General features: G+C 44.9%; 1 protein-coding gene across 4 annotated transcripts; it reads right to left on the bottom strand.

The window, feature by feature from the left end:
• Positions 1 to 24,127: 24,127 nt before the first annotated feature.
• MORC2 (MORC family CW-type zinc finger 2) lies at positions 24,128 to 143,961 on the bottom strand. 4 transcript variants are annotated; one of them, XM_040416716.1, is made up of 27 exons: positions 142,907 to 143,961; positions 142,218 to 142,484; positions 127,726 to 127,779; positions 127,591 to 127,625; positions 115,999 to 116,067; positions 109,446 to 109,536; positions 108,302 to 108,410; positions 94,873 to 95,032; positions 94,652 to 94,763; positions 89,225 to 89,350; positions 88,768 to 88,847; positions 85,325 to 85,407; positions 73,334 to 73,419; positions 64,532 to 64,672; positions 62,573 to 62,727; positions 62,160 to 62,288; positions 59,109 to 59,214; positions 58,359 to 58,491; positions 53,618 to 53,689; positions 53,184 to 53,546; positions 45,706 to 45,879; positions 43,388 to 43,499; positions 33,343 to 33,484; positions 32,164 to 32,337; positions 29,280 to 29,373; positions 26,771 to 26,959; positions 24,128 to 24,441 (listed from the first exon to the last, which is right to left on the bottom strand). In XM_040416716.1, the coding sequence occupies exons 2-27, from the start codon at positions 142,283 to 142,285 to the stop codon at positions 24,373 to 24,375; spliced, it is 3,126 nt and encodes a 1,041-aa protein (XP_040272650.1). In that variant the 5' UTR covers positions 142,286 to 142,484; positions 142,907 to 143,961; the 3' UTR covers positions 24,128 to 24,372. The 4 variants fall into 4 exon arrangements, with proteins under 4 accessions (XP_040272650.1, XP_040272651.1, XP_040272648.1 ...); XM_040416717.1 differs by lacking the exon at positions 142,907 to 143,961 and adding an exon at positions 142,751 to 142,816; XM_040416714.1 differs by lacking the exon at positions 142,907 to 143,961 and adding an exon at positions 142,667 to 142,784.
• Between the last annotated feature and the right edge of the window lie 218 nt (positions 143,962 to 144,179).

Genomic DNA, 144,179 nt, shown 5'->3' with positions numbered 1-144,179 from the left:
TCCAGAGATGCGGAACAGAAGCACGGAACACTACAGAAGCACTACGGAGTGCTTCTGTGGGGTTCCGTTCAGCAAAAAACTGGGCTTGTACTTACCGTAAAATCCTTTTCTCGTTGGATGCATTGGGGGACACAGCACCATGGGTATCTGCCCAGCTGCCACTAGGAGGCTGCCACTAGAAAGAAAAAGTGTTGGCTCCTCCCTAATGGGCTATACCCTCTGCTCAGACACTAAACTAACCAGTTGGTCCAAAAGCAGTAGGAGCATCAAAAAAAACTGACGAACCGTGAAGCCAACATGTCCTATACCAGAAAGAGGACCATTATCAAAGGGTCCCGGGAAATCTGGAAAACCTGAACGAAGAAAAAAAAACAGGGTGGGATCTGTGTCCCCTAATGCATCCAATGAGAAAAGGATTTTACGGTAAGTACAAAAATCCAGTTTTCTCGTGAATGGCATTGGTTGACATAGCACCATGGGACGTCCCAAAGCAGTCCCAGAGGGTGGGAAGAAACAACTATGTGAAGAACCTAGGGCACAGCCGCTTGCAGAACCTTGCGACCCAAACTGGCATCAGCAGAGGCCAAGGAATGAATATGGCAGAATCTGGAAAAGTTGTGAACTGAGGCCCAGGTGGCGGCCTTGCAGACCTGGGAAGCAGAGGCTAGATGCCAGACCGCCCATGATGCCCGACCGCCCTAGGGGAGTGAGCGGTCAACCGGAAGGGGTACTCACGACCCTTTACCACATAGGCTTCCTTGACAACTGACCTAATCCAGCGGGAGATAGTAGCTTTGGAGGCTTGTAAACCCTTACGTGAGCCCTCAGGGACGACAAAGAGAGTCAGATCGACGGAAGGACCCCGTTAACTAGAAATACAGCCAAGGCGCCCGAACCACATCCAGATGGTGGAGAGACCGCTCTCTGGGATGAGAGCGGTTGGGAACCTTGGAAAGAAAAGAGGGAACTGGGTGCAGGACAACCTTATCCTGGTAAAAAACCAAAAAGGGGGACCGACACGAGAGCGCCGCCAGCTCGGAGACTCTGCGAATGGAAGTAATTGCGACTAAAAATGCAACTTTAAAGGAGACATAAGAAAGGGAGACCTCCTTCAAGGGCTCGAAGGGAGAGGACTGAAGGGCATCTAGCACCAAATTAAAATCCCAGGGTTCCACCGGAGAACGGAAGGGAGGGACGCGATGAGCCACACCCTGAAGGAAAGTCTTAACCTGGGAACGAGAAGCCAAGGGCCTTTGGAAAAGGACAGACAAGGCCGAGACCTGACCTTTGAGGGAGGCCAGGCGGAGACCCTTCTCAAGGCCGTCCTGAAGAAAGGCAAGAATCCTAAGACTGCCCCCAACCTGCCATGCTGGCAGCTGTGGAGATCACCTGCCAACGGGGGGGAAGGAAGGATCTGAGGAAGGAGGGAGAAGTTTAGCGGGTTCAGCCACCAGCGCAAGTCCTGGCGGACCTGAGGGGACAGGGGGAATGGGTGATCGAGGCCTGACGGAGACTTGTTCCACCGGGCAAGGTTAGAGAGCTGAAGGGACTAGGGTGTTGAATTGGGCATAAGGAACTGCCTCGAAGACAGCAACCATCCAGCCCAGGATGCGCATGCACACCCTGATGGACAAAGGAGACACAACCTCCAGAACCCAGGCGGCGTCCATGCTTGCGCTCCATTACTCCTGAAGGGAGAGCAACTGACCCCCCACTCGAGGAGGAACTCGAGCGGGGGAAACCCATCATGCAGATAACTCCTTTGCAGACTGGGGTTTGGAAGGCTTAGGGAGGGCGTGCCAGGAGGGCTTGGCCTTGAAGGAAGGCCGAACAGTCTTTTTGTCCTGACGGGAAGAGTAATCCCGAATGGAGCGAAAGAGCTGAGATCACGATGCAGACATAGGACAGTGGCGGCGGGGGCGGTTCTGGGGCAGGAGAGAACTTTTCCCACCTGTAGCCTCAGAGATAAGCTCCTCCAAGTGTTGCCCGAAAAGCCTACCACCCAGGAAGGGGAGAGATATGAGCGCCTTTTTGGAGGCGGCATCCTCTGCCCAGGCATGAAGCCAAACAGTGCGGCGGATGGCCACAGAGTTGGCAGCCGCCCTGCTAGAGCGGCTTGCCGATTCCAGGGAAGCATCACAAAGGTACCGGGATTCCTGGAGAAGATGAGAAGCAAGGAGATGGAGCTCCCCCTGAGTAGAATCCGGGGGTAAGGACCGAACAAGATGTTTGACCCATACCACACAGGCCTTAGCCACCCATGACGCAGCAAAGGCGGGACGGATAGCGGAACCCGCTGCAACAAATGCAGACTTGGACAATGAGTATCTTCTTGTCCAACGGATCAGACAAGGCGGCCGCGTTGGCCAAAGGAAGGGTGGTAGCCTTAGCAAATCGGGCCACTTGCGAGTCTACCTGAGGAGGGACAGGCCACATAGTAATGGACCCCTCGGAAAAGGGAAAGAGGAAGAGGTGTCCTCCGAGGAGGAAGAAGGTGCGGCAGGGAAGGACTCCCAGACTTGTCCTGGGAGTGACCCGAGGTCATTTGCGGGACCTGACAACCCGAGGTCATTTGCGGGACCTGGTGTCTGAACGGGAGCGTGCCCCTTCCGCTGAGGAGTCCCTGGGAGGGACCGAGGCGGCTGATATTTGGGCAGGCAAGCAGTCCAGCGACTCAACCATGGATTGGGAGAGTCGGGCAAGGTTCTCTATGGCTTGGGACAGGGAGGCAGCCCATTCAGGTGGAACCGACCCAGAAGGGGCAGTCAGGACGTCCTGAGAGCGTCTGGGGGCAAGGCACTGCGCACAAACAGGCTCAGGTTGACCGCATGGCAATTTTTTATTACAACGGGCGCACATATAATACGTGGTGACCCCGAGGGGGGGCTGGGGATGGGAGTTTTCTCTGGAAGAGGACATGAGGACTTATTGGGAGCCTGAAAAAAGGAAAAGCAGCCAGCCAGAGGCTGTCCTACCAGACCCCAGATGCTGAGTCCCCGAAGAGGTGCTGCAGCAGTCGCAGGAGAGTGCCAGGAAGGCTGCAGGGAGATCTGGAGAGCGTCCCTCAGTAGTGCTGACAAGATAGAGGCCTAGAATAAAAAAATATTTAAAGGGAACCTGTCACCAGGATTTTGTGCATAGAGCTGGGGACATGGGTTTTGATCAATATGCAAATGACCTAATATGTGTCCTGTATCCGGAGATGAGTCAAGCGGAAAGGAGCCCAGCACCGCCCCGCGTCCTCCGAATCTCCTCCTTGCTGGCTGACGTCACAGAGCTGGAGCGCCGAAATCTCGCTAGCGCATGCGCAGTGTCGGCATCATGTTCATTCCCTGTACTGGCATCAGCACAGGGAACGAACTACGCATGCGCTAGCTTGCGCATCGCGAGATTTCCAGAACAAAAGAAACAGGTGAGGGGGGCTCCTGGGGAGAAGCGATGCTCAGGGAGGGAAGTTGCGGCCTAGTCCCCGGCAGAAGCCGGGGACTAAAGTAGAAGAGGGCACGGGAGAAGGAGCACCAGGGGCCCGAGAGGCAGGGGGTTGCCAAGGATGATGCTATTAAAGAGGGGGGGAACAAGGGCCCCCCAAATGTGGAGAGATTTCTCCCCCCAGGAGAGACAGAGGGGAAGGGGGACAGGGGAATCTGACAGGCCCCCCGAATAAGGACTCCCACCCCCAGACCGAAGGAGGGGAACTAACCTAAAACCCCATGGGACAGGGAAATGGGGGAAAGGGGAGATACTCACCGTCCAGCGTCTTCAGGCACCGCAGGGTCACCCCTTTGGCAAACTCGTCACAGATGTGGGATTGCTGGCATGCCACTGCGGATGCAGTAAAGGGTGACTGGGTGACCGGTGAGGTACTCAGAGTACGCGCCCGCAGGGGGTGCAACTAAAGTGGATACCCACGATGGAGCCTCATCCTGCAGCAGACCGAGACCTGCAGAAGAGAAGAAAAAAATAAAGTAAAAAAACTAAAAGCAGCAAGACCTGCAAAAAAACAGAGCAGGTCATGTATGCCTCCTACGGACACTAGACTAAAACTGGTTAGTTTAGTGTCTGAGCAGAGGGTACAGCTTTTTCTTTCTAGTGTTAGCCTCCCAGTGGCAGCTGTACATATACCCATGAGAATGCCATTCACGAGAAAGATAGAACTTGCTCTTTTTGCGGAACGGACGGATGCCGACCCATTCAAGTTGAATGGGTCTGCACCTGCCCCGGCGGCCGCACAGAGGTTGTCCGTGCTTTGGGGACCGCAAATTGCGGTCCCCAATGCACGGAACGAATACGTTCGTGTGCAGGAGGCCTAAGAATCGAGAAATTGATGGTGCAGCAGAAGGGTAAGTACTGCTGAAACTCTTTCATCCACAGCTTAGTTGAAAGAGAGAACCTTGGTAAAGCCCCAGGGTACCCCCTTAAGAGCAATTAAGCAATTAATCACAATACTACAGAATTGCAAAATCAAATTTACATGCATCCACACTTCGTGGTACACAGGCCTCAGCAGCTTCAATTCTGGGATTTACATATTGATGATCTATCCTCAGGATTAGTAATCAATATCTCATCAGTGGTGGTCCGACTCCCGGGAACCCCGCATCAGCTATATGTAGAGGCTGCGGCGCCCCGTGTGGCCATGTGAAGTCATGTTCATCGCGGTCAGATAGCCTAAGCACATCTCAGCTCCATTCAAATGAATCAGGTTGAGCTGCTACAGTGTACAGCGCTGTGCTTGGTAAGTTGCAAGGAGGCAATGGCACTCATGGAAGTAAACAGCTAATCAACAGAGGTGCTGGGAGTTGAACCCTGCCAATCTCATATTGATGACTATTCCAGAGAATAGATCATCAATATGTAAATCCCAAAGAACCCTTTTAAACCTGGCTGCATCTAACTCATGGTCAGGTTTTTGCATGGTTATGGAAACCAAAAACAGAAGTGGATAATAGAAGGGGACAAAATATTTAGGACAGATAAAACTTCTTTTTTAAATTCACGTCTGGTTTTAGCTTTCAAAAGTGCATGCAGAAACCTGACAGTGTGGCCGTATTCTAACAAGTTACTTTAACCATTTTATAGAGGATCTGTTTGTTTAAGGGCTCATGCACATGAATGTGCTGTGTGCCGCGATGCCGCCCGTGTGCCTTGGGTTTTCCATTATAGAAATGCCTATTCTTGTCCGTAAAATGGACAAGAATAGGACATGATCATTAATTTTTGAGGGGCAAAGAACTAGAGCAACGAATAGAGCAACGCATATTTTGCGGCCCCATTAAAGTGAATGGGTCCGCATCTCGGATGCAGAACCAAACCACATTCACGTGAATTTGCCCTAAAGGAAATGTGTCACCAAAAATTTTACCTACCAGTTTGTTTTTGTGTTTTCATTTTTCTTCCCTATCTTCCTTGTGCCATAACTTTTTTTTTTCCCGTTCACATGTCCATATGAGGGCTTATTTTTTACGGGACAAATTGTACAAATTGTGGGAAGCTGTAAAAAAATTCCAAATGGGGTGGAATTGGAAAAAAAACGCAATTCCTCCACCGTTTTACGGGTTTTGTTCCTACGGCTTTCCCTTTACGGCAAAACCGACCTGTGCTCTTCATTTTCTGGGACAGTAGGATTGCAATGATACCACATACAGTATGTATAGTTTTTTATGTCTAAATAGTGTAAAAAAAATATAAAACTTTGGCAATTTTTTTTTTTTTACATCACCATATTCTGACCCCCATAACTTTTTTTATAGTTATACCTATGGAGCTGTGTCAGGTCTCACTTTTTGCGGGACAATCTGTAGGTTTTATTGATACCAGTTTGGAGTGTGTGTGAGTTTTTGATCAAATTTTATTAGATTTTTTTGGTAAGAGGAGTGATGAAAAATTAGCAAAATGGCCATTTTTACCCTTTTTTCCGTTACGCCATTCGTTGTATTGGAAAAATATATTTTAATAGCATGGGTGTTTTCGGATATGGTAACGGCCATGATGTTTATATTTTTTGTTATTTATGTATTATTTTTTTTTATTCTTTTATTAAAGGGGGGTGATTTCAATTTTTATATATATATATATATATATATATATATATACATCAAAAATTATATTTATATATATTGTAGCTCATGTCTAAGGTTACAAAACTCATATTTTTTTATTCTGAACCATCATGATTCTTATATATCCATGATGAGAGAATTTCTAATTTGTTATGTTGGTCTGTCACCTGCTGGCCAAAATAAGAATTGCAGCTTCAATACCCTGGGTCTCTTAAAAATGACCCAGCGTATTGAAATCAATTTCCGGCATCCTCATTGGCCGCAAAGGATACCGGTAAGAAGCCCGTAAGTGCGAGCTTCTGGATTTTCACCCTTTAGATGCCGTGATCACACTTGATCAAAGCATCTAAAAGCGTTAATTATTGCTGATCATGGTCATTAGCTGCGGGTCTCTCCAGTTTGAAACAGCGGAGACCCGCCGGTCATGGGCGCCCGCTGCAAGTGCGAGCAGACGCCATGTTTGCCCACTGCTCCAGCGCCGTACATGTACGGCGCTGGTAGTGAAGGGGCTAAATATAGACATTGACATGGAAAATTTAAAATAACCACCAAAAATTCTGAAAAAAATTCAGAATTTTTTTTTTGCTAGCAATTCTTTTATGTAAAACAGTGATGCCCAACCTACGGCCCGTGGGCCACATTCGGCCCACAAAGCTGTGTCAGGCGGTCCATGCAGTTACCGAAGGCGGAGCTTGCGCAGAGTTGCACCGCCATTCCTAATTATACTGTGGGGCAGGCGACTGAAGACCCCATCTCCCCACACCCGCCCAAACAGAACCCCTCTGGACTCTCAGGGAAGCATCAGAGCACGTCAAAGGAGAAGGTGAGGACGAGTCAGATGGGAGCAGGAGGTCTATGGAGGATGTGACTGGCGAGGTGTGGTGGTGGAAGTGATTGGACCTGAGCCTATTCTGGTGTCCGTGTGGGCCACCTGGGTTGCGCTTCAGGATACACTTAGCAATATTAATGAGGGAGAGAGGACTCATAATATTGCACCACAAGGCATTTCTAGAGAGAGTTTCCTGCATTGCACTTAGTCTTGCTATGCCCAGAGATGTTTCACCTTCACAGTAGTAATGCCCAGAGATGTGCCCCCTTCACAGTGGTAGTGCCTAGATGTGCCCTCTTCACAGTAGTAATGCTTACATGCGCCCCCTTTACAGTAAAAATGCTCATATGTGCCCCTTCACAGAAAAAAATGCCCAGATATTTGCCCCTTCACAGAAAAAATGCCCAGATATTTGCCCCTTCACAGTAGTAATGCTCACACGTGCACCCTCACAGTGTTTGCATTTCTTTCTGGCAAAGCTACCTGGTTCTGGCCTGCAAAATTTATACCATGTCTAGTGCGGCCCTCAGACAAAAAATAGTTGGGCACCACTGATGTAAAGGAATGGGATTCAGTAAAACAATATACCGTACATCATTTACTTTATTGCACCCTAATTTTTTACATAATATAATTGCATGCACAGCATTTTTTTTTTATATATATACTGATGATCAGAAATTTGTGCTGTGAGATCACTTTCACTTAATTGAATTGTGTAATATCTTTTTAGTTTGTTCAGCAAAAAGAAACAAAAAATAAAAATAATTATATTTTATTTATAGGCCATATCAGCCAGCCATAAGTAGCATCTTAACAATAGACTACAAACAAGTCTCTTTCACACATCAATCAGAGATGTGTGCCGTCTGTGGTCTCCATGAACACCTTACGTTTCCATTGACTTTAATACATGTATTCACACATCAGTTGTTTTCCATGGACTGTGGGTCGATGGTGACACCACAGAAGAATGCACTATTTTAGTCCGTGATTACAGATCCCTCATGCACATTATACTCTATGGCTCCGTGAAAACCACTGACACAACATGGGTGCCATCCGTGTTTGGTCCATGGTTTTAATGGACCAGTAGTAGAATGGACACATGGACCAAACACTAATCCTTCCCAGACATCTTTATGGATGAACCACTGACTATCATGTCATCATGGACATGGACATGTGAAAGAGACCTGTTATCCTATACATTTTCAGTGTCAGTTTGAATGCTGGTGCTAAAAAGGATCGATTTCCCCCAAAATTGGTGGGGAAATGGTAGTGCATTTTATAAAGCGAATGGAAGCATTCATTAGTACAGTAGGACCAGGGAGCGGTTAGTGTAACTCTGCTAGTGCTAATATTACTCTTTGCTCCCTGGTCTTCTCCAGAAGCCGTGCTGTGTCCTGACAGCGTACAATGTCAGGACATAGTGTGCATACTACAGTGTATGACCTGACGCTGTGCTACGTCAGGTCACAATGCAGCAGAGCTGGAAGACAGCGCTAGATCTCCCAAGTGGCATTGCCATCCGAAGCAGGACAGGTAAGTTGTTTTATTTTTTTTGTCTGATCTGAGGTCAGATCTGAAGTCTGATGAAGATTGGAGGAGTGCTCTGAAGTCTGATAAAGACTGGGGTCAGATCTGAGGAAAAATATTTTTTTTCTTATTTTTTTCCCTCCTAAAACCTAGGTGCGTCTTATCGTCAAATGCATCTTATAGAGCGAATAATAGGAATTAGACTTACCGGTAATTCACTTTCCAGCGATTCCCTCATGACAGCACAACAGGAGGATGCTCCCCTTTGGCCTTCTTGGGACAGGAAACAGAGAAATTAAAAAGGTCCCTCCCACCTCCACTCACCAGTGTTTTCCCGGATTACTACACTAGGATGGATGCAACTGATTCATTAAAATCATCAGAAAATCTTATATGCAATATTTACATAGTAGTTAATAAGGGAGGGAATGTACGGGTGCTGTCATGAGAGAATCTCTGGAGAGCGAATTACCGGTAAGTCTAATTACTATTTTCCAGTTCAAACAGGAGACGTACCAAATTATAATTTAGGGGGGTACCAAGTCTAGAGGCAACATATCTCAGATATTTATCATTGGATAAAAATACAATTTTATAGAATCAGGAACAAACCTAAGACAAACTTTTTGATTCTGCCAGAAAACTAAATCTTGATGACAGAATTTGTGAACCCAGTCATATCTCTGAAATGTCTATCTGCATCCTTGATCAACAGACCTACCTCTGTTTATAGACTTAAATACTTAATTAGAGGAAGAATAAATTGTCTAATTAGATATAGGCCATAAAAAGGATGCCATTTACCTCTAAGCCTAGTCTATATGGTAAGTACCATTGCGTAAAAGCGACTTGCTCTAAAACCAGATAAAATATTATATCATACACTGCCTGTTCAAAAAAAAAATTTGCCACCTGGATTTAACTAAGCAAATAATTATGAGCCTCCTATTGGATAATTACTGCATGGGCGATTATCTTTCAGCTGGCAATGAGTTATTTAACCCCAACTGGTGCAATGAGTTGCTTCTCATTTCTTAAACAACCATGTCGAAAGACACATCTCGTGGTCGTGGAAAAGATGTTAGTCTGTTTGGGAAGGGTCAAATCATTGGCATGCATCAAGCAGAGAAAATATCTAAGGAGATTGCAGAAACTACTAAAATTGGGTTAAGAACTGTCCAACGCATTATTAAAAACTGTAAGGATAGTGGGGACCCATCGTATTCGAGGAAGAAATGTGGCGGAAAAAAAATCCTGAATGATCGTGATCGGCGAACGTTTGGTGAAATCAAATTGAAGAAAAACAAACAACAGTAGAATTCAGGGCTATGTTTAATAGTGAAAGTAAGAGCATTACCACACGCACAATGCGAAGGGAACTCAAGGGATTGGGACTGAACAGCTGTGTAGCCGTAAGACAACCACTAATCAGTGAGGCAAACCAGAAAAAACGGCTTAAATTTGCTAGGGAGCATAAAGATTGGACTCTGGAGCAATGGAAGGTCAAGTGGTCTGATGAGTCAAGATTTACCCTGTTCCAGAGTGATGGGTGCATCAGGGTAAGAAGAGAGGCAGATGAAGTGATGCACCCATGCCTAGTGCCTACTGTACAAGCCTGTGGGGGCAGTGCTATGATCTGGGGTTGCTGCAGTTGGTAAGGTCTAGGTTCAGCAACAGTATGTGCTCCAAGAATGAGGTCAGCTGAGTACCTGAACATACTGAATGACCAGGTTATTCCATCAAAGGATCTTTTCTTCCCTGATGGCACGGGCATATTCCAAGATGACAATGCCAGGATTCATCGGGCTCAAATTGTGAAAGAGTGGTTCAGGGAGCATGAGACATCATTTTCACACATGGATTGGCCACCACAGAGTCCAGACCTTAACCCCATTGAGAATGTTTGGGATGTGCTGGAGAAGGCTTTGCGCAGCAGTCAGACTCTACCATCATCAATGCAAGATCTTAGTGAAAAATTAATGCAACACTGGATGGAAATAAATGTTGTGACATTGCAGAAGCTTATCGAAACAATGCCACAGCGAATGCGCGCTGTAATCAAAGCTAAAGGCTTTTTTTTTGTGGCGACATTTTTTTTGGACAGGCAGCGTATGTAACCACTACACTAAGTAAAAATTCACTGGAGACCCCATTGCAGTTCATTCCCAAGAGCTTAACCCATTAAGGACCGGGCTCATTTTCACCTTCAGGACCAGGCCATTTTTTGCAAATCTGACCAGTGTCACTTTATGTGGTGATAACTTTAAAACGCTTTGACTTATCCAGGCCATTCTGAGATTGTTTTTTTGTCACATATTGTACTTTATGACACTGGTAAAATGGAGTTTAAAAAAATTCATTTTTATTTATAAAAAAATACCAAATTTGCCAAAAATTTTGAATAATTAGCAAATTTCCAAGTTTCAATTTCTCTACTTCTATAATACATATTAATACCTACAAAAATAGTTATTACTTTACATTTCCCATATGTCTACTTCATGTTAGGATCATTTTGGGAATGACATTTTATTTTTGGGGGACGTTACAAGGCTTAGAAGTTTAGAAGTAAATCTTGAAATTTCTCAGAAATTTTCAAAAAACAACTTTTTAAGGACCAGATCAGGTCTGAAGTCACTTTGTGAAACTTACATTCTAGAAACTACACCCCTCAAGGTATTCAAAACTGATTTTACAAACGTAGGTAACCCTTTAGGTGTTCCACAAGAATTGATGGAAAATAGAGATACAATTTCAGAATTTCACTTTTTTGGCAGATTTTCCATTTTAATATTTTTTTTCCAATTACAAAGCAAGGGTTAACCGCCAAACAAAGCTCAATATTTATGGCCCTGATTCTGTAGTTTACATAAACACCCCATATGTGGTCGTAAACTGCTGTACAGGCACACGGCAGGGCGCAGAAGGGAAGGAATGCCATACGGTTTTTTGAAGGCTGATTTTGTTGGACTGGTTTCTTTGACACCATGTCCCATTTGAAGCCCCCCTGATGCACCCTTAGAGTAGAAACTCCAAAAAAGTTAGGCCATTTTAGAAACTACAGGATAGGTTGGAAGTTTTGTTGGTACTAGTTTAGGGTACATATGATTTTTGGTTGCTCTATATTACACTTTTTGTGAGGCAAGGTAACAAGAAATAGCTGTTTTGGCACCGTATTTTTTTTGTTATTTACAACATTCATCTGACAGGTTAGATCATATGGTATTTTTATAGAGCAGGTTGTCACGGACGCGGTGATACCTAATATGTATACAATTTTTTTATTTATGTAAGTTTTACACAATGATTTCATTTTTGAAACAAAAAAAAATCATGTTTTAGTGTCTCCATAATCTGAGAGCCATAGTTTTTCAGTTTTTGGGCGATTATCTTAGGTAGGGTCTCATTTGTTGCGGGATAAGATGACGGTTTGATTGCCACTATTTTGGGGTGCATATGACTTTTTGATCGCTTGCTATTACACTTTTTGTGATGTAAGGTGACAAAAATTGTTTATTTAGCACAGTTTTAATTTTTTACGGTGTTCATTTGAGGGGTTAGGTCATGTGATATTTTTTATAGAGCTGGTCTATACGGACGCGGCGATACCTAATATGTATACATTTTTTTTTAATTTATGTAAGTTTTACACTAACAGCTTTTGTAAAACAAAAAAAATGATGTTTTAGTGTCTCCATATTCTGAGCCATAGTTTTTTTTATTTTTTGGGCGATTGTCTCAGGTAGGGGCTCATTTTTTGCGGGATGAGGTGACGGTTAGATTGGTACTATTTTAGTGGGCGTACGCCTTTTTGGTCGCTTGTTGTTGTACTTTTTGTGATGTACGGTGACAAAAATTGTTTATTTAGCACAGTTTTTATTTTTTACGGTGTTCATCTGAGGGGTTAGGTCATGTGATATGTTTATAGAGCTGGTCGATATGGACTCGACGATACCTAACATGTCTATATGTCTTTTCCCTATTTTTTACACTTTATTTTTGGAAAAGGACACTTTTTTTTTTTTTTTACTTGAAACTAAATTTTTTTTGTAAAACTTTAATTTTATTAACTTTTTTTTTCCACTTTATTATTTGTCCCACTCTGGGACTTCAACATTACAGGGTCTGATCCCTGTTTCAATGCAGCACGAAACATCTGTATTGTGCTGTATTGAACTGTTAGTGTCTTACACTGTAAGACGCTAACAGTTGCCTAGGAGACCCAGCCTGGGGGCTGGGCCTCTTAGGCCTCCGTACTTGGCAGGCCCCAAGCCTTGAAAAAATGGCTTGGGGCTGCCATGGCAACCATCGAGTCCCCACCAGAGCAGCGCGGGGACCGATGGATGAGGTGAGGGAGCGCAAACCTCCCATATGCCGCAGTCAGCGCTGACCGTGGCATATAAGGGGTTAATCCACCGACATCGGCATCATCACTGATGCTGGTGGATGCAGCAGGGATCCGGCTGTCAGTAACAGCCGGATCTCTGCCGCTGATCGCGGGGGGGGGGAAGAGACGGATCGCCGGACGAGAATGCTCGTCCTTTAGCGCTAAGTGCCGGCGATTTAGGACGAGCATTATCGTCCTAGGTCGTTAAGGGGTTAATTGTTATAATATGATAAACAAATAACTTTGGAATGTCTACAAGGTATATGTAAGAAACAGAACCAAGCTGAGAGCACTGGCACATGGCAGACATGGACATCAACGATGAGGTAACCAAACTGTACCATTAACTTCATACCAGTGCAGGACAAGCTTGGGATCCTGTACCAGGAGGTGTTGGTAGGAAGTCAAGGGAGAAGAAAGGAGAAAGAACCCTCCCGACGAAACCAGGCCAACCGAGAACCCACCTGCCCGCATAGCTTCAAGGTCAGAAGCAGTCTTAGGGTCCATTCACACGTCCGTGGTGTGTTGCAGATCCGCAACACACCCAGCCGGCACCCCCTATAGAAATGCCTATTCTTGTCCGCAGCTGCAGACAAGAATAGGACATGTTCTATCTTTTGCGGAGCTGCGGACCGGAAGTTCGGGGCCGCGCTCCGCAAATGAAGCGGAGAGCACATAGTGTGCTCTCTGCTTCACATCCGGGCCCATAAAGAATGAATGGGTGCACAACCGTTACGCAAAATTGTGGAACAGGTGCGGACCCTTTTGCAGATGTGTGAATGGGGCCTTAAGGGTTGCACAAGATCTTTACATGGCACTAGCCAGGAGACACGGACTGAGGAGTAGCAAAAGGTTACAGGACCTGTGCAGCGTACATAGCTGCAGCTATATGTGTGAGCACGGCTGAGTGAATGTGGACAAAGGAAAGTACAGTCTCTATTAACGTTTTGTAGTTCCCTGGGTTGGCTTGCAGTGAGGGGTGTCTCCTTCCCAGAGGCGACAGAGGTGCACTTGAGGTTATGTGTATTAGGTGCAATGATGGTGCTAATGTTCGTGACATCAGCACCCTTAGGTGCAAATAGATAGAATAACAGAGAAGAGCTTAGTTAGGCATAAGTTGACATTTACTGAAAATCATTTGTTTTGACGTAGATATACCAATTTATTGCCTTAGAAGGGATAACTATAGTCCAGTGATGGTGAACCTTTTAGAGACCAAGTGCCCAAAACTGCCACCAAATACCCACTTATTTATCGCAAAGTGCAGACACGGCAATTTAACCTAAATACCAATATAATATAGATAAATGATAAAGGACATGAAAGATATAATAGATTAATAGCCTACATTTAATGCACTGCCTGTGCTGTTTATAGTGTGTCCTGGGGATGATGAATGGCATGAAAAGTCTAAGCATTAGACTCTAAAGCATATTGCTATGCCATAGACTTTTTCCAGGGTGTGGGTGCCCACATAGAGGGCTCTGAGTGCCGCCTCTGGCACCCGTGCCACAGGTTCGCCATCACTGCTATAGTCCATACAAGACGAATTTCCAGCCAGGATGGTGCTGCCTCCCAGTATAACGGGTCAGGGTAGGATCTTTACTAAATTTCAGAGCTCTGGTCACACTAATGTTCCTTTAACTTCAGGCTGCCCCATACTATCTCCAGATGTAGAGTATACTATACTATACCCTATAAAATCACATGGACGGTACCCATATACAGTCTTGATCAAAAGGTTAAGACCACTTGAAAAATGGCAAAAAATTATATTTAGCATGGCTGGATCTTAACAAGGTTCCAAGTAGAGCTTCAACATGCAACAAGAAGAAATGGGAGTGAGACAAAACATGTTTTGAGCATTCAATTTAATGAAAACAACGAATAAACTGAAACAGGTTGTTTTTCAGCTGATCAAAAGTTTAGGACCACACCTCCAAAAAAAAACGAAACCCCCCTAAAACAGAAATCCAACTTCCAAACATGAACTCAGTAATGAGTAGCTCCGCCGTTATTGTTTATCACTTCCAAAATTCGTTTCGGCATGCTTGACGCACGCGTTTCCATGAGGTGAGTGGGAACATTTCTCCAAGTGGTGAAGACGGCCGCACGAAGGCCATCTACTGTCTGGAACTGTTGTCCATTTTTGTAAACTTCCCTTGCCATCCATCCCCAAAGGTTCTCAATTGGATTTAGATCAGGGGAACACGCAGGATGGGCCAAAAGAGTGATGTTATTCTCCTGGAAGAAGTCCCTTGTCCTGCGGGCATTGTGTACTGTAGCATTGTCCTGTTGAAAAGTCCCAGTCGTTACCACACAGACGAGGGCCCTCAGTCATGAGGAATGCTCTCTGCAACATCTGGACATAGCCAGCGGCCGTTTGACGCCCCTGCACTTCCTGAAGCTCCATTGTTCCACTGAAGGAAAAAGCACCCCAGACCATTATGGTGCCCCCTCCACTGTGGCGCGTAGAAAACATCTCAGGTGGGATTTGCTCGTCATGCCAGTAACGTTGGAAACCATCAGGACCATAAAAGGTAAAAAAAAATCTCAGAGAATAAAACGTTCTTCCACCTTTGAATGTCCCTTGTTTAGTGCTCTCTTGCAAAGTCCAAACGAGCAGTTCTGTGGCGTTCAAGGAGACAAGGTCTTTGAAGACGTTTTTTGTTTTTGAAGCCCTCTAGTCTCAGATGCCGTCTGATGGTTATGGGGCTGCAGTCAGCACCAGTAAGGGCCTTAATTTGGGTCGAGGATCGTCCAGTGTCTTGACGGAAAGCCAATTGGATCCTCCTTTCAGTGCTGATGAATTATTTTTTTTGGGTCTTCCACTTGACTTTTTTGTTCCACAACCCTCAGGATCATTTAAGAAATTCCAAATGACTATCTTACTGCGTCCCACCTCAGCAGCGATGGCACGCTGTGAGAGACCCTGCTTATGCAGTTCAACAACCCGACCATGTTCAAAAAGGGAGTTTTTTTTGCCTTTGCCATCACAACGTCTGACTACCTGACAGAAAATGACAATGAATCCACATCTTTGCACAGATTTGGCCTTTTAAAGGGCTTCTGTCACCCCACTAAACTCTTTTTTTTTTGTGTACTTATAATCCCTATCCTGCCATACATTATGTTATTAATAATTTTCGTTCAGTAGATTTAGCAAAAAACTTACTTTTATGATATGCTAATTACCTTTCTACCAGCAAGTAGGGCGTCTACTTGCTGGTAGCAGCCGCAGAAAACCGCCCCCTCCTTCTGTTGATTGACAGGGCCAGCCGCGATCTCCTCCTCCGGCCAGCCCTGTCAGCATTTCAAAAATCGCGCGCCTGTGTTGATTCGGCGCAGGCGCTCTGAGATAAGGAGGCTCGCCTCCTCAGCACTCCCTCAGTGCGCCTGCGCCGATGACGTCACCGAAAGAGAAGACATCATTGGCGCAGGCGCAGGCGCGCAATTTTTGAAATGCTGACAGGGCCGGTCGGAGGAGGAGATCGCGGCTGGCCCTGTCAATCAACAAGAGGGGGGCGGTTTTCTGCAGCTGCTACCAGCAAGTAGACGCCCTACTTGCTGGTAGAAAGGTAATTAGCATATCATAAAAGTAAGTTTTTTGCTAAATCTACTGAACGAAAATTATTAATAACATAATGTATGGCAATATGGCAGGATAGGGATTATAAGTACACAAAAAAAAAAAAATAGTTTAGTGGGGTGACAGAAGCCCTTTAAAGGCATGTGGTCCTAAAATTTGGATCAGCTGAAAAACAGCCTGTTTCAGTTTAATCGTTATTTTCAATGAATTGAATGCTCAAATTTTTTTTTGTCTCACTCTCATTTCTTCTTGTTGCATGTTGAAGCTCTACTTGGAACCTTGTTAAGATCCAACAATGTAAAATATGATTTTTTTGCCATTTTTCAAGTGGTCCTAAACTTTTGATCAGGACTGTATGTCTTGCACTCCTTGAATTACATACGATTTCTATTAATATTGTCCAAGGAGGAATGTGGCTCCAAATACAGCTTTGCGCTAAACTGTATATCATGAATAGGCACTGTAGGCTACTCCACTCACCTAATGATAGTAGAGTGCATAGATTGAACTACCACCCATCTCCACTAGGCTTTCCCTAATCTTTCTGTCACATTGGGTCCTTATCTGAGATCTTCACCTTAGGACCCTTTAACTTAACTTCCTGCCTCCTAGCCTGTTACTTTTATGTGTCAGGGCACCAGTAGGAGGCAAGTGTCAGCCAGCCACTGCAGGGAGCCAGCAAGTGTCAGCCAGCCACTGCCCGGAGGCAGCAAGTGTCAGCCAGCCACTGCCCGGAGGCAGCAAGTGTCAGCCAGCCACTGCCCGGAAGCAGCAAGTGTCAGCCAGCCACTGCCCGGAGGCAGCAAGTGTCAGCCAGCCACTGCCCGGAGGCAGCAAGTGTCAGCCAGCCACTGCCCGAAGGTGGCAAGTGTCAGCAGGCCATGCTCGGAGGCAGCAAGTGTTAGCAGGCCATGCGCGGAGGCGGCAAGTGTCAACAGGCCATGCGCAGAGGCAGCAAGTGTCAGCAGGCCATGCGCGTAGGCAGCAAGAGTCAACAGGCCATGCGCAGAGGCAGCAAGTGTCAACAGGCCACGCGCAGAGGCAGGTGGCAACAGGCCACACACAGAGGCAAGTGACAGCAGGCCAAGCACAGAGGCAAGTGGCAGCAGGCCATGCACAGAGGCAAGTGGCAGCCATGTACAGAAGCAGGTGGCAGCAGTCCCAGCACAGAGGCAGCAGGCCACAGACATGGAAGCAACAACATGGGCAAAGAAGCCGTGAGGCGGAACGCCGGGCACAGATGCCAAGAGGCGGCACGCCAGGCCCAGTATAATTTTTCCTAGATAAAGGAAACAAGTCAGACAAACAAAAGGCAGGTTGCTAGACATGAAAAGATTTAAGTCTGCAGGCTGAAAATTTTAACTCCACATTCAGTCCTCAAACAGGTGATGCTACTATCATTTAAGTTCCCATTTAGATCCACACACGGGTTCTTAATTAACCCCTTAAGGATCCTACCATTTTTCACCTTAAGGACTAGGCGATTATTAGAAAATCTGACATGTGTCACTTAATGTGTTAATAACTTTAAAACGCTTTTACTTATCCAGGCTATTCTGAGATTCTATTATCGTCATATTGTACTTCATTACAGTGGTAAAATTGAGTAAAAAAAATTCATTTTTATTTTACAAACTTTGTTAACCCTTCAGGTGTTCCACAAGGATTAATGGAAAATGGAGATGAAATTTCATAATTTCACATTTTTGGCAGATTTTCCATTTTAATAAATTTTTTCCCCGCTAACAAAGCAAGGGTTAACAGCCGAACAAAACTCAATATTTATTGCCCTGATTATGTAGTTTACAGAAACACCCCATATGTGATTGTAAACTGCTGTACAGGCAAACGGCAGGGCACAGAAGGAAAGGAACACCATATGGTTTTTGCAGGGCAGATTTCACTTGGATAATTTTAAGCTGCCATGTCAAATTTGAAGACCCCCTGATGCACCCCTAAAGTAGAAACTCCAAAAAAGTGACCCCATTTTGGAAACTATGGGATAAGGTGGCAGTTTTGTTTGTACTATTTTAGGGTACATATGATTTTTGGTTGCTCTAGATTACACTTTTTGTGAGGCAAGGTAACAAAAAATAGCTGTTTTGGCACTGTTTTTATTTTTTGCTACTTACAATGTTCATCTGACAGGTTAGATCATGTAGTAATGGATGCGACAATACCAAATATGAATACTTTTTTGGGTTGTTTGTTTCAGTTTTACATAATAAAGCATTTTTTTTAAAAATAATTTTTTAGTGTCTATATTCTGAAAGACAGTTTTTTTTTTTTTTTGGGTGACTATCTTATGTAGGGGCTCATTCTTTTCGGTATGAGATGATGGTCTGATTGGTACTATTTTAGGGTCCATATGACTTTTTGATCGCTTGGTATTATGCTTTTTGTGATGCAAGGTGACAAAAAATAGCTTTTTTGACACTTTTTTTTTACGGTGTTCATCTGTGGGTTAGAGCATGTGGAATTTTATAGAGCAGGTTGTTACGGACGCGGCAATACCTAATATAGAAACATAGAATGTGTCGGCAGATAAGAACCATTTGGCCCATCCAGTCTGCCCAATATACTAAATACTATGGATAGCCCCTGGCCCTATCTTATATGAAGGATGGCCTTATGCCTATCCCATGCATGCTTAAACTCCTCCACTGTATTTGCAGCTACCACTTCTGCAGGAAGGCTATTCCATGCATCCACTACTCTCTCAGTAAAGTAATACTTCCTGATATTACTTTTAAACCTTTGCCCCTCTAATTTAAAACTATGTCCTCTTGTAGCAGTTTTTCTTCTTTTAAATATTCTCTCCTCTTTTACCTTGTTGATTCCCTTTATGTATTTAAAAGTTTCTATCATATCCCCTCTGTCTCGTCTTTCTTCCAAGCTATACATGTTAAGGTCCTTTAATCTTTCCTGGTAAGTTTTATCCTGCAATCCATGTACCAGTTTAGTAGCTCTTCTCTGAACTCTCTCCAAAGTATCAATATCCTTCTGGAGATATAGTCTCCAGTACTGAGCACAATACTCCAAATGAGGTCTCACTAGTGCTCTGTAGAGCGGCATGAGCACCTCCCTCTTTCTACTGGTAATTCCTCTCCCTATACACCCAAGCATTCTGCTAGCATTTCCTGCTGCTCTATGACATTGTCTGCCTACCTTTAAGTCTTCTGAAATAATGACCCCTAAATCCCTTTCCTCAGATACTGAGGTTAGGACTGTATCACTGATTTTATATTCTGCTCTTGGGTTTTTACGTCCCAGGTGCATTATCTTGCACTTATCAACATTAAATTTTAGTTGCCATATTTTTGACCATTCCTCTAGTTTTCCTAAGTCCTTTTCCATTTGGTGTATCCCTCCAGGAACATCAACCCTGTTACAAATCTTTGTGTCATCAGCAAAAAGACACACCTTACCATCGAGGCCTTCTGCAATTTCGCTGATAAAGATATTAAACAATATGGGTCCCAGAACAGATCCCTGAGGTACCCCACTGGTAACAAGACCTTGGTCTGAATATACTCCATTGACTACAACCCTCTGTTGCCTGTCCCTCAGCCACTGCCTAATCCATTCAACAATATGGGAGTCCAAGCCCAAAGACTGCACTTTATTGATAAGCTTTCTATGTGGGACAGTATCAAAAGCCCTACTAAAGTCTAGATAAGCGATGTCTACTGCACCTCCTCCATCTATTATTTTAGTCACCCAATCGAAAAAATCAATAAGATTAGTTTGACATGATCTCCCTGAAGTAAACCCATGCTGTTTTTCATCCTTCAATCCATGGGATTTTAGATGTTCCACAATCCTCTCCTTAAGTATGGTTTCCATTAATTTCCCCAATATTGATGTCAGGCTTACTGGCCTATAGTTGCCCGATTCCTCCCTACTACCTTTCTTGTGAATGGGCACAACATTTGCTAATTTCCAATCTTCTGGGACGACTCCTGTTGCCAGCGATTGGTTAAATAAATCTGTTAATGGTTTTGCTAGTTCAACGCTGAGCTCTTTTAATAGCTTTGGGTGTATCCCATCAGGCCCCTGTGACTTATTTGTATTAATTTTAGACAGCTGACTTAGAACCTCTTCCTCTGTAAAGACACATGCATCAAAAGATTCATTAGTCTTCTTTCCTAACTGAGGTCCTTCTCCTTCATTTTCCTTTGTAAAAACTGAACAGAAATATTCATTGAGGCAGTCAGCTAGTTCTTTATCTTATTCTATATACCTTCCTTCTTTTGTTTTTAATTTGGTAATTCCTTGTTTTAGTTTCCTTTTTTCATTTATGTATCTGAAGAATGCCTTCTGGCCTTTTTCCCCTGACTGAGCTAATTTCTCTTCTGCCTGTGCTTTGGAAGCTCTTATAACTTGTTTGGCCTCTCTCTGCCTAATCTTATAAATTTGTCTGTCATCCTCGTTTTTTTTTTTTTTTATAATTCCTAAATGCTATCTTTTTGTTTTTAATGATTTTGGCCACTTCTGCTGAGTACCACAGTGGTCTCTTCCTTTTTTTGCTTTTACTGACAAGCCTAATTCAATTTTCTGTTGCCTTCAATAGTGCCACTTTTAAGTAGTCCCATTTCTCCTGGACTCCAATGAAACTGTTCCAGTCTGATAGGGACCTGTATGCCACTAATCTAATTTTAGAAAAGTCTGTTTTTTCTAAAATCTAAAACTTTTGTCTTTGTGTGGTGTGACTCAGTCACTGTACTTATAGTAAACCACACTGACTGGTGATCACTAGATCCCAAGCTTTCCCCTACAGTAATATCAGATACCAAATTCCCATTTGTGAATACTAAATCTAAAATGGCCTCCTTCCGGGTTGGCTCCTCCACTACTTGCTGTAGAGATAATCCCAGTAGGGAATTTAGAATATCTGTACTCCTGGCAGAACTAGCTATTTTGGTTTTCCAGTTTACATCTGGAAGATTGAAGTCTCCCATAATGATAACTTCCCCCTTCAATGTCATTTTAGCTATTTCCTCAACTAGTAGATCATCTAATTCTTTGACTTGGCTAGGTGGTCTATATATCACACCTACCCGAGTTAGCTTATGATTATCAAGCTGCACGGTAACCCAAACTGACTCTAAATTGTTCTCGCTAACTTGTATCAAATTAGATTTTGTTATCTTTCACATACAGGGCCACCCATCCCCCCTTCTTGCCTTCTCTGTCTTTCCTGTATAGAGAGAACCCTGGTATTGATATATCCCAGTCATTACTCCCCTTGAACCACGTCTCAGTAACAGCCACTACATCTATATTCTCAGATGCCATTATAGCCTCAAGTTCATTGATCTTATTCCCTAGACTGCGAGCATTTGTAGACAAGACTCTGAGCTTGTCATTTCTTAACCTTTGAGCTACTGGCCTCTTCTGGCATTGTTCCGGGGGGCAGTTGGACTGCTGGATTATCACTCTTTTGCCCCCCTTTCCTAGTTTAAATGCTTCTTAGCAAATACCTGGAACTGTTCACCGAGGACATTCGTTCCTTTGAGAAAAAGATGCAAACCATCTTTCTTGTACAGTTCTTTTCCATTCCAACAAGAGCTAACATGAGACACAAAGCCAAACCCTTGGTTCAGACACCATTCACCAAGCCATACATTGAATATATGTATACTTTTTTTATTTATTTAAGTTTTACACAATAACAGCATTTTTAAAACAAAAAAAGAAATCATGTTTAAGTGTCTCCATAGTCTGAGACATATTTTTTGGGCGATTGTCTTAGGTAGGGGCTAATTTTTTCTGGGATGAGGTGATGGTTAGATTGGTACTATTTTCGGGGGTATACTCCTTTTTGATCGCTTGGTGTTGCACTTTTAGTGATGTAAGGTGACAAAAAACTGATTTATTTAGCACAGTTTATAATTTTTATGACGATGTTCACCTGAGGGGTTAGGTCATGTGATATTTTTATAGAGCCGGTCGATACGGACGCGGTGATACTTAATATGTCTACTTTTCTCCCCCCCCCCTTTTTTTTACTTTATTTTGGGAAAAGGATGCTTTTATTTTACTTAAACTTAGAATTTTTGGGGGGAAAACAAAATTTTTTGTCCCACTCTGGGACTTCAACTTTTGGGGGTCTGATCCCCTTTACAATGCATTACAATACTTCTGTATTGTAATGCATTGGCTGTAAGTTTATTACAAGAGTGTAATACACTTACAGCCTTAATGCCTGTGTGATCCAGGGGGCTGGATCTCACAGGCTCTCCCGGAAGGCAGCTTCAATGCCTAAGGAAGGGATCAGGCTGCCTTCCCTGCCATCGGGTCCCCGTCACAGCAGCGCGGGGACCCGAAGGCCACCCCGCACATTTCTGAAGCCCGCACGTGCTGCGGTCAGCGTTTCACCGATGCCGGCACATACAGCAGGGGTCCGGCTATCCGTATCTGCCGGTGATCGGGCGGGCGCAGCTCCTGCACCCGCCTGATCACAATGACGTACATGTACTTCTCTGGTCCTTAAGTCATGTCGAGAGATTACGTACATGTAAGTCATTGGTCCTTAAGGGGTTAATGTAATTAGAACTGTTGAGGCAATCCAGCTGGTTAAACACGTCTGGTTTACTTACCTGACAAGTAGTTTGCCTGGTTTACTTACCAATCTTGGAGTATGTGGCGCCAAAGCAAGCACCAATATTGTCACGCAGCTTCTGCCAACACCTGCATACAGAGCGTTGGTAAGGAGAGGAGAAAAGACCCCATTCCAGCTGCTGACCTTTTCAGGCGCACTGAAGTGTGATCCTGCTGAACTTCACATGCACAGAGGCACGGTTAAGGAACAGCGGATCTAAGCTCCATAAACCCATTGCCTTCCATAGTGAGGTAACCACCAGCTACATTACCCACTTCATCAGGGTTAGGAGCAAGCCAGGGGACCTCCGCATAAGAGGTACCATTTATAGGGTAGGAAGGATATGGATGAACCCAACGATTGAACCCAGGCCATCAGAGAACCCACCTATAGGCTCGGACTCCACAGAGTCATGCAGCAAGCCATGCACCGCCAGGTGGGTTCCGGGCTGCTAAGGGACCTCTACCTCGAGAGGTTTTAGCAAGGCTATTCGAGACCTGGAAGGGGAGGCCCAACACAGTCATGCAGCAAGCCATGCACCGCCAGGTGGGTTCCGGGCTGCTAAGGGACCTCTACCTCGAGAGGTTTTAGCAAGGCTATTCAAGACCTGGAAGGTGAGGCCCAACACCCCCCGATCCTAGTGCCAGCCTTAGGCCCTAAAAGTTCTTGTAGAGTCTCTTCAACCCTAGAGCAGGGAACCTCTCTGCGTCCTTCCAGGAACAGGACAGGAAGAACACTGGTGAATGGAGGTGGGAGAGACCTTTTAAACCTCTCTGTTTCCTGTCCCAAGAAGGTCAAAGGGGAGCATCCTCCTGTTGTGCTGTCATGAGGGATGAACTGGAAAATACAGTTACTGTCACTCTACCTGCCTTTTTTGGTGTCTCACAACCTAGAAACGCTCTCCATTCTACAAACTGCAATATTAGGTCCCTTTCCCTCTCATGTAAGAGTAAATTACACAACGATGAAATACATAGCACACGGTGGTAATGTAAAACTTTACTCTGTCTCAGTTCAATCTAAACATTTTAGCGTTGAACTTTTTTTTTATAGAAGTTTGTAAATGTGTCAGATTATGTGCCAATTCATACTGTACATTATAAAAGAGACAAACGACAAGTCGGATGGACCTTTTTTAATAAATCACCCAGGCTCGGGTGTTTCGGTTTCCAATAAAAAATAAATATTTATAAACAAGGGTTCAAGAACTACAATTTTTAAAACTTTCAGAAAAGCACATGCCTGTTAAGTAAAAACGATGGAAACATTTTACAAGAAAACATTGACTTGAGACGTGTACTGGCTTCCCCCCTTGGTGAATCAACTTCTATCCCTCAGAAAATAGAGCAAGTTGTGTAGAATAATTCAGTCTCCTCTTGCAATAAGATCCTCAATATAAGCGTCCAACTCATCATCCGTATTTATATCAATATCCTAGAAAGAAATCAAAGACATTTGTAATGAGACAATTCATTTTCTACATTGCTCTCTGAAGCTGGAAAACCAAATGCTCTGTTTCTACGAGTTGGGACCGATCATAAACATATTCTAGCAACATCTATTTTCAACCCCAAGAGAGGAATCCTAGGGATATCCAATTATGATATACACAGGGATCATATTTGAGAGGATCCCCAGTGGGATATTTTGTGATCAAACTAAGTTGAAACTTAACCTTTATTTCCAAAAAATAAGAAAATAAATAAATGCCCCAAAATAACAACCAATATAGGGGAAGGGGGAGTTAAAACTATCAGCTGACTAAGGCTACTTTCACACTTGCGCTTTCCCTTTCCGCTATTGAGATCCGTCATAGGATCTCAATAGTGGGGGAAAACGCTTCTCCTTTGTCCCCATTTATTGTCAATGGGGACAAAACTGAAGTGAACAAAACGGAATGCACCAGGATGCATTCTGTTCCATTTGGTTGAGCCCCCATCATGCACAGAATAACGCTGCAAGTAGCGTTTTTCTGTCCGCGATGTGGTGTGGACCAAGACGGATACGTCATGACTCACAATGTCAGTCAATGGGGACAGATCAGTTTTCTCTGACACAAACAGTCTTGGCTAAAGATAATACAACCGGATCCATTCATAACGGATGCAGACGGTTGTTATTATCATGACGGATAGTTTTATGAGGCTGTTTAGAATACAAGCACAATCTGTCAATATTAGTCAGCTGATAGTTTTAATACCCCTTTCCCCTATATTGGTTGTTATTTTTGGGCATTTATTTTTTTTTAATTTTTTTTTTAATAAAGGTTAAGTTTTAACTTATATTTGAGAGAATCCCCAGTTGGATATTTTGTGATCAAATTGATCACTGTGTATATCAAATATATTCTAGGCGAGGGTTATTCTTTTCATATAACTTACATTGTGATCTTCCTGAATTTCATCTATGTATCTTAATTAAAATGGCTGCTTATAAATATTCATTAGGGTCCAGCCCTCTTAGAATACATAATTAAGCAGCTAGCTTCCTCTACATGCAGTTTGCCTTGTCATGTGGCCTCACGTACACACTGCTGCTACTTAAAAGGATTGTCCGGTGAGCTAAAAAGAAATAGAAATATTTGTATTGACATCAGTGAAGCAACTTACCCACACGACTGTCATTTCAGTTTCTCCCCCACAGCTTACCATTACCCGCAAGACGGAACATCTTTACCATGAATGCTAGATACATTGCATGCCAGTTTCATCAGGGCAGTCTCTAAGGACATATTTATAGTGGCACTGGTGATTATTGTACATGGGGAAAGGGGCTAATGCAGTCAGCAGACGTCTGACAATGCACTTCACCAGGTATGACTAAAGGACCTGTAAGCAGTTACGTGGTAGCAGGAGGTCACCCTGGCCTTCTTTGATCAGGAAGTGCTGGACAGTTCCTCGGCAATATTTAATTTTAAAAAAGTTACATAGTACAACACAGGAAATCTCCGTACACTGGATAGCGTAAAGTAAGAGCAGAGAACTCAGCAGAACTGAGCCCCATTGCACCAGGTCAGAAATGGAGAGGTGGTCACACGTGTGCAGTTCTTTCCATTCACTGCAATAGCTCTTGCGAAAATAGCTGAGCACTGTGACTCATAGCACTCAACTATTTTCTGAACTACTACTGAAGTCAATGGAGCGCTATGAAGTGACTATTATGTTCATAATATACGTACATTTTGTATCTGCCAATTGTATGGCAATGCTTTTGTTATTCCTGTACAACCCTGCTATTGTTTCAATGCAAACATGTTAAAAAAATAAAATTTCAAACATTTTTTGGTGGGTCATCTCTCCATTTATTAATAATTAAAAAAAATATGAGTGGCGAGATAACCCCATTAAAGTAGTTGTCCATAATTAACAATCCTTATTGTAAGCAAGGTCTACCCCGCCATAAGACAACTATAGGGAGAGAAACCCAACAATCCCTGAAATCTGGGGGAATGTGTCAGCAAATGTTTAATATCCCTGTAGTACCACTGCAGGAAAAATAAAGCATTATACAGCTCTCATCATAATCTGTCCATGTACAGGGCAGACATGCTGGGCCTTCCAGACTGAGGATCAGACTCTGATCAACTAGTAGATGAAGGTCCTAAATGAGAGAAACTCATCACTTGACCCAGAATTCCCTGAGTATCTGAATATGGCCTTTACCAACCAGAAAATCTCTTGATGCTAAAAGACAGTTTTTAAAGAAAATAAAGCTCTCAAAATCCACAAAAGAAAGCAATTCCTTACGAAACACCAGACCTCACCTCTTGAACTTTCTGTAACAGCGACACAATGTTGGTCCTTAATTTCTGCAGCTTTTCTTCAGCTTCTCTGCATTTCTTTTCTGCAGTGCGCTGCATCTCTTCACAGGTTTTCGCACGAAGGTCAGCACGGCTCTGGTATGAGTTGCACAAGTTCTGCAGACCCACTTCATACTGCTTAAAGTAATCTTTCTAAAGGGAAGAGTGGACAACCTAAGGAATCAGATACAGGATAGAAGCTGTCTGGTTCTTATGAATGCAGGATTGTTTTATCTTCCTGGTGAGGCCCTATTCACATGTAAGTGTTCAGCATCACTGATTTTTATCTAAAACCAGGAGCGGATCCTCTACCAAGATAAGGTATGGGTTCTGTGTGTTGGTCCTGCTCCTGGTATTGGCTCACAAATCACTGATGAAACACGGACGTGATTAAGTCCTAACCTTTAACATTCCTAATTAAAAATGTTCTGCTGCCTAAGAAATAAAACACATAAGAAAGAAAAGTCTCATATATGAAAACTAATGCAGAGAATGGTGGCAACAGCAACCAATCAGATCACTTCTTTAATATTCATGGTCTATATTAATAAAATTACTATATTTACTTCTACAATACACTTTCTACATCTGGGTAAAAGTAAAACAACAGCAATGTCACAGTATTTGAGGGATGGCACTGGTAAAGGCCCTTCCTGAGTTCTGCAAGGGGTTCCAGTCACTACTGATGGCAAAAATAAAGCAGGATGCAGAAATCCAAAAGTAAACAGTTAACAGGACCTGTTGATGACCAATTGGATCCATCATATATGAAAGATCAGTCACAACATCATGGCTTGTTATATCCACAAGCCTTTACACAAGTGTGAACATAGCCTGTACTGGTGTGGACAAAGGTTCAGATTAAAGTTTTTTTTTCAAGATTTTAATCCTCAGGATAGGTCATCAGTTTCTGAACGGTAGGGGTCCGACACCCAGGACCCATGCCCATCCTTGGTTTAAGTGTACCTGCACACAATGCGGATTATGTGGGTTTTTTCTGCATTGATTTTTGTGCAGAAAAAACACAGCATAATACAGTACCAGCAAAGTGAATGAGATCTGGCAAATCTCACGTACGCTTTTTTTTTTTTCTTCCGTGCGGAAATTCAGATTTTAGAAACCTCAGCATGTCAATTGCGATTCTGCACTTTCTGGTGGTTTTCCCCATAAACTTCAATGGGTTGTTTACATAAACAAAAAATCCGAATGATAATCCGCAACAAAAAACTGCAAAAAACTGCACAGAAAGACACACCAAAACCGTGATAAATAGTGCGGATCAGGAAGCCTACATAACATATATATTTTTTTTTATTTAGTAAAATTTTTGAAATATATTTTCGGCACATAATATGTCACCCAAGAATTTATAAAAGACAGCTGGGGGACATTTACAATTTTTTTTAAAATTTTGCACTTTTTCGATTATAACTGGGGCCTCAAAAGGAGCCAAAATTACAGGAGAAAACAGCCCCTTGTTGGAGCACTGTGTAGAGGCATAGCTGATCTGGGTCTGCTAAGAACCAGCACCTCTGTTTTGCCCAAAAACACCCAGTGACTGCGTGATTGCCGGGTCCAATAGAGGAAGTGGCACAGTTACTTCCAGTTTTCACTGCACAGCACTCATTGAGCACTCTGCACTAAGAGAGGGAGAAGGCAGACGTGGTAATAAACTACCTCCCCAGCTAGATTATGGGAGGTTTATTTCTGTGTCATACGTGTATGGCCCTTGATCACTACAGTTGAAAATACACTGTAAAGTATGTGGGCACCCTACAAATTAGGCTACCCCACAGTTAGACTGCCACTACTCCTTCATTGTTTTGATGCAGTTTTTGAAGCTAAAACTAGGGGCGGATTCAAAAAAGCAGAATCAATCCTATATACTTTCCCTTTACCCGATCAAAACCAGTACTGGCACCCTAAGACTGGGTTTACACGTTCAGGTTTTAGATGCAATTTTTGAAGCCATAAGTAGGAGTGGATAGGGAAAAAAAAAAGAACATTTCCTATATATGTTCTCTCTCGTTGTAATCCACAGCTGGGTTTGGCTTTCAAAGCAACATGTAAGTACCTGAACACTTAATCCCAGGCTCAGGCTGGGTTTACCTTTTACGGATTTTGTTGCAGTAAACATCCAGCAAAAATCTGCAGTGTAAAAAGCATGTAGAGTTTTACCACAATTGGTTGACATGGTTTTATGCATGCACCTTATCATAAATTAAGCACATTAAATGGCAGTGCGTGCGCCTTTTCTAGTCTCAGTCTACTGATTCCGGGGAAAAAAAAGTAGTAAATTTGCCAGGGCCAGAGTTCCGGCACAGCCCCCGCTCCACCCCATCTGGTGTACTTAGCATAAAAAAGTTTCAAGGAGACAGTTATAGGCAGTAAAAAGCCAAATATGTCCGACACTGTCCTATGTAAGTTAGAATGGATAAAAACTGTCTTGGGTGAATTTATTTTCATCACTTACCAGTGGGAAGGCTATAAGATCCTCAGCACTCATTGTACTCAGTTCACTCTTGGTTATAGGAAAATTGGGTGGTAAAAAATATCGTAAGCAGTTCCTGAAATAGAGAGAAATGACATTACATCACTGCATTTAGATGAATTCCTTCACACACCTCTTTTATAGATTTGATAAAAATCCTAGCGCTAAACACATTGGGGGAGATTTATCAAAACTGGTGCAAAGGAAAACTGGCTTAGTTCACTATAACAACCAAATTGATTCTTTCATTTTTCAAAGGAGATCTGACAAATGAAAGGATGAATCTGATTGGTTACTATCGGCAACTAAGGCTACTTTCACACCTGCGTTCGGTGCGGATCCGTCTTGTATCTGCACAGACGGATCCGCACCGATAATGCAAATGCTTGTATCCGTTCAGAACGGATCAGTTTGCATTATTCTTTAAAAAAAAAAGTCTAAGTCAAAACGGATCCGTCCTGACATACAGTACAGACCAAAAGTTTGGACACACCTTCTCATTCAAAGAGTTTTCTTTATTTTCATGACTATGAAGGCATCAAAACTATGAATTAACACATGTGGAATTATATACATAACAAACAAGTGTGAAACAACTGAAAATATGTCATATTCTAGGTTCTTCAAAGTAGCTTCAAGAGGTAGTCACCTGAAATGGTCTTCCAACAGTCTTGAAGGAGTTCCCAGAGATGCTTAGCACTTGTTGGCCCTTTTGCCTTCACTCTGCGGTCCAGCTCACCCCAAACCATCTCGATTGGGTTCAGGTCCGGTGACTGTGGAGGCCAGGTCATCTGGCGCAGCAACCCATCACTCTCCTTCATGGTCAAATAGCCCTTACTTTCAAAGTTTTCCCAATTTTTCGGCTGACTGACTGACCTTCATTTCTTAAAGTAATGATGGCCACTCGTTTTTCTTTACTTAGCTGCTTTTTTCTTGCCATAATACAAATTCTAAGTCTATTCAGTAGGACTCTCAGCTGTGTATCCACCTGACTTCTCCTCAATGCAACTGATGGTCCCAACCCCATTTATAAGGCAAGAAATCCCACTTATTAAACCTGACAGGGCACACCTGTGAAGTGAAAACCATTTCAGGGGACTACCTCTTGAAGCTCATCAAGAGAATGCCAAGAGTGTGCAAAGCAGTAATCAAAGCAAAAGGTGGCTACTTTGAAGAACCTAGAATATGACATATTTTCAGTTGTTTCACACTTGTTTGTTATGTATATAATTCCACATGTGTTCATTCATAGTTTTGATGCCTTCAGTGTGAATCTACAATTTTCATAGTCATTAAAATAAAGAAAACTCTTTGAATGAGAAGGTGTGTCCAAACTTTTGGTCTGTACTGTATATTGGAAGTCAATGGGGGACGGATCCGTTTTCAATTGCACCATATTGTGTCAGTGAAAACGGATCCGTCCCCATTGACTAAGGCTACTTTCACACTAGCGTTCGGGGCTCCGCTTGTGAGCTCCGTTTGAAGGGGCTCACAAGCGGCCCCGAACGCATCCGTACTGCCCTAATGCATTCTGAGTGGACGCGGATCCGCTCAGAATGCATCAGTCTGGCAGCGTTCAGCCTCCGCTCAGCAAGCGGACACCTGAACGCTGCTTGCAGCGTTCGGGTGTCCGCCTGGCCGTGCGGAGGCAAACGGATCCGCCCAGACTTACAATGTAAGTCAATGGGGACGGATCCCTTTGAATTTGACACTATATGGCTCAATTTTCAAACGGATCCGTCCCCCTTTGACTTTCAATGTAAAGTCTGGACGGATCCGTCTGAAGCTACTTTCACACTTAGAATTTTTTCTACAATATAATGCAGACGGATCCGTTCTGAACGGATCCCAAGTCTGCATTATATGAGCGGATCCGTCTGGGCAGCCGCTCTGAACGCTAGTGTGAAAGTAGCCTTAGGCTACTTTAACACTCGCGTTTTGTGTGGATCCGTCATGGACGAATCCGTTCACATAATACAACCGTCTGCATCTGTTCTGAATGGATCCGCTTGTATTATCTTTAACATAGCCAAGACGGATCAGTCTTGAACACCATTGACTTACATTGTGTGTCAGGACGGATCTGTTTGGCTCAGTTTCATCAGACGGACACCAAAATGCTGCAAGCAGCATTTTGGTGTCCGCCTCCAAAGCGGAATGGAGACTGAACTGATGCATTCTGAGCGGATCCTTTTCCATTCAGAATGCATTAGAATGCAAACTGATCCATTTTGGACCGCTTGTGAAAGCCCTGAACGGATCTCACAAACTGAAAGCCAAAACGCGAGTGTGAAAGTAGCCTTACATTGTAAGTCAGGACGGATCCGTTTGGCTCCGCATCGTCAGGCGGACACCAAAACTCTGCTGTCCGCCTCCAGAGCGGAATGGAGGCGCAACGGAGCCAAACTGATCCTTATCCATTCAGAGTGCATTGGGGCTCAACTGATCCGTTTTGGGCCGCTTGTGAGAGCCCTGAAACGGATCTCACAAGCAGACCCAGAAACGCCAGTGTGAAAGTAGCCTAAGCCAGTTTTCCTTTTCACTAGTTTTGATTTAAAATAAAATATCCCCAAGTAACTTTTTCTACTTACCTCCATTTCATCCCTTCATACAATTATGTGTCCTCCTAGCTCAGGACTATATGTCATATTCCATAACTCCTTGCCCTATTCTCTCCCAGTAACCCATGTGAATTACGGTCTGTGAGACTATACTGTGCAGTCACAGAGACAGGAAGTGACGCTATATGATAGACAATTGTCAATCATTTGGAGCAGCACACAGGACTGTTTCTGTTTAATTAACCCGAAATTAAGCTTTAAATTAACAATGCAAATTTTAAAATGCAAAAAGGCTGTCGGCTCACCGGAGGACTTGTGTAAGTTGTTCCACAGGAGCAAGGCAGGCGCTGGGCTCTGTTGTGTCAGGCTCTATTCGGGAGTTCTCAGAGGTAGAAGGCTCTGCCTGTTGTGTATCAGGCATCTGATGTTCTGGTGATGGTGGCCTCATGAGTCTCACATCATCACTGTCTTTCTCCACCCTGAAATCACACATTATTATGTCAAGTGTCTACCAGTGTACCATATACCTTCACCTTAAAGGGGTTTTCTGAGATTTTAATATTGATGACCTATCCTCAGGATAGGTCATCAATATCAGTTCTGAGAAGATCTGAAGAGAAGGCTGCCTTTTTTTTTTTTATTCAGATAATTTTTATTATTGCTTTTCAGTTTTTTAACATTATTATGTTATGCTTTAGACAATAAGTAGATTCATTGTAAGATACATACAGTAATTGTAGTATGGAACACATAGATACATAATCAAGTCATATATCCAATTATAGAATATTACAATATATAAGCACATAAACCGGTTAATAAAACCTCGCAACAGCAAGTAACTCCCCAGAGCAGGACAGAGTGATAATAATCCCAATAAGATTCCTCCTGTGAGAATTAGAGATGCGTACCATAAATAGCCCAAGGCCCTCCACTAACAATAGGATCTTATTTTTATCTCATCCCCCAGGGTTTCGGCACCACAAACCTCAATTGTAAACCATCACGCAGCACTGTTTCCCATTTGCGCATATAAACACAGTACATCCCAAGCAAGCATCCATACAGACTGTAAGCTGTACCATAACTCTATTTTGGTTGGTATGCTAATAATTTTGACATATACACCGCTCAAACAATATCCACAGTAACCTCCCCCCGCTCTTATTCCTAGCCCATACCTATCCGCCTCGATCATTACATTCACACGGAGCGCAATAATCCTCTTGTGAGCGCCAAGGCTGCCTTCTTTTTAACCAGCTGATCTAGAAGGGGTGCTGGGTGTCGGACCCCTGCCGATCTGATATTGATAACCTATCCTGAGGATAGGTCATCAATATTAAAATGTAAAATAATGTGTATGTAAAATAGATATATATCTTACTGCCTTTAAGTAACTGTGCATCAAAAGCACACATTGCTATGCTCAATCTTCTTAATACTTTAAAAGTCCATAAACTGAAAGTTTTTATAGGGTACAGTACCATCGATCACGTGGCGTTGTATCTGTTGGAACATAATCAAACTTCACTTTCCAGCGAACAGCATTTTTTCCAGCCTCTACAGTAGTGACACGTCCTGTGAACCACTCCTTGTTTACGCGCACTTCTACATGTAAGCCTTTATCTGCAGAAAAAAAAATAGGCTTATACATAAAGGGGTATCCCCGAAAAAGCAATGATCACCTCTCTAATGCCGAAACCCCTACAGATGACTAGAACAGGGGTCCTGTTCGCAAGGCATCTGAACGGAGTCGCGTCCCACCCATTCATGCACATGCTCCATTTAAAGTTTGTTGTGCCTTTTCATAAGTAAATGCATTGATATCCAATTATTCTAGTCAAGATGGATGTTCATTGCCTTTAAGAGCCATGCTCGACTATAGTTACAATTTTGTATGTCTTGAGTAGGCCGAAGTAAGGTCGCACAAAGATTTCTGCTTTTTAGTGTTATTCTTCTCATGAATGTACTGGTCTGAGAAGAGGCTTCCTTGTCTACTTATAAATTTATGATGGGAGATAAAGATAAGCTCTATGCAGCTGGTGATAATTACCTATACAATTAGGTATTTATTAATGAAGTAAAAATATAATATTCATGTATTTATTTAATGAGCCTTAGTCCTTAGCATAAAACAATCAGTAGGACACATATATATATTACTTTATATTTTATGGTTGTATGTTATGAAGACAAAATGCATCCAGTATATTATATATATTTCTCATTAGGAGAATATTCGTCTCTAAAAGAGTGTCTAAAGATGTGTGTTTTGTAACAATTAATCACATCTTTGGTATGACAGGAGGTACTGATATCTCTGTGAGAAAACAAGGCCATTCATATCATTATGGTCCATAAATCAACAATCTAAGAAACATTCAGAGAGACGCCTAGAGGTCTGTCTCTAATTGCTACAAGTGTCAGAATTAATCCCTATAGCTTTGAATTAAAGCTTCTAAGGTCAAATGTATAGAATACGTTTTATTCAGACTTACATAAGTTAACCCTTTATACTATGATGCTAATAGCTTACACAGCAGTGCCACCTAGGTATGAGTAGGTGACATTACAACAGTAGCAAAAGTGCATTCTGGATAAGGTTATGATGTCATATTTTTTATCAATAGTCACGCCCATCCGATAATGATTGGAAAGTTCCAAACTAGGAAGGTGTGTCTAACTGATAAGTTTGTGGTCATAAACCACACAAAGAGAAAAGGATTAGAGAAAAAAGGAAAGAGGGGGGACAAGTTGAGCTCTCTAGAGGGGTCTATCAAGATGAAAGCCATGGTGAAATGCGCTATGATGGACCACCCAGCTTTTCTAGGAGCAGAAGTGAGATTCCTACTAGGACTAGGTAAGAGACACAGAAAATTATATTTCATTTTATTAAGACTAATTTGATAGTGTGGGTGAAATTATACCATCTAGATTGGCGAATAAATAAATTAATTGATCATCTCCATATTGAGATGTAGTAGTCTTAGGATATTGTGAGGCTTCATTCTACCTGCAGAAGAATCAAGACTCATAATCTAGCAAATCATTAAATAATTGATTAGATATATATATATATATATATATATACAGTACAGACCAAAAGTTTGGACACACCTTCTCATTCAAAGAGTTTTCTTTATTTTCATGACTATAAAAATTGTAGATTCACACTGAAAGCATCAAAACTATGAATTAACACATGTGGAATTATATACATAACAAACAAGTGTGAAACAACTGAAAATATGTCATATTCTAGGTTCTTCAAAGTAGCCACCTTTTGCTTTGATTACTGCTTTGCACACTCTTGGCATTCTCTTGATGAGCTTCAAGAGGTAGTCCCCTAAAATGGTTTTCACTTCACAGGTGTGCCCTGTCAGGTTTAATAAGTGGGATTTCTTGCTTTATAAATGGGGTTGGGACCATCAGTTGCGTTGAGGAGAAGTCAGGTGGATACACAGCTGATAGTCCTACTGAATAGACTGTTAGAATTTGTATTATGGCAAGAAAAAAGCAGCTAAGTAAAGAAAAACGAGTGGCCATCATTACTTTAAGAAATGAAGGTCAGTCAGTCAGCCGAAAAATTGGGAAAACTTTGAAAGTAAGGGATATTTGACCATGAAGGAGAGTGATGGGGTGCTGCGCCAGATGACCTGGCCTCCACAGTCACCGGACCTCAACCCAATCGAGATGGTTTGGGGTGAGCTGGACCGCAGAGTGAAGGCAAAAGGGCCAACAAGTGCTAAGCATCTCTGGGAACTCCTTCAAGACTGTTGGAAGACCATTTCAGGGGACTACCTCTTGAAGCTCTTCAAGAGAATGCCAAGAGTGTGCAAAGCAGTAATCAAAGCAAAAGGTGGCTACTTTGTAGAACCTAGAATATGACATATTTTCAGTTGTTTCACACTTGTTTGTTATGTATATAATTCTACATGTGTTAATTCATAGTTTTGATGCCTTCATAGTAATGAAAATAAAGAAAACTCTTTGAATGAGGTGTGTCCAAACTTTTGGTCTGTACTGTATATATAGTCACAACAATAGACAATCACAGTCTGCTTAAACTAATAACACAAAGAATTAAATGTTACCATGTTTTTATTGAACACACCATGTAAACATTCACAGTGTAGGTGGAAAAAGTATGTGAACCCTTGGATTTAATAACTAGTTGAACCTCCTTTGGCAGCAATAACTTCAAACAAACGTTTCCTGTAGTTGCAGATCAGACGTGCACAACAGTCAGGAGTAATTCTTGACCATTCCTCTTTACACAACTGTTTCAGTTCAGCAATATTCTTGGGATGTCTGGTGTGAATCGCTTTCTTGAGGTCATGCCACAGCATCTCAATCGGGTTGAGGTCAGGACTCTGACTGGGCCACTCCAGAAGGCGTATTTTCTTCTGTTTAAGCCATTCTGTTGTTGATTTACTTCTATGCTTTGGGTCGTTGTCCTGTTGCAACACCCATCTTCTGTTGAGCTTCAGCTGGTGGACAGATGGCCTTAAGTTCTTCTGCAAAATGTCTTGATGAACTTGGGAATTCATTTTTCCTTCGATGATAGCAATCCATCCAGGCCCTGACGCAGCAAAGCAGCCCCAAACCATGATGCCCCCACCACCATACTTCACAGTTGGGATGAGGTTTTGATGTTGGTGTGCAGTGCCTCTTTTTCTCCACACATAGTGTTTTGTGTTTCTTCCAAACAACTCAACTTTGGTTTCATCTGTCCACATAATATTTTGCCAGTACTGCTGGAAGTCGATTCGCTCATCCCTAATTACAAACTTACAAGGATTACTCAGTGGTGTGGAAATCGTATCGCCCAACAACCAGGACATGCAGTTCCGAGCGCTGGGCAGGTAGTTTGTTCAGTAGCTTAGCCCTGCTGCAGGGCAAGTAGCAGGGCTCAGATGGCTTTGTTTACAGGAGCAGTGGACGCAGTGGATCGGTGACGAGCTGGGCGTGGAGAGGCGTTCCCATGGTGATGGGGACACTTTAAGTAAAAATATACCATCGGATTGGAGAAAACTCTGATCTGATAGTATGTTCCCATGGTGATGCACCTCTGACAGGGCGCTGCGATCCGCAGCCAGCACCTAAGGGGTTAATTGCACGGACAGCAGCTCCCTGTCAGAGGTCAGGTGCCGGGAATGTTTCTACAATGTTTGCATTGGTGGGCAGTGCGCCCTCCCCCCAGTATTGAAATCATTGGTGGGCAGTGCACCCTCCCCCCTCCATCATTGGTGGCAGCGGCAGTTCGAATCGGAGTCCCAGCAGTGTAATGCTGGGGCTCTGATCGGTTACCATGGCAGCCAGGACGCTACTGTCTGCCATGGTCAGTTACTCAGCAGCATTATACTTACATGGGAACGACTCTGTGTTAGAATATACCATCGGATCTGAGTTTTCACGATCGTGAACACTCAGATCTGAAAAAGCTAATAACGAGATTTTTGTATAACTTACCAGTAAAATCTCTTTCTCGCTCTTCCTTGGGGGACACAGGAGACCATGGCTATAGCTCAGCTCCCTAGGAGGCGTGACACTAAGTGAAAACTGTTAAGCCCTCCTCCAGCAGCTATACCCTCAGCCTGGAGAGAGAGACAGCCAGTTGCGTGTCCAAGTAGTGAGAAAAGGCAATGACCAACAATGTGGACCCAACCAGCCAACTACCCAACGGGGTAAACCAAGTCTGTAACCGTGTATTAAAAACAAATGAATGGGTGGGTGCTGTGTCCCCCAAGGAAGAGCGAGAAAGAGATTTTACTGGTAAGTTATACAAAAATCTTGTTTTCTCGCCCATTTTCCTTGGGGGACACAGGAGACCATGGGACGTCCGAGAGCAGTCCAAGAGGGGAGGGACCACAGCTCCAAGGCGAAGCACCCGTAGGTATCAAAGAACCACCGCCTGCAAAAAACAGGCGGCCCAAGGCAGCATCCGCCGATGCATGAGTATGCACCCTGTAGAACTTGGTAAAGGCATGCAAGAAAGACCAGTGGCCGCCGTGCACAAATGTTGGGCCGAAACCCGATGTCTCTGGCCCAAGAGACACCGACCGCTCTGGTGGAATGAGCGGCGACACCGAAAGACGGCACCTTGCCCCTGGTGCGGTAACCTCTGCAAAACCGACTTAGAGGCCAGCAACCCTATCCGTTACCACAAAAAGAGTCCGAGCGCCGAAAGGAGTCGGTGATCTCCAAGTAAATCTTCAAGACCCAAACAACGTCCAAGCAGCACAGTGTCCGTTCCCAGGGGTGGGAAGGGGAGGAGAGGACGATGGCCTCGTCAAGATGAAAGGCAGATACCACCGTCAGAAGGAAGGAAGGGGAGACCAGCCTTGTCGTGGGGAAAGACAGAAAGGCTCGGAACAAGGAAAAAAAGGCTGCTAATTCAGACACCCATCTGAGAGACATGATGGCCACAAGGAACAGGACCTACAGGACAGAGGCGTAGAGAGATCTTCTGTAATGGGAAGCTTGGAGCGCCGACAGCACAGTATTTAGTTCCCAGGGCGGTACCGGGGGACGGTACAGAGGAACCAATGAGCCACCCCATGGAGGGGCCAGGGAACGCCGGAGGAGGAAGGATAGCGCCGACACTTGACCCTTCAAGGAACAGAGTCCCAGTCCTAGGCCGGACTGGAGAAAGGACCGAACCGTGGGGAGAGAAAGGCGGAGTGGGGGAACGCCCAGCTTCCCACAGAACCGCAGGTAAGATTTCCAAAACCGATAATAGACCCTGGACAAAGCACGTGATCAGGCGCAGACCAGTAGCAAGGGCGGAAGAGTCCGGCAAAGCTGGTTCATCGGCCCAAGAGCAACTCCGTCCCGTAGCCACCTGGAGTGGGGGAGCAGAAGAGCGGACGGAAGGAACCGAAGGGGTCCGTCCAGTAGCCTACAGATGCCAGGACAAGTCAGGCTAAAGTCCATGTCGATGGTGCCACCGGAGGAAGGGGTTCTACCATTTCTTTGAGGAAGGTTTAAGGATAATAATTGACCGAAGAGTAGTCCTCAAGCAGGGACAACAGCAGGAAGGGATGAGGATGGCCTTGCTGTAGAATGCAATGCAGCTACCCCCAGTACAACAGGAAGATAGTAGTCACGGAACAAAAAACGGCAGGTAAGGCAGAGACAACTAACCTCGAGACGGATGAGGTATAATTGAGGGCAACATCACTACCTCAGACACGAGCGAACGGATTACCAGTAAGGGAGTGAGAGGCTACGGCCTACCAGTTAAGGGCCAATATGGCAAGGAATAGAAGGTAAGTGCCGGAAGCGCTACCGTTACCACTGTAGAGACCCAGATTCAAGCCTGGGGGGTCAACTTACCGAGAAGGTAAGTTTACAGCAGGACCTCTGCCTAGAAATGGAAAAACGCAATCTGTGAGGACAGAACGCGGTAGGTACGGTAAGTGGGCACATGGCCAGTACAGCTAGTGTGAACAAGGGAGACGGTTCGAGGTCACAACAGGAACTCCGGAACCATCCAAGACAACAACCATACTCTACCGAGGAGAGGGCTGTGAAGGAACAGCCTCTGAAGCCAAAATAGAGCAGACGAGAAGAAGCAGTCGAGGCAGACGCCGGCATAACCCCTCCAACCGAAAGGAGGAGTGGGTAACAGGGTAGTCAGAGTAGGACAGCTCAAAGGCATAACACCCGATACTCTGTGTGTCGCCCGGCTCACCGCCTCGCAGAAAGCGAACACCCTGAAGAACCCAGGGTGGAGGTCCCCCGGACCTGGCATAACCGAAGCACCTAAGAGAAGTTGGGTGACCCTCCAAAAGAGAGCGGCCCGAAACTGGCAGCAGAGCGGCACTAAAGTGCAGAGGGCGCCCATAGCAAGGACTCATACCACACCACATCCGAAGAGGAGGGAATGGTAGTAGGTGAGGGAACCGCAGTCCCGCCAGAGCTAACGTAGAATACGAAGGGCGCTGCAGACAGCCCTCTCGTCCATGAGACCGCTTGCGCAGGGAAGCAAAGCAGGAGGACAAAATGGGTACGCATCCAGGAGCCATGAACACTCCACAGGTAGAAGGGCCAACGAGCATGGTGGATACTGCCACAAGCGGAACCGCAAAATACTGTCCAAACCCAAGAATGAGCACATCGGTGCAGGCAGAGAGCAAGTAGACCACGTCCGGGACCAGGTGGAAGCAGAATGATCTCTTCGGAGAAGAGTGTAAGGTGTGCGGCTAGTATCGTATCCCAAGAGAAACACGTATGTCATGGGAGGAAGGGGGACATACGTACGGTCAGCTCCGTAAGCAGTAAGAATGCCAACCCACCTACGGGAGGAAAAGGCATATACGGCCCATACAATGCACAGAGAGCGCATGAATGTTCACCCACTGTAAATATTCACTCTGGGAAGGGGGGCCATCGACAGAGCTCCACAGTATCTACAGAAGGAGGGCCGCCTATGGAAAGGGGGGCATGCACCTGGCCAGCTCTACCGAGATCAGGCTGCAGCGTCCAGCGCAGCCAACAAGACTTCCATAGCGTACAACTTTGATACGAATTATTATTATTATTATTTTTTTTTAAATAACACAGCCTCTCTGAGAGGCAGGAAGGGGCCATCATGCAGGCCCATGAGGAAGGCCCGGATCTCAGAGGGCCTCCTCTATACGGGAGCTGGCCCATGGAGATGGCCGGTACCTAAGGGGTTAAACTGGGAGCGGCGCGAAGGCATCCGCATGTACATGCCAGCCGCGGGTGCCCACCCTGCGGGCCGGAAGAGTCAGGGGCCCCGGAGAAGAAGAGCCGGAATTGCGGCCTAGTAGGCCGCGAAGCCGGGGCCTAAATTTGTGGCGCCCGGCCGACCGGGAAGTACCGACAGTCGCCGGGGCCAGGATGGACCCGGAGCGGCGCGAAGGCGTCCGCATGTACATGCCGGCCGCGGGAACTCACCCCGCGGCCGGAAGAGTCAGGCGACCGGGAGCTCGTGAATCCCCAAGCAGGGGCGGGCAGTGGAGGGTGTGGGGCAGCTTGGCGCAGGACTCTCGGCCCTGCCGCAGGGAAAGGAGGCAGAGCGGCTATACCATGGCTGCCGCGGAGGAGCGGTGAGGTGACCGCCAATGTCCCAATGGAGGTAGAAGGCAGGAGGGAAGGAGGGGAAGGGGCTGGGAGCACGGATTGCAGCCCTTACGACACCCCAGGAGTCAGCCTGCCCGAGTAAGCCCCCTGTTATCAGCCATTTCAGGGGAGAGTACCGAGGCCAGGGCCAGGGATGATTGTAGGACAGGAGACACCCAGGAGCCAGCCTGCCCGAGTATGGGGGGTCAGTCACGCAGGAGACCGGGGTGGTGGTGGTGAAGGGGGGGACATAGGGCTGGAGAAGCCACTCTCTCACCATCAGCCGTCTTCACCCTCGGTCCGTTCCAGCGGGGTCGCCCCTTCAGCTACTGGCACCGTAGTGGCAGGACGCTGGAAGAGGGACTTGGCGTGCGGGCGACCCTTGCGCTGGCGGGATGCAGGGGAGCTAGACTGCCCTGGTCCACCTTGCCTTCTGTGGGGGCGGCAGCAGTGCTGGTGACCGGCACTGGCGCAGCTCAACCCCGGGAGAAACAGAGAGGTCTATTGCGTCTCTGTTGTCCCTGATGGTCTGGAAGAAAAATAAAAATTTAAACAAGGAGAAAACAGCCCTGCAGAGCAGGGAGTGTCTTGCCTCCTTGGACACTAAGCAAAAACTGTCTGTCTCTCTCTCCAGGCTGAGGGTATAGCTGCTGGAGGAGGGGCTCCTAGGGAGCTGAGCTATACCCATGGTCTCCTGTGTCCCCCGAGGAAAATGGGCGAGAAAGTATTATTAAAGTAAATAATAAAGTGAAGTTCGGGTCCTCATTGACTTTAATGGGGTCCGGGTTCGAGGTCAAGTTCAGGTCAAGTTCGGTCCCGAACCCGAACTTTGACCTGAAGTTCGTCCGAACCCGGCGAACTTCACCGGGTTCGCTCAACACTAGCGGTGACCGAGCAGTGGGCGTAGAGCAGTGACGCAGCCGCGGTGACAGAGCGTGGTGTAGTGACAGCGTGGGGAAGAAGAAATGACAGAGCTGGAGGGGTGGAGCAATGAAAGGTTCTTTCACGTCTCCGGCTCGGGGGGAGGAGCAGTGACAGAGCCGTTACAGAGCCAGGGGCATTGATACAACTCTCAACTCTGCCAGCATCCCTCAGAGGACCCCATTTCTGCAGGTGTTGTCAAACTGGGAAGGTGAGGGGGGTCCTTTCCATGCCACATCAGCAGCTAATTTGCCTAAACCACCTAGAGGTACGGGTAGTAATGTGCTAAGAGCAAGAGTGTGCACTAAACTAATTGCTTTGATCACATTAAGGCCTTGTTCACACCAGGCAGTGCGTTCTGGCCTGATTCTGTCCAGAATGCACTGCACCGCATTGCGGACGGCTAACTATATTGTGGGGCAGGAGGGGGCGTAGTGGTCTGTTGAAGTGATTGGCACCATAACCATGCCCAACAGCTGCAATGCAATCGGCTGCACAGGATCACAAGGCACATTATGCCTGCGGTCCAGTCCAAATAAAATGCTGCAAGCAGCATTTTGACCGGACCTCAGGCATAATTGTGCCTTGCGATCTCGTGCATCCGATCGCCTGCGGCTGTGGTGCCATTCACTTCAATGGATTGTCACGCCCCTTCCTGCCCCACAACATAGTGAGCCGGCCGCGATGTAGTGCATTCTGGACAGAATCATCTGGTGTGAACGAGGACTAAACTTAGTCATTTCACACCACAAAGACTGGAACGCAAGCCAGCCACCTCCCTGCATAAGGAAGCGTGGTGGTGCATTGAAATATGTTTTTTATTTAAAATTATTTTTTGTATCAGGACAAGTAGATTGTCACGAGGGACAAGTAGATCGAGCTCGCGCTTTAGTCCTTCTACAAGTATTTTCTTATTTTTATTTCCACACCACTGTTAATATATAGGTTCAGTCTGATCTTGAGTAGAACCTGTCACCACAAAATGCAGCGCAATTTGCAGGCAGCATGTGATAGCAAGGAGCTCAACAGATTGAGATAGTTATATGGGAATAGATTCAGCAGTTCAGTTGTACATGGGCACTGCCTAGTTAGTGACTATCCCTGTATACACACACAGGGAATGCTATCTGGGCTGTCATGAACTCAGAAAGAGCAGAGATTTAAATGTATGAATGATATGTTTTATTGAATCTTTTCCCATAAAACTATATTTTAGTATTTTCAGCTCCACCTGCTCTATAACATGTTGCCTGCAGAATGCACTGCATTTTGTGTTGACAGGTTCCTATAAGCAGGAATGTATTTTCTTCCTGCCATTTGGCCTTAGCCAAGAAGTTAATAAGTCTCCTGAAAGATCCACCAACACTTCATCACCAAGCTGCATATGCATGTTATTTCTAGGAAATTATAGTGGGATTTTACACCTAATTTTGCATTATTATTTTCTTCAATGATTCAGTACAGTTGTCAAAACAACTCCCTCCCCCCCCCCCATATATGTAAGGTCTTATTAGTTACCTTTCTGAGCTGCTTTACTGGATACAACATCATCCACCTCTGGGCTGTCCAACTGCAATGATTTCAATGACACATTTGAGTCACGGGGAGTGTCAGAGTGTGTGTGTAGATTCTGCTCCAAAAAATTCAAAAAAGGATATGCAGATCAGCATTTATAAATATTACACATCCTCCGTACTACCTGTATAGTGTATAGTTTCATTACAATGCAAATAACTGTGAAATGCTTTAAATCACAATTCAGCTTATTGGTTAATAGACAGTACATTTTGGATAGTAGCGTTATTTGGCAATTATTCATGTTTTTCAACACATCAGGACACCCCCTCTTCCCTCCATTCAGAGAAAACTGTTAGGGTTATATAATAAGGGACTTATAACTATTTTAGTCGAAAAATAGTTGCAAGTACCTTTTGTAACCGGCCACATGGCTGGTTTTACACAGTGTTCAGCAGTTGGGTGGGATGGGGGCCATACCGGCACTCTAGTCCCAGAAAACGTATGCCTGGAAACAGGTGTAAATGTCAGCAAATAGTTTCTTCGGCAGTCAAAAGGACTGCCACAGATGCACTTAATTTATGATGAGGATAAGGGCTATGCACAAGGCCGTATTTTCGTCGAGCATCAGATCCACGTTTTTAGCAGATTGGATGCAGACCCAAAAAATAGAACATATCCTGTTCTTGTCCATTTTGCGGACAAAGATAGGACATTTCTAAAGTAGTAAAAAAAATAATAAAATATATAGAGGCAGGCTCTTGGTGGGTATCAGTGTTTTGCAGCAAAAACAGTTGTGGTCCTATGCAGGAGCCCTAAATTAGACGATTCTTAGAGGCAGCGCAAGGGGAAAAATAAAAGTCATAAAAGCCATTAGAATTCCTTCACACAATTTTTTACCACTAAAAAGTACAATAAAAACTGACTGCAGTTTTTTAGGCCTATTGTACTGGTCCTTTATTTCTAAGCAAATGTACTATTTTTTTTTATAGACCTTTTTATCTATAGGGAAACAGATGGAAAAATAGCTGAAAAAAATGGCAGTACTTCAGCAAGCTACATAAAGAAAAGAAAAAAACACCAGACACAAAAAACGCTACCAAATTGAAAAAAATAAAATAAAAAATCAAGTATGTCTTGCATTTGATATTTCCCATATAGTATGTTCACACGGCGTACTTTTCTGCACAGAAAACCGCATGGCATCTGAGCTGAAACTGCCTCCAAAAGTATTCAATGGGAGTCCATGCCACCGTTCACATGTCCATTCTTGCCGCTTTTACCACAATGACACCACAGGAAACTGCAATTCAGTGGAGTTAAACCCGACAGCACAAAATGGCAGAAATTGCCATTAAAAACCTGTGTGTGAATCCACCCTACTGAGAGTAAATAGATTACCGCCAATTGCTGGCATGCACCTCTACTTGCAACTTAAAGGGGTTCTGCCCTTTGTTTAAACTGATGATCTATCCTCTGGATAGATCATCAGCATCTGATCGGCAGGGGTCCGACACCTGGGACCCCACCGATCAGCTGTTTGAGAAGGCAGCGGCGCTCCAGGATAGATCAGTTTCAACAAAGTGCAGAACCCCTTTAAGGCCTCTTTCAGACGAGTGTGTCCTGTGCGGAAATCACGCTCCCTGTGTGAGCGTTATTTCCTGTTATGGACACTGCTCGTTTCACGGGACCGCAGGCATTCTAAATGATTTATAATGCTGTGTGTCTCTGTATGACCTTACTTCATGAAAATCTATTCCATGTCTCTGAATGGGGTTCTTTCTGCAACATGTGCTAAAATTTCTGCAAACCCGAGTCAGATCAATAGGGCAGTTGCAGATATTTCTGCAGCCTTCGAACAATCTCCAATGGCGAAAACTGCTATATGCAACTGCGTAGTAGACAACCATTCATCAAAAGATGATTTTTGAAGAAGACATTGTTTTATAGGGATTCTCCAAGACTTTTATATGGATGTCAGTGACAAACGGTTGAGGAAACTCCATTCACAAGCATCTTAAAAAAAAATCTGATGTGGAATCTAGGAATGCTGCAGATCAAATCCAAAGCATGCCCAATAGGTTACGTATTCTGGTCATGATTTTGCAATAGGTGAAATCCACAACTAAATCTGCAGTGAACACATGTAAACTATAGTAAGGATTTCCAGGACAGTTCTGTAGCACATTTGATACCCAACACAAATTGCAAATGAATGAAAAAAATTACACTTTAGAAACTGCAGCAATATAAAGACTTTTATAAAAACCAATTCAGGTACCTGAGGAAAGATCAAGTAAAATAATAAGATGACCATTTACCTTTGCCTCTTCCTCTTCATTCAGATCTTTTTTCTCTCGTTTCACTAATACTATCTTTGATCGTTTAGCCTTTTCAGGTTTACGCGAAGAGACCAGTTCCTCCTCCTCCTCCTCTTCTTCCTCCTCATCATCAATTACTATCTGTTGTGAACTTCTTTTTCTCACACTGTTTACCTGAGTTTGGAATCAAACAAATAATAAGCAACAATATCTTTATGTAAAAAAGAATTTATGTTGTCTGTCTGTTCTTTATTCAAGACCAAAACAGCTGGTCCAATCTGTACCAAATTTGGCATATAGGTTAATCAGGTGCTTCCAAAGGTTTTAGACTGGGTTTCAGCTCTTTAGGACCTGCCGTTCTTGAGGTATTTAAAAAAATACGAAAGCAAATATGGCACAATCACATGACCCAATAAAAGTTTGCAGATTCTTTTATTCTTACCTTTACTACCATACAGTCACATGTCCCCTATTGGCCAATAGAACCTTGCAGGTCCTTCATTCTTAGCCTCACTGACATACACACAGTTTAACACCAGGATCCCATACCAATCCAGCCCTTTTTTCCAGTGTTCCGGGGCCACTGAGGATATCAGTATAAGGTCTTATTCATATGTCAGTGTTTGGTCAGAACAGGAGCAAATCTACCTTATCTCTGTGTAGGCTTCTTTTCTGATTTTAGCTCACAATCAATTTCACTCTTTCAATTTCACTCACGCTGTGGATGTCACTGGTAAGGGGACGCTGTAGATGTCACTCTTATGGGGGCACTGTGGATCTCACTCTTACGGGGGCACTGTGGATCTCACTCTTATGGGGGCACTGTGGATCTCACTCTTACGGGAGCACTGTGGATCTCACTCTTATGGGAGCACTGTGGATCTCACTCTTATGGGGGCACTGTGGATCTCACTCTTACGGGGGCACTGTGGATCTCACTCTTATGGGGGCACTGTGGATCTCACTCTTATGGGGGCACTGTGGATCTCACTCTTATGGGGGCACTGTGGATCTCACTCTTATGGGGGCACTGTGGATCTCACTCTTATGGGGGCACTGTGGATCTCACTCTTATGGGGGCACTGTGGATCTCACTCTTATGGGGGCACTGTGGATCTCACTCTTACGGGGGCACTGTGGATCTCACTCTTACGGGGGCACTGTGGATCTCACTCTTACGGGAGCACTGTGGATCTCACTCTTACGGGGGCACTGTGGATCTCACTCTTACGGGGGCACTGTGGATCTCACTCTTATGGGGGCACTGTGGATCTCACTCTTATGGGGGCACTGTGGATCTCACTCTTATGGGGGCACTGTGGATCTCACTCTTATGGGGGCACTGTGGATCTCACTCTTATGGGGGCACTGTGGATCTCACTCTTATGGGGGCACTGTGGATCTCACTCTTATGGGGGCACTGTGGATCTCACTCTTATGGGGGCACTGTGGTTCTCACTCTTATGGGGGCACTGTGGATCTCACTCTTACGGGGGCACTGTGGATCTCACTCTTATGGGGGCACTGTGGATCTCACTCTTATGGGGGCACTGTGGATCTCACTCTTACGGGGGCACTGTGGATCTCACTTTTATGGGGGCACTGTGGATCTCACTCTTATGGGGGCACTGTGGATCTCACTCTTATGGGGGCACTGTGGATCTCACTCTTACGGGGGCACTGTGGATCTCACTCTTACGGGGGCACTGTGGATCTCACTCTTATGGGGGCACTGTGGATCTCACTCTTATGGGGGCACTGTGGATCTCACTCTTATGGGGGCACTGTGGATCTCACTCTTACGGGAGCACTGTGGATCTCACTCTTATGGGAGCACTGTGGATCTCACTCTTATGGGGGCACTGTGGATCTCACTCTTATGGGGGCACTGTGGATCTCACTCTTATGGGGGCACTGTGGATCTCACTCTTACGGGAGCACTGTGGATCTCACTCTTATGGGAGCACTGTGGATCTCACTCTTATGGGGGCACTGTGGATCTCACTCTTATGGGGACGCTGTAGATGTCACACTGTTATGAGAACACTGTGGATGTCTTTTAACCACACAAACAAACAACAAATGAAATATCACTTTTATGAGCTCTGTGTATATCACTGTTATGGGGCACTGTGGATATCACTGTTATGGGGCACTGTGGATGTCACTGTTATAGAGGCTCTGTGTATATCACTGTTATGGGGCACTGTGTATGTCACTGTTATGGGGCACTGTGGATGTCACTGTTATGAGGGCACAGTGAATATCACCGTTATAGGGGCACTGTGGATGTCACTGTTATGGGGCACTGTGTATGTCACTGTTATGGGGCACTGTGGATGTCACTGTTATGAGGGCACAGTGAATATCACCGTTATAGGGGCTCTGTGTATATCACTGTTATGGGGCACTGTGGATGTCACTGTTATGGGGCACTGTGGATGTCACTGTTATGGGGCACTGTGTATATCACTGTTATGGGGCACTGTGGATGTCACTGTTATGGGGCACTGTGTATATCACTGTTATGGGGCACTGTGGATGTCACTGTTATGGGGCACTGTGTATATCACTGTTATGGGGCACTGTGGATGTCACTGTTATGAGGGCACAGTGAATATCACCGTTATAGGGGCAATGTGGATGTCACTGTTATGGGGCACTGTGTATATCACTGTTATGGGGCACTGTGGATGTCACTGTTATGGGGCACTGTGTATATCACTGTTATGGGGCACTGTGGATGTCACTGTTATGGGGCACTGTGGATGTCACTGTTATGAGGGCACTGTGGATGTCACTGTTATGGGGCACTGTGGATGTCACTGTTATGAGGGCACAGTGAATATCACCGTTATAGGGGCACTGTGGATGTCACTGTTATGGGGCACTGTGTATATCACTGTTATGGGGCACTGTGTATGTCACTGTTATGGGGCACTGTGTATATCACCGTTATGGGGCACTGTGGATGTCACTGTTATGAGGGCACAGTGAATATCACCGTTATAGGGGCTCTGTGTATATCACTGTTATGGGGCACTGTGGATGTCACTGTTATGGGGCACTGTGGATGTCACTGTTATGGGGCACTATGGATGTCACTGTTATGGGGCACTGTGTATATCACTGTTATGGGGCACTGTGGATGTCACTGTTATGGGGCACTGTGTATATCACTGTTATGGGGCACTGTGGATGTCACTGTTATGAGGGTACAGTGAATATCACCGTTATAGGGGCTCTGTGTATATCACTGTTATGGGGCACTGTGGATGTCACTGTTATGGGGCACTGTGTATATCACTGTTATGGGGCACTGTGGATGTCACTGTTATGGGGCACTGTGTATATCACTGTTATGGGGCACTGTGGATGTCACTGTTATGAGGGCACAGTGAATATCACCGTTATGGGGCACTGTGGATGTCACTGTTATGGGGCACTGTGTATATTACTGTTATGGGGCACTGTGGATGTCACTGTTATAGGGGCTCTGTGTATATCACTGTTATGGGGCACTGTGGATGTCACTGTTATGGGGCACTATGGATGTCACTGTTATGGGGCACAGTGAATATCACCGTTATAGGGGCACTGTGGATGTCACTCTTATGGGGACGCTGTAGATGTCACACTGTTATGAGAACACTGTGGATGTCTTTTAACCACACAAACAAACAACAAATGAAATATCACTTTTATGAGCTCTGTGTATATCACTGTTATGGGGCACTGTGGATATCACTGTTATGGGGCACTGTGGATGTCACTGTTATAGAGGCTCTGTGTATATCACTGTTATGGGGCACTGTGTATGTCACTGTTATGGGGCACTGTGGATGTCACTGTTATGAGGGCACAGTGAATATCACCGTTATAGGGGCACTGTGGATGTCACTGTTATGGGGCACTGTGTATGTCACTGTTATGGGGCACTGTGGATGTCACTGTTATGAGGGCACAGTGAATATCACCGTTATAGGGGCTCTGTGTATATCACTGTTATGGGGCACTGTGGATGTCACTGTTATGGGGCACTGTGTATATCACTGTTATGGGGCACTGTGGATGTCACTGTTATGGGGCACTGTGTATATCACTGTTATGGGGCACTGTGGATGTCACTGTTATGGGGCACTGTGTATATCACTGTTATGGGGCACTGTGGATGTCACTGTTATGAGGGCACAGTGAATATCACCGTTATAGGGGCAATGTGGATGTCACTGTTATGGGGCACTGTGTATATCACTGTTATGGGGCACTGTGGATGTCACTGTTATGGGGCACTGTGTATATCACTGTTATGGGGCACTGTGGATGTCACTGTTATGGGGCACTGTGGATGTCACTGTTATGAGGGCACTGTGGATGTCACTGTTATGGGGCACTGTGGATGTCACTGTTATGAGGGCACAGTGAATATCACCGTTATAGGGGCACTGTGGATGTCACTGTTATGGGGCACTGTGTATATCACTGTTATGGGGCACTGTGTATGTCACTGTTATGGGGCACTGTGTATATCACCGTTATGGGGCACTGTGGATGTCACTGTTATGAGGGCACAGTGAATATCACCGTTATAGGGGCTCTGTGTATATCACTGTTATGGGGCACTGTGGATGTCACTGTTATGGGGCACTGTGTATATCACTGTTATGGGGCACTATGGATGTCACTGTTATGGGGCACTGTGTATATCACTGTTATGGGGCACTGTGGATGTCACTGTTATGGGGCACTGTGTATATCACTGTTATGGGGCACTGTGGATGTCACTGTTATGAGGGTACAGTGAATATCACCGTTATAGGGGCTCTGTGTATATCACTGTTATGGGGCACTGTGGATGTCACTGTTATGGGGCACTGTGTATATCACTGTTATGGGGCACTGTGTATATCACTGTTATGGGGCACTGTGGATGTCACTGTTATGAGGGCACAGTGAATATCACCGTTATGGGGCACTGTGGATGTCACTGTTATGGGGCACTGTGTATATTACTGTTATGGGGCACTGTGGATGTCACTGTTATAGGGGCTCTGTGTATATCACTGTTATGGGGCACTGTGGATGTCACTGTTATGGGGCACTATGGATGTCACTGTTATGGGGCACTATGGATGTCACTGTTATAGGGGCTCTGTGTATATCACTGTTATGAGGGCACTGTAGAAGTCACTCCTATGGAGGGCACTGTACAAGTCACTGTTATGGGAGCACAGTTAAGCAAATTTCTTTATGTTACCACTAGCAGATTTACTCGGCTTCACATGGGTGTATTTCATTAGTTGTTTTTGTGTGTGTAGTTAACCCCCTGTCTACCACTAAACTACTTTATATGTCGTGGCAGTAAGCTCTTAACTGTAACCCGTGGCGCTGCAGATCATTGTGACCGTGCTGTCATTAGACAGCTGTGGTCACAGTAAGTGGTGCCGAGACCTGAAGAAGCTCTCTCTCTGCGTGGCATCATTGTAGTACACTGCTACAATGATCCATCACAGTGTAAAATGTAGAAGAAGGCAGGGGAGTGCTCTTCTTGATGCGAGGACGCCCCCTGCTGGAGGTAAAATGAAATGTGAACCTACAGGCTTTGAAGAAATCCCTTGCTGCCGTAACTGTGGCAGTAAGGGGTTAATCTACTCTTTTCATATTTTTTTTTTAGAGAAAATTAAATAAAAAGTGAAATCAAAAATTTTTAAGTTATAACTGTAGTTATTAGTTTTAGCAATAGTATTGCAAACTACGCACACACACATCCCCCCCCTTTTTTTTTCTTTCATATAAAATTAAAATAAAATATATATATTTATTAGTTTCAGCAATGGTATAGCTGACTTTGTGTGTGCAAAATATACAAATGTACACACTTTACTTTTCTGCTTTCTTAAAAACTCATGCACAACTTTGGTCTCCGCTTCAAAAATCTTCCTCTGAGCAGAAACCTAACGGATCCCATTACAGTCTATAGGGCCAGTAGGCTCCATTCGGCTCACTTATGTGTCAAATCCATCCTTTTTGTTAACTGAGCGGGAGAACGGAAAGGTAATTATAATAAAAATAAAGCCAAAAGAAAATACCTGCAGGTTGTTGTCTTAGTCCATACACCACAATAACGCCTCAGTGATACTTGTAAAGGCTTTGAAATCAGTGAGCCAGAAAGGCTGTGTGTGTGTGTGTGACATCCACCAAGGATTTGCTGCAAAAATTTCTGTATCAAATCAGCAGGGACATATACACCAGCAAATCCACAACAAAGCAAATTAGCCATTTTAGATTTTGCTGCAGAAGCTTCTTCAGACAGCCACGCTCTGTAATACATGCTGGCCATGCTGTGGTGAACCATCCAGTGTCTGATAATCATGCTTTGTGCCTTCTGGTGACTAAACTTGTCTATTCCAACTTGGTGGGCAAAGTGACTGCTGGTCCTAAAATGACTGCAGAGTAACCAGCATACTTTCAGCAGCTACATGTGGACGCTGGCCTCCCTTTGCATCAAGCAGTAGCACACATGTAGCACGGGCTGCACCCAAGTGCAACAGGAGGTGGGACCCAGGTAAAGAATGGATGAGAAGTGCGGGGCACAATGCAAGGGGTGACAGGAGAAGGGCAGATGGCACTTAAGAGGAGGAAGTGAGGAAGAAAGCAGAGGGAATGTGCAGATTTTACTGTGCATTCACAGGTAATCCACAACAATTGGGTATTGTTGCAGAAATTTCACTTTCCTATTGGGGGGCAACCTGCAATATATTAGCATCCAATCTGCATTACAAATTGATATGCTGCAGAGTTAAAAATATTTGCTCAAATTTCATTCACTTTGCCATTACTATATTCAGCTGGATTTTCTATACAAACTGTGAATGGAAAATCTGCAGCAGTTACATCACATGTGAACAAGCCTGGGGTGAAAAATAACTTGCAAAATGCTGAACATAACCTAAGAAAAAAATGGTAATGTCGGATTTATGATGCCAGACTACAGTGTCCCATACATATTGCAGCCCTGCAACATGTCAGCTGTTACAGATGGACCTACTTAAAGCTTTGAGTCGGTCAGGATCCCCCACAGTATTATATCTAATAGATAGAGATATATATATATATATATCTCTATCTATCTAATGAGGACATATTTTAGCCACCCATCCAAGTAGTGAAATCTGACAATGTGGTCCTCAGGCAAAGGATTGTCTACCCTTGCAATAAAGCAAACCTGGCAGCATAGCGGACTATAAACTTTCAGCAGTAAAGAATAGCTTTCCTAGAAAGAAATATGTATTATTTCATGTCTTCATTTACAGCCCACCCTAATACACTCATCATCCTGCTCCCCGGGAACATAAATAATGCTGCCTTTGGAAGGATAAAAAGATTACTAATCTTTTAAAAGAAATAATTTTCAGAAACCAACCAGCCCCCCCTTCCCTCCCAGCCCGTCATAAAATTGGACATTATTGGAGCCTCACCATAGGGCTTTTGCTTGGTGCTGGTTTCTTTGCTGCAAGTGTCTTAGTGTTCTTCACGACTGGTGGTGTTGGTATAAATTTGGTGGTTTTAGTAGTTTGTAGCACAGTAGGTTTTGAATTGGACACTGAAGATTTTACAGCTGATGTTATTTTGTTCACAGTTTTGGCAGTGTGACTAGATTTGACAAGTCCTGGGGATGGAGCTTTTGAGGTGCTAGCCTGCTCAGAGCTCAATATTCGCTTTATTTCGGTCCTTTTGACTGTGCTGCTAATCCGTGGAGGTGGAGGTTTAACAGCCTCTTTCAAGACCGCAGGAAGAGGTGGGGATCTTGGCCTCAATGGTCGACTTACTGCAACAGGACTCTACCAAGAAAATTATAGTCAAAAACAGTTCATAGACTTATGAAATGGAGAGAGAAGAGAGAGCTTCTTACCTCTGTGGGGCGAGTGCTAACTTCAAATGGGAGCTTTTTCAAATCTGCACTTGAACGAACAGTGGAGATTTTCTGCAAAGAATTAAGCAATTTGTGAATTATACCAGCGAATGAAGAAGTTAACTATAGTAATTTATTTAACTGGAGCAGTTCCAATTATTACACTACAGTAAGGAACTGTTGTTTAAGTAATCCTTTACACACATATATATATATTAATGCCAAGAATGGCCTAGACCTATCTTGACCCAGGTATAAAGTGTGTATTAAAACTTCACTTTTAATTCAACACAATGATAAAACGGCTGTGTGCCATAACAAACAATTAAAACACTTTGTTTCCACCCCAAAGCGTTGACGACTTAGTGCACATCTCCCTCACCCTGGCAGCAACCATCTCCTATTCACCACAACTATATCTGCAGAGCTTGAACATAGGGGCACAATGTGTGGATAGACTAATGTAAGCAAACTACCTGTATTTGCCTGCAAAAACTGATTAAATGGAATAGGTGACTGTGCTCCTACACACAAACGTTCACAGCACAGCACACTTGTCCGACACTACGTCAGTAGCTGTCAAGACGCATTCACACGCTGCTAAGCGCTCCACCTAGCTCAAAAAACCTTGCTATATTGAATGAAATGTCCTACACAAGGACTATTAAGCTAATAAGCAACATTGGAGTGGACAACAATTGTTTAAAACAATCAACTGCCCCCCAACATGTTTCACCAGATCACTGGCTTCTTCAGGGGTTTGGACAGACTTGAAGACAACAGACATGATGCTGGTATATATGCTGCAATTCTGTGATTGATTTGTGTGGTAGCCAATTAACAAATGAGAACACAAGAGATTTGGAATAGCTGCCCTCCCTATTTTGTTCTTGACAAATGAAAGCAGGGCAGAGGAGGTCTCCTCATGGCATCATGCGCAAGCTGTCACTACGCTCCAACTTAGAAAATCAGCGAGATGATGCTTTCCCAAAGCGCATGTCCTGCGCAGGCGGCGGGTGCGTGAGCACTCAGTCTCTTAGCTGAGACACTGAGTGCCTTTACTCAGGACATGCACTTTGGAAAAAGCATCATCTCGCTGATTTTCTAAGTTGGAGCGTAGTGACAGCTTGCGCATGATGCCATGAGGAGACCTCCTCTGCCCTGCTTTCATTTGTCAAGAACAAAATAGGGAGGGCAGCTATTCCAAATCTCTTGTGTTCTCATTTGTTAATTGGCTACCACACAAATCAATCACAGAATTGCAGCATATATACCAGCATCATGTCTGTTGTCTTCAAGTCTGTCCAAACCTCTGAAGAAGCCAGTGATCTGGTGAAACTGGGGCTGTAGCTGTGTTCAGAATTAAGCAATCACATTCAAAATCATGTTAAATAGGAGTCAGCATACACCTGCCATCATTTACAGTGCCTGTGATTAACCCCAAATAAAGTTCAGCTGCTCTAGTTGGTCTTTCCTTAAATTTTCTTAGTCGCATCCCACAGCAAAAGCCATGGTGCACAGAGAGCTTCCAAAGCATCAGAGGGATCTCATTGTTAAAAGGTATCAGTCAGGAGAAGGGTACAAAATAATTTCCAAGGCATTAGATATACCATGGAACACAGTGAAGACATCATCAAGTGGATAAAATATGGCACAACAGTGACATTACCAAGAACTGGACGTCCCTCCAAAATTTATGAAAAAAGACGAGAAGAAAAGTGGTCTGGGAGGCTACCAAGAGGCAATATTAAAGGAGCTGCAGGAATATCTGGCAAGTACTGGCTGTGTGGTACATGTGACAACAATCTCCCGTATTCTTCACGTCTGGGCTATGGGGTAGAGTGGCAAGACGAAAGCCTTTTCTTACTAAGAAAAACATCCATGCCAGGCTACATTTTACAAAACCACATCTGAAGTCTCCCAAAAGCATGTAGGAAAAGGTGTTATGGTCTGATGAAACCAAGGTTGAACTTTTTGGCCATAATTCCAAAAGATATGTTTGGCCCAAAAACAACACTGCACATCACCAAAAGAACACCATACCCACAGTGAAGCATGGTGGTGGCAGCATCATTCTTTGGGGCCGTTTTTCTTCAGCTGGAACTGGGGCCTTAGTTAAGCTAGAGGCAATTATGAACAGTTCCAAATACCAGTCAATATTGGCACAAAAAAACTTTCAGGCTTCTGCTAGAAAGCTGAACATGAAGAGGAACTTCAACTTTTAGCATGACAACTACCCAAAGCATACATCGAAATCAACAAAGGAATGGCTTCACCAGAAGATGATTAAAGTTTTGGAATGGCCCAGCCAGAGCCCAGACCTGAATCCGATTGAAAATCTGTGGGGTGATCTGAAGAGGGCTGTGCACAGGAGATGACAATCTGACAGATTTAGAGTGTTTTTGCAAAGAAGAGTGGGCAAATCTTGCCAAGTCAAAATGTTTCCCGCAAAGTGTGCTGTCCGCATCCGTGGCTCCGTTCCGCGGCCCCACTAAAAAAATATAACATATTGCGCCGGCAATATAACATGTCCTATTCTTGTCCGTGCTTTGCGGACAAGAATATGCATTTATATTGCCGGCGCCCGTTCCGTTCCGCAAATTGCGGAAGGCAACACGGGCGGCGGTTTGCGGACCGGGCGGCGGTTTGCGGTGTGCATGAGGCCTAAGGGTGTGCACACTTATGCAACCATATTTTATTTTTATATTTTTTCTTCCCTCTACCTAAAAGATTTCAGTTTGTTTTTCAATTGAGTGGTACAGTTTATAGGTCACATTAAAGGTGGAAAAAGTTCTGAAATGATTTATCTTTGTCTCATTTTTTTACAGCACAGAAACCTGACATTTTAACAGGGGTGTGTAGACTTTTTATATCCACTGTATGTGTATATAAATACCTTTACCCAGGTTAGGTCCCCACACCACCTTTTTTTGTAAACAAAAATTAAGTAATTCTTTAGTATTTTTTTTTAACTACCTGAAAATATTGGGCTATATTTCGAGATAACATCTAAATATAGGATGGTCTATGTTGTCCCTGAAGTATACACTTTAAAGGTTCTGTCTCACTTCAGCAAATAGCATTTATTATTGCCTCCTTTGCTGGCTTGGTTAATTTTTCTATCACATTATACACTGCTCGTTTCCATGGTTACGACCACTCTGCAATCCATCAGGGGTGGTCGTGCTTGCACAGACCAGGCCACCAGAGAGTCCAGTGCTTTTTCCTATAGTGTGCAAGCATGGCCGCCACTGCTGGATTGCAGGGTGGTCGTAACCATAGAAACAAGCAGTGTATAATGTGATGGGAAAATGAATCCAGCCAGCAAAGGAAATAATATGGACAATAACAATACATTAGTAAGTGCCTGGTATTAACTTCTATATAATAAATGCTAATTGCTGAAGTGACAACACATTTAACTGGCCGTTAACACATAGTTTAATAGTTTCAGTCACAAAAATACGTATGGGCCACCCGCCCTGGATACCTAACAATCTAGCTCTAAGGAAACAGACAGGAGGATGACGACATAAGACATACGTAGCATCATCTATTCTCTGCTAATAGGTCAGGGATATACAGCTCTCCAGTCTTGTATGTAAGACCTGAGCATCGCAGGAGAGACTCCCTTGCACAATGCCACTAATGTACAGATCAATGAGGCAGCCTTTCTAACATAAGATCAATTGACACCTCCATTACTGACTGAAGCACTGGGCCTAATTCTCTCACAAACGTTATGTACTTGCAGCTTGCTTATAAAGTGCACTCGGTTTGCGTAAATTCACTCCCCATCGTGCCTTTCTTATATAGATGATGGATTGCTTACTTATGCATATAGCCCTCTATTGCAGGGATGCCCAATCTGCATCCCTCCAGCTGTTGCAAAACTACAACTCCCAGCATGCCCAGACAGCCTACAGAAGGGCATGATGGGAGTTGTAGTTTTACAACAGCTGGAGGGCTGTAGGTTGAACATCCCTGCTCTATTGTATTGCTCAAGCAATCAGTAGGGGAGGCTTCGACAGATCCTATGTTAGAAAGGCTGCTACAATGATCTATACATTAGTGGCATTGTACAAGGGAGTCTCTCCTGCGATACTCAGGTCTTACAAATCAGGGTCCATTCACACGTCCGCAAAATGGGTCCACATCCGTTCTAATTGCTATGTCCTCCTCCCCCAGTGCCTCCATGCCATCTGTCTCCCTGCTACACAATTTTGCGGAACAGGTGCGGACCCATTAATTTTCAATGGGGCCGGAATGTGCTGTCCGCATCCGTGGATCCGCACTTCTGTTCCGCAAAAAAATAGAACATGTCCTATTCTTGAATGCAATTGCGGACAAGAAAAGGCATTTTCTATGAGAGTGCTGGTGATGTGTGGTCCGTAAAATGCGGAACACACATTGCCGATGTCTGTGTTTTGCGGATCCGCAATTTGTGGATACGAAAAACACATATGGACGTGTGATTGGACCCTAAGACTGGAGAGCTGTATATCCCTGACCTATTAGCAGAGTATAGATGACCGCACATATGTTTTACGTCATCATCCTGCTGTCTCTTCTCTCAGAGCCTAATTGTTCGGTATCCAGGCCAAGTGGCCCATGCACATTATTGTGACGGATACTATTAAACATTCTGCTCAGGCAGTTACGGTGTACATTTAAAGATTACGTGTACATGCCACAACTATAAAATATGATTAATCATAATCTACTAATCTGTATTTATTACCTGCAGAGTTTGTAGCTTCTCCTGTTGTTTTTGGATCTTTTCACTTAGAGTTTTTTTCTTTTCTTCCTGGGATACAGTCTCTTTCTTAAGCACTCCGACAGGAAGTTTCTGTTTTAGCTCCACATACTCACATCTGAAATCAGGACAGCAACTTACTTCCATATCAGAGAAATTAACATTTTTCACACATTTAAAGCGCACTTCCATATTCTTATACACATCTCCATTGGCCATAGTGAATCACTGACAGAAAGTCACAAATTTGAAGAGGAGACCGGTTATGCTTCCAGACAAATGTCTTAAGACTGAAATCATTCAATTTTTCGTGTAGTTTTTTTTTCCCAACTAAAGTTAGGACTAGATCCATAAAAATACAATATATCTAATGCTGAACTAAACGGGTGTGTTCTGGTGATTTAGCAGTTGCAGACTGAACTACATCAATTGCTAACGTTACTATGTGTGTTATGGTGGCATTCAATGCTTGCATTGTGAAAGGTTAAAAAGGAAATAAAGACAGTTTAGGGTGGAGAAATTGGTGATAAAGCCACATGCACAGACATTTTAAAACCATCTTGCTACAATTTTACATCTAGTCATCACCATATTTATATATCTATCGTCATACCATCTACCACTATGATTGTACTAAGCATAGAGAAAACCGTAGGCTGTCTAGCTCCTCTCAGCTGTAATTCAGATATATGTAAATGCTAAAGAAACCATTGTATCATTCTCCAAACTACGGACCTATATTGATCTGTGTCAGGATTCATTGTGCAGACCCATGTATCTGGGTATTCCTTCTCTACAGCACTAAGCTGGAAAGGAAGAGTCCGCCATTTCAAGCATAGATCTGGAATAAAAAGAAATAATAATTGGCAAGGAAAAGTGTCAGTAATAAAAAAAAAAATGTATGCCCAGAAGAGGGGTCACCAACAAAAAATACATTTCAAATACATGTAATTTTAACCTATGTACAGATGGAATAGTTACATTATACATTAACTTTGGAGATGTTAGGGTACTGTCACACTAGCGGCAGGACGGATCCGACAGGCTGTTAACCCTGTCTGATCCGTCCTTCCGCTATTTCGCTGTGCCGCCGCTCTGTCCCCATTAACTATAATGGGGACGAAGGCAGAGCTCCGGAGCAGCACGGCGAAAGGCCGCCGGACTAAAAGTACTGCATGTCCGACTTTTTAGTCCGGCGGCCTCTCACCGCAAACTCCCGTGCTGCGTCGGAGCTCCGCCCCCGTCCCCATTATAGTCAATGGGGACGGAGCGGCGGTCCGGCGAAATAGCGGAAGGACGGATCCGACAGGGTGAACAACCTGTCAGATCCGTCCTGCCGCAAGTGTGAAAGTGCCCTAATGCCCTAATGCAATATATATGACTTGTCATTGTTGTAGATTTTCCCAAACTCCAAAAAAAGGGCTAAAGAGGTTCACCTAAATTTCGAAAGGGGTTTTCCAGATGGTAGAGATCAGGTAACCCTGTTAGAATGGCTTATACTCACCTCACCAAACCCCTGCAGCTCCCATTCTGATGCTTCCCGAGTGCCCCACTGGTTGTTACTGCCTAGTTCCACTCAATGCATAACTGTGACTTCCCAGTCAATCACTGGCTGCTGCAGGTCACTGTTCTGGCCAGTGATTTATCGAACTGTCACATTCCCTGCGTCCAAAAGGAAGCAGAAACTGGCATGGGGGTAGGGCTGCAACGATTCATCGATGCAAAAATATCCTCCATGCAGTTTCCCTGCATCGAGGATTCGTTTAAATCACGTGACCACGGAGCGTGAGTGAAGAGAAGCCTCTCACTCACCGCTCCGTGGCCTCCCGTCCGCACCGCGCTGCCAGGGCCTTACGTGCACACATGGTCAGCGTGCTGGCTGACGCTGTGTGTGACATTAGGTACCGCCCAGTGCATGCCGGGAAGTGGGAAGAAGATGCGGTCCGTCTCCTGCGGACTCCATGTTAGCACACTGCCAGAAAAGGTAAGTATAAGTTAGCAGGGAGACAGATGGCATGGAGGCACTGGGGGAGGAGGACATGGCAATGGATGGCATGGAGGAGCAGATGGCACTGGGGAACATGGCATGGAGGGGCTAATCTGATGGCAGTGGGGGACATCACATGGCAATAGATGGCATGGAGGCACTGGGGGAGTGGGGGACATGGCAATGGATGGCATGGAGGGGCTGATGGCACTAGGGGAGTGGAGCTGAAGGCACTGGGGTGGGGTAGAGCTGAAGGCACTGGGGGAACAGAGCTGATGGCATGGGGGGGAGCTGATGGCACTAGTGGATAGTGGAGCTAATGGCACTGGGGGGGAACGGCGCTGGTGGCACTGGGGGGAACTGATGCACTTGGGGTGATCGCACAGGGGAAAACGAAGGGTGTTGGGGACTGATGGCAGGGGGTCTGATAAGTTTTTATGAAGGAAAACAGTCTGTTCATTAATTTTTTCTTATTAGAGTACTCGATTAATCGTAAAAATAATTGGTAGAATACTCGGTTGCTAAAATAATCGTTTGCTGCAGCCCTACATGGGGGCACGGAAGCATTGAGACAGGAGCAGCAGGGGATTGGTGAAGTATTACTTTACTTTTTAAAGCCATTCAGACAACTCATCTAATAGAAATATGATTCAACATGGTAGTAAGAGAAAACTTATGTCCTGACAAACCTCCTGTCCCTCTCTGAAGACCTGATTAATTTGGCACTGGATAAATTGCTAGGGGCCAATAAAAAATGACTGTGGTAGTTAGACAGTGTAAAACAGGTCAGACTAAATTGGATTTACCACTGTTCAGAGATTCATTTTAGAAGAAAATATTTTAAAAAAAATTCTAGAAGTTAGGTCCCACTGATAGCACAAATGTTTGCTACATTTAGGCCTCATACAGTTCGCAAAGCATGGGCACCGACCACCGTCTGCGGACACGGACCTATTCACTTGAATGGGGTCTGTGATCCGCATCCAACGGTCCGCACCGCAGAAAAGTAGGGAATGCACTACTTTTTTTGTGGTGCAGAGGCCACTTTCCAGATTGCGGAACCATTCAAGTGAATAGGTCCACATCTGTGATATGGTGTGCATACGGCCAGTGCCCATATATTGCAGACCCACTGTTTGCGGGCCCCAATACAGGCACGGACCTGCTGTGCATGAGGCCTTAGAAGGAGATTACACTAGAATATATAAAGTGGTTTAATCTTGTATTTTGTTCTTTTTCAGTCTGGGCTACCAGTTAATCCACACACTGCTTCATATTAGAAGCTGTAAATATGATGTCTCTGTCTGGCAGCTGAAAGAGAAGGCTGCCCTCAAATGCTGCTGCCTCAACCTGATACGCACTGAAGAATTTAGCAAATACACAAATCGCACGGAAGAAACTTTTATGAGTTTAAACCAACTAAATTTCAGATGCACAGACATATTTATTTCTAGATAAATTTGCAGCCAATACTCAACATCCAAATTAAAATCCATTAACGTTTTAAAAAAACATATACGTTACATGGATGCGCCAACAGATGCATCACAGGATTCCATGGTAAGAAAAAGTATACATTAATGTATACATTTTTTGCTGGATGCTGCAGAATGGAAAAATATAGTGTACTATGTTTCTGCATCCTCCCCCCTCTCCCCCAATGTATATGTTAAACATAGGGCAAAACCATGATGTAGATCCAGCCTTAATGGTTATGTAGTTGTTGAGATCGCCAATCTGAGTCCTCCTTCTGAATTAGTAAATCAGACTAAGCAATAACTAGAAACAAAGGTACTCACCGCACTGAATAGTGGTTGGGATCTCCATGGCACGTCTTCGCTTATACCTTAGCTCAATAGACGGCGGCTGATTCCAGTTGGCAGATATGTAACCAAATTCATCCCAGAATTTTACAATGCCCTTCTCAGCTATGGGAGAGAATAAGGAAAGCAAGGTAGTTAATTTTTGCAGTCAGTGAAAGCAGACAATGAAGTTGGAATTCACCAATGGGAACCGACAGGGGAGCATAATAGGTTTGTTTTACTCAGACTACAGCCATGAAGCTAAGAAGCTTGATGCCACAGGATACGGCTGGTCCAGCAATGTGCAAGGGTTTCCATTATAAATGAAAACATGACACACGTGTGATTTAAACAACACTATTCTATTGTGTCAAGACAAGCAAACACAGAGCTTCACAAACATAATTCACCTATGCCAATATCTTTCCAGTACTGCGCTAAGTGCTCCCCCATAGCTTTCAGAAGGTGTCGGTACTCCTTAGCATCAGCGAAGTCTTGTTTGTTGTGTGTGGGCTCCAGAACAAGATAAGGAACATCAACCACCCCTACTACTCCTCCACAGGCACTAGAAAGAGAAGCAGTCAAAATGATTATATGTATGGCCTGCAGAACATATGCAAAAAAAAATAAAAAATAAGCTTCCACACAAAATGTGGAAATCAGCAGCAAGGATGTTAAACATTAAAGGGGTTGTGCCACTATAAAATATTACATTTATGTAAATCAGCACGAAAAACGGGTTACTTTTGTAATTTACTTTCTGTTATAAAAATGCTCCAGTAGTTAGATATTCTATTTACTTCATTATAATGGTGCCCCTGGTGGTAAATCAGTATAGTTATGTTCATGTCCACATACTGAGGTTACATCCTTCAGTCACCAGTCATATCTATTGTTAGAAACTGACAGTTACAGGGAGAGAGCTGCAGCAGAAAGGAAGAATTAGTAAAGCTTGTAATTTATACATTTATATTTTTGCTTTTTCTACCTCCTATGAACAGCTATAGGTACAGGAGGGAGGGGTTACCAGTCACTGACAGCTATCTCTGCATGCACTTATACATACAATGCTATCAATCATTGATAACACCTCCCTCCTGTACCAACGCTGTTCACAAAAGTTATGGGGGTCATAATAAGGAGATGAAAAGAAAAAAATATTATTTTTCCCAAAAGTTTTAAAACACAAGAAAAACAATATAAATGTGCTATTGCTGTAATTGTATTGACCCGGAAGAATGAAGGGCATCACTCAGTTTTACCACATAGGGAACACCATAAAAACTAAATCTATAAAACTAAAGTGAAATTGCATTATTGTTTTTTTTTCCATTTGGAATTTTTTCCCAGCTTCCCACAATATTTTATGCAACATTAAATGGTGCCATTAGAAAGTACAATTTGGTCCACAAAAAACAAGCCCTCATACGACTGTGAACAGAAAAGTAAAAAATGTATGGCTCCAGGAAGGCAGGAAGTGAAAAATGGAAGAGCAAATACAGAAGATCACCCAAGGCTGAAAGGGGTAATATTGATGGCTTTTCCTCAGAAAGGCCATCAATATCTGATTGGTGGTCCAACACCCCGCACTCATGCCAATCAGCTGTTTCAGAGTAACCCTGGAACCAGAAGTCAGCGCCAGAACCTCACGGCTGTGTCCATTGTGTAGTGGACTAGAGCTGGTAACTGCAGAGCTGTACACTGAATACGTGTGGGGTGTCAGAACCTCGCCTATCAGCTATTGATGACCTATCCTGAGCCTATTAGATCAGTGTAGGTCTGACTACTGGCACCCCCACAATCACATGTTCTGCAGTCACTATGGCGCAAAAACTACATACAGCTCTGTCCAGGGCTTTAAAGTCCAGGAGTTGGTCCTATCAGTGACTGACAGTTATCCCTGTATACACAGTCATAGGGAAGACCGTCAATCACTGATAGGACCGCCTCCTTGACTTCAAAGCCCAGAATGAACAGGAATTCAAATGAATTAAATATAAATTATACTGATCCTTTTCAAATTATCAATCTGCTCTGCTCTTCCTGCTCTATAGTATGCTGCCTGCAGCTCAGATGCTACATTCCATGTGACAGGTTCCTATTAAAGCAGTGCTGAATAAAATGGATGGAGCCGTGTAGTTTAGCCACCGGAGCTACTGCAGGAACAGCTGATGGGCAAGGTGTGCCAGGAGTTGGACACCCCACTGATCTAATACTGATGACCTATCATAGGGAATCAATTTAAACATCTCAGAGAATCCCTTTTAAAAATGAAACTTCATCTATGCTTTTCTTAAAGAATATAAAAGAGTCCCAGAGTACCCCTTACAATATGTTAATCTGGTTTGCAAATACAAAGTAATACTTACATTCCTCCTTCAAGCTGAGGTCCCACCTTTTCATACATTTTTATTAACCGACTACAGTTGTACACAAACATGCCATCAAGTTCACGCTGCTCGATATTCACTCCAAAGATAAAATTTAACTCCTTTGGTTCTTTCAGGGCCCTAAAAGCAAAATATGCACAAAGTGCATTAGTAGCCTATCAATGGCACATTCTTTCAGAGAATACAGAGATATATAAATGTATGCACATAATTCCCTCTTTCCCTTACACAGTCCACGCCTGGACCTGTGGTCCATGTCACCATCATAGCCCCTCTCTTATGTTTTAAGTGCTACTTATCATGTGCTCTTTATGCAAATTACTTCTGTAAGGCTCAGTTTCCACATTCAGGTTTTTTTATGTTGTTTTTTTAGTTTTTAAGTTAAAGCCAGCAGTGGGTTCAAAAACGAGAAGACTGTCTTTCATTTATACATTTCCGCCATTTATAATCCATTTCTGGCTTTGGTTTTAAAAACTACAGAAGCAAATCTGAATGTAATTACATGAATTATGGAAGAATGATTTACAAGGTATAGTGGAACGGACATGCGGACATGGAACGCACACGGAGTCAGTTCCATTTTTTTGCGGCCCCACTGAAGTGAATGGTTTCACTTCCGAGCAACAATAATAATAGAACAAACACAAAAAATATGTTTGTGTGCATGAGCCCTATGTGTGTGGAGTTTACCTCTAGGATTGCCTGGATGATGGACAACACAGACAGAGTTTGCAGTGCTTTGCAATTTATTGGACTTGGATTCATATTGGACTAAGGCCTTGAAGAGTTGTTAAAGGGGGTTTATCGGAATGGCGTGGGTGAGGGTTGTTATGGTTTGTATCTAAAAATAAAAAATCTGTAAAATCTATAATAACCTAAAAATCTATAAAAATATGCATTTGAAAAAACAAGATTTTTGTGAACTCACCTGTAAAATCTCTTTCTCGCTTAGTTCATTGGGGGACACAGGACCGTGGGTATAGCTGTTTGCTGCCACTAGGAGGCGACACTAGGCTGAAAACTGTTAGCTCCTCCTCTGCAAGCTATACCCCCTCCAGCCTGGAGAGAGCATATCAGTTTGTGCCCAAGCAGTAGGAGAAGCAGAAAGTAAACTGAAAAACAAACTAGAACCGCACACCGCCGTAAGACCAAACCAGAACCGAGGTCCCAAATGGCAACCGACTGCCCCTACATGCCGCACTAAGAAAATTGTGTGGGTGCTGTGTCCCCCAATGAACTAAGCGAAAAAGAGATTTTACAGGTGAGTTCACAAAAATCTTGTTTTCTTGCTCGTATCATTGGGGGACACGGGACCGCGGGACGCCCTAAAGCAGTCCACGGGGAGGGAAAACCTGAACCCCATGGAAAACAATTCCCTCGTGGAAGTTACTACACTGCGGCCTGCAAGACCCTGCGCCCCAGAGCAGCATGTGCCGAGGCCAGAGAATGCACCCGGTAAAATTTTGTGAACGTGTGCAAGGAGGACCAAGTCGCAGCCTTACACAATTGAGATGCCGATGCATGGTGAAGGTGAGCCCAAGAAGCCTCGACCGCTCTGGTAGAGTGGGCCGTGATCCCAGGGGGAGGTGCCTTGTCTCAGGAGCGGTATGCCTCGGCAATCGCTGACCGAATCGCTGGCAATCGTCACCTTGAAGGCCGCCAATCCCTTGCGAGGACCTTCAGGGACTACGAACAAAGTGTCCATACGCCGAAAAGGATCAGAAACGGACAGGTAGATCCTCAAAGCACGCCCAAACTTTAACCCAGAGTTTTCGGCGGATAGATACCGCGAGGGCCGAGGAACATGCGACCATAGCCCCAGCATCCAGGGCCGCCTCACAAAGATACTTCCCTGCCTGAGAGATTTGAACCGCCAAGGATTAGAACTCGGCTGGGGGGAGATCCGCCGCCAAGTCCTGGTTCAAACGGAGGGCCCACTCCGAGACCGCCTTGGCCACCCAGGCAGAAGCGAAAATGGGCCGTAGTGCTGAGCCGCTGGCTGCAAAGACGGACTTGGCGAGAGACTTTATGAGACTGTCCATAGGGTCATGGAGAGAGGATCTGTCGGCTACCGGAATCGCCGTATTTTTCACAGGCGAGCGAACTGGGGATCCACCTTCGGAGGAGAGGACCATTTCGCCACGCACTCAGTGGGAAAAGTATAGAGCAGGTCCAGCCTCTTTGGGACCAGAAAGGGCAGACCTGGCTGGTCCCATGCCTTGGCGACAACCACAGAGAAGTCATTGTGCAAGGGGAAAGTCTTGGGGGCATGCTTCAAGCGCAGAAAAGACACCCCCTGGTGGCTGGTGGAGGGAAGGTCATCCTGCACCTGAAAAGTGTCACGGACGGCAGATACCAGGCTATCCACCATGGATGCAATTTGGGAAGACTGTTCCGGATCCACCTCAGAGTCCGAAATCTCCCCCTCCGACATTGCGTCTCCCAAGAGGGAGGACGCCTGTAATTAGGAACCGGGAGGGGATGCTGAGGAGTAATAGGAGGAATGGTGTTCTGCTCTGAGACGCTTGTTAGGAGGCCTGCCCCTGGAGTGGACGCCCTGAAACGGTGCGGACTGCGCAGGTGGCAATTTATCAACCAAACGACCCATGAGAGAAAGGGTGGATTGGGATATCTTAGATAGGTCCTCCACTTCCCGGGACACGGCCCATTCCCAGTCTGGTTCCACACTGACAGATGGGTCCTGCACTTCTGTGGGCTGGAGAGGGGTGGGGGGGGGGGGGGGGGGGGGTGTTCGACCTACATGGGCGCATGGCATGCCAAACACAGAGAGTCTTCCTGTCCATGAGGGAATTTTACCTTGCAAGTAGTGCATGCATAGTAGGTGGCCCTGCGGGTGGCCTGAGGGGAAGTACTGATTGGGTCAGATGTGTGCTGCAATAGAGCTCAATGCTGGAGGGGGTAGCGATACTCCTACCAGAATGGCCGCCGGACCCCTGTGTTCCCCGATCAGAGAGCTGCAGAGATCCGCGGAAGGAAGGAACGTCCCCGCCCCCTCAGGACGCTGAGGAGCATGACGAGCGCCGCGCATAGGGATCCCAACAAAACGGTCGGGACTCTCGGAATAGCGCATGCAGGGCCCAGCGGCGGGGGAGGTGAGGGCAGATAACGATGTGCTGGGACGGAAAAAGGAGATTTTTGTATAACTTACCAGTAAAATCTGTTTCTCGCTCGTTATTGGGGGACACAGGAACCGTGGGTATAGCCATGTCCTCTAGGAGGCGTTGACACTAGTAAAAGCTGTTAGCTCCTCCCTTGGCAGCTATAGCTATAGAGCTTCAGTCGGTGTACAAGCAGTAGGAGAAGCAAGCCAACCAAAGAAAAAAATATGGAACACCAACCATGCCAAAAACCCAACGGGGTTCTAACCAGAAACAGCCACAGCTGTGGTTGAACAACAATACTGGGTGGGAGGTGTGTCCCCCAATGAAGAGCGAGAAAGAGATTTTACTGGTAAGTTATACAAAAATCTCCTTTTCTCGCCCATATTCATTGGGGGACACAGGAACCGTGGGACACCCACAAGGAGGGAAAACCACAGCCCAATGGAAACAGCGTCCCTGCAGGCATCTAGGAAACTGCCGCCTGCAAGGCCAGGCGGCCCAAGGCAGCGTCCGCCAATGCATAAGTATGCACCTGGTAAAATTTTGTGAATGTATGTAAGGAGGACCAAGTAGCCGCCTTACACAACTGTCCAGCCAAAGCGCGATTCCTCCAAGCCCAAGATGAGCCCTCCGCTCTGGTGGAGTGAGCCGTGACACCTAAGGGCGGAACTCTGTCCCGGGCGCGGTAAGCCTCCGCATTTGCTGCCCGAATCCAACGTGCGATTGCCACCTTGGAGGCCGCCAATCCCTTGCGAGGACCCTCCGGAATGATAAAAAGGGAGTCTGTACGGCGGAAGGGAGCGGAGGATGCTAAATAGATCCTTAGAGGGTGTGAAGGAGAGGGAAGGACAATTTCCTTGTTGATATGGAAGTCTGAGACCACCTTCGGAAGAAAGGAAGGAACGGGCCGGAGAACCGCTTTATCCTTATGAAGAACCAGTAAGGGTTCTCTACAAGAAAGGGCCGCGAACTCAGACACCCGTCTGGTGGAAGTAATAGCCACAAGGAAAACCACCTTCCAGGACAGGAGTGGGAGAGAAATCTCCCGTAGAGGCTCAAAGGGGGAAGCCTGGAGCGCTAAGAGGACTAAATTCAGATCTCAAGGCGGTAACGGAGGAACCGTATGTGCCACTCCCTGAAGAAAAGTCCTTACAGGTCCGAGGGGGGCCAGAGGGCGCTGGAAAAAATTTGAAAGCGCCGAGACCTGACCCTCCAAAGAGCTAATGCTCAAACCAAGGTCCAACCTTGATTGAAGAAAGGACAGGACCGTGGGGAGAGAAAAACGAAGAGGAGGAATGTTTCGGTTTTCACAGAAACCCAGGAAGGACCTCCAGGTCCTGTAATAGATCCTGGAAGAAGCAGGCTTCCTAGCCTGAATCATAGTGCGAATAACATCCACCGAAAAAACCCTTCGCTTTAGAATGGCGGTTTCAATGGCCACGCTGTCAAACGAAGAGACCTTAAATGCTGATGGAAGACCGATCCCTGCGAAAGCAGGTCGTCTCTGAGTGGCAGTGACCAAGGAACGTCTCCCAGAAGGAGAACGAGGTCGGCTTACAACGCGCGACGGGGCCAATCTGGGGCGATGAGGATCGTCGGAATGCACTCCATTCTGATTTTCTGTAGAACCCTGGGCAGAAGGGGGAAAACACATAAAGGAGGGAGAATCCCTGCCAAAAGGCGATCAGGGCGTCCACGCCGCAAGCTTCCGGATCCCTTGCGCGGGAGAGGAAGGTGGGAAGCTTCCTATTGAGCCTTGAGGCCATCAAGTCCACGTCGGGGCGACCCCAACGGAGACAGATTGCCTCGAATACTTCCGGGTGGAGGGACCACTCGCCTGGATCTATCGTGGTCCTGCTGAGGAATTCCGCAGTCCAGTTCTCCACACCCAGGATGTAAATTGCCGGTACATGGGCCTCCGCCCATCGTAAGATCTCGGCAGATTCCTGCATTACCGCGAGACTGCGTGTTCCCCCCTGGTGGTTGATGTACGCCACAGCCGTGGCGTTGTCCGACTGGACTCTGACTGGGCGACCCTCCAAGAGGTGGGTCCAGTGCCGGAGGGACAGAAGAATCGCCCTGAGTTCCAGGACATTGATCGGGAGCTTGGATTCCGACCGAGACCATGTGCCTTGGACTTTCCTGGGAGGACCTTCCCAGAACCGGAACCGACAGCCACCAACAAAGGAACTACCGCACCTGAGGGGAGAGACAGATGAGATGGTCCAGGCTCTCAGAAGACTTGTCCCAGGAGGACAGGATCGCCCACTGGAACGTGCGAGAGTGGAACTGGGCAAAGGGAATCGCCTTGAAACAGGCGACCATCTACCCTAACGTCCTCATGCAGAGGCGAATGGACGAAAGTCTGCAGTCGAGAAGGTGTCTCACAGAACGGTGCAAGGCCAGTCGCTTGTCCGGGGGAAGGCGAATCCACGCCACGTCCGTGTCCAGAAGCATACCCAGGAAGACCAATTGTCTGGAGGGTGTCAGAGATGACTTCTGCAGGTTGACCAACCACCCGAAGCGAGCCAGGGCTGCCAGCGTGATCTGCATGCTGTTCGATGCCTGAGCAAGGGAGGAGGCCTTGATGAGGATGTCGTCCAGATAAGGCATAAGGAAGATGCCTCTGGAACGGAGCAGGGCGAGAAGAGGGGCCAGAATCTTTGTGAAGACCCGAGGCGCAGTTGCCAGCCCGAACAGGAGGGCGACAAACTGGTAATGAAAATCTCCTATCGCAAACCTCAGGAAGCGCTGGTGACTCCGTGCGATAGGGACGTGGAGGTATGCGTCCTGGATATCTATGGCCGAAAGGAATTCCGAAAACGCTGGAGGAGAAGGAACTTGTTCAGCAGCTTGAGGTCCAGGATTGGGCGGACCGAGCCCTCCTTTTTGGGGGCCACAAAAAGGTTTGAATAGAAGCCCTTGAACTCATCTGCTGGGGAAACAGGAGAGATGATTCCCCAGTCCAGGAGGGACTGAATGGCCTGGGAGAAGGCGGCTACCCGCTCTGGGTCCCGTGGAAGACGGGATTGAAAGAACCTGTCTGGGGAAAGACACAGGAAATCGATCAGGTATCCCGAGGATACAATCTCGAGCGCCAAAGGGTCGGACACATGGGCCCACCAGACGTCCTGGAAGAGGAGGAGGCGCCCCCCACCCTGTTTGGCGGGGGCGCACCTTCAGGCTGAGGCCTGCTTAGCTGCAGGAAGTCGAGCGGTCTGAGGTCTGGGACGCCAGGAGGGCTGTGCCCGAAAGGACGTTTTTTTGCGTCGATCCTGGGAACGAAAGCCGCCGCCCCCCAGCGGAGGAACTCGCTGCGGGGCATGAACTAGCGAATCGTCGAAAAGGTCTGCCACGGGAGGAACCTGACCTAACGTGAGGGGCCCGCTTGGCCCTAGGCTGTGGGTGATGGGTGCTCTTGCCACCCGTGGCCTCAGAAATAATCTCGTCCAGCCGAGAACCAAAGAGACGGGTGCCAGAAAAGGGGAGACCGTCTAAAGAACGATTGGAAGTCGCGTCCGCTGCCCACATTTTTAGCCAAAGCTCGCGGCGTAAGGTGACTGCAAGAGCCGAAGAGCGCGCGGTGAGGGCGCCAGCGTCCAGGGACGCCTCGCAGTGACCTGAGGAGAGGAATAACAGCTCTTACCAGGACCAGGAGATGCCGACAGAGAAAGTCCGGAGAGAACTGGTTGAGCGCTGAGGCGGGAAGATAGGCTTCGCCCCCTCAGGTCCTGCATCCCTCCAGAAGCCGCTGCGATGTGCGTGCATGTGCGCGCGCGTCCATTAACCCCCGCATGCTGGATTCGCCCTTGCTGTGACCCCCTGTGCCCGAGCGGCGCCAGAAGCAGGCAGCCGCCCGAACATTATGTGAGAAAGATCACCGCCAGCCGAAGCTGTGAATTGCCCCCGCTGCTTGAAAGCGCTCCTGTGCGCTTGGCTCCGCCCCCCCATGCGATCCAATGCGGCCCATGTCTATGCCCCAGCGCTAAGTCCTGCTGCTGATTAATAAATTGTATTTTATGGGGGCCCAGTCTGTGTCCCAGAGTGGTATAGATCAACCCCTTGCAGCCAGAGAGGTAGAGCGGCGGGCGGTGATCGACGGCCTGGAGCAGGCATCTACTTATCTGTCTGGCCGCCATCTTCACCCTTCCTCTGGTCCAGCAGGGTCACCCCTTCAGCTACTGGCACCGTAGTGGCAGGAAGCTGGAAGAGGGACTTGGACGGGTGACCCCTTGGCTGGCGGGATGCAGGGGAGCGGGGCTGCCCTGGTCCACCTTGTCTTCTTGTGGGGGGAGGAGGCAGCGTGGCGAACCAACGCTGGCGTGCTCCCCCCGGGAGAACAGAGAGGAGAGGCGACCACTGTTTCCCATCTGAAAAAAAAGGAAAATAAAAAATCTTCAGGAGCTTCCCTGCGAAGCAGGGAGGTCTTGCCTCCTATTGACACTAGAAAAAACTGAAGCTCTCTCTTCAGGCTGGAGGGGGTATAGCTGCCAGGGGAGGAGCTAACAGCTTTTACTAGTGTCAACGCCTCCTAGAGGACATGGCTATACCCACGGTTCCTGTGTCCCCCAATGAATATGGGCGAGAAAAACAGCGCCCCCCGTGCCCTCAATAGAGGAGCCACCAGGCAGCTGGGCTCCAATTAAGACTGGACCTGCAGTTAACCCCCGCAAGCCAGCGGCGGCGTAATGGCGTCCGCCTGAAGTAGTGGAATCGCTACCCCCTCCCGATGCCTGCTGTCCAAATCTGGGACCAGGCAGAGGGTTGAGAGTGAAAAGGGAGGTGTGGGAACGGGAGAGGGATATACTCACCTGCCTTCATCTGTGTTCTTCGCCCTTCCATCATAAACCAGCAGGGCCACCTCTACAGTCGCTGGCACACAAGTGGCAGGGGACTGGTGAGTGAAGGGGCTGGAGAACAGGTGGCCCTTGCGCTGGCAAGAAGCAGGGGAGCGAGGCTGCCCTGGTCCACCTTTTCTTCTTGGGGAGGCAGGGCGGTGGGACAACCGACACCGGCCAGCCTCCCTGGCTAGACAGAGAGGCAATGCGACTCTGTTCCCCATCCAGATGTTAAATTGGAGAAAAAAAATAAAAAATCAATGGAAGCCACCCTGCTAAGCAGGGAGGTCTGCCTCCACGACACTAAGCTAAAAACTGATATGCTCTCTCCAGGCTGGAGGGGGTATAGCTGGCAGAGGAGGAGCTAACAGTTTTCAGCCTAGTGTTGCCTCCTAGTGGCAGCAAACAACTATACCCACAGTCCTGTGTCCCGCAATGAAACGAGCCAGAAAACAAGGAAACCCAGCCTTACAGTTTTCAGCTATTTCAATGCAGGCAGCTGTCACAAAAACTGTAAAATTCAAGGCAAATACTACAGACAGGCACACTCTATCATTCACTATAGAAATCTTTATATAAAATACATTTAGATGTCTGTATTGGTATTTAAAATGTCCAATAAGGAAGATCCTCTCTCACTGTCATCACTGTCTCACTTGTTACTGCTATGGCTAGCCACATCACACATACAACTGGATAAGCCTCCATGTTCCTCCAGGTACTGGTTCATACTGAACAAATACATGGCATGAAAAACATTTTACAATATATCCATTAAGCTCTGTACACACTAACCTAGGTAACAGGTTTAAGTACCTTACCTTTGCTTTGCCTCCTTAATACGCTTCTTCACATCTGCCTCCCGACGGGCAGTTATTGCAGCATTCTGCACCTGCCGGAGAGTAGCCTGAAACAAGCCAAGGAAAAGCTCAAGAATGCAAAAACCTTGTTTTATATATGCAAGATCACCAGCAGATACACAAAGGTGAAGATACTGCAATAAATACTGAAGGTGATCAAAGCAGAATTATGTAGGAGGTTCTTGGTTTCTCAGCTCCATATGCATGGAAATGTTTTATCAGTGGTAATGTAGTTTTCCATAGACACAGGTGTAGTTTCTAGAGCTATCTTTTTACTGTACTGTATTTTTTTTTTACGCTGTTGAGGTATCTTTTGCTGAATTGTAGTATTTGGTGCTGCTACAGGGGTTATATATATTATATATATATACATATACACACACACACTAGCTGAAGGACCCGGGTATATTTAATCTATTTCATTTAATGTTTGTGTGTGTCGTTAAAAGATATCAACACTATCAACTATAACAGTGACATCTATAGCACCCTGCCGCCTTAACAGTGACCTCCACAACCCCCCACCCCTTAACACTGACCCCCCCCCAACAGTGCCCCGTCCCTTAAAATTGGACCTCCACAGCAGCCCACCCCCTTCACTTTGACCTCCACAGCAGCCTGCCCCTTTAACAGTGAGTTTCACAGCACACCACCCCTTTGACAATGACCTCCACAGGGGCCCGCCCCCTTAACAGTGGCCTTTCCAGCAATCTGCCCCTTAACACTGACCTCCATAACGGACCATCCCCTTAACTGTGACCTCCACAGCAGCCTGCCCCTAGGGTGGCCAGAGGTCAAGTTTTAGGCCGGACAGTCCAGCTTTCAGACTCCCTGTCTTCCGTCTGGTGCAAAGCCTGGACGGACACAGGGATGTCCTTTTGAACAGTTCGCTCTCAGACAGCAGCACTGTGCTGTCTGAGCGTGAGCTGCAGGGAGAAAGTCACCCTCACTCCCACCCCTGCAGCTGACAGAAGTTTATTTTTAACTTCATTTTTCAATCCCTGTCAGCTAAGTGGGAGGGGGCGTGACCTAACCGAATCGGGGTTGTGGCTTAGAGGGACCAAGAAGTTTATTTTTAACTTCATTTTTTCAAACCCTGTCAGCTGAGGAGTGGAGGGGGCGTGGCCTAACTGGATTGGTGGGTGTCCTTTTAAACAGCTCACTCTAAAACAGCAGCACTGTGCGTGAGTGTGAGCTGCAGAAAGAAAGCCACTGTCCCTCCCACCTCTGCAGCTGACAGAAGTTGATTTTCTCGTGCATGGCATTGGGGGACACAGCACCATGGGTATATGTCCAACTACCACTAGGAGGCGACACTAGACATAAAAAAGTGTTGGCTCCTCCCCGTTGGGCTATACCCTCTCCACAGACACTAGGCAGCTCAGTTTTGTTCTAGTGTCCATAGGAGGCAGACCTGACCTGCTTTTTTGTGCAGGTCATCCTGCTACTTTTTTATTTTATTTTTTCTTTAATCATTTTTTCTTTCTCTGCAGGTTTCGGCCTGCGGCAGGGGTGGCTCCATCGTGTTCCACTTTAGTTGCCCCCCTGCGGGCGCGTACTCAGGTACCTGGCAGCCACCCAGTCCCCAAATCTGCTTCCGCAGTGGAATTCCGGCAGTCCCACGGTTCCCGTGTTGAGTCCGCCGAGGGGGTGGTTACTGCTGCGCCTGAAGACGTCTGAGGGTGAGTATGTTAGATTAGGGATCCCACCCTCCTTCCCACGCCTGGACGCGTTCCCCCCTCATGTTCCCTTCCCGGACACATGATACAGCTTTATTGCTGTGTGGGACAATGACTTGCCTCTGATAACCTGCCTTGCCTCTGCTAGCTTGTGGGTTTTTTCTCTAAGCTGTATCCTGGCCCCTGAAGCCCCTGGCCTTCCGTTGTTTCTCTCCCTGGGGGTCTCTTCCTCAGCTCTCTCCCCCACCTGGCCCCCGTTCGTCGCGGCAATTCTGGGGCTCCATTACTTTAGTCCCCGGCTTTTCGGGCCTACTAGGCCGCAACTCCCCGCCCACTTTTTCTCTTCCCGGGCTTTCTCACGTCTCCTCCCCTCCGTGGGGGGAGCCTGGGAGGGGCCTCTTCTGCCTGCCAAGCCGGCCCCAGGTTCTCTGCTCTCTCTCTGAGAGGCGGTTCTTTCTCCGGCTGTCGGCTCCTTCTTTCTGCGGTCGCCGGCTCCTGCTATCTCCGGTCGCCATCTTCTGCGCTCGGTGCGCTGCACAACTCCTGGGGTCCGGTAGGCAGCCTCTGGCTGATTGCTCCACAGGCCCCTTCCCTCTCTCCCCTCTCTATTGCTGCATTCTCCTGCAGCCCTGCCACCTGAATGAGGTTTCCTGCCTACTATATAGCTGCTGCAGCACCTCTTGGGAAATGTTGTTTCCGGGGTTAGATAGGTCAGCCCTGCTGCTCTATGGGGCCCTCCTCTCCCGGCCTCCGTATCGGATCGCCACGATTTTCGTGCGTCCGTTGTCTACGGAGGTTTCCACGTGGTAGGGCCCCCTCCCGCGCGAATGGGCTCCCTCCATGGCGATCCTTCAGTCCCTGGCGGATTCGCTAGAGCGCTACCTACAAATTGCGGTCTCCTTCCCCCCCCTGTGCCACGCGCACGCTAAGATACAGGGTCCCGCAAAGAGTAGCCCATGGACCACCCTTGGGTGGTCTCAACTAGCTTCCACCCCTCCCCGGCATCCTCGGGTCCCCCAGGACAGGCCGGAGGCTGGTGACGAAGCCTTCTCTGTCAGTTGCCTATGGGGACACCTCTGCACCGATTCCCTCGGAACAGAGCATCAGGCGGTCTTCCACCATGCAGAATCCTCTGCGTGGTCAAGTCAAACGTGCATAGTGGTTCCTACCCTACCAGGTTTGGTGCCCCTCTAGTGGACTTTCAGATGGCGCCCTCCTGCCTGCACAGGTAAGGCAGCCGTCACCGTGCTTAGCAGCTGGGACACCTACGCGGTGTCTCTGGTATGTACGCCCTCGTAGGCTGTGCACGACAGACCTTCCTGGCCCCTATCCAGGGGCTATGTTCTAGGCAAGCTGATAGTTCAGGCAAACGCCACTTGTAGGGTTGGCTCCCCTTCTCGGCCTCTAAGGGTTCTTTTGTAGGGCCTGTACCAGAGAATACAGGCCGGCCTTTATGCCGTGGCGATTACATCTGTCTGTTTTCAGCTGCCTTGTTACTTTCATAGGTAGAGTTCCTGCTGACTGGTTAGGTGTCCCATGCGGCACTATTTCCCCCTACCGGGCGAGATACACAGGCCGCCTTCAATTGCTGTAGCAATTGCACCTGTCTGTTTCCAGCCACCTTGCTCCCTTCATGGGTAGAGTCCCTACACTATCTCCTGATGCTGTATCCAGTATCCCTGGCGGGCTCTATTGTTCCGTGCGGCACTATTTCTCCCTTTCCGGCGAGATATAGAGGCTACTCTGAATTGCTGTGCAATTGCCTCTGTTTGGTTCTAGTGGGCACCAGGCTACCACCTTGTGCCCTTCATTTTTATTTAACCTCTCTATCTCCAGGAGCTGTAGCCGTTGCTTCTGTTTGGCCTTATGGTGCGAGATATTGAGGCCACTTTGTAGTGCCGTTGCCACTGCAACCTCATCTAGAGTGCACCAAACAGCCATCTTACTCCCTTCTTAGGTGAGTTTCTGCACCGTCTCTGATGCTGCAGCCGTTACACCTGTCGGGCTCTATGGTGTGCCATGCGGCCCTATTTCCCTCTATTTAGGTGAAATAGAGGGCATTCTTCAGTTGCCATTGCACTTACCTTGTTGTGGTGTGCACCTGTCATTCCTTGTGGTACCGTGTGGCCCTATTTTTCCCTTCCCGAGCGAAATATAAGTGCCATAGCTAACGTGGCAGCCGTTGCACTTCTCTGGTCCTAGGGTGCTCCATGTGGACCCATCGCTCTAATCTTAGACCTAGTACCTCGGCCATCTCCAGATGCTGTACCCATTGCACCGGTCTGGTCGTATCTCTACACTACACAGCCTCATTTCTACCTTACAGGTTGAGGACCTGTACCCTCCAAATGCGGTTGCATTCCTGGATGCGGTGGCTATGTTTCCACCCTCCTTAGTGTGCAACATGCAGCCACTTTACCTCGGTTTTCGGCGTGTATTTTTAGTGTCCCTGTCACCGTTCAACCCACGTGCTGGGCCCTATGGTGCAATCTGTGGCCCATACGGTTTCTGTATTACTGGGTGCTTCCTTCCCCAGGCACTAATCTGTGCTGCGGATGTTGGTTACTTCCCTTTTCGGCATCCTGGTTCAGCTCGAATATGGTAGCCATATCTGGCAGGGGTGGGCCAGCCCAACCTCCTCCTTGTCGGTCTATTTCTACTTCTGGTGTACCCAGTACATGACTGATCTGTTCTGATCTGGTGGGTGGTCCACATACAACCACGCTCCCTACACCATGGCCTGGTGGTTGTTGGTTTTTGTGCTAAGGTTGCTATTGCCATCCTTATCAAATACTACTTTCGGCTGCACTCCGCGTTCCACATATTATAAAGGAGTATCCGCGTTTCCTATTACAGGGCGGACCATTCCTCGTGGAGTACAGTGATCTCCACTGGATCTTCTCCTTGTTGGGATACGTAGCTTGCTGAGCTCCGGCCGCTGCGGTAGTTTTTCGGCCATCACTTGATGTCCTCCGCCACACGGAATCCTCCTGGGGTCAGCGACATTTCCTCGCTGGACGTCCTCCCTGATGAGTCAGGGACAGAACCACTGAGCGTCACACACCTGCCTGGTAGGTGAATTTTCTGCTGATTGCTCTGACATAGGACAGGGTTCCGTAGTTCCGTCTGGGTCCGGGTGTTCCCTTATTTCTATGCTTAGTTGTACTATCTAACAGAGGGCAGTCCTTTGGGACCTTGCTATTGTCCTCGCCCATCCGGTACTCTCTCCCCCTGGGAGCCTTCTGTATGTCGGTCGCAGCTGGTTTCTACATTTCGTGTAGTCACTCCTGCTTCTTTTATAGCGACTTCACCATTCCTTATGCATATGGGCGTCTGTTTTAGTGGTACAACCCAAGCCGCTGTATTTGCCCTCCCCGGGACAATGTATGCTGATTGCTAGCCACTATTCTTTGAATGGCTAGTTGTCCATGGCCAATTCCTTCCCATAGGGTGGTTCTTTTCATTTTTTCTTGGATATTCTGGTTTTTGTTGCCCTCTGGTGGTTCAGTTCCTGGTTCCTTGTGAGCCCATTGCGGGTACTCCTTTCTGGAGTCCCTGTCACCGTTCATTTGATCACTCAGATTCTGTAGGATTATCGTTGTTTGGGAAGGGACCTGGGTTGATTGTTCCCCTTGCGGGTTCCAATAGCCTTTTGGACCTCATGGGATTCATGTCTGTCTTCCCATCCTCCCACTTCAAGTACCTGGTGTTGAGTGGTTTAGTGCTACGGTTTGCATTTCCACCTTATGGTATCCTTCGGGAGGGACCCCTCCTGTTTGTAGAGCCTTCCTCCTTAGACTTTTGGGAGTACTCTCCTTCTCCTCCCATGTCTCTCAGTCCAGTGTATCCCTGCTGAGATTTCCTTGCCCTGCATCTCCCTGATACTTCATTTGGCCGGAGTTTCTCCGGTCTTGCGCTTCTCAGCGATTATTTTATTTTCAGGGGCTCGTTCCTCGTCTCCTGGTTTTGGGATGCAGGTCTTCTCTTATTTTTTTCTTTTTACTTGGCCTTTACTTCCTAACCCCTCCCTTTCCAAGGGTTGGCGGTTTTCCTTAGCGCCTTTGGGAGTTTTCTCTTTCCAATAGGACGTTTATCTTCATCACCTGCTTCGCGGTGGGGGGAGTCCTGCTCCCTTCATATGTGAGCCTTGCTATGGCTTCCCTCTCCCCAGTGTGCCCCTGCTGAGATTTCCTGGGCTTGCATCTGGTTCCCTTCTTCCCTGATAATGAGTTTCGCCAGAGTTTCTCCGGTCTTGCGCTTCTCAGCGATATTTTGTTTTCAGAGGCTCGTTCCTCGTCTCCTGGTTGGGGATGCAGGTCTTGTCTTTTCTCTTTTCCTGGTTTTTACCTACAACCCCCTCCCCTTCCAGGGGTTGGCGGTTTCCCTTAGCGCCTTTAGGATCTTTTCCTTTCAATAGGGCGCTTAACTTTTTCACCTGCTTTGCGGTGAGAGGAGACCTGCTCCACTCACATGTGAGCCTTGCTATAGCTTCACTCTCTCGTTTGGCCTTCAGTGATTCCAATTTCCCTTGCTCCCCTGGTCCTTCAGGGGTTGACCTCAGGGTGTTTGTGCTTTCGACTGAGACAATTGGGATGTTGGGTAGATCCGATACGCGATGCTGTCCTACTTTCCCTCCAGCCTTCGGCTGAGCTGGGTGTTCCTTTGCTTTCTTCTTGCATTTGGGACCTTCTCCCAGGCATTTGTCCTGGGGTGCTGGCAGTCGTCACTGTGGCCTCCTTGGAGTTTCTCCCTTGTTATGAGGCTTCCTGCCTATTCCGTGCTTTTCTCCTGTTGGGTCACATGGTTCTCCCGCACCTGTATGCCCACAGGTGGCATGGTTGTTCTTCCCACCCTCGGGGACTGCTTTGGGACGTCCCATGGTGCTGTGTCCCCCAATGCCATGCACGAGAAAATTGGATTTTTTGTACTCACCGTAAAATCCTTTTCTCGTAGTAGGCATTGGGGGACACAGATCCCTCCCTATGTTGTTTTACTTCAGCTTCTCCGGGCTGGTCTCGATCTTTCCCGGTACGGGAGTTGTTGGTTCCTTGCCTTTCTTCTCTCTCCTACTGCTTTTGGTACAAACTGAGCTGCCTAGTGTCTGTGGAGAGGGTATAGCCCAACGGGGAGGAGCCAACACTTTTTTATGTCTAGTGTCGCCTCCTAGTGGTAGTTGGACATATACCCATGGTGCTGTGTCCCCCAATGCCTACTACGAGAAAAGGATTTTACGGTGAGTACAAAAAATCCAATTTTTAACTTCATTTTTCAATCACTGTCGGCTGAGGAGGGGGCGTGGCCTAACAGGATCGGGGGTATGGCTTAGCGGGACCTAGAAGTTGATTTTTAACTTCATTTTTTCAATGCCTATGGGCTGAGGAGTGGGAGGGGCGTGACCTAACCGGATCAGGGGGGTGGCTTAGTGGGACCTGGGGGCGGGGTTTTAAGTTCATCTTTTGAGGGTGGACACATTGTGACAGGGGGGTGTCTGGGCTCCTTCTTGCAAGACTGACCCCCCTATGGGCACCTTACTGGCTCATTTGCATACCAAATAAACTGGATTTTCAGAGGATAAAAACATCTATTACTGGAACAAAGGCACATCTTGAAATAAGGTACTAAGTCCTATTAGGCCATGGCTTTACTACAATAGCGATTATCCTGGTGACAGATTTCCTTTAAAGCTCTCCTACAGCAGTGAAGAAAAATGGCTGGGTTGTTATGGAAACCTGGAGTAAAACTGTGTATGTGGAGTCTAATGGCCTGCGAGCTTCTATTGGCTTATAAGGGTCATGTGACCAAGCTTCTATTGGCTAATGCATTTTTTGGGAATATCTCAGGAACGGTACGTCCTAAGGAGCTGAGACCTGGTCTAAAACCTTCCCGGACAGGCTGTTCACCCGCCAGAGTTCCTTGCCGCTAGTGTGAAAGTACCCTTATCCTAAGTCGGCAGGAAGTATTCAGTGTCCTCTGATCACTTTCCTCTTAATACCCATCAAATGTTACAATCATCGCTATAGCGATTATCGGGAAAAAAAAAGTGCAACAAATTTCTGATGCATAAAGCAGATTTCCATCAGTCAGTAATTATGCTTTTTTATGCACTGAGAGCCACCAACTAGTCTAACTAGATGAACAAAAAAATCTAGAACAGATTTAGGGGTTTACAATTAGGGACTATAACTATAGTGGATTGGAAATGATATAATGATGTAAGTATAATTTAGCTTTTTATTTGTTGTGCACAAATTTGAACAAATAAGTGTTTTAGTTGCAAAGATGAAAAGTTCTGTAATATATAAAAGTGGTCATATCTCTACACAGCCTATGTGATTTTCTGAGTCGTTCCCTTAGTAGACTTTGCTCTGTGTGCGAGATCATTTTCCATCTACATGGGAACAATCCTACCATTCCCTCTACCTTGCACTGCTTTTTCCTACTGACTTTAAACTGCACAGGCTCCCATACAGACTGAGCAGACTATCAGCAGATGACGCAAGTCAGGAGCAACGTGGTGACAGCGACTGTATCACAACCAGCACCGATGCCAGCCATATAAAAGGCACTGCACAGGCTCTACATCAACAAAATGGAAGGGTAGCTTTAATATAGACTGCCTAAAAAATAGCTTACTATTAAAAGGGTTTTCCAGGACCTTTATACTGATGACCTATCCTCAGGATAGATCACCTATATCTGAACGGTGGGGGTCCCGGGTGTTGGTGATCAGCTGTTTTGAAAAGGCAGTGGCGCTCCTGTGAGTGCCGCTTATCAAGCACAGCACTGTACATTGTACAGCAGCTGTGCTTGGTATTGCACTCAGCCCCATTCACTTGAAGGGGGCTGAGCTGCTCCAGGCCCCCATTTTCTTTCTTATTTTTCCTCCCCTCATCTACAGTGGGGTCATTAACCCTTTCACGACTGCAATCTGTATATATACGTGATAGCTGCACATGCCCCGTGCAGCTACCACGTATATACACGTTCTGGCAGCTCTTTAATCCAAGCGCTGCAAAGCGCTTGGATTTAAGCTTCTGCCCCTGTCCTGCTGCTGTCACGGACAGCATACAGTGCGGTAATGCCGGCAAGGGGCCAATCAGAGTGGCCCCTTGCCGGCAATCGATCCGATTGGTTAGTCTGTGCAGACTAACCAATCGGATCGCGGCAGTGTTAAAATGCCGGTTTCAGGCTCTGATCTGCGCTCTGCAGATCACAGCCTGAAATCGGTAATGTGTCCTGAAGCCCCCTCTGTGCCCCCTCCTTGTTCATGTCCTGCCCCCGATGCGGTCCTGCCCCGATCTGTGCCCCCTCCTTGTTCTTGTCCTGCCCCCGATGCGGTCCGCCCCCTCCTGCACCGATCTGTGCCTCCTTCGTGTCGATCATCTTATCCTGCCCCCCCGAAGCGGTCCGCCCCCTCCTGCCCCGATCTGTAAGTAAAATGCTGCCCCCCCCCCCTCCCCCGTTTCCAGCGCTGCCCCTGCCCCCGATGCGGTCCCCCTTGTGTGTGTGTGTGATGGCGGCGGCTCCATTCCTGAGCCGCCGCCATCAGCAGCGTGTGTCAGCTCTATTCTGACACTGCTGTAACCCCATAGATGCCGCAGTAGCGGCATCCATGGGGGTAATAGAGGGAGGGGGCCCCCTCTCTCTCAACCATCAGGGCTGCTGCGATCGCAGCGCCCGATGGTTGCCATGGCAACCGGACGCTTTGCAAAGGCGTCCGGTTGCCATGGTATAGGCGTCCAGTGCTGCCACCTACAGGCATCTGATTGTATTATACTTTGCAATGCAAGAGCATTGCAAAGTATAGTACAACCATCAGCCCCACTGGATCTTCAAGATCCAAGAGGGAACTGATAAAAAAAAAAGTGAAAATAATAAAAGTAAAAATAAATAAATAAAAATGTAAAAAATAAATTTCCTTTTCCTATAAAAAAAAAACCAAACAAACAGAAAACCACACATATTAGGTGTCACCGCGTCCGTAACGACCATCTCTATAAATATATCACATCATCAACCCCGTCCAATAAACACCATAAAAAATAAAAAATAAAAACGGTGTAAAAAAATAAGCCATTTTTGTCACCTTACATCACAAAAAGTGCAACACCAAGCGATCAAAAAAGGCGAATATACCCCAAAATAGTACCAATCAAACCGTTACCTCATCCCGCAAAAAATGAGCCCATATTTAAGACAATCGCCCAAAAAAAAAATAAGCTATGGCTCTCAGACTATGGAGACACTAAAACATCATTTTTTTGGTTTCAGAAATGCTATTATTGTGTAAAACTTAAATAAATAAGAAAAAGTATACATATTAGGTATTGCCACATCCGTAACGATCTGCTCTATAAAACTGTCACATGACCTAACCCCTCAGATGAACGCTGTAAAAAAAAAAAAAAAAAAAACTGTTCCAAAACAGCCAATTTTTTGGCCACCTTGTCTCATAAAGTGTAATAATGAATGATCAAAAAATCCTATGTACCCAAAAATGGTACCAATAAAAACCTCAACTCTTTCTGCAAAAAATGAGCCCCTGCACAAGACGATCGGTAGAAAAATAAAAAACATATGGCGTTCAGAAAACCAATCCAGCAAAATCTGCCTTCCAAAAACCATGCGGCGCTCCTTCCATTCTGCGCCCTGCCGTGCGCCCTTACATCAGTTTACGACCACATGTGGAGTGTTTCTGTAAACCGCAGAATCAGAGTAATAAATATTGAGTTTTGTTTGGCTGTTAACCCTTAATGTGTTAAAGAAAAAAATGTAATAAAATAGAAAATCTGCTAAAAAAGTGAAATTTAGAAATTTCATCTCCATTTTCCTTTAATTCTTGTGGAACACCTAAAGGGTTAATAATGTTTGTAAAATTGGTTTTGAATACCTTGAGGGGTGTAGTTTCTACAATGGGGTCATTTATGGGGTTATCCACTATGTAGGCCCCACAAAGTGACTTCAGACCTGAACTAGTTCTTAAAAAGTGGGTTTTGGAAATTTTCTTAAAAATTTTAAGAATTGCTTCTAAACTTCTAAGCCTTCTAACGTCCTAAAAAAATAAAATAACATTTCCAAAATGATGCCAACATAAAGTAGACATATGGGGAATGTTATGTAATAAATATTTTATGAGGTATCACTTTCTGTTTTAGAAGCAGAATAATTGAAATTTAGAAAATTGCAAATTTTTACTTTTTTTTGGTAAATTTGGGATTTTTTTTTAAAAAAAGGAGATATATATTGACTCAAATTTATGACTGTCATGAAGTACAATGTGTCACGAGAAAACAATCTCAGAATGGCGTGGATAAGTAAAAGTGTTCCAAAGCTATTACCACTTAAAGTGACGCATGTCAGATTTGTAAATTTTGACCTGGACACTGGGGCATCAATGACCTTTGGTCATGAAAGGGTTAAGTTACGTGAGTTTTTCTTCCATGTATCATTTACTAATGTGTCTGTATACATGTATGAAATGGTACATCTAGGGTTTCTATTTTTTTTCTGACATGCTTCACAAAAGAGCATGCCTTAGTGGAAAGGAGGCAGAGCTTTGTGGGAAAGTGTGCAGGGCCTAAAAATGCCCCCTTTTGCACCACAATTCTGGAGTAAAAATCTGTCTCAAATTAAGGTAACCAATAGTTGGTGTAGTCACATACATTTATCATTCAGTCTAAGCCACTGTGTTAAATCTGGAGCAAGTCTAGACAGCCTGTCTAAGCTTACGCCGTCCTTACATTAGAATTAGTAAATTTGGGCCAATGATACCATCTAAGTTCTGGCCTTTATATGTTAGGCAGGTGTTTACTCATGACACATGGCACACATTTTATTTTTGTTGTTATTTCACACGTCCGTAGTGTATTGCGGATCCGCAATACACCCGGCTGGCACCCCCATAGAACTGCCTATTCTTGTCCGCAATTGAGGACAAGAATAGGACATGTTCTAATTTTTTCCGGAGCCGCGGACCATAAGATAGGGGGCGTGCTCCGGAAATGCGGATAGCACACTGTGTGCTGTCCGCATCCATTCCTGCCCCATAGAGAATGAATGGGTCTGCACCCGTTCCGCAGAATTGCGTAACGGGTGTGGACACATTCACAGACGTGAGAATGCACCCTAAAGCTTATACTTGGATCAGGCTTGTAATCAGACACTTGAAATTTCATATTTTGCAAACAATCACTGCTGCAAATTTGCATGAAGGAAGTTGTCAATACTAACTTCTAAAGTAACCTCTAAAGTAATCCAGATTTTTTAGCCTCACCCTGGATTCCCTGGTTAAGTCCTCTCCAAGTCGACACTCCAGGGCTCGTGCTTTACTTTCTGCCTCCCGTGCTTTTTCCTCCGCTGCCAAAAGATAAAGGTCAGTTTAGAGGCCAAATGCAAACTCTTAAACTAAAATATCTTTGTTAATTCTTGGATAAAACTAAAAGCTTCATAAATAGTTTTGACTGGAAATTGCATGTAAAGCAAATTTGTATATTTATATGAAAGCAAAGAGTAGATTGGTCAGCCAGAACATTAAAACCACTCACCTAATAGTTTATATGCAACCAAAACAGCTCTAAACTGTTGAGGTATGTACTCCACAAGAAGTCGGAAGGTATCCTCTGATATTTAGCTCTTTAAGTCCTCTAAGAGCTCATGTACACGGCCGTAATTCTGTTGTATTAAATTAAATTCAAATACTTAGAGGACCTTTCACCTGGAAAAACATTGTGAACAAAGTATGCTGACATGGAGAGCGGTGCCCGGGGATCTCACTGCACTTACTATTATCCCTGGGCGCCGCTCCGTTCTCCCGTTATGCCCTCCGGTATCTTCTCTCACTAAGTTATAGTAGGCGGTGTCTGCCCTTGTCCTGTAGGCGTCTCCTTCTACTAGGCTGCAGCGCTGGCCAATCGCAGCGCACAGCTCACAGCCTGGGAGAAAAAAACCTCCCAGGCTGTGAGCTGTGCGCTGCGATTGGCCAGCGCTGCAGCCTAGGAGAAAGACGCCCACAGGACAAGGGCAGACACCGCCTACTATAACTTAGTGAGAGAAGATACCGGAGGGCATAACGGGAGAACGGAGCGGCGCCCAGGGATAATAGTAAGTGCAGTGAGATCCCCGGGCACCGCTCTCCATGTCAGCATACTTTGTTCACAATGTTTTTCCAGGTGAAAGGTCCTCTTTAAATATTAATTTTATAAAAAATATATTCACAAATACTTTTCATTACTTAGAATGGCTTGTTTTGTCTAGGGAGCATTCATTAGGAGAAATAAAATGGCCCGCCGTCCTATCAGTACACACAAAACCTGTCCTAATCACACAGGAGGACAAGTTGCTTCACCACAATGAGCTATAGTGCTGCCTCTTCCTCCTCTCTGCTTGTCAGGAATCATGATCCTGAATACAGGGGAATCTCTGTGGGAATGGAGATGATGAGGAGACATGAGAGGAGGGTGAGGTGTGGCTAATGAGCAGCAGCACTTGCTTACAGTCTCCATTACCACAGCCCCACATTACCACAGTCTGTCCTGTCCATCCTCTCTGTACTTCAGGTCTCCTCATGAACTTCATTCCCCAGAGATTCAGCTAAAGTTCTTATCAGCTGTATTCAGGATCATAATCTGAAAAGTAAAGAGGAGGAGGAGGCAGCTCTTTACCTCAGTGTTGTAAAATAACTTGTCCTCATGTGTGATTCATGGGTTTTGTGTGAACTAATGGGACAGCGGACATTTTGTTTCCCCTGATGATTGCTCCCCAGACAAAAGAGCCAATATAAATAATGAAAGATATTTGAGAATATATTTATAATAAAGTAAAATTTAAGTATTTTCATTTTCTTAATTCCCGGAGAATCCCTTTAAACATTCTGAATTATGCCCACAAATTCTGTGTGAATGCAGGTCTAATGACCCAAAGTAGTAGCATCATTGAGATCTATGTGCTACAAGTTCAGGCCATTAGACCAACATTTGGGACTGAATATTCCGGTGTAAATCGCCCCATATTATACGCCTAAATTATGGCAGAGTGCATAAGCCCTAAGTGATAGGTGAGGACTCCATAGATGTGACTTGTTTTTCCTGCACAGCCCACAGATGCCTAGGGTTGCCACTAGGCAAGTTAAAAGCCAAATGTCCACATAACCAAACAACTAAATGTGACTTGGGCTACTTTCACATCTGCGGCACTATGATCTGGCCGCTAGATCTTGCAGAGAATGCTTGGAATCGGCCGGAGACAAGCCGCAATGTGCAGTGGTTTGTGTCTGAGTGATTCTTAGCATATTTGCTGGATTGCGCCTGGATCTCCACCTGGCCGCAATGTGGAGTATATGCAGGCGCAGAAGCACAGTGTGTAATGAGGTCCCTCGTCACCACTCTACGCAACTCTGCAAATGGAGGCAACCCTTCTTATCTACAGTCTAAGACAGGTTGCTTGTAAACATTTTAAATAATTCCTGGAGAAACCCTTTAGCTCAGTGCCCCCTTTCCCTGGCATGTTTCACAACTACCCTAGAGTCTTCAGGGCTTGTGTTCGAACACTTTCTATCGTAGTCAGAATTAACATTTTTAGCGCTGCTGTTAAATCAGACTACACAGGCTAGCCTTCGATCCCCACACACATCAAGGAGCCTTGTGCTCTGATAACACTGTTGCCAGTTGCCCTTCTTTGGACCATTTTTGGAGGGTACTAACCACTGCAAAACATTAACACCCACACATGTTCAGATAATTACGCTTGTCCATTTTTCCTGATTTAAACACTTAAGTTTCAAGAACCAACTATTCATTTGCTGCCTTCTATATCCCCTTGACAAGTGCCACGGTATCAAGATAATGTATATTTCAGCTGTTAGCTGGGGATTAATGTTATGACTGATAAAGTGTATTTAGCATGTGATTAAGACAATATATAACAGGAGTAAATTACCACACATTCCCTCAGGTATCTGTCTGATCCAATGTCTAGAGACATGTCCTTGATGAAATAGCCATGGGCTTGAACTGCAATATTCCTCTACAGTACGTCTTTCTTGACAAAAGTTTACTCCACCATATAGTACCATCATCAGAATCGCCATAAGGGCCCATTCACACGTCCGCATTTTGCGGAACGGAATTGCAGACCAATTCATTTCTATGGGGCAGCACGATGTGCTGCCCGGATCCGGAATTGCGGATCCGCACTTTTGTGTCCGCAATTCCGATCCCGAAAAAAATAGAACATGTCCTATTCTTGTCCGCAATTGCGGACAAGAAAAGGCATTTTCTATGAGAATGCCGGCGATGTGCGGTCCGCAAAATGCGGAACGCACATCGCCGATATCCGTGGATCCGCAAAACACACACGGACGTGTGAATGGACCCTAAAAAAGGTTTAGGGTTGCAAAACAGCAATCCACAGATGACCATTCTTAAAACCCAAGAGGTAAGAAGAACCTCCACATTTAAGTATACCCCATTTTTCCTGATTTAAACATTTAAGTTTCAAGAACCAACTATTCATTTGCTGCCTTCTATATCCCCTTGACAAGTGCCACGGTATCAAGATAATGCATATTTTAGCTGTTAGCTGGGGATTAATGTTATGACTGATAAAGTGTATTTAGCATGTAATTAAGACAATATATAACAATGTTAAGTAACAACAAGAAATAAAAAATGCACGTTCACATTTTAAATGCAACAAGATCCCATATGGCCCCCACAATACCAATTTTTGCCATGTGCTCAGCCTTCTTCACCTCCTGTTCAGCTCTTGTTTTGAACCGATTTGATGTATATCTGTACATTCTGAAGGGAAACAATACGTGTAAAAATACTATAATACAAAATCACATGCTAAAATGTTCATGTTAAAAAGAATTTCATAAAAGATCATTTTGCATTTGTTGAGACTGGAATCATGGTTTACATTTTTTAAAAGCTAAGAAAAAACCCATTAACTTACTTTGAGGCATATCGACGTTCCATCATCTTGACTGTAAGCATAGCATAGCAAGCTGTGCTTTTCTTACAGTCAGAATTGATGGAATCTGTGATGAAAAGACCAAATACTAATGGGAACAGAATCTAACAAGATACGTATAAAAATAAAACATGCATATGCCTGAGTGTTGTAAAAGCCCATTTTCTACTTTCTAAGTCTAACTTACAGTATATTTTCTCACCTGGGCTTGTAAAGACAACAAGATAATCTTTTTGTTTGAACCTTGTGGCCATGGATAAAAATTCTCATTCTTGGATCAATATAAAGAACAGCAGCATAGGCTCGAAAGGAACGTCTCTCAGGTTTCCTAGAAAATAGATACATTTATGAGAGGAAACAAAACCATAAGTCCACACACAGGGACGAAACATGTTAAACACTTGCAAAAAACACCAAAGCAAAAAAGAACCTTTGGATTGCTGGCAGCAGACACATGCTGCTGATGTGCAGTCAGCGCTGCAGCCCTGTAAGCAATGGCCACTGGAAAGACCAGATCTGTAGCGCTTGAGAAGCAAGCAATTCAGCAGGTAAGTACTGCTTACTTTGTTAGCTTACACAGTATAATAAACAGTCCCAATTCTCAGAGTTTGGTTCTCTGATCTTGGAAGGACTAAGTTACCCCAATTTGCATAGGTTCCTCTGCTAAGGATGCAGTAGCATGGAGCAGGAGTAAATTACCACACATTCCCTCAGGTATCTGTCCGATCTAATGTCTAGAGACATGTCCTTGATGAAATGGCCATGGGCTTGAACTGCAATATTCCTCTACAGTACGTCTTTCTTGACAAAAGTTTACTCTACCATATAGTACCATCATCAGAATCGCCATAAAAAAGGTTTAGGGTTGCAAAACAGCAATCCACAGATGACAATTCTTAAAACCCAAGAGGTAAGAAGAACCTCCACATTTAAGTATACCCTTGAAGCAAGGGAATTACCAGTCCTGATTTCAAATGTATTTGTGTCTTGAGGACTCAGAGACAGTTAAATGTACCGATCCCTGGTCACCAGCCTTTGCTATCCTGCACAGACAGGCATAACACAGTGACGTCATTGCGCCTGGTAAGCAACAGACAGCACAATCTGGAGATCATGTGCTCCATTCATTGGGGGATTGGGACTATTTATTAAGTTTTTATTTGATTAAAAGTACAGGGACAGCACTATAGTGAGGGGGCACTAAGGGACAACAATAATGTGAGGGGGCACCACCGAAGCCAGTGACAGAGAAGCAGGAGACTATGCCCATGCCTTGGAGAAAGTAAACATCCAGGCATGAGCAGATGGACACAAGGGGGCCAGCATGCAGGACCAGAGCAGTGAGAAACAGTTAAGTACAAGAGATAGCACAAAGCAAGTACAAATAGTAAGCCGGACCCTGTGACTGGTCAGCCTAGCAGCCTCCTGACTGGCCATTGGTGACTGTCGGAATAAGAAGGGCCATATGAGACCAGAATGAGGCGACCTTAGGACCCATCTACTAGAGCTAAGTTCAGGACATCCCCTAAAACAAAGAGGTGAGGACACTGGGAAGAAAACATTCAAGACCAAGTGCATTCTGTGGAGAATTTTAATAGATGACATGGCCAGAGTCACCTGATGGCTACCTTTCCTGACAACAGAGAAGGAAGAGGCTGCCATCTTGGCAAGGTGCTGCTACCATTTTATCATAAAAGGGAACTTTGTGTCTTTTGGAGGTTTGTAGGGGAAGATTGATATATTATCTCAAATGTACTGGAAGAGGGAACAGATTGCATTTTCGATAAACTGCTGGGCTTATATAAATTTTAGGACTGGAAACGAAATTCCATAGGGAGACCAATCCTTGTACCCACCACCCTAACCTGAGTTAGGGATAACTCTCAAGAGACTTGGGGAGTCGGTAATGAGCCCAAACTGCATTCAAAGTCGCCTCCAGAGGGACAAAGAATAAAAGTAATAGGAGCTTGCTTTTTGGGAGCAGTAAAAAGTGGGTCTTTGCACCAGAACAAATAAGATTCAATAAAATATTTGTGAAAATTAGGCAACGAATAGCCACCTAAACATATAGGACAATACGATAACTTCTGACAAATACAAGGCCTTTTCTGGGCCCAAATAAATTGGGTGATTGCCTTTTGGAAGGCTGTGATATCTCAAAATTTAAGTGGAATGGTATTGACAGGAAAACAAGTATGAGATTTTAGGGAGTGTATTCATCTTTATAGCATTAATTTGACCCACCCAGGATAAAGATCTCTGAGTTTAAGTCACCTGTTAATTGTTTGATAAAGGAAGGATAATTTTGGTCATATAAGGGATCCAGGGAGGGGGTCATTTTCACTGCTAAGTAATGTATGTCTGGATGAGTCTGGAATCCAAAATCAAGATAAATTAATTTCTGGACAAGAAAATAGCAGTCAATTTTTAGGGGAAGTGTGATCCTTGAGCTTTGAGATAACAGTAATCGTCTAAAAAATACTTTTAAGAGTATTTGAATGCACCTTGAAGAATGCTATTAAAGAGGGAAGTTTTTTTTGTTTTTTTTTACTATACATAGCTGTTAGGCCATCTGATCCAGGAGCCTTTCCTAATTTTAGTTTTCTGAAAATATAATCTAGCTCTTTGGTAGATATAGGGTCATTTAAGTTGGACATTTGGGTAGTTGAAAGTTTAAGTAGAGTTAGTGAGAGTAAAGAGATGAATGAGTTAGTGTTTGAGAGGGGAGAGATTTATTAGAATACATACCCTGATAGAAGTCCATAGCAGTAAGAAGAATATGGTTTGGTTTAGGTTAGAAGGGTTGAGCAAATAAAGTGGACTGTATTAATCTGTTTGGTAGCTCTCGGTTTAGCTTCTAACAACCTGTCTGTCTGTTTTGTTTGTGCGTTTAACCCCTCCTACATCATGCTGTAAATGTATGGCATGGCAATTTTCACGTTGAGGCACCATGCTACACATTTACAACATAGCGATGGAGCTGGCTCAGGAATTAAACTACTTGCATCAGCAGCCAATGTCAGCTGTAAGATACACACATCCCCCCCCCCCCCCCCCCCCCCAAAAAAAAAAAAAAAAAAGGGGGAAAAGTGGCAGTGTGTCTTATAGTCCGAATGCTAATGACTGCTTCCGTCAGGCTCACAGTACACAGCAGGAACCAGAAGAAGCGATGGAGCGGTGTGTCCTGGATACCTGGCACCGTCTGGAGCAAGCGAGGTAAGTTTATTTTATTTGTAACGTCTGATCTGAGGTTTGATGAGGGCTAGGGGATCCGAATCGAGGCTGAGTGGAGCTGGGGGTGCGATCTGAGGCTTATAGGGTCTGACTGAAAGGCTGATCTGAGGCTGATGGGGGCTGGGGCATCCAATATGAGGCTGATTGGGGATAGGGGGTCCGATATGAGGGTGATTGGGCCTGATTTAATTCTGATGGGGGCTGGTGGTTTGATTTAAGGCTAATGGTTCTGATCTGAGGCTGATGGAGGCTGGGGGGGGGGTCTGATCTGAGGCTGATGAAGGTTGAGGGGTCTGATCTGAGACTGATGGAGCTTAGGGGTCTGATTTTGGGATCTTATCTGAGGTCTGTTAAAGAATGGGGGTCTGATGAAGAATGGGGGGGTCTGATTTAGGGGTCTTATTTTCCTCCTCCAAATCCTAGGAGCGCCTTATAGTCCAAAAATATGGTAGCCTGTAATTTTCATGCCCCAATGCTAATAAATTCTATGAAACACATGTGTGGTAAAACGGATTAAAGGGATTATCCAGAGCAGTGTCCGTGATCAAATTTTAACCTGAGATGTGGTGGGCAAGAGTGACCATGGCATGAGAGAGAGAGAGAGAGAGAGAGACACAGAGAGAGAGAGAGAGAGAGAGAGAGAGAGAGAGAGACAGAGAGAGAGAGACAGAGAGAGAGAGAGAGAGAGAGAGAGAGAGACAGAGAGAGAGAGACACACAGAGAGAGAGAGAGAGAGAGAGACACACAGAGAGAGAGAGAGAGAGACACACACAGAGAGAGAGAGAGAGAGAGAGAGAGAGAGAGAGAGAGAGAGAGAGAGAGACGGCTCCCTCTGCCCACCTCTACAGAAAAAAAGCTTTTTATTCAATTAAAAGAAGTAGATCATAAGAAAAACTATATACATTTGGTATCACTGTACTAGTGCTAACCTGCAAAATAACGGTAATGTTTTTGCCACACAGTATAAACTCTAAAATTAATGACAGAATTGTGTTTTTTTCAGTTTCACCCCTCAAAGAATGTTTTCCCCATATGATATTGTAGTGTAACTGGTGTAATACAAGTTGTCCTGCAGAAAACAAGCCCTTATATTGACTGTGAATGGAAAAGTAAAAAAGTTCTGGATTTTGGAAGAAGAAGAGGAAAAAAATGAAAATTGTTTATGGTGGGAAGGGGTTAAAGTTTAGTACCTTCTAAAGCTACTTTCACACTTGCGTTTGGAGCGGATCCGTCTGGTGTCTGCACAGACGGATCCGCTCCTATAATGCAAACGCTTGCATCCGTTCAGAACGGATCCGTCTGCATAACTGTTTTTTTCAGATCTGATTTTTCACTTCGTGAAAACTCAGATCCGACAGTATATTCTAACACAGAGGCGTTCCCATGGTGATGGGGACGCTTCAAGTTAGAATATACTAAAAGAACTGTGTACATGAATGCCCCCTGGTGCCTGTAGTAGCGTCCTGGTTGCCATGGTTACCGATCGGAGTCCCAGCGATTAAACTGGGACTCCGATCGGAACTCTCCGCTGCCACCAATGATGGGGGGTCGGTCATTTTAATTAGGAGGGAAGGGGGGGGAGGCCGCACTGGCCACCAATGAGTTAAAAACAGGGGGGGGGGCCTGCCGCACTGGCAACCAATGAGTTAAATACAGGGGAGGGAGGGGGGGGGGGGGCGGCCGCACTTGCCACCAATGAGTTAAATATAGGGGAGGGAGGGGGGGCCTGCCGCACTGGCAACCAATGAGTTAAATACAGGGGAGGGGGGGGGGGGGTCTGCCCTCTGCTGCCTGCAGCAGTCATGTACACAGTTCTCGGTATATTCTAACTTGAAGCGTCCCCATCACCATGGAAACGCCTCTGTGTTAGAATATACTGTCGGATCTGAGTTTCACGATCTAACTCAAATCCGATGGTATATTCTAACATAGAGGCGTTCCCATGGTGATGGGGACGCTTCAAGTTAAAATATACCATCGGATTGGAGAAAACTCCGATCTGATGGTATATCAATATGGACTCCTGACTTTACATTCAAAGTCAATAGGGGACGGATCCGTTTGCAATTGCACCATATTGTGTCAACGTCAAACGGATCCGTCCCCATTGACTTGCATTTTAAGTCTGGACGGATCCGTTTGGCTCCGCATGGCCAGGCGGACACGAAAACGCTGCAAGCTGCGTTCAGGTGTCCGCCTGCTGAGCGGAGGCCAAACGGTGCCAAACTGATGCATTCTGAGCGGATACGCATCCACTCAGAATGCATTGGGGCTGTACGGATCCGTTCGGGCCGCTTTTGAGAGCCTTCAAACGGAACTCACAAGCGGAACCCCGAACGCAAGTGTGAAAGTAGCCTAACACACAATTTACACATACTTTCAGCTTTTCACTTACGCTCCTTCAGGTGGGGTCCCAGCCATCTGAATATCTTTTGGATCAGACACTACATCAAGCTCTGGTTCCCCGGAGTCCATTAACTTCAAATTAAAAATTACAACCAGTGTACCTAAGAAGATCATAACAAAATGTCATTTTATCTTTGGTTTATAGTGCACTTCGTAAGAATTTTTTTTTTAATGATTCCATACAGCCTGATTGTTGACTGTGTATATTACCTGCATCTCCGTTAATTTTTCTGAACTGTTCCATAACCTCTTTGTGAGAGTGAAACGGAGAATACTTGTAGATTAGTTCTGTTTCAATAGCAAATTTTTCCATATTGTCTGCCAACGCCTCACCAGTTTTTGAATTCCATGTGGGGAGAGGAACGATCACCTATAACAGGGATAAAGAAAAAACACAATGAGATTAGTATGTGGGATTATCTATTAGCATATACCTCAAACCTTTTTACTTTTTAATTTTAATGTGCATTAAAAAGAGGTATTTTTTTTTTTGTAGCGTGCTCCCTCTGTCAAACACCTTAGATGTAGTGGCCACTATGCTTCTTTCACTATTGACTGAAGCATCTAAGGGGTTAACACGATCGGTTTACAACTTGATCTCCTACCAGCGTAAAATGCCTAAAACTGTTAGTAACAGACTCAGCATCAGTACTGCAGAGCAAGTAGCACTATTTTCTGCTTCTGAAGAGCTGCTATAAAAAGGCAGCATATCAGAATTAGTCCCCTCAGCGGCCGCCGTAAAAATATGATATGGCGGTTGTTGAGAGGTTAAAAAAACTTGCCAAAATTCATGAAACTAAATGGTTGGTTCAACTCTCCTCAGCAGTGTCTTACAAATACACTGCTCTGCCATAGCAGTGAAAAAAACTGCCTTATACTGTACAGATAAAGCCTCCAGCCGCAAAAACAGCTGTGACCTGCCTGTCGAGGTGTGGACTCTAAGGGTGCATTCACACGACCGTATAAATGGAAACGCATCCATTACACAATTTTGCGGAACGGGCGCGGACCCATAAATTTCAATGGGGTCGCAAAAGATGCGGACAGCACACGGTGTTGTTCCGTTTCGCGGCCCCGCAAAAAATATGGAGCATGTCCTATTCTTGCCCACGGTTGTGGACAAGAATAGGCATTCTCTATATAGCGCGGGCCATATGCGGTCCGCAAAATGCGGATCGCAAACGGCCGGTATCCGTGTTTTACAGATCTGCAATTTGCGGACCGCAAAACACGGTCGTGTGAATGCACCCTAATAGTAACTGGCTTGCTCAGATCCTTAAACTTGAAAAATTTTCCTGCTTTGAACACATCAACTTCAAGAACTGGCTGTTTAATTGAAGCCTAATATATTCTACCCCTTAAAGGCATCTGTGGGGTTAATTGTGCGGATCACAGCCCCCTGTAAGAGATCGGGTGCTGCCAGGCAGGAAGGGGCAGTTATTACACAGTTCTCAGTATATTCTAACTTGAAGCGTCCCCATCACTATGGGAACGCCTCTGTGTTAGAATATACTGTCGGATCTGAGTTTCACGATCTAACTCAAATCCGATGGTATATTCTAACATAGAGGCGTTCCCATGGTGATGGGGACGCTTCAAGTTAAAATATACCATCGGATTGGAGAAAACTCAGATTCGATGGTATAATAGGAACTCCTGACTTTACATTGAAAGTCATGGGGGACGGATCCGTTTGCAATTGCACCATATTGTGTCAAAGTCAAACGGATCCGTCCCCATTGACTTGCATTGTAAGTCAGCACAGATCCGTTTGGCTCCGCACGGCCAGGCGGACACCAAAATGACTTTTTCCTTCATGTCTGTGGATCCTCCAAAAATCAAGGAAGACCCACGGAAGAAAAAACGGTCACGGAACAACGGAAATCCATTTTGCGGACCGCAAAAAAACCCGGTCGTGTGCATGAGGCCCTAAGGGTGTGCACACTTATAGAACCATATTTTATTTTTATATTTTTTCTTCCCTCTACCTAAAAGATTCCAGTTTATTTTTCAATTGAGTTGTACAGTTTATAGGTCACATTAAAAGGTGGAAAAAGTTCTGAAATGATTTATTTTTGTCATTTTTTTTACATCACAGAAACCTGACATTAACAGGGGTGTGTAGACTTTTTATATCCACTGTATATGGCAGAGGAGGCATACGCATTTATCTGTTCTGATACAGAAAGTGCAAGCGAGACAGAACAGTTTCAGATTTCGTCATCGTCCGCTAACACTAGTGATGACGAGCCACAGCAAAGTTGTAGACTAGACTCTTTGCCTGGCACTAGCCCCGAATGGATGCCCGCGGCACAAATACCACCGTCTGTAAGCCTGTCTGCATACAGGATTACAATAAATATATGGGTGGGGTGGACCGTGAAGACGAAATGCTGCAGCCCTACAGCGCGGTCAGGAAATCCTACATTTGGTAAAGGAAACTTGCAGCCCAACTTATGCAAGTAGCCCTGTAGAATTCTCTTGTCATGTCCCAAAAAGCAGGAAACCAAGGAACATATCTTGATTTTCAAGAACAAATCATTAAAAATTTTATATTTGGAGAGCAGCGCCAGGATAGCAGTGGGATAGAGTCATCTAGTCATGCCAGCAGAATTATCCCAGGATAACATTGCCCATCAGAGTTGCCCCCTACTGCGAAAAAAATCAGAGCCCAAAAGAGATGTAGGGTCTGTTTCAAGAATGGGATACGGTGGGATACCATATATCAATGTGACACCTGTCCAGATAAGCCTGGACACTAAGCAGTGTTTCCGCATTTACCATACATCCTTAGATTATTAATGTAATCAACTTAAATTTTTTTACTTTTTTATGCACTTTTGGTCATTTTTTATTTATTATGCAATCCACAGTTTTTTAACACTCCACATTTCATTACATTATTAGCCAATTATAATTTGGAAAATTAGACAAACTCCAAAATGTAAAAATACATTCTCATTATACCACTAGATGAATACTGTAAAATAATTAAATTCTCACTACACCTCTAGATGAATACTTTAGGGGGTATAGTTTCCAAAATGGGGTCACATTTTGGGGTACCTCAGGGTAACACTGCGCCTGAAAATTATTCCCGTGAAATCTGCCCTCCAAAAACCATATTGTGCTCCATCTGTTCTAAGTTCTGCCCATACAGCAGTGGACAACCACATATAGAGTAATGCCGTATTCAGGAGAAAATGGGTAACACATTTTATGGTGACTTTCTCCTGTTACCCCTTGTGACAATGAAAAACTTGGGCCTAAAATGAAATTTTTCAGCAAAATATGTAATTTTTCTTTTTTACAGCCAAGGATTTCTAAATTATATGAAAAGCATATTGGGCCAAAGTGCTCACTACACCCCTTGAAAAATTCCTTGGGGGGGTGTAGTTTTCAAAATGGGGTCACTTTTTGGGGGTTTCCACTGTGGGGTACCTTCAAATGCGACACAGCGCCAGAAAATTATTCCAGTGAAATCTGCCCTCCAAAAGCCATATTGTGCTCCATCTGTTCTAAGCTCGGCCGTACGCCCATACAGCAGTTGACAACCACATATTGGGTGTTACTGTAAACTGCAGAATCAGGGTAATAGATATTTAATTTAGTTTGGCTGTTAACCCTTGCTGTGTTACAGGAAAAAACTGATTAAAATGGAAAATCTGCGAAAAAAGTGAAATTTTATCTCCATTTTCCTTTAATTCTTGTGGAGCATGGTTTGTGGAATGAAATATGGCCCTGGCCGTGTGTATGAATCCTAATTCTGAGCATGTTAAGGCCCCTTTCACACGGGCGAGTATTCCGCACGGATGCGATGCGTGAGGTGAACGCATTGCACCCGCACTGAATACCGACCCATTAATTTCTATGGGGCTGTTTACATGAGCGGTGATTTTCACGCATCACTTGTGCGTTGCGTGAAAATCGCAGCATGCTCTATATTCTGCGTTTTTCACGCAACACAGGCCCCATAGAAGTGAATGGGGCTGCGTGAAAATCGCAAGCATCCGCAAGCAAGTGCGGATGCGGTGCGATTTTCACGCACGGTTGCTAGGAGACAATCGGGATGGAGACCCGATCATTATTATTTTCCCTTATAACATGGTTATAAGGGAAAATAATAGCATTCTGAATACAGAATGCATAGTAAAACAGCACTGGAGGGGTTAAAAAAAAAATAATTATAATTTAACTCACCTTAGTCCACTACGCAATCAAGTGGACTAAGGTGAGTTAAATTATTTATTTATTTATTTTAACCCCTCCAGCGCTAGTTTACTATGCAGTCTGTATGCAGTTATGTAATACAATCTACAGAACACCGATCCCAAGCCCGAACTTCTGTGAAGAAGTTCGGGTACCAAACATGCGCGATTTTTCTCACGCGAGTGCAAAACGCATTACAATGTTTTGCACTCGGGCGGAAAAATCGCGGGTGTTCCCGCAACGCACCCGCACATTTTCCCGCAACGCCCGTGTGAACCCAGCCTAAAAAGTTAAATGTGAAAAGTAAAATTAACCACCTCAGCTCCCCTAGCCTAAACACCCTTAATGACCAGACCACTTTTTACACTACTGCACTACACTACTTTCACGGTTTATTGCTCGGTCATACAACTTACCACCCAAATGAATTTTACCTCCTTTTCTTCTCACTAATAGAGCTTTCATTTGGTGGTATTTCATTGCTGCTGACATTTTTACTTTTTTTGTTATTAATCGAAATTTACTGAATTTTTCACTTTCAGTTGTAAAATTTTTCAAATAAAACTACATTTATATATAAATTTGTCTCTAAATTTATTGTTCTACATGTCTTTGATAAAAAAAATGCAATAAGTGTATATTTATTGGTTTGCGCAAAAGTTATAGCGTTTACATCTATGGTACAAAAATGTGAAATTCCGCATTTTGAAACAGCTCTGACTTTCTGAGCACCTGTCATGTTTCCTGAGGTTCTACAATGCCCAGACAGTAAAAACACCCCACAAATGACCCCATTTCGGAAAGTAGACACCCTAAGGTATTCGCTGATGGGCATAGTGAGTTCATAGAAGTTTTTATTTTTTGTCACAAGTTAGCGGAAAATGATGATTTATTTTTTCTTACATAGTCTAATATTGCACTAACTTGTGACAAAAAATAAAAACTTCCATGAACTCATTATGCCCATCACGAAATACCTTGGGGTGTCTTCTTTCCAAAATGGGGTCACTTGTGGGGTATTTATACTGCCCTGGCATTTTAGGGGACCTAAAGCTTGAGAAGAAGTCTGGAATCCAAATGCCTAAAAAAAGCCCTGTGAAATCCTAAAGGTGCTCTTTAGAATTTGGGCCCCTTTGGGCACCTAGGCTGCAAAAAAGTGTCACACATGTGGTATCGCCATACTCAGAAGAAGTAGGGCAATGCTGGGTGAGAGAAATATATCTCTAAAAGTCAACTTTACCCATTTTTTTATACAAAGTTGTCATTTTAGAGAGATATTACTCTCACCCAGCATGGGTATATGTAAAAAGACACCCCAAAACACATTGCCCAACTTCTCCTGAGTACGGCGATACCACATGTGTGACACTTTTTTGCAGCCTAGGTGCGCAAAGGGGCCCAAATTCTAAAGAGCACCTTTAGGATTTCACAGGGCATTTTTTACGCATTTGGATTCCAAATGACTTCTCACGCTTTAGGTCCCCTTAAATGCCAGGGCAGTATAAATACCCCACAAGTGACCACATTTTGGAAAGAAGACACCCCAAGGTATTCCGTGAGGGGCATGGAGAGTTCCTAGAATTTTCTTTTTTTTGGCACAAGTTAGCGGAAAAAATTGATATTTTGTACTCACCGTAAAATCCTTTTCTCGTAGTAGGCATTGGGGGACACAGAACCATGGGTATATGTCCAACTACCACTAGGAGGCACTAGACACAAAAAGTGTTGGCTCCTCCCCGTTGGGCTATACCCTCTCCACAGGCACAAGGCTATTCAATTTGTACCAAAAGCAGTAGGAGAGAGAAAAAAAGCAAGGAACCAACAACTCCCGTACCGGGAAAGATCAAGAGACCAGCCCGGAAAATCGGAAGTAAAAACATAGGGTGGGATCTGTGTCCCCCAATGCCTACTACGAGAAAAGGATTTTACGGTGAGTACAAAAAATCCATTTTTCTCGTGCATGGCATTGGGGGACACAGCACCATGGGACGTCCAAAAGCAGTCCCCGAGGGTGGGAAAAGAACAACCATGCCACCTGTTGGGCATACAGGTGCGGGAGAACCATGTGACCCAACAGGAGAAAACACGGAATGGGCAAGAGGTTCCATAACAAGGAAGAAACCTCAAGGAAGAATCAGTGAAGACTGTCAGCACCCCAGGAAAAATGCCTGGAAGAAAATCCCAAATGCAATAATGCGGCAAAAGGGAACACCGAGCTCAGCCAAGGGCTGGAGAAAAAATTAGGACAGCACCGCGTGTTGGGACTACCTAACGCTCTAAATTGTCTCAGACCCAAAGAGCGAAAAAACCTGTAGCCAACCCCTGACAGGCCAGAGGAGAAATGAAACAAGGAAGTACTGGAAGCCAAACGAGTGAGGGAAGCCATAGCAAGGCTCACATGTGAAGGGAGCAGGTCTCCCCTCACTGCAAGGCAGGTGAAGAAGTTAAGCGCCCTATTTAAAAGGCAAAAACCCAGGGCTGCTAGAGGAAACCGCCAACCCTTGGAGAAGGAGGGGGTTGTAGGTAAAAGCCAGGAAAAAAAGAGTAAGACCTGCGTCCCAAAAACAGGAGACGAGGCTAGAGCCTCTGAAAACAAGATATCACTGTGAAGCGTAAGACCAGAGGAAACTCTGGGCATGTGAAGAATCAGGGAAAAAAGGAACCAGATACAGGCCCAGGAAATCTCAGCAGGACACACTGGACTGAAAGACATGGAAGTAGAAGGAGAGTACTCCAAACAGCCTAAGGAGGAAAGGTTCTACAACAGGAGGAGGTCCCTCTCGAAGGAGACCATACGGCGGAATTGCAAACCGTAGCGCTAAACCACTCAATACCAGGTACTTGACGTGGGAGGATGGGAAAAGAGACACGAATCCCAAGAGGACCACAAGGCTATTGGAACCCATAAAGGGAACAATCAACCCAGGCCCCGACCCCCCCAAAAAAACGATTGTCATGCAGAACCTGAGTGGTCAAATGAACGGGGACAGGGACTCCAGAAAGGAGTACCCGGAATGGGCTCACAAGGAACCAGGAGCTGAACCACCAGAAGACAACGCACGCCAGAATATCCAGGAAAGGAGAAATGAAACTACCATAGGGGAAGGGACATTGGCCATGGACAACTAGCCATTCCAAGAACAGGGACTAGCAAACTGTATACATTGTCCCAGAGAGGGCAAGTACAGCAGCTCGGGATGTACCACTAAATTGACAGACATCCATATCTATGCATAAGGAATGCAGAAGTCGCCATGAAATAGCCGGGTGAGACTACACAGAAATGTAGAAACCAGCCGCGACCGGCGTACTGAAAACTCCCAGGGGGGAGAAAGTACCTGACAGGTGCAGACGACGGCAAGGTCCAAGAGGACTGCCCCTCTGACATGTAGTACAACTAAGCAGAGAATATAAGGGAATACCGAGAACACCTGGACCCAGAAGGAACTACGGGACCCTGTCCGATGCCAGAGCAATCAGCTAAAAAATTACCTACCAGACAGGTGTGTGGCGCTCAGTGGTCCTGTCCCTGACCAGTCAGGGATGACGTCCAGCGACGATAAATGCCGATGACCCCAGAAGGTTTCCATGTGGCGGAGGACATCCAGCGATGACCGAAAACTGCTGCAGCGGCCGATGCTCACCAGCTACGTGCCCAACAAGGTAGAAGATCCAGTGGAGATCCCTGTACTCCACCAGGAATGGGCTGCTCTGTAATAGGAAACAACGCGAGTACTGCTCTATAACATGGGGTAACGCGGAGCGCAGCATACCGTAGTACCTTATAGAGATGACAAGAGCAACCCTAGCACAAAGGCCAACAACCACCTGGCCATGGTGTAGGGAGCGTGGTTGTATGTGGACCACCCGCCAGATCAGAACAGATCAGCCATATACTGGAGCTACAAGAAGAAGCACTAGACCGACAAGGTGGGGGTTGGGCTGGCCCACCCCTGCCAGATATGGTAACCATGCACATGCAGAACCAGGATGGCCTGTTGTAGACAGTACCCTGAGAAGTACAAGGAGACCATTGAGCACAACAGTAACGGAGTGGAGATGTATGGAAGAACCAAAAGGGTGAAACCAACATCCGCAGCACAGATTAGAACCCGGGGGCAGAAAGCACCCAGTAATACAGAAACTGTATGCGCCACAGATTGCACCATAGGGCCCAGCACTGAGTAATACAAACACACGCCTAAAATATAGGGAAAGTGGCTGCATGTCTAAGGAGAGTGAAAACATAGCCACAGAATCTGGGAATGCGACAGCATTTGGAGGGTACAGGTACTCAACCTGTAAAGTAGAGATATGGCTGCGTAGTGTAGAGATACGACCAGACAGGTGTAATGGGTACAGCATCTGGAGATGGTAGAGGTACTACCTTTAAGATGTGGCCACATGGTGCACCCTAGAACCAGAGAGGAGCAACGGCTACCGCGTTAGCAATGGTACCTATATTCCACCCGGAAAGGGGAAAATAGGGCCGCACGGTACCACAAAGAACAAGACAGGTGCACACTACAATCAAGTAGGTGAAATGGAAACTGAAGAATGCCCTCTATTTCGCCTGAAAAAAAGGGAAACAGGGCCGCATAGTACACCATAGAGCCAGACAGGTGTAACGGCTGCAGCATCAGGGACGGTGCAGGAACTCTACTTATGAAGGGAGTAAGATGGCTGTTTAGTGCACACTATGATGAGGTAGGTGCAATGGCCACGGCAATTGGAGGAGGCCTCAATATCTCGTCCGGTAAGGGAAAGAAAATGCCACATGGTACACCATAAGGCCAGACTGGAGCAACAGCTACAGCATCCGGAGATGGTGCAGGTACTTTACCTATGAAGGAACCAAGGTGGCAGCTTGGTGCCGACTAGAACCAGACAGAGGCAATTCTACGGCAATTGAAAGTGGCCTCTATATCTCGCCCGTAGGGAGAAATGTTGCCGCATGGAACACAATAGAGCCCGCCAGGGGTATTGGCTACAGCATCTGGAGATGGTGTAGGTACTCTACCTATGAAAAGGGAGCAAAAAAGGCTGGGAACAGACAGGAGCAATTGCTACGGCAATTGAAGGCGGCCGGTATATCCCGCCCGGAAGGGAGAAATAGTGCCGCATGGAACACCATAGCGCCAGCCAGAGGTATCGGCTACAGCAACAGGAGATGGTGTAGGTACTCTAGCTATGAAAGGAGAAAAGTGGCTGGGAACAGACAGGTGCAATTGCCACGGCAATTGAAGGCGGCCTGTATATCTCGCCCGGAAGGGAGAAATAGTGCCGCATGGAACACCATAGAGCCAGCCAGGAGTAATGGCTTCAGCATCTGGAGAAGGTGTAGGTACTCTAGCTATGAAAAGGAGCAAGGCAGATGGAAACAGCAAGATATAATTGCTTTTCCTTACCAACCTACAGGAGGCGCTTGCCTAAGCATCAGCTTGCCTAGAACAGGGTAGAGTGGCGAACACCAGCACCAGGATGGGGACCCGGTGGAAACACTCTCAAATGTGTAGAGCATAGCCCCTGGTATAGGGGAACCAGGAAGGCTTGTCAGGTACAGCCTATGGCAGTGGTGCAGGTACCCCCTGTTAAGGAGAAGGCGTACGTACCAGAGACACCAAGTAGGTGACTCAGTATGCTAAACACGGGGATGGCTGCCTTACCTGTGCGGTTGAATACCTGTGCAGTCAGGGGAGCGCCATCCGAAAATCCACTAGAGGGGGTACCAACCCTGGGTAGGAGAGGTTCCTCCGTGTACGTTAGCCTTGACCTCCCAGAGGGCTTCTGTATGGAGGAAGACCGCCTGATGCTCTGTTCCGAGGGAATCGGTGCAGAGGTGTCCCCAGAGGCAACGGATGGGGTGACAGAAAAGGATTCGTCACCAGCCTCAGGCCTGTCCTGGGGAGGACCCGAGGATGCCGAGGAGGGGTGGAATCCTGTTGAGACCACCCGAGGTTGTACTGTGAGCTACCCTTGCCGGACCCGGTATCTGAGCGTGCCTCATCTGCAGGGAGGACCCTGGGAGGGCATAGGTGGCCACAATTGGATAGGTAGCGGTCCAGCGACTCCGCCAGAGATTGGGAGAGTCGGACAAGGTTCCCATGGCTTTGACAAAAAAGGAGACCATTCAGGACGGACCTACACAAAAGGATTTGGTCAGGGGACACAATGGGGTCTGGGAAGAGGTACTGCACACAAGCAGGGACAGGCCGACCGCATGGCAGCCTTCGTAGACAGCGGACGCACGTGAAAACACATGTGGCGATCCGAGGAGAGGCTGGGAGAGGAGACCCTCATAGAGCAGCCAGCAGAGGCTGTCATATCTGGACCCGGATGCCATGTTCCCCAAAGAGGTGCTGCAGCAGCTATAGAGGCTGCATCACACAGTACATAGGACAATGACTTAAAGGGGGTCTGCAGTTCTTTGAAAACTGAGGATCTATCCACTGGATAGATAACCCACGTTAGACCAGTAAAGTGTGGAGGAGATAGCCCCTCCCGAGGGCCGGGCGGGGTCAGAAAAGCCCGGGAAGCAAGGAGGAGGGGCCGGGAAGATTGCGGCCTAGCAGGCCCAAAAGCCGGGGCCTCGATTTATGAGGCGGCCGGGAATGGAGCGAGGGGGGCGGGGCAAATCGCGGCCGACCGAGGGGCCTCCGGACCCACAAAACTAGGTGAGGAGGGTAGGTGGGGGGGAGCGACGCCTGGGGGGGAGCGACGCCTGGGGGTGGGCGGAACAGGGCAAACAGAGCACCTGGGAGCCGGGAACGGGCCATGGAAGATGAGGCCTAGTCCCTGCAAAAGCAGGGGACTAAAGTAGTGGGGAAGGCCCAGGAGAAGCTGTGTGGCCAGGGAGGAGAGAAAAAACCAACCAAGGGGTAAGAGAAAGGTGGAGGAAGATGGAAGCTTCCCAGGACCCCCAGCTAAGGTGGATTCCACCCCCCTGGCCACAGGAGCGAACCTAACCCTGGGGCAGGGACAGGGGGTACTCACCATCTGATGTCTTCGGGCGCCGCAGGGTCACCCCTTCGGCAGACTCAACACGGGAACCGTGGGAATGCCGGCAAGCCACTGCGGATGCAGTCTGTGGGGACTGGGTGACCGGCGATGGTACAGAAGTACGAGCCTGCAGGCGGGGCAACTAAAGTGGAACACGATGGAGCCCCAGCATGCAGCAGGTATAACGGTGGAGATCACCGAGACCTGCAGAAGAGAGAAAAAAAGAATAAAAGAATAAAATAAAAAAATAAACAGCAGGACCTGCAAAAAAAGCAGGACAGGTCTGCCTCCTACGGACACTAGACAAAAAACTGGATAGCCTTGTGCCTGTGGAGAGGGTATAGCCCAACGGGGAGGAGCCAACACTTTTTGTGTCTAGTGCCTCCTAGTGGTAGTTGGACATATACCCATGGTGCTGTGTCCCCCAATGCCATGCACGAGAAATGATGATTTTTTATTATTTATTTATTATTTTTTTTCTTACAAAGTCTCATATTCCACTAACTTGTGACAAAAAATTTTTTTTTACATGAACTCACTATACCCCTCACGGAATACCTTGGGGTGTCTTCTTTCCAAAATGGGGTCACTTGTGGGGTATTTATACTGCCCTGGCATTTTAGGGGCCCTAAAGCCTGAGAAAAAGTCTGGAATATAAATGTCAAAAAAAAATTACGCATTTGGATTCCGTGAGGGGGTATAGTGAGTTCATGTGAGATTTTATTTTTTGTCACAAGTTAGTGGAATATGAGACTTTGTAAGAAAAAAAAAACAATTTCCACTAACTTGTGACAAAAAATAAATAAATCTTCTATGAACTCGCCATGCCCCTTAAAAGTGATCTTTTTATAGCGCCGCAGCGATTTTACGGTGTTTTTGCAGTGATCAGAAAAAAAAAATTGTTTTTGCAGTGATCAGAAAAAAAAAATATTCTGTCACTGCGGTGGGACGGACTGAACGCAAGTGTGCGCACAAGATCAGGCCTGATCGGGCGAACACTGCGTTTTTTGTAGAGCCTATAGAACATGTCCTATTCTTGTGGAAAGCACATTGCCGGTGTCCGTGTTTTGCGGATCCGCGGTGTCAGTGTTTTGCGGATCCGTGCATCCGCAAAACACATACGGACGTCTGAATGGAGCCTTACAGGGGGGTGATCAATGACAGGGGGGTGATCAGGGAGTCTATATGGGGTGATCAGGGGGTTAATAAGTGACGGGGGGGGGGGGGGGGGCGGGTGTAGTGTAGTGGTGTTTGGTGCTACTTTACAAAGCGGCCTGTGTCCTCTGGTGGTCGATCCAAGCAAAAGGGACCACCAGAGGACCAGGTAGCAGGTATATTAGACGCTGTTATCAAAACAGCGTCTAAGGCTCCATTCACACGTCCGCAAAATGGGTCCGCATCCTCTCCGCAATTTTGCGGAATGGGTGTGGGCCCATTCATTCTCTATGGGGACGGAATGGATGCGGACAGCACACAGTGTGCTGTCTGCAGCCGCAATTGCGGAGCGCGGCCCCGATTTTGGGCCCGCAGCTCCGCAAAAAGATAGAGCATGTCCTATTCTTGTCCGCAGCTTGCGGACAAAAATAGGCATTTCTATGGGGGTGACGGGCTGGTGTGTTGCGGACCCGATTTGCGGGTCCGCAACACACCACGGACGTGTGAATGTAGCCTAATATACCTTTTTGGGGTTAAAAAAAAAAATCGCATCTACAGCCTGCCAGCAAACGATCGCCGCTGGCAGGCTGTAGATGTACTCGTTTACCTCCGGTTCCTGTGAACGCGCGCTCCTGTGTGCGCGCGTTCACAGGAAATCTCGCCTCTCGCGAGAGGACGCGCCAGCGCGTCCAGGAGGAATAACAGGGCCGCCGCCAGGACGCAATCCTGCGTACGGCGGTCCTGAGGTGGTTAAGAAGTACTCCCAATTTTACCAGATTTCTAAGTCACTTTTAGGCAAATCTTTAAACATTTATCATGTAACCCCCTAACTGTTTTGCCCCAGTCCAGCACGAGCAGAAGGAAAAGTACCTTATTTTTTGCCCTATAAGACGCACCTAGGTTTTAGAGGAGGACAATAAGAAAGAATATTTTTCATTACACTTCAGGTCAGACCACCAATCAGACCCCCCAATGTTAATCAGACCTCAGCTGACAGCCTCAATCAGACCCCCAATGTTAATAAGACCCCAATAAGACCTCAAATCAGACCTCAGCTCAGACCCCAATGTAAATGACCCCCAATCAGACCTCTGATAAGAGCCCCATGCCTCTCGTCAGCCATTATGCCTCTCAGCATAAAAATAGTAGATGAAAAATAAGGATTCGGGCATGAGGCCTTATAAAATAATCTATTTATTTCAAGGTTTAATTCCACATTAGGAATTCCACTTTAGGATTAGGAATATATGAGCACATACATGTATAAGCTACAAACCTCATCAATTCCTTCTTCTTCGTGAAAAGTACGAGACATAAAGAGGCAGGTCATTGTATCTCCCTTCTTCGTAAAAAGAATGAAATCTTTTCCAATTCTCATAGAGCCACTAGATAAAAACAGAACTGGGTAAACAGCAAATATATATAAAATTTCATGCGTATTAGATCATATTTTCTTCAGGTTGTCCATATGCTGCATCCCTGATCATATGTTTGTAGCATAGTTTAAAATGAGATTGTAAGTAATCATGTAAAAATTAATTGATGGAAGAATATAAAATACTAATATGCAGGAACCATAAAGAAAATAAAAGCTTACGAACTTTTAAAGAGGCAAAAAATAGTAAGGAATAAACTACTTAAATGGCCTACCCCACAAATTTAAAGGGGTTATTCAGGTAAAGATAATGATGACCTATTCTCAGGGTCATTATTATCACATCGGCAGGGGCCCAAGTTCTGGCACCCCTGCTGATCAGCTGTTTCAAGGAGCTGCTGCGCTGGAAATCTGGTGAGCGCTGCAACTCCCGGCAACCTTCCAAGCACAGCGCCATACACTGTATAGTGTTTGGTACTGCAGTTTAGCCCCATTGACTTGAATGGGGCGGAGCTGCAAATAGACCATGTGACTAATGTACGGTGACACCACATGATCTAGGAAGAGGCCGGAGAGCTCACAAAGGGATAGGTCATCAATAGTAATTACCGGTTAACCCCTTTAAAATTTTGTGTGGGTGGTTAGAAGCTCATCAAGCATCTACATCTCCCAGAATAGATTGCAATTAGTTCTTCTTAACCCCTGTTCTTGTTAATGAAGCAATACGGACAATAAAAATACATTAGTAAGTGCCTTGTATTAACTTTCTCTACATAATCAAGGCAATTTGCTGAAGTGAGACAACCCCTTTAAGGACCAGAATCTGCCAGAATAAAAGTTCATAATTCTCACTACTCTTGATAATAAAAGCTCCACAAAAGGTATATTTGTACTACTCTCCGCAGACCCTACTTGATTCTAGTTTAGCATCGTCAGAACTGGCGAAGGATTCTTTTTATAAGGCATATTTTTTAGCTGCCGTAATTATTTTTGCACTTTGTTCTCAATGCAAAATCATTAACAGCTGCTATAAACAGATACTTACGATTTCAATCCATTTCCATACTGTCCAATTTGAATAGACTCCGGAGTTCTTTTAGCAGAACGTCCAAACTGGATTACGCTGGCGGCCTCACCTATTACAAAATAAGTGAATTATAATAATTTAACATGATTGCACATAATTTACTACTTGAAAAATATATAAGAGCAAATATGACAAAATATTTGACTATACAAGTTTAACGTGTTATAAAAACTTAAAGGGAGTCTGTCACCTCCAAAAGTGGTTTCAAAATAAGCATACCACCAAGTAGGGCAGGAACCCTAAAACAAAACCACAACTTTCTTGTGAAAATCCGTGAGAAATGTTTTTTTTTTATGCAAATAAGGTTTACAGAGCTCCGTTTGGCACACTATCGCTACACCAGTAAGGCTACTTTCACACTTGCGTTAGGAGCGGATCCGTCTGGTGTCTGTACAGACGGATTCGCTCCTATAATGCAAACGCTTGCATCCGTTCAGAACAGATCCGTCTGCATAACTGTTTATTTCAGATCTGATTTTTCACTTCGTGAAAACTCAGATCCGACAGTATATTCTAACACAGAAGCGTTCCCATGGTTATGGGGACGCTTCAAGTTAGAATATACTAAAAGAACTGTGTACATAACTGCCCCCTGCTGCCTGGCAGCACCCGATCTCTTACAGGGGGCTGTGATCCGCACAATTATTGTGCGAATCATAGCCCCCTGTAAGAGATCAGGTGCTGCCAGGCAGGAGGGGGCAGACCCCCTCCCTCCCCTGTATTAAATGTGACCAGTGCGGCCCCCCTCCCTCTATATTCATTGGTGGCCAGTGCGGCCCCCCCTCCCCAGTATTAAATGTGACCAGTGCGGCCCCCCTCCCTCTATATTCATTGGTGGCCAGTGCGGATTCCCAATATTAAATGTGACCAGTGCGGCCTCCCCTCTTCCCACCCCCCCACCCCCCTAATTAAAATCACCCTCCCCCCCCATCATTGGTGGCAGCGGAGAGTACCGATCGCAATGCGCCGCACAGACCTTTGCAATAGCGTCTTGGCTGCCATGGTAACCGATCAGAGCCCCAGCGATTTAAACTAGGACTCCGATCGGTACTCTCCGCTGCCACCAATGATGGGGGGGGTGATTTTAATTAAGGGGGGGGGGAGAGGGGAGGCCGCACTGGTCACATTAACTGGGAATCCGCACTGGCCACCAATGAATATAGAGGGAGGGGGGCCGCACTGGACACATTTAATACTGGGGAGGGGGGGCCGCACTGGCCACCAATGAATATAGAGGGAGGGGGGCCGCACTGGTCACATTTAATACTAGGGAGGGAGGGGGGGCCGCACTGGCCACCAATGAATATAGAGGGAGGGGGGCCGCACTGGTCACATTTAATACTGGGGAGGGAGGGGGGGCCGCACTGGCCACCAATGAGTTAAATACAGGAAGGGGGGGGGGGGTCTGCCCCCTGCTGCCTGGCAGCACCTGCCAGGCAGCAGGGGGCAGTCATGTACACAGTTCTCAGTATATTCTAACTTGAAGCGTCCCCATCACCATGGGAACGCCTCTGTGTTAGAATATACTGTCGGATCTGAGTTTCACGATCTAACTCAAATCCGATGGTATATTCTAACATAGAGGCGTTCCCATGGTGATGGGGCTGCTTCAAGTTAAAATATACCATCGGATTGGAGAAAACTCCGATCTGATGGTATATTAATAGGGACTCCTGACTTTACATTGAAAGTCAATGGGGGACGGATCCGTTTGAAATTGCACCATATTGTGTCAACGTCAAAACGGATCCGTCCCCATTGACTTGCATTGTAAGTCTGGACGGATCCGTTTGGCTCTGCACGGCCAGGCGGACACGAAAACGCTGCAAGCTGCGTTCGGGTGTCCGCCTGCTGAGCAGAGCGGAGGCCAAACGGTGCCAAACTGATGCATTCTGAGCGGATCCACATCCACTCAGAATGCATTGGGGCAGTACGGATCCGTTCGGGGCCGCTTGTGAGAGCCTTCAAACGGAACTCACAAGCGGAACCCCGAACGCAAGTGTAAAAGTAGCCTTAGGCTGCAAGACTCCCCCGTCTGATCCCTGAGATTTCAGAGCCAGTAGTGATGACGCTGCAAAATCTATGGCCCAGTTCATGGTGTACTTCTTAAAAATAGAAAGAAGCATTTCTGAGGATTAGAGGACTAGATTTTTCTTTGCAATCGGAATTGCAGAGAAATCCTTTTTGTAATATGCAAATGAGGTGCTCGGAGCACTGCTTCACTTCTGCCTCTCCCTATTGCCACTCCTCCTCCAATTGAGATTAACAGGGTCAGGCATCCTCACTGCTCTATTGTCTGGCCCTGAAATCTCGCACATGTACTGGCACATTGAAGATTTCGGAGTAAGTGTCCCTGCACATGGTACTGCCACCAGCACACACGTGCAAGATTTCAAGGCTATGCATCGGAGCAGTGGGAATGCCTGGCCGTGTCGATCTCACAGGGAGAAGTGGCAACAGGGAGTGGTGGAGGTGAAGCAGTGCTCCGAGGGACTATGCCAGCCCCTCTGTGCTTCGGGCACCTTTTTACATGTAATGAAAAGTAAGAAATTCGCTGCATCTGTAATTCCCATCGCAGAGAAAGAGAGCTCATTTTAGTCGCCATGATCAACCCTACCAGGCCTAGTTTAATAGAGTTGACCATGGTGACAGATGCTCTTTAGAGTGAATCTCCTCTGAGAGCAAGCAGAGCAGTGTAGAGACTCACAAGACATTCTATGAACCTCACTTTGACACATCAAAAGTTTCATGAAATGATGATAGGTACACTTAAGAATTGCTTTCAGTTATTACAGAAAAATTACAAAGGTCATTTCCATCTTACTAATTAATAGTATATCTCTAGTCTACAATCAGTAGGGGTCGGATATCTGGGACTCGCACGGATCCTGAGAATGAAGGGCCATGCGATGGATTACCACTGCAGGGAATAGCATTCTCCATTCTCAGAACTGGTGGAGGTCCCAGAGGTTGGACTCTAGACGATCATGAAGTGATGTCATATTACAGTGGTACGCCATTACTTTATAACATGAGATTAAAGTGGCTGTGTCACTTCAGCAAATCGTATTTATCATGTAGAGAAAGTTAATACAAGGCACTTACTAATGTATTGTTATTGTCCATATTGCTTCCTTCCTGCTTCCTTATACACTGCTCGTTTCCATGGTTATGACCACCCTGCAAACCAGCAGCGATGGCCATGCTTGCACAATTTAGGAAAAAGCTCCAGGCTCACATGTGGCTGGGACCGCAGGAGTGCACATAGTCCATCCTTTTTTTCTCTAGTGTGCAATCATGGCCACTGCTACTGGATTACAAGGTGGTCGTAACCATGGAAAAATTAATCCATCCAGCAAAAGGAGCAATATGGACAATCACAATACATTAGTAAGTGCCTTGTATTAACTTTCTCTACATGATAAATGCCATTTGCTGAAGTGAGACAACCCCTTTAACCCCTTAAGGACCCTGACATTTTTCACCTTAAAGAGGACCTTTCATCTGGCAAAAGATTGTGAACTAAGTGTCATGATCTGTACAGCGGCGCCCAGGGATCTCACTGCACTTACTATGGCGATTGGCAAGCGCTACAGCCTAGGAGAAGGAGACGCCCAGGAGGTCTCCTCCTACTATAACCAAGTCCCCTAAGTCTCCTCCTACTATAACCAAGTGACCAAACATACCAGAGGGCATATCAGGAAAACGGAGCGGCGCCCAGGGATAATAGTAAGTGCAGTGAGATACCTGGGCGCCGCTGTACAGATCATGACACTTAGTTCACAATGTTTTGCCAGATGAAAGGTCCTCTTTAAGGACCAGGCCATTTTTTGCAAATCTGACATGTGTCACTTTATGTGGTGATAACTTTAAAACTCTTACTTATCCAGGCCATTCTGAGATTGTTTTCTCGTCACATATTGTACTTCATGACAGTGGTAAATTTGAGTCAAAATATTTCATTTTTATTTATAAAAAAAATAAATACAGAATTTACCAAAAATTTTGAAAAATTAGCAATTTTCTAAATTTCTATTTCTCTGCTTTTAAAATTGATACCCCCTAAATTAGTTATTACTTTACATTTCCCAGATGTCCACTTCATGTTTGGATCATTTTGTAACTGACATTTTCTTTTTTTGGGACGTTAAAAGGCTTTTCAAAACCCACTTTTTAAGGACCAGTTGAGGTCTGAAGTCACTTTGTGAGGCTTACATAATAGAAACCACCCATTTTAGAAACTACACTCCTTTGCAAACTTTCTTAACCCTTTAGGTGTTCCACAAAATTAAAGGAAAAATGTAGATGAAATTTCAGAATTTCACTTTTTGGCAGATTTTCCATTTTAATCCATTTTTTACAGTAACAAAGCAAGGGTTAACAGCCAAACAAAACTCAATATTTACTGCCTTGATTCTGTCGTTTGCAGAAACACCCCATATGTGATTGTAAACTGCTGTACAGGCACAAGGCAGGGCGCAGAAGGAAAGGAACGCCATATGGTTTTTGGAAGCCAGATTTCACTGGGATAATTTTAGTTTGCCATGTCACATTTGAAGACCCCCTGATGTACCCCTAGAGTAGAAACTCCAAAAAAGTGACCCCATTTTGGAAACTATGGGATAAGGTGACAGTTTTGTTGGAACTATTTTAGGGTACATATGATTTTTGGTTACACTTTTTGTGAGGCAGGGTAACAAAATATAGATGTTTTGGCACAGTTTTTATTTTTTGTTATTTACAATGTTCATCTGACAGGTTAGATCATGTGGTATTTGGACGTGACAATACCAAATAGGACTACTTTTTGGGGTTGTTTGTTTCAGTTTTACATAATAAAGCATTTTTGAAAAAATATAAATTTTTGTGTCTCTATATTCTGAAAGCCATATATTTTTTTTTTTTGGGCGACTGTCTTATGTAGGAGGCTCATTTTTTTCGGTATGAGAAAACGTTTTGATTGGTACTATTTTGGGGTGCATATGACATTGACTTTTTGTAATGTAAGGTGACAAAAAAAAATGGCTTTTTTGACACACTTTTTACCTGAGAGGTTAAGTCATGTGATATTTTATACAGCAGGTTCTTACGGACGCGGCGATACCTAATATGTATACTTTTTTATTTATTTATTTAAGTTTTACACAATAAAATTGTCACGGAGCGCCGTGACTTTAAGACTTTGTTGGTTGCCCTTTGCCCCCCCACCCCCCTATTGACTTGCCCTGTGTGCTCCTATGTGTCCTTCTGTCCCAGGACCATGTTACTTGTCCACCTAAAGGGAAATGTGTTGTATTTCTGTGTATCCATCCCCCCCCCCCCCCCCCCTTAGCGGCCTTACATATCTGAGAGATAAGGAAGTCAGAAATCTGAAGCTTCCCTATCTGTCAGACTCAGAGGCACCAGGGAGTGGCTACAATGTTTTATCTCTTTGTGCCCTGCTGTGTCCAGGGTTATATAAGATGTGTGGTTTTTAATAAAAGGGGAGCATTCTGCCTGATTCAAAGAACAAAGGAAGTCGTGTGCACTTCTTTGAATCATTACAGCAGGGTTTTCAGACTTTCTTCTAACCAAGGAAGAAGAAATACAGAGAGCCATCCAGGTTGGAGGAGAATTTTTAAAGGCACAGTGCAAGCACTGTACCCAGACAATTGAAACCATGACAAATATCATTTTTGAAACAAAAATAAATAAATCAAGTTTTAGTGTCTTCATAGTATGAGAGCAATAGTTTTTTTGTTTTTTTTTGGGCGATTGTCTTAGGTAGGGGCTCATTTTTTTTGCGGGATGAGGTGACGGTTAGATTGGTACTATTTTGGGGGGCATACACCATTTTGATTGCTTGGTGTTGCACTTTTTGTGATGTAAGTTGACAAAAAAATGTTTTTTTTAAGCACAGTTTTTATTTTATTTTTTTGACGGTGTTCACCTGAGGGGTTAGGTAATGTGATATTTTTATAGAGCCGGTCGATACGGACGCGGCGATACTTAATATGCACTTTTCTTTTTTCCTTATTTAAAAAAATAATAATTACTTTATTTTGGGAAAAGGACACTTTTTTTTTTCACTTTCTTTCTTTCTTTCTTTGGGACTTCAATTTTTTGAGGTCTGATCCCCTTTACAATGCATCACAATACTTCTGTATTGTCATGCATTAGCTGTGAGTATTACACACTGTAATACGCTTACAGCCTGCTTGCCTATGGAAGGCAGCCATGATGCCTAACGAAGGCATTGGGCTGCCTTCCCTGCCATCGGGACCCCGTCACAGCAGCGCAGGGACCCGATGGCAGCTCCCTCCCTCTACAGATATTGTGCATGCCGCGGCACATCAAGGGTTAATGTGCCGGCATTGGTGTTTTCACCGATGCCGGCGCATACAGCAGGGGTCTGGCTATCAGTGACTGCCGGACCCCTGCCGCTGATTGTACGGCACGGGTCCTTATGGGGTTAAGACTTCAATACATGGGTTACTAAAATACAAAAGAAACATGAAAGTATTTATCTTACTTGGGTCCATCCCTGTTCCATCATCAAGAAAGCAAAGCATGAAACCTCCTCTCAATTCTTCTCTTTGCACTGCAGGTGACACATTTCAACATAAAAATGAAAAATCACAGCACACATTAGATTTTGCAAACAACAAAAGGCAATAAATAACTTTAAAGGTTAAACAAAAAATAAATGAACACTTCCTGACAAAGTTGATGCAAAATGTGATTTGAGACAATGCCAGGCGCTGACTGTCCAATTAGTTCTAGCGATAAGTCTTGGCTCTTAGTGTTTCCATTGATTCTAGTGCAGAGGATTTGAAACTGCATTGTACACACCAGCCACACTGTAATTTATAACATTACACTATTGTTGGCAATGAATGTGCTGTGGATTGGAATATTGAGATCAGGTAATTGGGAATTTGTTTAGAATGTAAAATATTGTTTGTTGTAATATAATAAGTACTTTTTATCTTAATATTTACTCTGACTTGTATCTAAAGTGTTTTTAAAAAAGAATTGAGTTTATTTTTTTCTTTGTGTCTTTGTTTTTTCTTCCCTTCTCCACTCTTTTTTTCTTTTCTCTTGTTTTGCCTGAATTTGCTCATACTCAGTGTTCAATTGCGATGCTGTTACACTGGAGCAAAATCTCATCTGTTGGGTTTATGAGCTTCTTTGTGTTTTTGTGGGACATTTTGGTTGATTTTGCTTCTAAATAATTAATTTTTTTAAAATATAAATAAGGGGAGATTTATCAAAACTAGTACAACTGAAAACTGGCTTATTAGCTGCCCAAAGCAACCCGATTCCACCTTTTATTTTTCAGAGCTCCTTTGGAAAATGAAAGGATCAATCTGTGTGGAAGTGATAAAGCTGACCTTTTACACATGATGTGGTCATGTTCATCACTGTCATCTTATTGGAAAGCAATACTACATCTGGTGAACAAAGTATATAGTGCTAGTTTTAAGTTGGATCCCAAACTGTGTGTATTAGGCCTGGTACCAGATAATAATTTACAGTCTGTTATAATTACTGGAATAGGGAGAATGCTATATCAAGCTAGGAAAACATTGGCAGCAAAGTGGATCCAGCCCATACCTCCTGATATATCAGAATATGTTGCTAGATTAAATACTGTGATTTGCTTAGAAAGAGGAGTATATCAAAAAAGGAAGTGTCTGTCCAAATTCGAAGCAATCTGGGGCAGCTGGATTGATAACTCTGGGTGCTGTAGCTCCTGGCTGGCACTTACAAGGACTTTCTCTATGACAAGGTGAATGCAGTGAGAATGGATGATATATATGGAATATCGGATGGTAGCAGGTGTGTGGTGCATTTATAGAAGCCTGATAGTGAGGGGGTTACCTGGAATTAGAATGTGGCTGTATGGGAAGATTGATGATGGACTGTGATGTTATATGGAACATCGCTGATTGGAATTAGATGATGGTGGATGGCTTATTTAGGAGTAATGTGGTGCCGACACCCCGAGAGTGATGACTAAGGAAGATGTTTTAAGAGTGTGTCCTGCCTTAAAGGGATTAGGGAGGGGGGGGGGGGGGGGAGGTATAGGTTTATTTGTTTAGGATGGATAATTGTACTCACATTGAAAATACTTTTGATACCAGAGTTTATATGTGGATTTATGCCATGTCTTATGTAGATATGTGTAATATAATGTATATATTATATATGACAGATAACGATACATCTGTGGTCTACAAAATATCATGGTAATGTGATAAAATAAGACTGGAAAATGTTAATAAAGAAACATCTGATTTAAAGAAAGCATCAATCTGATTGGTTGTTGTGGGCATCTACGTCAGTTTCTTTGCACCAGTTAAATATATTTCCCCCATAGATTTTACTTTGAATGTATCTTGGCATGCAGGTGAAATGTATTCTTTTGCATTTTGTGTGTTTCAAAAAAAGCATTAAAAAAAAAAAAAAGTTTAAATATTATGAGATTAGAACTCTTGTGATGTTTTTGGTAGGTCTGCATAATCTACATGAAAACCTAGAAAAAGACCTTTTAAGATTTAAATACAATCACAATCTTCCATAAAAGTTGCAGGTTTCCATTTACGTGCTGCTTTGTGCTGTTGCATATAGTATGTGAAGTTTACAGTTTGGCAGAAGAGATTATTTTTACCAGGAAAAATCCAGATTTTGATCAACAGCTTCCTCTAAAATATGAGCAAGGCTAGGCAGGGACTTTCAAGATGACTTTTCTTCCCCAAAAGCATGGGAGATCTTAAGGTACCAATTCTGGGCTGTTGAAGAGGGGCGTGCCTTGTCTCTTCAACAAGCACAACCTTCACAGTGGCATCCTGTGCACAGAGGCAGACCTGCTCCCTCAGGCTTGTGCAAAGAACATCAGAGCAGGGAAAGAAGCTGACATCAGATGTCATGTGACGTTCAGCTATCTAGGAGAACGGGTCCAAAAAATATAACCTGGACAACCCCTTTAACCACTTCAGCCCCCAGTGCTTAAACACCCTGAAAGACCAGGCCACTTTTTACACTTCTGACCTACACTACTTTCACCGTTTATTGCTCGGTCATGCAACTTACCACCCAAATGAATTTTACCTCCTTTTCTTCTCACTAATAGAGCTTTCATTTGGTGGTATTTCATTGCTGCTGACATTTTTACTTTTTTTGTTATTAATCGAAATTTAACGATTTTTTTGCAAAAAAATGACATTTTTCACTTTCAGTTGTAAAATTTTGCAAAAAAAAACGACATCCATATAGAAATTTTGCTCTAAATTTATAGTTCTACATGTCTTTGATAAAAAAAAAATGTTTGGGTAAAAAAAAAATGGTTTGGGTAAAAGTTATAGCGTTTACAAACTATGGTACAAAAATGTGAATTTCCGCTTTTTGAAGCAGCTCTGACTTTCTGAGCACCTGTCATGTTTCCTGAGGTTCTACAATGGCCAGACAGTACAAACACCCCACAAATGACCCCATTTCGGAAAGTACACACCCTAAAGTATTCGCTGATGGGCATAGTGAGTTCATAGAACTTTTTATTTTTTGTCACAAGTTAGCGGAAAATTATGATTTATTTATTTTTATTTTTTTTTCTTACAAAGTCTCATATTCCACTAACTTGTGACAAAAAATAAAAAGTTCTATGAACTCACTATGCCCATCAGCGAATACCTTGGGGTCTCTTCTTTCCAAAATGGGGTCACTTGTGGGGTAGTTATACTGCCCTGGCATTCTAGGGGCCCAAATGTGTGGTAAGGAGTTTGAAATCAAATTCTGTAAAAAATTACCTGTGAAATCCGAAAGGTGCTCTTTGGAATATGGGCCCCTTTGCCCACCTAGGCTGCAAAAAAGTGTCACACATCTGGTATCTCCGTACTCAGGAGAAGGTGGGGAATGTGTTTTGGGGTGTCATTTTATATATACCCATGCTGGGTGAGAGAAATATCTTGGCAAAAGACAACTTTTCCCATTTTTTTATACAAAGTTGTCATTTGACCAAGATATTTATCTCACCCAGCATGGGTATATGTAAAAAGACACCCCAAAACACATTCCTCAACTTCTCCTGAGTACGGGGATACCAGATGTGTGACACTTTTTTGCAGCCTAGGTGGGCAAAGGGGCCCATATTCCAAAGAGCACCTTTCGGATATCACTCCTCATTTTTTCCTGAATTTGATTTCAAACTCCTTACCACACATTTGGGCCCCTAGAATACCAGGGCAGTATAACTACCCCACAAGTGACCCCATTTTGGAAAGAAGACACCCCAAGGTATTCCGTGAGGGGCATGGCGAGTTCCTAGAATTTTTTATTTTTTGTCACAAGTTAGTGGAAAATGATGATTTTTTTTTTTCATACAAAGTCTCATATTCCACAAACTTGTGACAAAAAATAAAAACTTCCATGAACTCACTATGCCCATCAGCGAATACCTTGGGGTCTCTTCTTTCCAAAATGGGGTCACTTGTGGGGTAGTTATACTGCCCTGGCATTCTAGGGGCCCAAATGTGTGGTAAGTAGGTAAATGACCTGTGAAATCCGAAAGGTGCTCTTTGGAATGTGGGCCCCTTTGCCCACCTAGGCTGCAAAAAAGTGTCACACATCTGGTATCTCTGTATTCAGGAGAAGTTGAGGAATGTGTTTTGGGGTGTCTTTTTACATATGCCCATGCTGGGTGAGATAAATATCTTGGTCAAATGCCAACTTTGTATAAAAAAATGGGAAAAGTTGTCTTTTGCCAAGATATTTCTCTCACCCAGCATGGGTATATGTAAAATGACACCCCAAAACACATTCCCCAACTTCTCCCGATTACGGAGATACCAGATGTGTGACACTTTTTTGCAGCCTAGGTGGGCAAAGGGGCCCATATTCAAAAGAGCACCTTTCGGATTTCACAGGTCATTTTTTACAGAATTTGATTTCAAACTCCTTACCACACATTTGGGCCCCTAGAATGCCAGGGCAGTATAACTACCCCACAAGTGACCCCATTTTGGAAAGAAGAGACCCCAAGGTATTCGCTGATGGGCATAGTGAGTTCATGGAACTTTTTATTTTTTGTCACAAGTTAGTGGAATATGAGACTTTGTATGAAAAAAAAAAATAAATAAAAAAATAAGCATTTTCCACTAACTTGTGACAAAAAATAAAAAATAAAAAATTCTAGGAACTCGCCATGCCCCTCACGGAATACCTTGGGGTGTCTTCTTTCCAAAATGGGGTCACTTGTGGGGTAGTTATACTGCCCTGGCATTTTCCAGGGGCCCTAATGTGTGGTAAGTAGGTAAATGATCTGTGAAATCCTAAAGGTGCTCTTTGGAATATGGGCCCCTTTGCCCACCTAGGCTGCAAAAAAGTGTCACACATGTGGTATCGCCGTATTCAGGAGAAGTTGGGGAATGTGTTTTGGGGTGTCTTTTTACATATACCCATGCTGGGTGAGAGAAATATCTTGGCAAAAGACAACTTTTCCCATTTTTTTATACAAAGTTGGCATTTGACCAAGATATTTCTCTCACCCAGCATGGGTATATGTAAAATGACACCCCAAAACACATTCCCCAACTTCTCCTGAGTACGGCGATACCAGATGTGTGACACTTTTTTGCGCAAAGGTGCCCAAATTCCTTTTAGGAGGGCATTTTTAGACATTTGGATACCAGACTTCTTCTCACGCTTTGGGGCCCCTAGAATGCCAGGGCAGTATAAATACCCCACATGTGACCCCATTTTGGAAAGAAGACACCCCAAGGTATTCAATGAGGGGCATGGCGAGTTCATAGAAATTTATTTTTTTTGGCACAAGTTAGCGGAAATTGATATTTTTAATTTTTTTCTCACAAAGTCTCCCGTTCCGCTAACTTGGGACAAAAATTTCAATCTTTCATGGACTCAATATGCCCCTCACGGAATACCTGGGGGTGTCTTCTTTCCGAAATGGGGTCACATGTGGGGTATTTATACTGCCCTGGCATTCTAGGGGCCCTAAAGCGTGAGAAGAAGTCTGGAATATAAATGTCTAAAAAATTTTACGCATTTGGATTCCGTGAGTTCATGTGAGATTTTATTTTTTGACACAAGTTAGTGGAATATGAGACTTTGTAAGAAAAAAAAAAAAAAATTCCGCTAACCTGGGCCAAAAAAATATCTGAATGGAGCCTTACAGAGGGGTGATCAATGACAGGGGGGTTGATCAATGACAGGGGGGTTGATCAATGACAGGGGGGTGATCAGGGAGTCTATATGGGGTGATCACCACAGTCATTGATCATGCCCCTGTAAGGCTTCATTCAGACGTCCGGATGCGTTTTGCGGATCCGATCCATCTATCAGTGGATCCGTAAAAATCATGCGGACGTCTGAATGGAGCTTTACAGGGGGGTAATCAATGACAGGGGGGTAATCAATGACAGGGGGGTGATCAGGGAGTCTATATGGGGTGATCACCACAGTCATTGATCACGCCCCTGTAAGGCTTCATTCAGACGTCCGGATGCGTTTTGCGGATCCGATCCATCTATCAGTGCATCCGTAAAAATCATGCGGACATCTGAATGGAGCTTTACAGGGGGGTGATCAGGGAGTCTATATGGGGTGATCACCACAGTCATTGATCATGCCCCTGTAAGGCTTCATTCAGACGTCCGGATGCGTTTTGCGGATCGGATCCATCTATCAGTGCATCCGTAAAAATCATGCGGACATCTGAATGGAGCTTTACAGGGGGGTGATCAGGGAGTCTATATGGGGTGATCACCACAGTCATTGATCATGCCCCTGTAAGGCTTCATTCAGACGTCCGGATGCGTTTTGCGGATCGGATCCATCTATCAGTGCATCCGTAAAAATCATGCGGACATCTGAATGGAGCTTTACAGGGGGGTGATCAGGGAGTCTATATGGGGTGATCACCACAGTCATTGATCATGCCCCTGTAAGGCTTCATTCAGACGTCCGGATGGGTTTTGCGGATCGGATCCATCTATCAGTGCATCCGTAAAAATCATGCGGACATCTGAATGGAGCTTTACAGGGGGGTGATCAGGGAGTCTATATGGGGTGATCACCACAGTCATTGATCACGCCCCTGTAAGGCTTCGTTCAGACGTCCGGATGCGTTTTGCGGATCCGATCCATCTATCAGTGGATCCGTAAAAATCATGCGGACGTCTGAATGGAGCTTTACAGGGGGTTGATCAATGACAGGGGTGTAATCAATGACAGGGGGGGTGATCAGGGAGTCTATATGGGGTGATAACCACAGTCATTGATCACGCCCCTGTAAGGCTTCATTCAGACGTCCGGATGCGTTTTGCGGATCCGATCCATCTATCAGTGGATCCGTAAAAATCATGCGGACATCTGAATGGAGCTTTACAGGGGGGTAATCAATGACAGGGGGGTGATCAATGACAGGGGGGTGATCAGGGAGTCTATATGGGGTGATCAGGAGTGATCAGGGGCTAATAAGGGGTTAATAAGTGACGGGGGGGGGGGGGGGGGGGTGTAGTGTAGTGTAGTGGTGCTTGGTGGGACTTTACTGAGCTACCTGTGTCCTCTGGTGGTCGATCCAAACAAAGGGGACCACCAGAGGACCAGGTAGCAGGTATATTAGACGCTGTTATCAAAACAGCATCTAATATACCTGTTAGGGGTTAAAAAAAAACACATCTCCAGCCTGCCAGCGAACGATCGCCGCTGGCAGGCTGGAGATCAACTCTCTTACCTTCCGTTCCTGTGAGCGCGCGCGCCTGTGTGCGCGCGTTCACAGGAAATCTCGGTCATCGCGAGATGACGCATATATGCGTGACTCTGCGCAGGGCTGCCACCTCCGGAACGCGATCCTGCGTTAGGCGGTCCGGAGGTGGTTAAGCATACATGTCCACCAGAACTAAGTACACTTTGAACTTTAGGTGCCTCTAGTCTATGTAAGTAAATGTCATAATTCTTTACTGGATTATTATTTGCATGATCTATACAATAATTAAATTAACCCTTTCACTCCTGGAGTTTTTTTTTTGAGTTTTCCTTTTACGGAGGCAGGGTAACATTCTTTATTTGTGTGTTCACATAGCCATATGAGGGCTTGTTTTTCGCGGGACAAGTTGTACTTTCTAAAGCCACCATTTAATATTGCATATGATGTAGTGGGAAGCGGGAAAAAAATTCCAAATGGGGTGAAATTGCAAAAAAAAAAAAAAAAAAGCTATTCATCCACAGTTTTAAGTTTTTTTTTTATTTACGACGTTCAATGTGCGATAAAACTGACCGGTTAGTTTTATTCTACAGGTCAGTACGAATCCGGCGATACATAATATGTATAGTTTTTCTCGCGAATCTGTTTTATTTTTATGTCGCCATATTTTGACCTCTATAACTTTTTTGTAATTATGTGTACGGAGCTGTATGGGGTGCTCATTTTTTTTGCAGGGGCGATCTGAACTTTTCATTGATACCATTCTGGGGTTCGTATGACTTTTTAATCACTTTTTATTGAATTTTTTTGTAGAAAATTAAGCGACCAAAAACGGTGAATCGGCCATTTAGACGCTTTTTTCAGTTTTGCTGTTTGCCGTATGGGGAATATATTTTTATATTATGGGCGTTTTTGCACATCGCGACACCCATGATATGTATTTTTTTTATTTTTTTTTAGAAAAGGGGGATGATTTGATTTAGATTTTTTTTCTTACTTTTTTTTTACACCTTTTTATAGTTCCCATAGGGAACTCCAATGCACTAGCATTGGAATCTATGATGATTTTACTAGTTTCCTATGGAGCCCTATTACAGGCAAGGGCTCCATAGGAAATACTATGCAGCAGCAACCTGTCATTCACAAAGACAGGGGCTGCTGCATACAAGCTCCAGCTCCTCCGATCGCCACATGGGGGAGCCGGAGCACCACCAAAAGCGCGCACTTTTGGCTTTCAGCGCGTTCAGATGCCGTGGTCAGGATTGACCACGGCAGCTACACAGTAATATAGTATATTAGGCCAAAAAAATACATTTGTCCATCCAGTTCGGCCTGTTATCCTGCAAGTTGATCCAGAGGAAGGAAAAAAAAAAAACCTGTGAGGTAGAAGCCAATTTTCCCCACTTAAGGGGGAAAAAAATTCCTTCCCGACTCCAATCAGGCAATCAGAATAACTCCCTGGATCAACGACCCCTCTCTAGTAGCTATAGCCTGTAATATTAATACACTCCAGAAATTCATCCAAGCCCCTCTTGAATTCTTTTATTGTACTCACCATCACCACCTCCTCAGGGGTTAAATGTCTGCGATTGACATTACTGCCGGTTGCGGACATGAGCCGCAGGTGTCTGCTATAAGAAACAGGCGGCCACCCGCAGCATCTTTAAAGACCCGGCCAGCGCTGTACTATTACGGCGCTGGGGGTGAAGGGTACAGCGGTGGGGGTGAAGGGGTTAAGGAGGCTTGATCACCAGGATCAACCTTATTAAACCAGACATACTGCCTGGTAGGGCTCATCGTGCTGATGAAAAAATAAAATGATACCCTTCTTTTGTCTGTACGATAAATAGCTGTAGAGAAGTTTGCGTTTTTGTTCATATGCAAATTAGAAATTGGAGCACCAGGCGCCACGGCTGAATTTTTTGAGCACTGCTGTGTAACACCCCCTGCACTCTGCACACTTCCACCTCCCCTTGATTGACAGGGCTAGACATCAGGCTGAGGGCATAGCTGTGTCCTAGAGCTGTATGCTAGCAATATCATATCACTATGTACTATAGCTTCACCACACTGAGATCTGCTCAGAAAGCTAATCCACATATTACTGCTTTAGGCCTTTTGCACACGACCGTATGGCTTTTTCAGTATTTTGCGGTCAGCCAAAAACGGATCCGCAAAAAATACAGATGACGTCCGTGTGCATTCTATTTTTTTGCGGAATGGAACAGCTGTCCCCTGATAGAACAGTACTATCTTTGTCCGTTATGCGGACAATAATAGGACATGTTCTATCTTTGAACGGAAAAACGTAAATACGGAAACGGAAGGCATACAGAGTACCTTCCGTTTTTTTTGAAGACCCATTGAAATGAATGGTTCCATATATAGTCCGTATACGGAACGCAAAAAACGGAACGGAAATGGAAAAAAACAAAACGTTTGTGTGCAAGAGGCCTTATTCACAAGCACAATGTATGATTAGAAAGACACCAGTAATATGTGATAGCGTCTAAGCATAGAAAGAAATGATACATCTATGTGGTAATGCTATAGCTTAGTGGTCTACCATGCATGTAGTGATCCTAGGTTCAAGTCCCTGAAGAGATGTAAATTTTGTTACTTTATTTTCTCTCTCATTTAAAACCATATTAAAAAAGCTAAATAATAACAATAGTAATAATAAAAATAATAAAATACCTTACTATATTGTGAATATTGGATTTATTTTTTTGCCAAAACATAATACTGGTTTATTCACAGACACAATATATGATCATAAAGAAACCAGTAATATTTATTAGCTTTCTAAAAAAACAAAACAATATTCTCAATATGATAAGGGAATAGACTTTGGGATAAAGGTAGAAGAAAAAACATTTGATGTCTCTCCCAAGAGTCAAACATGGGATCTCTACATGCAAAACCTAACCATAAAGCTATAACATTACCACACAAAGATCTATGTTTTTGCTGTGTTTATAAGCTAATACACATTACCGATGTATTTATAATCCTATATTGTGTGGGAATAAAGCAGTTATATGTGGATTAGCTTCTGAGCAGATCTCAGTGTGGTGAAGCTATAGTACACAGTGATATGATATTGCTAGCATACAGCTCTAGGACACAGCTCTGCCCTCAGCCTGATTTCTAGCCCTGTCAATCAAGGGGAGGGGGGAGTGTGCAGAGCGCAGGCGGTGTTAAAAAGCAGTGCTCATAGAATTCAGCCCCGCCTCCCGGTGCTCTAAATTCTCATTTGCATATGAATAAAAATGCAGATTTCTCTGCAGCTGTTTATCATACAGACAAAAGAAATGTATAGTTTTAATCAGCATGATGAGCCCTACCAGCCAGTATGTCCTGTTTAAAATGGTTTAGGGCTCTTTCACACTTGCGTTCTTGTCTTCCGGCATAGAGTTCCGTTGTCGGGCCTCTATGCCGGAAGAATCCTGATCAGGATTATCCTAATGCATTCTGAATGGAGAGAAATCCGTTCAGGATGCATCAGGATGTCTTCAGTTCCGGAACGGAACGTTTTTTGGCCGGAGAAAATACCGCAGCATGCTGCGCTTTTTGTTCCGGCCAAAAATCCGGAACACTTGCCACAAGGCCGGATCCGGAATTAATGCCCATTGGAAGGCATTGATCCGGATCCGGCCTTAAGCTAAACGTCGTTTCGGCGCATTGCCGGAGCCGACATTTAGCTTTTTCTGAATGGTTACCATGGCTGCCGGGACGCTAAAGTCCTGGCAGCCATGGTAAAGTGTAGCGGGGAGCGGTATAATTACAGTCCGTGCGGCTCCCGGGGCGCTCTAGAGTGACGTCAGGGCGCCCCAAGCGCATGGATCATGTGATCGCATGGATCACGTCATCCATGCGCATGGGGCGCTCTGACGTCACTCTGGAGCGCCCCGGGAGCCGCACGGACTGTAAGTATACCGCTCCCCGCTACTACTATGGCAACCAGGACTTTAATAGCCTCCTGGGTGCCATAGTAACACTGAAAGCATTTGGAAGACGGTTCCGTCTTCAAATGCTTTCAGTACACTTGCGTTTTTCCGGATCCGGCGGGCACCTCCGGCAACGGAAGTGCACGCCGGATCCTAACAACGCAAGTGTAAAAGAGGCCTTATCCAGTTAACAAAGCCTCTTTAATGCTGGGACAACTACAGATAAACCTTTGTGGGTTTGATTCTTCTCAAATTACAAAGATAACAATCCAAACATGTAATTAATGTTTTAGTTCGCCCTGATATGTAGAGCCATCTCTGAACAAAAAAAAAAAACTGTGATTCAAGCTAAGGAATATGATTACTACAGTCAAATTAAATCCCATTAAAAATATATATGCAATTAGAAAAGAAACATCTAAATAAGTAAATTTATTATATCCCAACATACCTGTAAAAATATCAATTCTTGTAGCATCAGCATCTCTGTAAAAAGACGAAGCATTAATAATTTACTGTATAATCACATATTGCTCCAAGAAACTAATTTAACAAAATAAAAACTTGAACTTTAAAGTAGACATACCTTGCATTATCAACTAGTTCGGACAGTGCTCCAAACAGGAACTCGTGTGTTGTCCTATTTAAAAATGAAATATTATCAGTATATATAAAAATAAAAAAAATACATGACAAGAAGCAGGCTTGCGATGTAATCTAGCTGACAAATTGACAACCAACAGGTCAGCTGCCCAAATCCAAATGCTCTACAAATCAACAGGAAAATAATTCTGGCTAGTAGCTCTACAAACATATACCACTATAAACAAAGATTGTCAAACGAAAAACCTAACACCTCTGTGTGTAACGCTGGGTGCACAGTAGGGATCGACCGATATTGTTTTTTTAGAGCCGATATCGATTACCTGTGAACTTTCAGGCTGATAGTCGATAACTTATACCGATATTCTGTGCATTTACATTTTAGAATTTTTTTTTTCTTTTACAGCGTTTACCACATAGATTTTTTATTTTATTTTAATAGTTTGGACTTTTCGGACGTGGCAATATATGATATGTTTATTTATTGTTTATATAGTTTAGATGTAAAATTGGGAAAAGGGGTGATTTATACTTAATATATATATTTTTTTTTTACTTTTTATTTAATAACTATTTCCCCCCTTAGGGGCTAGAACCTGGGATCTTTTAATCTCTTGTCTTATTCACCCTAATAGAGCTCTATTAGGGTGAATAGGACTTCACACTATCCCTGCTGCCATGTGCATAGTGCACACAGCAGCAAGAGCTTACCATGGCAGCCAGGGCTTCAGTAGCGTCCTGGCTGCCATGGTAACCAATCGGAGCCCCAGGATTACACTGCTGGGGCTCCGATCAGAAGCTGCCACTGCCACCAATGAAGAGGAGGGGACCCTGTGGCCACTGCCACCAATGATTTTAATACTGGGGGGTGGGGAGGCACACTGTGCCACCAATGATTTTAATGCTGGGGGTGAGGGCACACTCCGCCACCAATGTTTTTAATACTGGGGAGGGCGCACTGCGCCACCAATGATAATTAACGTTTAATACAGGAGGCAGGTGTGTCGGCGGCAGAATCACACAGCCGGCACCCTGCCTCTGACAGGGAGCTGCGATCAACGGCAGCAGCAGTTGGCAGTGTGGTGCAGCACATCTCGTATCTTCACAGCATAGACAATTGCCTTCAGATGACCCCAAAGATAAAAGTCTAAGGGGGTCACTGGATATGCGAAATTGCTACATGATGATGTGTTTCCCTCTTTATGCACTGAAGCTGGCACGTTCCCTGAGTTTTTCCAGCAAGATGGTGCACCACCACATTATGGGTGTCAGGTCCGAGCATTCCTAGATGAACAGTTTCCTGGAAAGTGGATTGGTCGTCGTGGGCCAGTTGAATGGCCCCCCAAGGTCTCCCGATCTGACCCCCTTAGACTTTTATCTTTGGGGTCATCTGAAGGCAATTGTCTATGCTGTGAAGATACGAGATGTGCAGCACCTGAAACTACGGATACTGGAGGCCTGTGCTAGCATTTCTCCTGCGGTGTTGCTATCAGTGTGTGAAGAGTGGGAGAAGAGGGTTGCATTGACAATCCAACACAATGGGCAGCACATTGAACACATTTTATAAGTGGTCAGAAACTTGTAAATAACTCATGAAAGAATAAAGTTACGTTAAAACCAAGCACACCATTGTTTTTCTTGTGAAATTCCCAATAAGTTTGATGTGTCACATGACCCTCTTCCTATTGAAAAAACAAAAGTTGGATTCAAAATGGCCGACTTCAAAATGGCCGCCATGGTCACCACCCATCTTAAAAAGTTTCCCCCTTCACATATACTAATGTGCCACAAACAGGAAGTTAATATCACCAACCATTCCCATTTTATTAAGGTGTATCCATATAAATGGCCCACCCTGTAGTCTTCTACATTCTGGCTCACAGAGGGGGGTCCCAAGCAGAAGACATCAGTATGCCATGACATCAGTATGCCCTAATAGAGTTTACCCTTGACAGACAACCCTTTTCAGTCCTTGCATTTTTTTATGACACAAAATATTTAAAAAAACAGCGCAAGTAATAATGTATGTATAATACATTTAAACCCCTTTCTTTTTTTGGAGATGGGGAATAGAAAAAAAAGCTACTTTTTTTCCTCTTTTTGTAGCCTTCATTTTTACTGTGCTCGCCATTCAGTAGAACATAATACCTCCATGTACTAGGGAAAGGAAACACCTCCTCACCTACCAGAGATTTAAAAATAACTACACAGGTACATAATGGCTAAAGTGGACTTTTTATATAGTGCAGAGAGAGGTTAAACATTTTTGCAATATACTTCATTAGAGAAAGATGTTTCTTTAAACTAAGAATTTGGCTAAGAAGACTCTTTGTACCCAATTTTAACTGTGCTTTGCTAAGGAGAGTGTCTTCAGCAGTTTACTGAGCACTAAAGACGCCCGAGTGTAACATGCAGAGGCTTCCAGTCTGCCCCTTGTCACTACCCCAGGCCCTGACCATGTACAAGTGCCCTAACTATTACTGCCCATCTCCCTATCTGACTTTTTACACATATTAGTCTTCAGCACTCAGTAGAAGACTTAAAGGCTAGGTACACCTTTGGTTGCAATTTTTATTATTATTGCATTGTACTTATTTTGAGCTAAAAATAATTTTTTTTAATTGGTCTTTAGTAAAAACATGGAATACTTTTTTGTGTACAGAGCTGACATGCTCTACTAGATGCCTGTCGATTTTGTGTTATCTCTGACATTATAAAAACACTCATTTTAGCTCAGTCCTTATCTTACTGATAAGAATGAGGCTTAAATAAGTGTTTATGACCTCTTACTAGTTTAGAGATAAGGTTTATTAGATGACCTGTACAAAGTGAAAGTACCAGTCACACAGTAAGAAAAACAATCAACCCTTTGTGACAAAACGGCTCAATATTTTTAATAAAGGCCAACTGAAATTATGATTTTTAGCCAAAAATGAGTAAAATACAACCATAAACTAAAATTACATCCAAAGGTGTACATAGCCTTTAAAAGATAGACTCTCCTAAGGAATGCTGTTCGAGCTTTGCCAAGACTCTTTAACCTGTTTTCTTGTATATAAAAAATAAAGTAAATAAATAAATCTCTTCCTAATGAAGTACCGGTATATTACAGTAATCCCTGTCCCTACACTATAGTAAAAATAAAACTGAAGCGAGTTACACTTTAATAGTCATATATTAACCCAAGGAGAACATATACTGTAGTTATTAAGAAGAGAAACAAGTATTCTGTCAAGGAGGATCCCTAGAACAAAAAATTACAGTTAAAGGGGTTGTGTCACTTCAGCAAGTGGCAATTATCATGCAGATAAAGTTAATACAAGCAACTTACTAATGTATTATGATTGTCCATGTTGTCTCCTTTGTTGGCTTGATTCATTTTTCCATCATTATACACTGCTCATTTCCATGGTTATGACCACCCTGCAATCCATCAGCAGTGGCCATGCTTGCACACTATAGGAAAAAGTGCCGGCCTTTCTGGTGGCAGAGACCGCGGGAGCTCACATAGGCTGGTGCTTTTTTCCTATAGTGTGCAAGCACGACCACCGATGCTATATTGCAGGGTGGTCTTAACCATGAAAACGAGCAGTGTATAATGTGATGCAAAAATTAATCCAGCCAGCAAAGGGGACAATATGGATAATAACAATACTTTAGTAAGTTGCTTGTATTAACTTTCTCTACATAATAAATGCTATTTGCTGAAGTGACACAACCCCTTTAAATACTAATTCTGTTCTGTTAATTCATCATTTATGGCAGTGATACTGAAGAATACCAAATTCTTAGATGGGGCAATAGCTAGAAGCACTCTTTTACTGAAGCAGAATCAATCTGTGCTATATTAAGACTGCATGGGACACTAAACAGGCCACAGCTTAGCAAAGGATTAGCTAGCCTAGGTGACAAATCCATCCCAATATGTTGCCATGGAGCATCGGATACAGATAAACGAAGGAGCGGGCTTGCAGGCATCTGTATAGGAGACTTGTTTTGGGCACATATGACAAAGGAAGCAACAACATCTGGGAGGCCACTCGTAGCATCTGGAAATTAGGACTTGCATATTACGAGATCTGGGATATCCCAGAAATATAAATTTATTCCCCCATGTAATAATCTGATTTCTTTTGGACACAGGAACATGTCTTCCCCTGAGGAATGTCCTTGACCAGGACAAGGCTCCACTGAGATGATTTCATTGGGATCAACAATGGGACGGGGATCCTCCACCCAGTTTGCAGTCAAAAGAACGAGAAAGGGCATCTGCTTTAATATTCTTCTCTGCAGGCAGGAAGTGTAAGATGAAATCAAATCAGGCAAAAAATAGTGACCATCGGACCTGACAGTGATTAAGTAGCCATTTCTCCAGAGCCATCTTGAAAGCAAACAGTTCTCTGTCTTCAACTGACTAATTCCCTTCCGCTGAGGATAAGGATCTGGAGAAACAAAAATGCAGGTGACCCTCTTACCGGAGTATCCTTTCTGGGTAAGGATAGCTCCCACAGAGGACATGTCCATCTCCAGGAAGAACTAGTTTGAGACATCTGGACGGTGCAGAATAGAAGCTGAAGAGACCTGCTTTTTTTAGATTATTTAGAATTTTCTGCCAAATAGATGAAAAAGAGGAAAATTGTTCCTTTTCAGGTATACCAGAAGTCTCCGTACTAAAAAAAATGTGCCAAATTGCGGGTGGAACCCATATGCCACAAAAATGTTGACTTATCAGTGGACTCCTGTCTATGGTTATTTATGGAAAACTCTGCTAAAGACAAAACGGAGGACCACTCCTCCTGGTTCTCTGAGACAAAACATCTCAAATAAGTCTCCAGATTCTGGTTAGTGCGTTCAGTCTGTCCGTTCGACTGAGGATAAAGGGCCGACGAGAAGGACAATTGTACCCCCAGACGAGTACAGAATGCCTTCCAGAATTTGGAAACAAACTGAGTCCCCCATCAGAAGGAATACCATGTAATTTCACAATGTTATCGACAAACACTTGTGCCAGAGTTTTAGCATTAGGTAGACATGGCAATGCTATAAAGTGCGCCATTTTACTAAAGCGATCAACAACCACCAGAATCACAGTTTTTCCTGCAGAATTTGGTAAATCTGTGATAGAAATCCATGGATAAATGAGTCCAAGGTTGGGACAGGATAGGCAACGGATGTCAAGATCCGGAAGGCCTAATATGTGTCACCTTAGCACATGCACAAGTACTACAAGCTGACACATAGTCCTCAACACACTTACGCAACCCTGGTCACCAGAATCTACGAGAGATGAGATCGACAGTGGATCTGCTTCCCGGATGTCATGTGACAACTGTAAAGTGATGTTCCTTGAACACCTTGTGACGTAACTCAGAAGGAAAAAAAAAAAAAACTTCCCCGGAGAGCAAGAATCCGGTGCATCTCCCTGGGCCTTCAGCATCTCTGCCTCAAGGTCGGGATATAGGGCGGATATTACTACCCCTTCAGACAATATCGGACCAGGATCTTCCGAATCCCCCCCCCCCCCCAAGAAAGCTACGTGACAAATCATCCGCCTTGACGTTCTTAATGCCAGGGCGATAGGTGACAATGAAATTGAATCTGGTAAAAAACAACTACCATCTGGCCTGCCTTGGGTTCAGTCGCTTAGCCGACTCCAAGTAAGCCAGATTTTTGTGATCAGTAAGCACAGTAATAGGATGAATTGCTCCTTCCAACCAATGACGCCATTCCTCAAAAGCCGACTTAATGGCCAACAATCTCTATTACCCACGTCATAATTCCTTTCTGCAGCCGAGAGTTTCTTAGAGAAGAATGCACATGGGCGCCATTTACTAGGTGAAGGACCCTGCGACAAGACTGCTCTTACGCCTACCTCGGATGCGTCAACTTCCACAATGAATGGCTGTGACACATCCGGTTGCACCAGTATAGGAGCAGAAGCAATACATTCCTTCGCCACTGAAAAGGCTTGTAATGCCTCTTTAGACCAGACTGAGACATCCGAACCTTTCATAGTCATGTTCGTTAAAAGCTTTAACAACAGTCGAGTAGTTCAAAATGAATTTACGGTAGTAGTTGGTGAACCCCAAAAACCGCATAAGCGCTTTCAGATTTTCGGGTCGATCCCAGTCCAACACAGCACGGACCTGCTCTGGATCCATACGAAAACCTCAAGATGAGAGTAAGTAACCCAGGAATTGCACTTCCCGAACTGCAAATACACACTTCTCCAACTTAGCATACAATTTATTCTCTCTTAGGATCTGTAACATCTGTCTTACATGATCCTGATGAGTCTCCATGTCTGGAGAATAAATTTGTAGGTCATCCAGATACACAACAACAACAACAACAACTTTCCCCACCAGATGAGGAAAGATATCATTAACAAAATGTTGGAAAACCGCAGCAGCAAGAAATAAGGAAAACACACTTAACTCCAAAATATGCAGACGAGTAGGAACTCAGAGGAGAACCAGACACCAGGTCTTCGCAACCAAAAGGAGCTATAAAGCGCATTGCCTGATGGGTGAGGTCAGACTAAATAGAGGAGTAGGAATTACCACTAAAGCTACACCTGAGACAAGAGGTGTAGTCAAACCCAGTAACAACACACAAGATTGAAACCAGAGAGGCTGTCAGATCACATCATGTGTAGCCAGCCTCCTAGATCTTCTGACCCCTGTCACAGAAGAGACCGTGACAGACTTGTAATTTTCATTGGTATCGTTTTGGAGTAAATGATGCTTTTTGATCGCTTGCTAATAAGTTTTTTCAGTGGCAACTAAGTATAAATTATCAATTCTGTATTTTTTTTTTTTTTTTTTTACAACATACATATTTTTGTAGTATGGGTCGTTACGGATGTGGCGATACCAAACATATGAGGGAGATTTATATTTTGCATTTATTTTTTCATTGAAAACTGTATTTTCAATGGGGAAAAAAAGCATTTTTTTTTTTTTACTGGAAGGCGCATGGGTGGTCACTAAGGGGTTAAGTTGCAAGTGACAACAGGAAGGTAAGTCTGTTCTTAGCAGATGATGTTTGGCTGAAATGAATAGCATAATGCGGTTTCAAATGCTTGTTTATGTCTGTGTGGTTTTTGCTAGTAAAAGAACCACTGCTCTGTGTTGCCTTAACCATATATATTTAATTAATACAGCTATACACCCATTGGTAATGTGGAGTATACAATAATAAAATAAAGTACAACCTCTTTCAATTGTATAGTTTTACATAAGGGCATAATAAAAAACAAAAACACCAGGTCTTAAAATTAGGTGAATACAACCTCAGATAAACAACTGCACATCAGCAAGTGTGACCGCCTCTATAATAGCGGACGTTTTGGCAGTTTGCGGGTCTGGAGCATTCAGGCATGTGTGTTGATACAATGCCAAGGAGAAAAAAACATGAGTAATGATCTTAGAGAAGCATTTGTTGCTGCCATTAATCTAGGGAGGATTATAAGGCCATTTCTAAACAATTTGAAGTCCATCATTCTACAGTAAGAAAGATTATTCACAAGTTAACATTCTAATGTGTGTATCGGGGGAGATGACAATTGGGTGAAATTTATATTTTCACCAATCTTTTTGTTCTCCTGTGAGGTGGCCAAATCAAACATGTAGGTGTATGGGGAAGACGGGAAGGAGTCATGAGAGATAGCTGTCGGCCAAACAATCATGAATGTGTATGGGCACCTTAAAACTCTACAGGCCTCAGTTGGCATGCTAAATGTTCAAGTTTATGACAGCACAATCAGAAAAGTAAACAAGTATGGCTTGTCTGGAATGGTTGCCAGGAGAAAGCCTCCTCTTTTTAAGAAGAACATGGTAGCACTGCTTCAGTTTGCAAAGTTGCATGTGAACAAACTCCAAGACTTCTGGAACAATGTACGCTGGGCAGACCAATGTTGAGATGTCTAGCCATAATGTACATAGCCACGTTTGTTGAAACCAAATATCAGCAAACACCTCATACGAACTGTTAAGCGTGGTGGTAGAGGGTGATGATGTGTGCTTGTTTTGCAGCCACTGGACCTGGGCACCTTGCAGTCATTGCGTCGACCACAAACTCATCTGTATACTAAAGTGTTTGAGGGTCAAATTTGAGGCCAACTATCCAACAGCTAAAGCTTGGCCAAAACTGGGTCATGCAACAGGACAATGATCCCAAGCACAGCAGCGAATCTACAATAGAATGGCTGAAAAATAAAAGAATCAAGGTGTTGCAAATGCCCAGTCAAAAATCCGACCTCAACCCAATTGGAATGCTGTGGTGAGACCTTAAAGGGATTCTGTCACCAGCGATTTCCCTATCCAACTGTTTGCAAAGCCACATAGCTGTGGTTCACCTGATTAAAAATATATTTTTCTTTTGTTGATTCGAGGTTCCGTTCCTGAGGGGCTGGCCACAGAAAGAGCAGAGCTTGGGTGAAACAAGAGCAACAGGAACGCCCTTATTGTACCACAGGCCTATTATGCATATTAAGAAAAAAGGTCAGAAGTCGGGAACGGAGACTTGGATCTACGCAAGAAAGAAAAACAGTATATTAATCAGGTGAACCTCAGTTATATGTATATGAAAATGGTTGGATAGGGAAGTCGCTAGTGACAGATCCCATTTAAAAAAGGGTACGGTGATAGCCGTCGTGGCCAGCTTTCACTAAGTAGCGATGATCCCATAGAAATAAATGGGATTGTTTCGACCCCCTGAAGAATTCCAGCAGCATTGGCTGCGACGGCGTCGCAAAACCAGTATAACCATGTAGCTGTACCCTTATAGAACTGTGCATAAACGAATGCCTATAAACCTCAATGAGCTAAAACAATGTTGTAAAGAAGAGTGGGACATAATTGCTTCAGAACAATGTTAGACATTGATAAAGTTGCAGTTATTGCTGCAAAAGGTGGTTCTACAAGCTATAGATTCACGGAGTGTAATTAGTTTTTCACACATGGCTTTTCCATTTTGGATAAATTTTTGTTGAATAATACAATCATTCAAAAAATGAAATTGTGGAACTGGTTACATTTTTTAAAATTCATTTGAGGTTATTTTTACCCAATTTTAAGACCTTTTATGGACCAAGGGGACATTTATTAAGATCGTCGATTTTCACGCTGCTCTCTCTGCGCTAGAGGTATTTGACAAAGAAAGGGAACAGTTCAGATATGAATAAACCTGGTTATTCAAGCGATTTCTATCACTTTGCTGATGTTTGCCAGGTTGGTGTGACCCTTGAATAAACTGTTTAATCATGTTCAAAAAACTGTATTCACTACTGCAGCATCTGATAATTGTTGCAGTGGTAGCGATGACGAGAGGGCAGTGACTCAGCGGTGGGCAGAAAGAGGACTCCTGGTCAGACACACGGGCAGCCGACATTTCTTCGGTGAAAGCTGCAGCTGAGTACAGAGTATCCTGGTAATGGTAGTTTTTGATCCTTTTAAGTATCAGGAAAACATTCCCCATTCTGCTTTTAAACAGAGAGTCTAAAAGCTTGGCTAGCCAATAGTCATCACTGTGCTTGATGCGAACGATATGCTCGGCAGCACATAAGGAACAAAACATACAGCTTGCCATGCTCGCCAGCATGACCAAGGACCTAGTTGTTTCAGGTTCTGTCATCATGTCTGCCATAACAAGTGTCAGCCTTGGCCCCTAGCTATCCTTGGGAAAACTCCATGTCTTCTTGAATCAACTCCTCCACTTCCTCCTCCATGCGACTTTGTCTTGGTCCTTAACAGACACAGAGCGGCAAGCAAGATGTGGATGCTGTTCTTCTTCTGGCCTTAAGGTTAGACTGTGCAGGCAAATCTCTGACATTCCTCATTCACATGCCAGGAATGTGTCTGCAGTTAGCCTGCATTTTTCAGTGGTGCATGGTGGCAACACAGAGGGTTTAACAGTGCAAGGCCTGGAAAGGGTTACTCCAGCACCTAGGGGTGGTAATTACAAGTAGAAGCTTTTGAATCGTGAGTCTTTTTGGATCTTAAAAATGGGGTCCACTACACCTAGTGGACTCAATCGGAAACATGACCTGATATTACATTATTGAATTTTTGATCCATGACTGGTGTGTGTTCTTTTGTTTTAATTAACCATGCTTTTTAGCACATGTTGTCAATTTCATTTGAAGGAGGGGCTTATAGTTAGTGCGTCCACCTGCTTTGAAGTGGAGGCGCTATATATCCAACCCCTTCCTCAGTATGTGTATGTCATGAGGAAGGATCGCTATGGTCTCTGATCTGAAACATGGACTGGACTGTAACTGGCTTTTATCTGCACTGAAAAATAAAGTTAACATTTTAACATTTGGACCTTTTTCTCTTTTTTCTTTAGTAACGCTGTGGTTCTTGGCGTGGTCCGTGCTTGGTGTGACAGGGTTTGAGCACGCCTATACTCTCTCTTTGCCTACAGGCGAGTTCAGGACACCGCAGCCAGCACGCAGCCCCAAGCAACCAGCCTGCACAGTTTACGGCCTGCACCAGTACGCAAGGGAGCATGCAGCCAGCCTACACGGAAAACTGTCACAATGAACTGCACTGTGACAGACCAATGACAAGTTATTGAGACATTGACATTTTTTGTGGGGGTATACCCACCACTGTTGTTGGCTTTTGTTTTAATAAATTGGTTGAGATGAGGAAATCACCACTGCGTGCTTCTATAAATTTCACCCAAAAGCCAAATATCCCTAACTTTTTGTGAGTAGTGTATGGAAGGAGAAAAGTGGAGTGGAAGCAATGCTCTGTTTCTGTTGCGGACAGGAGGGTTTCCATTGAGGAGTTTGATTAGCAACTTGTGTGAATACCAGAGCGGCATACATGTGGAGGTGCCAATAACACATAACTTCATTGCTGTGGTACAACATGACCACTGCCACACCAGCACCTGGATCTGAATACTTCTGTAATTGCAGGTAAATTTTGTATAGCCTCTGAGTTATTTAATAAAATGTATCTGTATAGCGCCTCCTGCTTTTTGTTATTTTTCTTATTTCTTTGTCCAGCTAACTGAGAAGTCCCCAAATGCTCGGTTTTATCTTTTAACTGCCTCCTGAGCTGTGATAGGGAGAGAGCTCCAGCAGAATGGACATCCCCAGGAGCTGCAGCAGAACAGACACTCCGCTTGAGCTGCCATATAAATCTAGCAGAGCAATGAATGGGGAGATCTCTGGATCCATGCGAGTACCTCTGGCAACTGCATCCCCAGCAACTTGGCCAGGTGGAAGTTCTGTCTGCATAGAAACTGATTACTGAGTGCATTGTTTCTTGCCCACAAATTCCATTATGGAGGACAAGTAGTCCGAGACGGAGAAGCAGTAGGTGATGATGCTGATGACAACAATGACAAAACTATACTGCTCATGGATGTGACCTGACTGAAAGAAAGGAGGCAATGATGCCTCGTGAGCTGTATGACAACTATAGTTCTGACATTTGTGCTAGAACGCCCATGGCTAATTTTCAGCTTGTACAGCTTACACAATGCCTTGGTTTTGTCTGCAGGCACTCTGGAGAAACATTCCCATACAGGAGATACATTCACAGAGCCACCAGCAGCTCAGTTTGCCTTATATCTGACACATTTTGAGCCAAATAGCATCAGCTGTTCCTGAGCTGACCAGAAGCAAAACTGACATTGGCATTGTTTTTTTTTTTTTATGTTTTGTCCATACGTTGCCTTTGCTCTTTATTGACACAACTACCCTCCCCTCCTCCTCATTTTGATCTGGTTGTCAGGCACTGTCTAACATACAATCCTCATTAAAGTCATCATCCTCCCCACCACTTTTCTCAGACTGTGCTATTACATAAAGTCCTTGCCCAGCAGTGAAAAACTGCTGACAACAGAGGGCTGGGAACAGCAATACAAACATACCTTCTGTGAACTTTCGCATCAGGAGTAGTGTGAATATGAACTTTTATTCTGCTGGGCACAACACCTGCAAGAACTCTGTAGGAGGTGCTTCACTGTGAAGAAAACGCTCTACTCTCAGCTGTTTCACAGCCCCTCCCCTCCATGCGATAGCTGTAGTGGTCTCCTGGTTAGATCCTGACTTGCTCAATCATTTGTTCCTAAGGAATATAAGGCACTGCCAGAGATGTCTAGCCAAAGCTTTCACCCTATTGACAACATATACATGCTCGGCTGAGTGGCATATGTGTATGTACTGGGTTGGGGAAACAGGAAGGATAGCTGTCAGCCACAAGAGTATTTGGCTGAGAGCTAAGGCCTCTTTCACACTTGCGTTGTCCGGATCCGGCGTGTACTCCACTTGCCGGAATTACACGCCGGATCCGGAAAAACGCAAGTGTACTGAAAGCATTTGAAGACGGAACCGTCATCCAAATGCGTTCAGTGTTACTATGGCACCCAGGACGCTATTAAAGTCCTGGTTGCCATAGTAGGAGCGGGGAGCGGGGGAGCAGTATACTTACAGTCCGTGCGGCTCCCGGGGTGCTCCAGAGTGACGTCAGAGCGCCCCATGCGCATAGATGACGTGATCCATGTGATCACATGATCCATGCGCTTGGGGCGCCCTGACGTCACTCTGCAGCGCCCGGGGAGCCGCACGGACGGTAAGTATGCTGCTCCCCCGCTCCCCGCTACACTTTACCATGGCTGCCAGGACTTTAGCGTCTTGGCAGCCATGGTAACTGCATTAGCTGAAAATTAGCCATGGGCGTTCTAGCACAAATGTCAGAACTATAGTAACCACTCTGAAAAAGCTAAATGTCGGCTCCGGCAATGCGCCGAAACGACGTTTAGCTTAAGGCCGGATCCGGATCAATGCCTTTCAATGGGCATTAATTCCGGATCCGGCCTTGCGGCAAGTGTTCCGGATTTTTGGCCGGAGCAAAAAGCGCAGCATGCTGCGGTATTTTCTCCGGCCAAAAAACATTCCGTTCCGGAACTGAAGACATCCTGATGCATCCTGAACGGATTTCTCTCCATTCAGAATGCATTAGGATAATCCTGATCAGGATTCTTCCGGCATAGAGCCCCGACGACGGAACTCTATGCCGGAAGACAAGAACGCAAGTGTGAAAGAGCCCTAACTATGGCTATTTTAACATCTCTGGCTTAAATTCTGGCAGGCCGTTTTAGAAGAGAACAGCCTGGCAAAATTCTCTGGGCCCGGCGGAGATCCTTACACATTCCAGCAGGAAAAGGTAGAACCAGCCGGACACAAACTGCTGCATGCTGTGGTTTGTGTCAAGCTGATCCTCCATTTGTCTGCATACCGGAGTTTCACCAGAGGTGAAAGTAGCCTTACTCCTGGGAGAAGTTTAGATGTAGCATAACTAAAAGGTAGCCAAGAACTGCCACCTGTGTACTGAGTGGCAATTAATCTGCCAACAGAAAGAACTCTTAAATTTAAATACAGAAATATATGCATCTAGAAATACTATCACACAAGTTGTCTTTACACTCCTGACCAGGCAACAGGATCCAGGTTTTCCTTTTTCCATCACAGGGGCAGATTTATGCCACTTCTGTGGCGTGAAAAAGTAGCAAAACTGCACATTTGCGACTTTTTCCACTGGTCTCACCAATTTCCCTAAGGCTGGGTTCGCACCTGAGCGTATTCGATAAGCGTTGTTTACAGGCGTTTTTATATTTTGGAAACGCGCGTCGTACGTGCGTTCTTGCTATTGACCACAGAGGCATACAATGAAAAACAGAGGTGTTACGCGCGACAATACACCCCAAAAAAGCTCCTGTACTTCTTGGGGCGTAGGGCGTTTTACAGCGCGTTCGTACGCGCTGTAAAACGCTCAGGTGAGAACCATGCCCATAGGGAAACATTGGTTTTTGCCTGTTGAGCGTTTTACAGCGCGTAGGAACGCGCTGTAAAACGCTCAGGTGTGAACCTAGCCTAAAAGGGAGCTTGGCAAAGGAGGAACTGTTGGCCCTGCCATATTTAACATCTTTTACGCCAGTTTCTGGTGTAAAAGAACACTGAAATCTACTCCAACCAGGGACTGGTGTAGGCACCAATATAGGTGCAGCATCCAGCAGAGCGGCTGGTTATCATAGACCGGCGTACGGTCTATGACAAATCTGGCCAATAATCTTTTAAGGTCACTTCATTCAGAGGTTTTGGGCTGTATGGGACTGATTAGCAAGTGACCCAAAAACTTCCATAAAGGTGCCCATACACATTAGATTTAAGTTGACCAAACTTACAGTTTTTCCTTTCCGTGAGGCCAATCAACTAACATATATGAAGGTGTAACTACTCTTCCCCAACATAAGATGTAGGAGGAAATGCCCATAGCAGATACATCACTATCGGACGAGCCTAGCAGTGGATTATACCATTTTTCCATTGAAAATATATACACAATATTTGTACTATCACATGGAAAGACATGAACACCAGCAAACCAAACTGATTTCTGAAGCATGCAGAGGTCAATAAGAAAGCAGACAGTTCTCGGCATGAGGAATACTCACGAGTTAGTGTGTAGATATTCAAAGGTCAACTGAGCACGGTTCAGACTACTATAGTTTGTAAAGGCCATGACTTCAGCTCTCCTCAACAAAGTTGCCTAAATATAAAAACGCGTCAATGGCTGGTCTTTCGAATCACATAAATGGACCTCGCTGTGATCGTACGGTTTTCTGAAAGCTCTTCTAAGGGTCAACGGTTACTGGTGGTGGATCTCACCATAGTCGAGACCCATAGTGGCAGATCTATGTTTTACACCAGGTCCTTGGTATCTGCAAATAAACAGAATTGGTCAAAGTTACCAATAATATTCCATCACTTATATCTACTTGACATTTGCAAACTGGCATAAAGCCCTTCCATCACTGTGCTTGTCCCAGCTCTGCCCTTTCATCAGTGATATGCTCCCAGCCCTGATGAACGTTTCTGGATGAAATGAAAAAAGCACACCCACCTTCCACCTCACAGGTACTCCTAAAACCGAGCGTCCAACTAAACTCTACGCTGCACCCTTCTCCATAAACCCTATTACACTCACGCTCTCACAGCTCGGTTTCCGGCGAGAATGCCCGCCCCTTCCGCAGTGCGCAAAGTTCGGCAGTTGCCGCCCAAATGCTCGCGAGCGCGCTCCCGTTAGAAGAAGGGAAGCGTCTGTACTGGGCTGACGTAAACGCGGAAGAAGACAAAGACCTACAGCCGTCTCCGGTCAAAACCTGCCTCTTGGCTTTAGGGGCAACGTTTTTTCACGTTGGGCACCCGTGAACCTTCCAGAAACGCTTCACCGTCTCCACACAACGTCTCTTAAAGGAATGTGAAGAAAAGAGGACGACCGAGCCAGGAGCTGCGTCACCGGGACTAGACCACGCCCAGCGGCGCACGTGACAGTCAGGAGACCCCGTAATTGGGGGAGGTGGAGTGTAGAGTGCGCGCTGTGCAGGGCGGTTGTTGGCGAGCTACTGGCTGACGGCTCGTACTCCGGCGGGATGTACCGGGCGAGAGGAGGCAGTGTTCACGTTATAGTCCCGGCGTCTGTGTAGGCTTTTATAGGCGTGTTTTCCGTGAGGTGATTGAACTAGCGGTTCTGTGCTTTCCTGTAGGCGAGATGACTGCTACGTGTCTGGTATCGCTTCATGCCGTGTGTCTATAGGGGAAACATGGCCGACGCTGCAGGAGTGGGAGGAGGGGTTAGTATCTGTGAAGTTAGGCGGGAAGATGCCTCTGACAGGAAAGGCAGTGTCTGTCCAATGCTTTTCAGTAACTCAGGAATAAGTGGAGGTTTTGTGTGGTGGAGGGGAGCAGTATTGGCTTGAATTTAATATTGTATTTTTCAGAATTGATGTACGCTCTTTGTAACTCGATGTGAATATATAGTGTTTAGCTGCAGTGTTTCAATTGCCTGAAGTACACTTTGTGAAGAGAAAGAAATGGAAACCTGTTTTACTAGCAGCGAGCCCCAGCATCCAGGAAAAGGGCATTTTACAGCAGTGATTCCCAGGCTGAGATGCCAGAAAAGACTCCAGATCATGAAATATGCCCGGCTATGGGAGAAGGTGAACATGGTGTCTGGGTTTCCCAGGATGGCATTGCCTAAATGTTCGTCGCAGACATCGGTTTTATGGCTGTTAGAAGCACTCTCAAAACTAAGGCTTAAAGAGGTTATGCCATGATTGATGGGGGGAAAAAAAGAAAATCGGACATTATATAGTACACGACCATACCTTTCTAACAAAGCAAGAACCAGCCCTGTACCTCACCTGGATCCAGAGATCTTCACTTTTGCTGCCTGATCTTCAGTCTGGCAGCTCAGGGGGTGTGTCCTAACTGCTGCAGCTCTCTCCCTGTAACTGCCACAGCTTCTAACAGAGCATATGGCTGGTGGCAGTTGAAGAATTAAACTGAGCACGTTGGGCCAGCTCAGCAAGACGGACAAACAGCAGGTGGCGCTATTCAGATATATTTTATTGAAT

This window comes from Bufo bufo, chromosome 2 (genome assembly GCF_905171765.1).
Source record: "Bufo bufo chromosome 2, aBufBuf1.1, whole genome shotgun sequence".
NCBI lineage: Eukaryota > Metazoa > Chordata > Amphibia > Anura > Bufonidae > Bufo > Bufo bufo.
This window is presented reverse-complemented; position numbering and strand designations above follow the sequence as displayed.

Coding starts and splice junctions, on each gene's coding strand:
- MORC2 (XM_040416716.1), bottom strand. CDS start 142,285: ATGGCCTTTACAAACTATAGTAGTCTGAACCGTGCTCAGTTGACCTTT. Junction 127,626..127,725: donor GAACTAGTTGATAATGCAAG/GTATGTCTACTT, acceptor GTCTTTTTACAG/AGATGCTGATGCTACAAGAA. Junction 116,068..127,590: donor AAGAATTGATATTTTTACAG/GTATGTTGGGAT, acceptor TGTCACCTGCAG/TGCAAAGAGAAGAATTGAGA.